Here is a 121,896-nt window from a genome sequence, read left to right on the forward strand (position 1 = left end):
AAGCCTTCTTTTCAATCTGAGAATGCCACTGCTGAATGGGAGTTGAAGTCTTAAATGCACAAGCAATTGGTTGTTCAGACCCATTCACGTATTTGTTTGCTGATACTGTGCCAAGACCATGCTGAGAGGCATCTGTGGCCAATGCAAGATGCTGACCCATCTGAAGTGACCAGACACTTGGCAGATCAAAGCTTAGATTTAAGTAAACACTTGGTCACAAGCCAGGGAACCAAAAAAAAGGTACATTTTTTATGCAAAAGCAGGTGCAAGAGTTCAGAAAAACAATGATCAGAGATTTTGAAGGTGGTGTTCAGTGAAAGAACCCAAAACAAGAATATGTTGAGGTAATTGATGCAGCTGGGCACAGAGGCTGTCATGTGTTCTAAAAAGGTTGAAAAATTGCAGGTGCACTAGTGACACCAAAGGCAAGTGTTGATAAAGGTATAGGCCAAAAGGTGTATTGACAATGAGAAGGTGCCTAGTGGCCTCATCCAAGAGGAGCTGAAGATACATTTCCAACAAATGAATCTTGGAAAAGTAGTGGCCACATGATAATTTTGCAAGCAACTCATCAGGGTGGGGCAGAGGGTATGTATCTATCATGGACTGTATATTAATCGGAACACTGAAGTCACCACAGATGCATAGCTTACCCATCAACTTCTTAACGATGGCCAGTGGTGTAGCCCATGCACTGGAAGAAATAGGTTGAATGACAATGAGTGACATCAGATGGTCTACTTCGGCCTTGTAATGGGACACCCTCCTCTAACATTACCTTTCCTTATAGAAATAGCCGATACCAGGAATAATTTTGAATCTTGTATAGGCTAAAATTATCTCAGATGTGTAACTAAAAGAATTTCATATAATTTTGTGTATGATGCATTATATTTCAGGCTAAAATGTATAAAATCAAATTAAATTATTACAATCAATAAGTACTAACTCTGTATATATGATTAAAATAACTCGTCTTTTAGAAATATTTGAAATTATGAAATATCTAGCAAACTTAAAATTCCCATTATTATTTATGCAATCTGATGCTAATTATTAAATTTATTTCTGGATTCATTTATGAAATAATGATATAACTTAGTGAAGATTCTTCTTTTGTCAATGAAGTTTGTAAACTCTTGTTTTGTAAATTCTTTGGAATATCTTATTACAGAATGAGTAGAGAGTAGTGGGCATGCCTCTGATGGAAACAGACGTGTTTTTAATTTTGGCAGTAACAATGTAATTGTTGGTTTTATGGATGTGGAGACTGTAAAGTTGGTGTGATATAGAAAAATGTGACACAAAAAAAATAAAAAAATACAGGTGTAATCAGAAACCATACAACAGGCATTCTTAATATGTATCTAGTCATCTGGAACCACCATAACTGACAAATTTCAGCCTCAAGAATATGCCCCTAGATGTACTGCAGCCAACAATGAGATAATGAAGATAAGTAAAAAAAAAGTATTTTGTACATCTTACACCTCTCGAAGCTTTTGAAATGAGTAAAGAGACTGAAAATTTACTGGTGATGTGTGGAAGGGTAAGATTATATCCTTGACAGAGTCATGCAATGTGATAGGCACCTGCACCATCCAAAATATGAGGGCAAGCGAAGTCTTTCACGGTAATGTGAGCCTGGGTACTGGTAACACAGCTGAGGCCAGGGGTAAACAGAGATGGAAACTGAGAAAGAGGAACACCAGTTGCTCATACAGAACTTGATCTGACACAAAATTTATCTCATATTTGACATATTTGAAGAGAGTTACACAATGATGCAATGTGACCTGTTGCAAACAACCCAATGCTTAACACACACAGCATGCTTGTGTTGGATGAAGCAGTACAAGCAAGAAGGAAAGGGGTATGTGGCCACTGTTGTGATGCACTCTCTAGCTGTTGTGGCTGTGACCTTCGCTGCCCCATGCGATGCTGTGTTGAAGGTTGTGCTGGTGCAATGGCTTCCCTGAACACTTGCAGCACGCCAAACAGGGGTTGACTGAGAAACTTCCAACACCTCCTCCCATGCAGCAATGTGGTCAACTGTGGCCCATGACACTTGAGAGGACTGTGCTATATTGCGCTCATCTGTAAGTGTTGCATTCTCACACTGAAGTACTTTTTCATGGTCATCCACACCCAGGGCCAGATAAATAATAACATCAGGCACCATGTGATTGTCAGAGGATTTGTGAAGGAGTACTAGTGACAAATTTACAACAACATCTCAACCCATGTAATTCTGCAGTCCGGGCTTTGTAAAATTGGTTTGAGTGTTTCTGACAATGGTAAAATTCTACACATGTTGCAATGACACACATTCTGTCACAGTAATAAGTTGAGAGAAGCTTGCACATTTCATCAAATGACAAGCTGGTCAGTTCTTGCAAAGATACAAGTTGGCACAATAACTGATACATGCACGGTGAAAGCCAAGAAAGAAAGAAAGTCCTACACATGTTTGCATTGCCCACACAAAAAGAACTGCAAATATTGCCATAATAATGTCTCATAGAGTCTCAATTTTCAGCCAATTCATCACATGCCAGAAAGGGTGACAGTTACAATGACAGGAGAGCTACCTGCCTTGAACATGTAGGCGCCAGTTGATCGAGAGTGGTGGAAAGAGCCTGCTGTTGTTCCATGAAAGCTTGTTGTTGAGCAACGATACATTGGGCTATTTCTTCCATTGAGATATGTCGGGTGACTTAGCATTGACACTAACGCGTAGAAAAAACATAAACCTCACTAGTTGCCAATTCGCCATATCAAGAAAAAGCCTGGTTTATGGAACATAGTACTTTATACAGTAGCCATAAGATACAATGAAATAAAGGTTGTGCACAGCACTGAGCACATTGACTGGACAACAGTAATACAGGCTATAGGAAAGGCAAGCAGTCATTTGTGATCACTTAAATAATATTGTTTCTTTGGTGGCTCACCAGAGCACACCAGGGTGTGGGCCCAGGTGGCCTTCATAAGTGGGCCTCTGAACTGAATGGACATACGATCTCTCAAATCGTGCATGTCATGAGTGAAAGTACATCACTATGTGGACCAGTTTTTGAAGGACTGTAGTGTAGATACAATAAATGATACCAGCTTTTGTGAGGATGTGTCTATGGTAAACATCACTGGCTGATGTTTGGTGAAAGAGTTCAGAAACCCTCTACACCTGGAGAATTAGTTTATGCTGATGTTTGCAGATCAATGGAAAAATATGCCTGCCCCCGCTAGCTGAGTGGTCAGTGCGACAGAATGTCAATCCTAAGGGCCCAGGTTCAATTCTTGGCTGCATCAGAGATTTTCCCCACTCAGGGAATGGGTGTTGTGTTGTCCTAATCATCATCATTTCATCCCCATCGATGTGCAAGTCGCCGAAGTGGTGTCAAATCAAAAGACTTGCACCCGGCGAATGGTCTACCCGAGGGAGGCCCTAGTCACACTACATTTACATTTACAATGGAAAAATATAATTTATATGGTTTGCTATTCTTAAGGACAATTTCTCCAGTTTTGGGTATCAAACCTTTTGCAGCACAAATATGAAATTAAAGGTAAGTTATTACTGTTTATTATAATGATAAAGATTCAAAGTGATGTTAATGTGAAATAATTAAGTAAAGTTCTATAATAAAGATGTACAGTAAGATGTAAGTTTTCTGACTCAATCGAATGAAACATTCAATTACTGCACCATATACTTCTCAGCAGAATGCAGTTACTAAGCAGGAGAATAGAATACTTTGTGAGATGGCAGATTCTTGGGTATGCTCTGCTAAATACCTGCCAAAAGCACTGCGGTGTGACAAAATTCTGGCTGAAATATACCCTCTGAATCAGAAAGGCTCCCAAAAAATTATATGTAAAACTCCAATTGAGATATTTTTGAAGAATGAAGGCCACTTTGATAAATTGGTGGTGTTTGGAAAGGAATGCTATTCTTGGAGTCCCACAAAAAACAGAAGAAGCTTAGTGTTAAATCTTCAGTACAGTTGGTTATGATCATTGTGGACATCATGTTTATTTTCCTGGAAAAAAAGAAAAGAAAAGAAAAATGTGTGTGTGTGTGTGTGTGTGTGTGTGTGTGTGTGTGTGTGTGTGTGTGTGTGTGTGCGCGCGCGCGCGTGTGCGTGTGGAGTGGAGGGGAGGGGGGTTTCTGCAGTGGTATAAAATTAAATTGTAGACAATTACAGAAACCACATACTTAAGGGACTAAAACAGTGGTTCATATGTCAGATGTAAATCAAATGGAAGATGTTACAGAAACTAAATGTAATGTGAAAATTTTGAGTTTGAAGAGGATGTTTAATGAACTAAGATCTAAGATGTAGCTGTGTGGTGAAAGAACTAGCAATGATTAGTATGCTGCTGAGGGAAAGCTGGAAGGAAACTGGAAGCAAGAAATGAAGACATAATTTATGTAAATAGCAAACTTTGGTGAAATCATAATGTTACTGTGAAGATTTGGTCCATTGACCAAGAGTGATGCTTCTTTGTGACTACAAAGAGGCAGTGCAACTAGAAAATTCTGAAGAATGGAAGAAAGCAATGGAGGAGGAAGAGAGTTCTCTGAATAAGAATGGAACATGGAAACTAGTTTACTAAACTAAAATAAGTAAGGCAATTGAAATTAATGGGTTTTTGCAACAAAATTAAATGAAAATTATGAAGGGATCTGATATAAGGCTTCACTGATAGCAAAATTAAATTTTCCGGTATAGATTATGTTGACAAATTTAACCACATGTAAGATCTGAAATGATGAGAGCTCTGTTGAGGATTGAAATTTAACATGATAAGTGTATAAGCCAATTTGATGTAAGGGCAACATTTATCAAATGTATTTTGGAGAAGGAAATTTACATGTATCAACAAGAAGGCTTTGATGATGGTACAGGAGGTGTATGTAAATTACTGAAGAGCCTGTACGGTTTAAATTAAGCCTGAAAATGCTGCTGTCTAATTTCTTATTGAATATGATATATGACAGCATGAATATGATATATGACAGCATGCCACCCTCCACCTCAAAAAACTATCCAATCTCCTGGTTTCCCACCTCCGGAAAGGCAACTCGCTCACCCTTCACAACCTTTCCAGCAAACCTCAACCTCCTCTCATTGCACACAAACCCAGTCTCTCCCATCTACTCAATCTCCCACTTCCAGCTCCACTCCCTCCAAAACCTCAAAATTCCGATCAACACAATCTGGAACCACAACACCCTAATTCAGTAGTTAACCTTTCCTCCAAACCTCTCTCCCAATCCGAAACCTCTGTCCTATCCAAAGGCCTCACCTTCAGCCCCACTCCCAGATTCAACCAAACAGCCCTCGTCAAAGATTTACTGTCCTACACCCGTACTCTCTGCTGGAAGTATCACTTTGCCACGAAGAAAAATGATCCTAATCCTACTCCTAATGATCCGACTCCTCAAGACACCATCCAAATTGAACCCTGCCTGGAACAGTTCCGTCCTCCGTCACAGCGGGACCCACCTCCTCTTCCTCAAAATCACCCTCTCCAAACCTTCCAGGAATTTCTGACTTCCAGCCTTGCATCTCAATCCTTCTTAAAAAACCTTAATCCTACACCCAACATCACCACTGCTGAAGCCCAGGCTATCCGTGATCTGAAGGCTGACCGATCCATCGTCATTCTTCCGGCGGACAAGGGTTCCACGACCGTGGTACTTGATCGTCGGGAGTATGTGGCTGAGGGACTGCGTCAGCTTTCAGACAACACCACATACAAAGTTTGCCAAGGTAACCCCATTCCCGATGTCCAGGCGGAGCTTCAAGGAATCCTCAGAACCTTAGGCCCCCTGCAAAACCTTTCACCTGACTCCATCAACCTCCTGACCCCACCGACACCCCGCACCCCTACCTTCTACCTTCTTCCTAAAATCCACAAACCCAATCATCCCGGCCGCCCCATTGTAGCTGGTTACCAAGCCCCCACAGAACGCATCTCTGCCTACGTAGATCAACACCTTCAACCCATTACATGCAGTCTCCCATCCTTCATCAAGGACACCAACCACTTCCTTGAACGCCTGGAATCCTTACCCAATCTGTTACCCCCGGAAACCATCCTTGTAACCATTGATGCCACGTCCTTATACACAAATATTCCGCACGTCCAGGGCCTCGCTGCGATGGAGCATTTCCTTTCACGCCGATCACCTGCCACCCTACCTAAAACCTCTTTCCTCATCACCTTAGCCAGCTTCATCCTGACCCACAACTTCTTCACTTTTGAGGGCCAGACATACCAACAATTAAAGGGAACAGCCATGGGCACCAGGATGGCCCCCTCGTACGCCAACCTATTCATGGGTCGCTTAGAGGAAGCCTTCTTGGTTACCCAAGTCTGCCAACCCAAAGTTTGGTACAGATTTATTGATGACATCTTCATGATCTGGACTCACAGTGAAGAAGAACTCCAGAACTTCCTCTCCAACCTCAACTCCTTTGGTTCCATCAGTTTCACCTGGTCCTACTCCAAATCCCATGCCACTTTCCTTGACGTTGACCTCCACCTGTCCAATGGCCAACTTCACACGTCCGTCCACATCAAACCCACCAACAAGCAACAGTACCTCCACTATGACAGCTGCCACCCATTCCACATCAAACGGTCCCTTCCCTACAGCCTAGGTCTTCGTGGCAAACGAATCTGCTCCAGTCCGGAATCCCTGAATCATTACACCAACAACCTGAAAACAGCTTTCGCATCCCGCAACTACCCTCCCGACCTGGTACAGAAGCAAATAACCAGAGCCACTTCCTCGTCCCCTCAAACCCAGAATCCCCCACAGAAGAACCACAAAAGTGCCCCACTTGTGACAGGATACTTTCCGGGACTGGACCAGACTCTGAATGTGGCTCTCCAGCAGGGATACGACTTCCTCAAATCCTGCCCTGAAATGAGATCCATCCTTCATGAAATCCTCCCCACTCCGCCAAGAGTGTCTTTCCGCCGTCCACCTAACCTTCGTAACCTGTTAGTTCATCCCTATGAAATCCCCAAACCACCTTCCCTACCCTCTGGCTCCTATCCTTGTAACCGCCCCCGATGCAAAACCTGTCCCATGCACCCTCCCACCACCACCTACTCAAGTCCTGTAACCCGGAAGGTGTACACGATCAGAGGCAGAGCCACGTGTGAAAGCACCCACGTGATTTACCAACTGACCTGCCTACACTGTGATGCATTCTATGTGGGAATGACCAGCAACAAACTGTCCATTCGCATGAATGGACACAGGCAGACAGTGTTTGTTGGTAATGAGGATCACCCTGTGGCTAAACATGCCTTGGTGCACAGCCAGCACATCTTGGCACAGTGTTACACCGTCCGGGTTATCTGGATACTTCCCACCAACACCAACCTATCCGAACTCCGGAGATGGGAACTTGCCCTTCAGTATATCCTCTCTTCTCGTCATCCGCCAGGCCTCAATCTCCGCTAATTTCAAGCTGCCGCCACTCATACCTCACCTGTCTTTCAACAACTTCTTTGCCTCTACACTTCTGCCTCGACTGACATCTCTGCCCAAACTCTTTGTCTTTAAATATGTCTGCTTGTGTCTGTATGTGTGGATGGATATGTGCGTGTGTGCGAGTGTATACCTGTCCTTTTTTCCCCCTAAGGTAAGTTCCCCCTAAGGTAAGTCTTTCCGCTCCCGGGATTGGAATGACTCCTTACCCTCTCCCTTAAAACCCACTTCCTTTCGTCTTCCCCTCTCCTTCCCTCTTTCCTGATGAGGCAACAGTTTGTTGCGAAAGCTTGAATTTTGTGTGTGTGTTTGTGTTTGTTTGTGTGTCTATCGACCTGCCAGCGCTTTTGTTCGGTAAGTCACCTCATCTTTGTTTTTATATATAATTCTTATTGAATATAATTTATGGGAGAAATATTCAGATCTACATATGTCCTATGATTAAATCCTAGTACTTCTGTTTTACAGAGATGATGGATTGGCTATAGGCTCTACTGATGCAACAACTAAATTTAATGAACAGTTGGGTGAGTGTTTTCACACAGCTGCAGAAAAGGTCGATTAGCAGAAAGGATACCAGATTGCATAAAGTTTGATAAGAATGAAGCCTGTTAAATAGAAGCTTACAGGAATGCTGATCATGATGGTGACAGAGGCACAAGACAATCACTAAGTGGCATTCTTGTCAAGTTCCATGGAAAACAAATTAAGTGCAAAAGTAAATTACAGCTTTTTCTTCAATGGAAGCAAAATATGTGGCTTCATGTATAGCTTTCAAATTCTTATGTGGTTATACTGACTACTGAAAAAAATCACAGCTGTTGATAAGTTCTCAACTACTATTCTGAAAACTTACATATGTTGAAGGAACTTAATACTGCATCTACTTCATCGTATACAGGTAAATCTCATTATACATGACAGTTACATCCCACAAAATTGCCGCACATGGCAAAGTCATGTGAATTGAGAGTCATTTCATACATATAACAGTGGATTAGGTACTTACTGACATATTAAGTTTAAAATAGCAGATTTTTTCTAAGCATTTTTACCAAAAAAATCTTTTATCATCTTTCCAAGATGCATCTGAATGTAAAATTATACACTTTATAATTGAACACTGAAACACACAGTAATATACTAAAATTATTTTCATTAATTCCGTCTACATCCTAAATAACCTGTGGTTCATCTAAATTGAAGGAATCCAATGGTGCTCTAGTCAGTTTTGAAAGCCTTGTCTGTTTCCTTCATTGTCAGCTAAATAACATGCCGAACTTCCTCAATTTCTATTCCTTCTTTATTATTGTCCTCAATGAAAACACAAATCTTCATTGCTCAGAACCTGGAACAAAAGTTTAAGTGGTCACATGTATTCTCTTAATTGACATCATTGAATCCCGTCTAGCATGCCATATCCGCACTTTCTCTTGTTGCAATGGTGATATAACTTATCACCAATTTTTCTAGCAGTGATATGGCATTGTTTTCACCACACACCATTCTTGCATTTTCAAGTGACATCAGTCCATGCATATCTAGTAACATCAATTGCCATTACAATATTAAACTGTCACTAGAAAATCTTGATGGTGAGTTCGTAATTCAAATTACATTCTTCTACTAGAAAAACTACGGCATTCATTGGTTGCAGAAATAGAACTTCGTTGTTTTCACTATTTGGTTCAATAACGTATAGTGAGTGGCTGTGAACATTATCAAGGAGGAGAATATTTTTTTCTCTCACAGTAGGCCTTCAGTTCTCTATTCAGTTCATTAAGAAAACAATCACTGAAAATCACAGAAGCCATTCAACCTTTTTTATTCCATCTCCAATGAACACCCAGCCTGCTCTTGTCACAACCCTTTAATACCCTATGATTTGAGAGCGCTAGATTTTAAAGAGTTTCGTTACTTAGTGATGAACATCTAGAATAGGTTTACAATCAGTGAAGTATTTTATACTGGTTCTGCACATCCGTGAAGTGCAAACCTTGCAGAATTCACTCTGAAAAAAAGTGTGAAAAGGAAGATGCAAAAGCAAAATTACAAATATCTTCATCAGCACCAGAGAAAATGTGCCTGACGACACTTAGGAGAAACAGCTGATATATGTGCTAATTATCCTTGAATTTTATCACTTGTCATTATAGAAACTTCTTTGGCTAGTCTGCAGTTGTGTTGTTGTCATGCTATGGTGTTTTTATGTGTTTTTCCAGTACAGTATTGTCATAATTTTGTGCCACTTTAATAACTGTTTTGTTACAAAACAGCATTTGGTGAGTGTTATGACTTGTGCTGTGCAAGTGACAATTTTTTGTTTCTCTGATGAGTGCTGACTCATTTTGCATCACTGATCACTTTAACAGAAGTTGTCATACATAATAAGCTCAGCATATGAGTGGGTTGGGGAAAACTTTATTAAGACAGGAAGAACTGCTCATTATGTGAGATAGGTTAGACTGCTCCTTGTTGTTGTGGTATTCACTCCTGAGACTGGTTTGATGCAGTTCTCCATGCTACTCTATCCAGTGCAAGCTTCTTCATCTCCCAGTACTTACTGCAACCTACATCCTTCTGAATCTGCTTGGTGTATTCATCTCTTGGTCTCCCTCTACGATATTTGCCACTCATGCTGCCCTCCAATGCTAAATTTGTGATCCCCTGATGCCTCAGAACATGTGCTACCAACCGATCCCTTCTTCTTGTCAAGTTGTGCCACAAACTCCTCTTCTCCCCAATTCCGTTCAATACCTCCTCATTAGTTATGTGATCTACCCATCAAATCTTCAGCATTCTTCTGTAGCACCCCATTTCAAAAGCTTCTATTCTCTTCTTGTCCAAACTATTTATCTTCCATGTTTCACTTCCATACATGGCTACACTCCATACAAATACTTTCAGAAACAACTTCCTGACACTTAAATCTATACTCGATGTTAACAAATTTCTGCTGGTCAATGTGGCCCAGCGGTTCTAGGTGCTTCAGTCTGGAACCGTGCGACCGCTATGGTCGCAGCTTCGAATCCTGCCTCGGACATGGATTTGTGTGATGTCCTTAGGTTAGCTAGATTTAAGTAGTTCTACGTCTAGGGGACTAATGACCTCAGATGTTAAGTCCCATAATTCTCAGAGCCATTTGAACCATTTTGAACAAATTTCTCTGCTTCAGAAACGCTTTCCTTGCAATTGTCAGTTTACATTTTATATCCTCTCTACTTCAACCATCGTCAGTTATTTTGCTCCCCAAATAGCAAAACTCCTTTACTACTTTAAATTTCTCATTTCCTAATCTAATTCCCTCAGCATCACCGAACTTAATTGAACTACATTCCACTATCCTCGTTTTGCTTTTGTTGATGTTCATCTTATATCCTTCTGTCCATTCCATTCAACTGCTCTTTCAAGTCCTTTGCTGTCTCTGACAGAATTACAATGTCATCAGCGAACCTCAAAGTTTTTATTTCTTCTCCATGGATTTTAATACCTACTCCAAATTTTTCTATTGTTTCCTTTACTACTTGCTCAATATACAGATTGAATAACATCGGGGACAGGCTACAACCCTGTCTCACTCCCTTCCCAACCACTGCTTCCCTTTCATGTCCCTCGACTCATAACTACCCTCTGGTTTCTGTACAAATTGTAAATAGCCTTTCGCTCCCTGTATTTTACCCCTGCCACCTTTAGAATTTGAAAGAGAGTATTCTAGTCAACATTGTCAAAAGCTTTCTCTAAGTCTGCAAATGCTAGAAACATAGGTTTGTCTTTCCTTAATCTTTCTTCTAAGATAAGTCGTAAGGTCAGTATTGCCTCACGTGTTCCAACATTTCTACAGAATCCAATCTGATCTTCCCTGAGGTCGGCTTCTACCAGTTTTTCCATTAGTCTGTAAGGAATTTGTGTTGGATTTTGCAGCTGTGACTTATTAAACTGGTAGTTCGGTAATTTTCACATCCGTCAACACCTGCTTTCTTTGAAATTGGAATTATTATATTCTTCTTGAAGTCTGAGGGTATTTTGCCTGTCTCATACGTCTTGCTCACCAGATGGCAGAGTTTTGTCAGGACTGGCTCTCCCAAGGTTGTCAGTAGTTCTAATGGAACGTTATCTACTCTCAGGGCCTTGTTTCGACTCAGGTCTTTCAGCGCTCTGTCAAAGTCTTCACGCAGCATCCTATCTCCAATTTCATCTTCATCTACATCCTCTTCCACTTTCATAATATTGTTCTCAAGTACATCACCCTTGTATAGACCCTCTACATACTCCTTCCACCTTTCTGCTTTCCCTTCTTTGCTTAGAACTTGGTTTCCATCTGAACTCTTGACATTCATAAAAGTGGCTCTCTTTTCTCCAAAGGTCTCCTCAATTTTCCTGTAGGCAGTATCTATCTTGCCCCTAGTGAGATAAGCCTCTAAATCCTTACATTTGTCCTCTATCCATCCCTGCTTAGCCATTTTGCACTTCCTGTCGACCTCATTTTTGAGACGTTTGTATTTCTTTTTGCCTGCTTCATTAACTGCAATTTTATATTTTCTGCTTTCATCAATTAATTTCAATATTGCTTCTGTTACCCAGGGATTTCTACTAGCCCTCGTCTTTTTACCTACTTGATCCTCTGCTGCCTTCACTACTTCATCCCTCAGAGCTACCCATTCTTCTTCTACTGTATTTCTTTCCCCCATTCCTGTCAATTGTTCCCTTATGCTCTCCCTGAAACTCTGTACAACCTCTGGTTTAGTCAGTTTATCCAGGTCCCATCTCCTTAAATTCCCACCTTTTTGCAGTTTCTTCAGTTTTAATCTACAGTTCATAACCAATAGATTGTGGTCAGAGTCCACATCTGCCCCTGGAAACGTCTTACACTTTAAAACCTGGTTCCTAAATCTCTGTCTTACCATTATATAATCTATCTGATACCTTCTAGTATCTCCAGGATTCTTACATGTATACAATCTTCTTTTGTGATTCTCAAACCAAGTGTTAGCTATGATTAAGTTATGCTCTGTGCAAAATTCTACCAGACAGCTTGCTCTTTCATTTCTTACCCTCAATCCATATTCACCCACTATGTTTCCTCTTCTCCCTTTCCCTACTGTTGAATTCCAGTCATCCATGACTATTAAATTTTGGTCTCGCTTCACTACCTGAATAATTCCTTTTATCTCATCATATATTTCATCAATTTCTTCATCATCTGCAGAGCTAGTTGGCATATAAACTTGTACTACTGTAGTTGGCATGGGCTTTGTGTCTATCATGGCCACAATAATGCGTTCACTATGCTGTTTGTAGTAGCTTACCCACACTCTTATTTTCCTATTCATTATTAAACCTACTCCTGCATTACCCCTATTTGATTTTGTATTTATAACCCTGTATTCACCTGACCAAAAGTCTTGTTCCTCCTGCCACTGAACTTCACTAATTTCCACTATATCTAACTTTAACCAATCCATTTCCCTTTTTAAATTTTCTAATCTACCTGCCTGATTAAGGGATCTGACATTCCATGCTCCGATCCATAGAACGCCAGTTTTCTTTCTCCTGATGACGTCCTCCTGAGTAGTCCCCACCTGGAGATCCAAATGGGGGACTATTTTACATGCATCCCCACTGCTGAAATGAAGTGTGCTATAATTTAATCAATGTTTAGAGAAGGAAATTACTAAGAACTTGTATTTGTGAATGACTTTTCCTATTTGAAACATACACAATTTAGCTACACACTTGTGCTTTTTGATGATGTTACTGCCTGTGATAATTAATTTTTTATCATTTTCATAAAGTTGGATGCTTCTAATTATATGAGATTAAGAACTGTAAAGCCTAACTATGCATGTAAATAATTTAATGTAGTTTATGTTTCTCTGTAATTATGCTCTGAGTGAACTCTTGGTATTGAAGACAATGTAGTACTTCAAGACGTTGGGAGTAACGCACATCTTGTAATGCTGTTACTAGTAACAATTAATATTCAAAGGCAACAGTCAGCAATGATATTATTATTTCCATAAAATGTCATTACTGATAAAAGTAACTTGTTACTATGAGTAAGTATCTTTAACTGTAACTAAGATACTTTTATCAGTAACAATTTAATGAAAATATCATTACTTTACAAATGTCTGCTTGTGCCTGTGTATGTGCGGATGGATGGGTGTGTGTGTGTGCGCGAGTGTATACCTGTCCTTTTTTCCCCCTAAGGTAAGTCTTTCCGCTCCCGGGATAGGAATGACTCCTTATCCTCTCCCTTAAAACCTACATCCTTTCGTCTTTCCCTCTCCTTCCCTCTTTCCTGATGAAGCAACCGTTTGTTGCGAAAGCTTGTATTTTGTGTGTATGTTTGTGTTTGTTTGTGTGTCTATCGACCTGCCAGCACTTTCGTTCGGTAAGTCACATCATCTTTGTTTTTAGATATATTTTTCCCACGTGGAATGTTTCCCTCTATTATATTCATTACTTCTTTTGTTACACATAACATATTTTTGTTAGAACTTCAAGTTTAACACATATATTTAGGAACAACACAACAACACATATAAGTCACTGAGTAAGTTGACCTGTGTACAAGTCGGCATTCGATTCAACACTGAGTCTCAGTCTAGCGGCCGCTGCTCGGCTGGCCGCTTAGGTGGTGCAGTTGCTGTATGGCTGGCAGACAGCGCCGCACGTAGAGGATGTGCGTAATTGCGCGGCGGCACTTTGAATAATCGGCGAGTCACAACACTTTTCCCCCCTTTGAAATTGTTGCACTGGTCTTGATGGAGGTGTCCTGGAGATGGCTAACGTCCATAGGCGTTGTTTGACTTGCCGTAAAGTCTCGAGGAGGTGGCTTCCCGTACGGACGGAAGTGTCCCCGATGATAACGGGTCGAGATGACAGGAGACGTGGGCGACGTGTCGGCGTCCGTTGGAGGAGGAGGCGAGTAGATGTACTCTGACGGAGGATGACCCTGCGGTTCCTGCACGGGCACGTCTCCTGGTGGCGTCCGGTCTGGTGCTGGCATCGCGATGACGGTGAGAGGGCTGCGTTGTGAGTATTGAGAGATGCCAAGATCCCGAGCATCAGGTAGAGTCAAAGGTGGTGTGGCGGCATTCGGAACAGGCGTTGCTGGCACCTGAGGCCGAAGCTGGTCGGAATGATGCACTGCAACACCCGTATCCGTCTGGATTTTATACAGGCATCTGCCACGGTGTCGTAAGATGCGGCCCGGGCTCCATTTTGGCCGCCTGCCATATCCCCGTACCCAGACGAGGTCGTCGGCGGTGAACCGGCCAAGTGAAGGCACCCGCGGCCGTGAGGTGGGAGGCCGCAGAAGATGAAGTAGCGTGCGGGGCTGTCAGCCACGTAAGAGCTCAGCCGGGCTGTGATCGCCCATGGGGGTGAAACGGTAAGACGCCAGGAACTGGAGAAACGCATCATCAGCAGCAGAAGAAGTCAGAAGTTTCCGCATCTGAGCCTTAAATGTGCGGACCAGCCGTTCAGCCTCACCGTTGGATTGGGGATGGAACGGTGGAGCCGTGACATGCGTAACGCCGTGACGAGCACAAAAATCCACAAAGTCGGAAGAGGCAAATTGCGAACCATTATCAGTAACAAGAGTAGAGGGGAGGCCTTCCAAAGAAAAAATGCGGGCGAGAGCACTGGTGGTTGCCGCAGTGGTAGGTGACGTGCAACGGACAATGAAAGGAAAGTTCGAGTAGGCGTCAATTACGAGGAGCCAATAAGTACCTAAAAAGGGTCCCGCAAAGTCAGCATGAATGCACTCCCAGGGCTTCTCAGGCGAAGGCCACGGTGACAAAGATGACTTCGGGGCAGCGGCCTGTGACGCACAAGGGCCGCAGGCAGCGACCATGTGTGCTATTTCAGAGTCGACGCCAGGCCAGTACACATGACGGCGCGCCAGAGATTTTGTGCGAGACACACCCCAGTGCCCTTGGTGAAGGAGGCACAAGACCGAAGCACGCAAAGACGCAGGTACCACAACACGCGGCGAAGCATTGTCAGTAGAGAGGAGGATAACACCATCCCTAGCCGTGAGGCGGTAGTGCAAGGTGTAGTAGTTCCGCAACGGATCAGAAGTCTTAGCGGACGGGCGATCTGGCCAACCCTTCTGAATACCGTAAAACCCGGGAGAGGGTAGGGTCAGCACCCGTAGCAGCCGCCAGCCTGTCCCCAGTGATGGGGAACCCGTCCACAACCCGCTGCTCGGCAACATGGAAACACAAAAGTTCGTCCCTATCGAATGCCTGATCAGGACCCATGGGAAGGCGAGACAAAGCATCAGCATTCGCATGTTGAGCCGTTGGCCGGAAATGAATCTCATAATTGAAACGGGACAAGTAAAGAGCCCAACGCTGGAGGTGGTGTGCAGCCTTGTCGGGAAGTGACGTTGATGGATGAAACAAGGAAACAAGTGGTTTGTGATCCGTAACAAGATGAAATTTTGAGCCATAGAGAAAAACGCCAAACTTATGAAGAGCATAAATGATGGCCAAAGCTTCTTTCTCAATTTGAGAATACTTTTGTTGAGCATCCGTGAGCGTTTTGGAGGCATAAGCGATGGGTTGTTCCGAACCGTCAGAAAAACGGTGTGCAAGGACTGCACCGACCCCGTATTGAGAGGCGTCTGTGGCAAGAACAAGATGTTGGCCAGGTCGATAAGTAGCCAGGCACGGGGCCTGTTTCAGCGTAGTCTTTAATTTCCGGAAAGCCGCTTCACATGACGCGGACCAGTGAAAAGGCACGTTTTTATGCAACAGGCGATGAAACGGCTGAGCCACCGACGCCGCAGATGGTAAAAAACTTGTGATAGTATGCTATTTTCCCCAAGAAGGCCTGCAGTTCTTTAACAGACGTAGGGCGAGGAAGGGCATCGATCGCAGCGACAGTGTGTTGAAGCGGACGAATACCATCCCGAGAGAGTTGAAACCCCAAGTACATAATAGATGCCTGAAAAAATTGTGATTTCTGAAGATTACACTTAAGACCGGCAGTCTGTAAGACATTAAAAATTGTGCGGATATTTTGAAGATGTTCTTCAGTGGTGGAGCCAGTGACAACAATGTCGTCCATGTAATTGATACACCCAGGGACAGGGAGCAATAATTGTTCCAAGAATCGCTGAAAGAGAGCAGGGGCGCTAGCAACCCCGAAGGGCAAGTGTTGGTATTGATAGAGGCCGAAAGGCGTGTTAAGGACCAGAAACTGCCGGGAAGCAGCGTCGAGAGGAAGTTGATGATAAGCTTCCGACAGGTTAATTTTAGAAAAATACTGTCCTCCAGCGAGTTTAGTGAACAGTTCTTCCGGACGGGGCATAGGGTAAGTGTCTATGAGGTATTGAGCATTGACAGTGGCTTTGAAATCGCCACAGAGACGAATATCACCATTGGGCTTAGCAACGACAACGACAGGAGAGGACCACTCACTGGAAGTGACAGGAAGCAAGAGCCCTGACGCAGTGAGACGATCCAACTCCCGTTTTACCCGATCACGAAGGGCCGCAGGAATGGGCCGAGCACGAAAAAACTTAGGCCGAGCAGTGGGTTTGAGCGTGATATGAGCTTCAAAGTCGTTCGCACGGCCTAACCTAGGAGAAAAAAAGGGACGAAAATGTAGTCGACAAGGAATCCAGTTGAGCATAAGGAATAGCGTCAGAGACAATATTGACAGTCATCTATGGAGAACCCAAAAACGCGAAAGGCATCGAAACCAAAGAGATTTTCTGCGTTGCTCTGGTCAACCACAAATATGGGAACAGTGTGAACGACGGATTTGTAAGATACCTCAGCATTAAACTGTCCCAAGAGAGAAATCTTCTGTTTATTGTACGTCCGTAATTGCCGAGTGACAGGGGACAGGAGTGGAGAACCCAGCTGAAGATACGTCTGAGAATTAATTATAGTTGCAGCAGAACAGGTATCCACTTGCATGCGAACATCTCGACCAAGGATTTGGACAGTGAGGAATAACTTCCCTGAAAGGGAAGAAGTGCAATTGACAGACAACACAGAATCAGAATCAGCGTCATGTTCATGAACATCATGTATGCGGTCGGATTTACAAACGGAAGACACATGACCTTTCTTTTTGCAATTGTGACACACAGCCCAACGTTGGGGACAATCCTCGCGTGAATGTTTCGTAAAACACCGCGGACATGAAGGAAGTTGCCGGGGATTTTGCTGCAGTTTCTTAGTGGGTTGTTTACGGCTACGCCGAGGCTGCGCGTGGGAGCGCACTGCGGCCACGTCGGCCGGCGGGGACGCGCCGCGCGCGTCGTCAACAGCGCACAGAGGTTGCATTTCTCCGACGTCACCCCACGCTTCTATTTGCGCCCCAGCGGCGCGAGAAATTTCAAAAGACTGCGCAATGGAGAGAACTTCATCTAGAGTCGGATTCGCCAACTGAAGGGCACGTTGCCGAACTTCTTTGTCGGGCGCCGACCGGATAATAGCATCCCGGACCATGGAATCGGCATAGGATTCTTTGTGATCGTCAGTAACAAATTGACACTTTCGACTGAGGCCGTGAAGTTCAGCAGCCCAAGCGCGATAGGATTGATTTGGTTGTTTTTGACAACGATAAAAAGCAACACGAGAGGCTACCACATGCGTTTGCTTTTGAAAATAGACAGACAGAAGTGAGCACATTTCAGCAAAGGACAAAGAAGCAGGATCCTTCAAAGGAGCCAATTGCGACAACAACCGATACATTTGAGGTGAAATCCAGGAAAGGAACAGAGACTTACATGGTTGTTCGTCCGTGACATGAAATGCCAAGAAGTGCTGTCGAAGACGTTTTTCATAATCTGACCAGTCTTCCGCCGTCTCGTCGTAAGGTGGAAAAGGAGGTACAGCCAACGACGAGAAACGCCCCGCATTTGACGCCGCGACGAAATCGCGAATCGCCGCTGTAATAAGCGTTTGCTGATCGCGAATCGCCGCCGTTAGAAGCGTTTGCTGATCGCGAATCGCCGCCGTTTGAAGCGTTTGCTGTTCAAGGAGATTTTGCAAGAGTTGCTCGACAGTAGCCATGGAACCCTGTGAGTCAACGGTGAAAAGGAAAAATCCACTACCTCGTCGCCAATTGTTAGAACTTCAAGTTTAACACATATATTTAGGAACAACACATGTAAGTCACTGAGTAAGTTGACCTGTGTACAAGTCGGCATTCGATTCAACACTGAGTCTCAGTCTAGCGGCCGCTGCTCGGCTGGCCGCTTAGGTGGCGCAGCTGCTGCATGGCTGGCAGACAGCGCCGCACGTAGAGGACGTGCGTAATTGCGCGGCGGCACTTTGAATAATCGACGAGTCACAACAATTTTGTTGTGAGAATCTCAATGAAATACTTCACTGAAGCTGCCATTGGCACATTTCCTTTCCAAAGATCAGAAGACATTCTCTCTGGTTTTGAATGGCTAAGAGATGTGGAAAAGGCTGCCAGTCTTGCTTGTGAGATGAAAGCATAGTTGACAGGACCGATTGTGGACCTCTAGTACAGAGGTGAGTAGAGGGTCTGCCACCGTGTAGGTTGCAGATTCCTCGAGTTGCACCATAGGGTGGTTGGGTTTTGGGTCCCGCTGAATAGGTCAGGAGTCCACTACACACAGGAGATAGCTACATGGGTAGCAGGGGCTGTGTGGCATGGACTGGGCAGTTTTTTAGGTTAGAGGGTCTCAGAAAAATACAAAGAGGGCTTCAGTCACAAGGGGTGGCGAGCCAAACACAGGAAGAACATAGATACAAGAACCATCAGTGTAACAGTGGTAAACTGTCATAGCTGTGTTGGGAAAGTACCAGAGCTCCAAGCACTAATAGAAAGAACTGATAGTCAAATCGTTATAGGCACTGAAAGCTGGCTAAAGCCAGAGATAAGTTCAGCCAAAATTTTGGCGAAGAACCTAACAGTGTTCCAAAAGAATAGGCTAAATGCAGTTGGCAGTGGCATGTTTGTTGCTCTTAGAAGTAGTTTATATTGTCGCAAAATTGAAGTAGATAGTTCCTGTGAGTTAGTATGGTCAGAAGTCATAAATAAATAATTGGATCCTTTTACCAACCTCCCCATTCATATGACACAATTGCTGAAAAGTTAAAAGAAAACTTGAGTGCGATTTCAAACACATACCAGGCTCATACAATTATAGTTGGTGGTGACTTTAATTTCCCCTAACTTATTGGCAAAAATACATGTTTAATTCTGGAGGTACACCTAAAACATCATCCAAAATTGAGCTAAACACGTTCTCAGAAAATTATTTCGTGCAGTCAGTTCATGAGCCCACCCAACAGTAAACGGTTGTGGAAACACTTAGTAACAAGTAACCCTGAGTTAATAACGAGCATCAAAATGGATACAGAGATTAGTGAACACATGGTTGTTGTTGCAAGACTGAATATTGTAACCCCCAAATCCTCCAAATATAAACGGAAAATATACCTATTCAGAAAATCATATAAAAATTCACTTGACACCTTCCTGAGAGACAATCTCTACTCCTTCCAAATTAAAAATATAAGTGTGGACTAGATGTGGCTTGAATTCAAAGAAATAGTATCGGCAGCAGTTGAGAGATTTATACTAAATAAATTAACAAACCATGGAGCCGATCCTCCTTGGTACACAAAACGGGTCAGAACACTGTTGCAGAAACAATGGAAAAAAAATGCCAAATTTAAACAGGTGCAAAATCTCTGAGGTTAGCGATCTTTTACAGAAGCTCGAAATTTAGCATGGACTTCAATGTGAGATGCTTATAATAGTTTCCAAAACGAAACTTTGTCTCAAAACCTGGCAGAAAATCCAAAGAGATTCTGGTCATATGTGAAATATGCTAGCGGCAAGACATAATCAATGCCTTCTCTGCATGATAGCAATGGAGATACTATCAAAGACAGTGCTGCTAAAGCAGAGTTACTAAACACAGCCTTCCAAAATCGCAGCAGTTAATGTGGACAAAACACGGTGCATCTAACATGGTCAGTAGAAAAGGCATTGAATGTTATTACTGTCACAAAAAGGGACATTTTAATTCTGAGTGCAGAAAACTTTTAGCAAAACTTAATAAGAAAACTGATACATCTGAGCACCAAGCTTTGAGTGCAGAACATGCGTATGATTTTGCTCCAGGTTGTGAAAACATTTGCTTAGCTGACACTGCTGCATTAAAACATACGACGCCTACACAAGGAGTGGTTCAAAACATTTAAGCCAATTCAGTCGGATGACACATTTGATCAAATTGGAGACAACTCAATCGTCAAAGAAGAAGGCATTGGATCGATTGAAGTATTATCATTAGTTGAGGGCAAAATGGCAACCTCACACTTTGGAAAACACATTATATATTTCTAAGCTAAAGAAAAATTTATTTTCAGTGGGAGCAGTCACAAAAAGAGGAATGAAAGTTATTTTTGATAACAAGAGAATGGAATTTCGCAGTTCAGGTCCAATTGCAGCAGGAATAAAAATGGACAATCAGTATTATCAAATGTTTAAATGTCCAAAGTTCAGGCAAATGCTGCTTCCCTGAATTCCACCAAGATCTGGCATGAGAGACTTGGGCACACTAATTTCAGTGGTCTCAAGAATATGGCTGATCTGAACTTAATACCTGGTTTCAATATGAAGAAAGTTGAAAATCTTCATTGTGAACCATCTCAGTATAGCAAGATGAAAAGAAAATCTTTTAATTCAAATTTGGAATCAAGATCAAAAGTTCCTGCTGAATTTAGTCATGTTGATTTGAGTGGATGGATGAGAAAACTGTCTCTTGGAGGTGCACAATTGTACAACATTTTCAAGGATGACTGCACTTCATACATGTTCATTATTTTCTTAAAAGTAAGCATGATACTTTCCCTGTGTTTTTGGAATTTCAGAGACTGTAAACAAAATCAAAGTTCTGAGAAGTGACAACAGGACTGAATTCATAAATAAGTAATTTAAATATTATTTCAAGCAAAATGGTATAATATATGAGAACACAAGTCCCTATATATCACAGCAGAATGGCCAAATTGAATGAAGAAACAGATCTATTGCTGAGTGTGCATGCAATATATTATTAAGTACTTGTCTGACAAATTGTGAGCTGAGGCAGTAAACTATATCTTAAATCACTGACCATGTAAAGCAAACGACAATGTAACGCCATATGAAAAATGGTTTGGAAAACCTCCTTCTCTAGGACGCAAGAGGAAGTTTGCATCAGCAGCATACATACATGTTCCTGATAAATTTAGATCAAAATGGGGTAGTAAATCAAAGAAACTGATCATGGTTGGCTATGATGGGTTGTTGTTGTTGTTGTTGTGGTCTTCAGTCCTGAGACTGGTTTGATGCAGCTCTCCATGCTACTCTATCCTGTGCAAGCTTCTTCATCTCCCAGTACCTACTGCAACCTACATCCTTCTGAATCTGCTTAGTGTATTCATCTCTTGGTCTCCCTCTACGATTTTTATCCTCCACGCTGCGCTCCAATGCTAAATTTGTGATCCCTTGATGCCTCAAAACATGTCCTACCAATCGATCCCTTCTTCTAGTCAAGTTGTGCCACAAATTTCTCTTCTCCCCAATCCTATTCAATACCTCCTCATTAGTTATGTAATCTACCCACCTCATCTTCAACATTCTTCTGTAGCACCACATTTCGAAAGCTTCTATTCTCTTCTTGTCCAAACTAGTTATTGTCCATGTTTCACTTCCATACATGGCTACACTCCATACAAATACTTTCAGAAACGACTTCCTGACACTTAAATCTATACTCGACATTAACAAATTTCTCTTCTTCAGAAACGATTTCCTTGCCATTGCCAGTCTACATTTTATATCCTCTCTCCTTCGACCACCATCAGTTATTTTACTCCCTAAATAGCAAAACTCCTTTACTACTTTAAGTGTCTCATTTCCTAATCTAATTCCCTCAGCATCACCCGATTTAATTTGAAAACATTCCATTTTCCTAGTTTTGTTTTTGTTGATGTTCATCTTATATCCTCCTTTCAAGACACTGTCCATTCCGTTCAACTGCTCTTCCAAGTCCTTTGCTGTCTCTGACAGAATTACAATGTCATCGGCGAACCTCAAAGTTTTTACTTCTTCTCCATGAATTTTAATACCTACTCCGAATTTTCCTTTTGTTTCCTTTACTGCTTGCTCAATATACAGATTGAATAACATCGGGGAGAGACTACAATCCTGTCTCACTCCTTTCCCAACCACTGCTTCCCTTTCATGCCCCTCGACTCTTATAACTGCCATCTGGTTTCTGTACAAATTGTAAATAGCCTTTCGCTCCCTGTATTTTACCCCTGCCACCTTCAGAATTTGAAAGAGAGTATCCCAGCTAACATTGTCAAAAGCTTTCTCTAAGTCTACAAATGCTAGAAATGTAGGTTTGCCTTTTCTCAATCTTTCTTCTAAGATAAGTCGTAAGGTTAGTATTGCCTCACGTGTTCCAACATTTCTTCGGAATCCAAACTGATCTTCCCCGAGGTTGGCTTCTTCCAGTTTTTCCATTCGTCTGTAAAGAATTCGCGTTAGTATTTTGCAGCTGTGACTTATTAAACTGATAGTTCGGTAATTTTCATATCTGTCAACACCTGCTTTCTTTGGGATTGGAATTATTATATTCTTCTTGAAGTCTGAGGGTATTTCACCTGTATCATACATCTTGCTCACCAGATGGTAGAGTTTTGTCACGACTGGCTCTCCCAAGGCCATCAGTAGTTCCAATGAAATGTTGTCTACTCCCGGGGCCTTGTTTCGATTCAGGTCTTTCAGTGCTCTGTCAAACTCTTCATGCAGTATCTTATCTCCCATTTCGTCTTCATCTACATCCTCTTCCATTTCCATAATATTGTCCTAAAGTACATCGCCCTTGTATAAACCCTCTTTATACTCCTTCCACCTTTCTGCCTTCCTTTCTTTGCTTAGTACGGGGTTTCCATCTGAGCTCTTGATATTCATACAAGTGGTTCTCTTCTCTCCAAAGGTCTCTTTAATTTTCCTGAGTTAAAGAAAATTAAAATCTCCTGCAAAGCCTCTTTCAATGGAGAACAAACCCATAGCTTAAACATAGAACGAAGATAAACTGAATTTTACCTGGGAGACCATGCTGCAGAAGATGTTCAAGAGGAATCTGAAGACGATGATACCGGTGAACAAATGAAAGAAAATCGAAAAGATGTTTGAGAAGAATCTGAAGAGGATGATACTGGTGAATAAATGAAAGAAATGATGAATCTGAGAGATCGATCTAATCTGTCAGCATCTGCTCATTTTCAGTATCAAGATATAGCTTGTTCTGCCATTATCTTTGAACCTCAAACATTTGAAGAAGCAATGGCATTAAAAGAGTCATCAAAGGAGAAACAAGCAATGACATCCTTGAAGAAGAACAAAACTTGGGATCTAGTAATATTACCACACAACTGCAAGGCAGTTGGATGTAAGTGGGTCTATCATGTGAAGCAGAATTCTGAGGGAATAATGGACCACTTTAAAGCTAGATTATGTACAAAAGGTTATTCACAATAAGAGGACATTGATTATGAAGAGACATTCGCTCCTGTGATCCGATATGATTCAATCAGAGTTTTATTAGCCATAGCAGCTTCACGAGATATGGAAATTAGGCTCTTTGATATTAAGACTGCATTCCTGAATGGTGATTTGAAAGAAGAAGTTAACATGGAGCAACCAAGAGGTTTTGTTGTAGATGGCTCAAATAATGTTTGCAAGCTGAAGAACAGTCTATATGGACTCAAACAATCACCTTATTGTTGGAATAAAAAATTTGTACAATTTCTGACAATGTTTGGCTTTGTGCAACTAAATGCAGAGAAATGTGTTTTCCATGCTTTAACAGATATCACTGATGTTTACCTGGCACTTTATGTGGATGAATGGCTTGCTTATTAGTAAGTCTCCAAAAATACTGGAAAATGTTTTGACAGCTCTGGGATCAATGTTTCAAATTACTGTGGGTGATGGAAAATACTTCTGTGGATTGGAAATTGAACACAGCCCTTCTACAAAAGAAATCTATATAGATCAGCAAAGATACATAAATTGTTTGCTTCAGAAATTCAACATGGATGATTCAAAACCAAACTCCACTCCTTTTGATGTTGGAATGATGTTGCACATTGGGCAGTCTCTTGCAAACCAACATGAGGTAAAGGAGATGGAAAGCAAACCTTATTGGCAGGCAGTTGGCAGCTTAATGTTTGCAGCAACTGTCTCACGGCCAGACAGCATGTTCGCTGTGGGCATGGCAAGAGATAATCCGGGTCTTGATCATTGGCATGCTGTTAAAAGGATTATGAAGCATCTACAGGGGACCAGGGACCTGACCATAAGGAACAAAACTAACTCTACTGGACTGGTGGTCTACTCAGATGCCGACTTTGCTGGTGACTGTGACACTCGTTGGTCAACAACAGGCTATGTGAGTTTGTTAGCATGTGTGCTTGTGACATGGTGTTTACGTTGGCAGAAAAGTGTAAGCAGATCAGCAACAGAGGCTAAATACATAGCAGCTTCAGATGCTGCTACTGAAGTTCTTTGGTTGCATAGTTTTCTCAGTGAACTTGATTTTCAGTCAGATAAACCAACAACACTCCATGTTGACAATCAAAGTGCTATTTGCCTGATTAAAAACACTCCAAGCACATTGACATTAAATACCATTATATATGTGAACATGTTGAAAATAATGAGATTGAAGTCTATTATGTTTATTCCAATAAACAGTTGGCAGACTTATTCACAAAACCATCAACTAGAAACAAATTCATATCAAACAGAAAAGTTCTGTCAATGATCTCAAAACAAACTCAATAGAACAAGAATGGGAGTGTTGACAGCAGTGAGCTTGTTGTATTGAGTTTTCTTTAGTGGCTTCATTTTCAGTTTTCGTGCTATGAGTGCACCAGATATTTATGTTCATTCTGTGTGCAGCCATGTTCTGTGACATTATAAAATTACATCTTTGTTCTTTATTGTTGTTGTTATGGTTACCGTGTAACTTTTGTTGCAATAAAGAAAGGAGCAATAAGTTATTTTTACTCCAGTATACCGTATTTCGCTCTGTGATTTTCTGCCAAACATAATTAAAGACATAAATATTCCAGAATTCGAATCAAGAACAGCTGCCAACATGAGTAACACAGAAGCAGATGTCCTTGGAGTAGTGAAACAGCTTAAATCAATAAAAGCAGGTCATCTGGTCCAGACTGTATACCAGTTAGGCTCCTTTCAGAGTATGCTGATGCAATAGCTTCATACTTGACAATCATATACAACCATTCGCTTGATGAAAGAATTGTACCCAAAGACTGGAAAGTTGTACAGGTCATACCAATATTCAAGAAAGGTAGTAGGAGCAATCCACTAAATTACAGGCCCATATCATTACCATCGATATGCTGTAGGATTTTGGAACATATATTGTGATCGAACATTTTGAATTACCTCAAAGAAAACAGTCTATTGACACACAGTCATTAACATCGATATGCTGTAGGATTTTGGAACATATATTGTGATCGAAAATTTTGAATTACCTCAAAGAAAACGGTCTATTGACATACAGTCAACACGGATTTAGAAAACATCATTCTTGTGAAACACAACTAGCTCTTTACTCGCATGAAGTGTTGAGTGCTACTGACAAGGGATTTCTAATCGATTCTGTATTTCTGAGAGGTCTTTGACGCTGCACCACACAAGCGGCTTGTAGTGAAATTGCGTGCTTATGGAATATTGTCTCAGTTATGTGACTGAATTCATGATTTCCTGTCAGAGAGGACACAGTTCATAGTAACTGATGGAAAGTCATCAAGCAGAACAGAGGTGATTTATGGCATTCCCCAAGGTAGTTTTATAAGCCCTTTGTTGTTCCTTATCTATATAAATGATTTGGGAGACAACCTGAGCAGCCATCTTAAGTTGTTTGCAGATGACGCAGTCATTTATTGACTAGTAAAGTAATCAGAAGAATAAAACAAACTGCAAAATGATGTAGAAGAGATGTATCTGTATGGTGCAAAAATTGGCAATTGACCCTAAATAACGAAAAGTGTGAGGTCATCCACAGGACTGCTAAAAGAAGTCCATTAAACTTCAGTTACATGATAAATCAGTCCACATTAAAGACTGTAAATTCAACTAAATACCTAGGAATTACAATTATTAACAACTTACATTGGAAGGAACATATAGAAAATGTTGTTGGGAAGGCTAACCAAAGACTGTGTTTTATTGGCATGGCACTTAGAAAATGTAACAGACCTGCTAAGGAGACTGCCTACACTAAGTTTGTCTGTACTCTTTTAGAATACTGCTGTGCAGTGTGGGATCCTTACCAGACAAGATGGATAGAGTACATCGAAAATGTTCAGAGAAGAGCAGCTTGTTTTGTATTACCAAAAAACAGGGTGAGAGTATCACTGAAATGATACAGGATTTGGGATAGACATAATTACAACGAAGGTGTTTTTCGTTGCAGAGGAATCTTCTCATGAAATTCCAATCACCAACTTTCTCCTCTGAACGTGAAAATATTTTGTTGACGCCAACATACATAGGGAGAAACGTTCACCATGATAAAATAAGAGAAATAAGAGCTTGTACTGAAAGATATATAGGTGTTTGTTCTTTCCATGAACAATACAAGATTAGAATAAGAGAGAACTGTGAAGGTGCTTCAATGAACCCTCTTTCAGGCACTTAAATGTGGTTTGCTGAGTATTCATGTAAATGTAGATGTAGATGAAAGCCCAGATAAATACCTTACCTTATCAGCATTTTGTTTCTGTGCGTGCTTCGCCAACTTTTACCTCCTGACATCACTTGCTCACCAATATGTCTTGCTATTTATTAAGTGTTGTCACATGTGCATAATATTATAAAATATACGTAAAATGACTCATGTCTGAATTATAATTTTTAGTGCTGTTATTGTGTTTAATTCTTGTTCATTCATCCATCACATTTTTGTGAAGGAAGCAGACATATGCTTGTCCAGATTTGCTGAAGTGTTTCAGTTTTCGATGTCAGGTGGACAAAATGATTCCTTTCTTTGCAAGCTGTGCACTGATGAGAGAAGAATACAAAACAGTTGGAGCTCCACGGCAAACTTATAAAGAGACATACAGGTACATTTTTTGCTTACTGTTAGCATTATGTATTCAAATAAAAATGTGATTGATAGTATTATTTTATTTAAATAGGAAATATTCTCAATATTTAAAACTATAAATCTGAAAAAGCTAACATATTGAATTCTCACTTTAGATTGGAACTAATACCCATATTCCATAAAACAAATTTAAGAAAATAAAGTGGATGACATGAGAAGATGTCCAGTAGTACCATAACAGTTTCAACCTCAAAACAAACAACACTTAACTCTTGTGGCAACTCTTCAACTTCACAATACATAACCCAAAGTATGGTTGACAAAAGAGTAATGAACTCAACCTAGATGTTGTTCAGCCATGCCCCATAGCAGACAAGCCATCATTTCAAGATCAAGATTTGATGCATCTGGTTTGATAAAGTCTTTGTCAGTTGTATCAAGAAAAACTGTCAGTGAAAGGTTAAAAAAAAAATTGAGGGGATTAAAAATCAAATCCAAAGTGAACTTTTTATTTTTTTTTTTTTAACTCAGATACGTGGGTATTGTACAACACATTTTTGGAATATCACACACAAAATGAAGTACATAGGACCACAACAGACAACAATGGCACAGACTTTTTAAAGGCTTTTATATTGTTAAAGAGACAAAATATTACTAACGAATAAGAAGACAATAATTAAATTGATGACAGTTATGATGATTCAGAATTTATAAATGCATTCAATATATTTGAATCAGTAAGTGAAACAAAGTGCTGAAGAAGAGATATTATTGGCTCCTCACCAATTCTGTGCTAGTTCTACATTAAATGTTATTTCTGTGGAAGATGATGAACATTGGAGGTAAGAAATTAAAAAAAAAAAAAAAAATTCAAAGAACTCCATGACAAAATGCCCCAATCTTTGGAACAAACAGAATCAGCCAACACAAGTTGCAGGTCACATCAAAAACGGTTCTGGTGTCTGTTCATGGCCATAATTACAAAGTGGAACTCAGTATATGAGTTGATGAATAGTAACAAAAAAAATTTTGACAGTGGTATGGATTTTTGTTCATTGCCAAGACTAGCAGGTGGAGAAGTTATTTTCCTGAGAGAATACTGTGAAATAATGCATACACTGACACAGGATCTGAACTTGCTACAAGGTGAACATAACATGTTCATGGGTTTCTTTCTGCAATGTATATAAATAATGCTGTCAGTGGTATCGGCAATGGTGCTACAGGAAATTCATATTAGATATTGGGATATCTGACCATTCACCCCTTTTTATATCGTTCCCAAATTTTTGTAAAACATACGCAGTGAAAAATGTCAGGAACTTTAGCCAGTAAGATGTGAACCAATTTGTCTCAAAACTAAATGAAACTCCTGGCTGTTCAGCAAGCAGTGTAACTATATTGCTTTTGTATCAGATTTCATGAGTATTTTCAATGAGTGTTTCCCCTTCACAACAAATACAGTAAAACAAACTCATGAATAGCTGATAATATCAGAAACTCTAGTATTAGAAAGAGGAAACTACACACGGAAGCTAAAAAGGATGGTGTGAAGTTTGTCATCTATGTAAATAAATACAAAAGAACATGTGACAAAGTAGTAACACAAATTGACAAACAGTAAATACATCTCAAATACCATAAATAAATCAAAAGCTGTTCAGGCTGAAATAAGTGCTGAGAAAATGAATCATTTTAACCTTACATTAGAAATTAATGGGGAAACTGTTATGAACTCCAGACAGATTTGTGAATAGTGCAACAGGTAATTCATGACTTCAAACAAAATAGATGATTGCCTTCCTGCTCTCATAAATCCTACTGTAATGCAACACAGACTGAGAAAACTTAAATTTACTTCTGTATCTTGCCATGAAGTGACTAGAATTATAAAATCTTTAGAAAATCTTAAATCTGTTGGTTGGATGAAATTCCCATAAAAATAATATAGGCAGGATGTGATAATATTGCACCCCACCTCTACCACATAATAACTCAATCATTTGATGAGGCCTGCTTTCCAGGGAGGCTGTTGACCTAACTACATAAAGGGCAGACTGCTAATATCAGTGCTATCAATTTTTCTAAAATATTTGAGTGAACAGTGTGTAATCAATTAGGAAAGTGTAACAAAACTCATAACGCTACTATTGGTAATCAATATGCATTTAGAAATGGGTGAAACACTGTGCACATTGTTACTGAACTGATCACTGAAATAAGCCAATACCTTGACAACAAGCAATGTGTATCTGATATCTTTTGTGAAACTGAACCATACAAAAACACAAATTGCACATTTGAGGACCATTCATACTGCTGAACATATGTCACAGTTAAGTTATGAGGGCATAGAACTGTCTTGTACTGATCACATAGATTGCTTAGTGATGCGATTAAACAGTTGTAAGAAATGGTATAATTTTTTGGAGTATTGCAAAAGCAAACCTCATCAGTGTTCAAGCTACTGAAGGTTATCATCACAGCTAGGATGGGAACAAACAATAGGCAGTCATGCAAACCTCTATTTTTAAGCCTTGACTTAATGGCAGTTGCTTCTATGTTTGTAGATGAAATACTCCTCTTTGAGCTAAAACACCTGCATCTTTTCAGAGAAGATACTGTACTTTTAAACACGTTTATGAAACAAGACATGGATGAGATTACTTCTTACATTCTCATAGGCATAGCTTATTTGAAAGCACCCCATATTATGTGGCTTTGAAGGTTAGCACTAAAATAGGGTCCAAGTTCAAGAACTGAAAGGTAGAAACCATAGAGGCAAACATTGAAAAATCTATGAGAGGCACAAGGAGCGTGTGATGGATGTGAGTTCACACAGAGGAGCAGATGCAGACCCAGACCACTTCCTAGTCATAGACAAAATTATGGTTACAGTTGTGCTACAACATGAAAAAGAACAACATGGCCAAGAGAAAGTTTGATATTGAGAAGTTTAAGGATCCAGAGATATGCCAGCAGTATAACATTAAAGTGTGTAACAAGTTTGAAGTATTGGCATCAGACCATGCTGATGAAATAAGTGTTAACAAGCAATGGGAAGAAATAAGGACCTCTGCCACTGAAGCAGCTGAAGAAATTCTAGGAGAGAAAAAGCAAACAATGAAGAAGAAATGGTTCATTGAGACATGTGAACAAGCTGTGAAGGCCAGGAAGAGAGCAAGGGTGGTGCATAGCTGGACAGACAATGTGTGGTACAACAGGAGGCACTGAAGACCATAAGAAGAGAAACAGAGAAACAAATAGGATTCTGAGAACAGAAAAAAAGAAAGTTCATGAATAATATGATTGATGAATGGTGAAGGAGAAGCCGCAAACAATCAAGTGACTCAACAAGATGTAGAAAGAGCAATGAGGAAATTAAAGAATAATAAGACACCAGGAGACGATAGGATAACAGCAGAGATGTTGAAGGCAGGAGGAGAAACACTTCAGGAAGAGTTATACAATCTCATAAAAGAAATATGGGAAAAAGAGGAAATCCCAAATGAGTGGAAATCAGCTGCCATTGTCCCACTGCATAAAAAGAACAGTAATAGGAATTGTAACAACTACAGAGGCATTTCTCTCCTAAGTGTACCTTGCAATGTTCTATCTCTAATAGTACTTGAAAAACTTAAGCCATTTGCAAAAGATATTGTAGGAGAGTACCAGGCAGGCTTCCAGGAAGGGCGATCGACCATTTATCAAATTTTCACCATGAGGCAAATCTGGGAAAAGTGCTGGGAATTCAACCATCGATTTCTGGTGACATTCATGGACTTCTCAAAAGCTTATGACAGTATCCACAGACTAAGTATGTACAACATCCAGAGAGAGCCTGGTATACTAATAACCTTAATAAATATGGTCAAGGTGTGCACAGCAGAGACAATAGCCAAAGTCAAATACCAAGGGGAGCTGTCCAAGGAATTCCATATCAGAACAGTCAAATACCAAGGGGAGCTGTCCAAGGAATTCCCTATCAGAACGGGTGTGAGACAAGGTGATGTTATTTCAAAACTGTTATTTAATCTGGTCCTAGAGAAAGCAATCCAAGAAATGAAAAGAGAAAACAAAGGGGTAACACTAAATGGTAGGACAGAGTTATTGGGTTATGCAGACGACATGTTAGTTCTAGCAAAATCAGAGGAAGAGATGGCAGAAAATGTAGAGGACCTAGTGCAAAATGCAAGTAAGATCAGTTTACGGATTAATCGGAAAGACCGAGGTAATGGGGGTATCAAGAGAAGCCCCTAATGACATCTCATTACAGGTAGGGATATGGAAAGTTGCTAAAGTGGAAAATTTTAAATAGTACATGGTTCAACAGGCAAAATAATTTAAAACAGGAAATAAACCAGTGTATAGTGAATGGGTCTAAAACTTATTTCAGTCTAAAGCAGATAACGTCATGCAAGAATCTGTCAATTAAGACCAAACTTAAAGCATACAATGCCGTGATAGTGTCAGTATTGTATGGGCAGAAAGACTAAGCCCAACAAAGAAGCATAAAGAAAACTTGTTGTTCTGTGAAAGAAAAATTATGAGAAGGATCTTTGGGCCTTTCCAGGAAGGGAGCTTGTGGAGATGGAGAAAACACCAAGAACTGTATGATGTAATGAGGCTACCGAACATCGTTCAAAAACTGAAAGTGCGGAGAATAAGCTTGGCAGGCCACATTGCTAGGAGACCAGACACCTCTCAGGCAAAAGCCATACTAATGGGAATACCTGGTACCCGTCCAATTGGAAGACCCAGGAAGCGATGGGAGGATGAGCTACAGAAAGACCTTTGCCAGCTTGGAGTCCATGACAGCTGGATCCAAAGTGCACAAGATCACCATCTATGGAGGAGCATTGTAAAGTCAGCGCATGATCTACAGGGTCCTCGATCACAGATTTAATGATAATGATGATGAAATGATATTACAGCACAGAAGATTTTATGAATGAGGAAGACATGTAGCAGATAATAAATTTTTGATTTGTTCTTTGTTTTTCTAAGCTATAATCTCATTTTTTGTGTGTGTATGTGTATGTTTCTTTTAATGGAGCTATGTGTTTTTTTTATATATGCCTATATTTATATACTATAGAAACAAAAAATGAAAAATAGTTAGAAAAAACAGATTGGAAAAATTTAAGAAAGAGGAAGGAATGTAACAAGTATTAACAATTATTTAGCTTTTTATGTTGTAACATGCTTGGTGTACATGCGTACCACCTTCTTTTAATGTATGTTGTTTTTATATATACGTTTGTAGATGTGCAGCTGTAATCATTGATGGGTCACCAATGTTTCAATTAAATGATTGTATATAACATGTCATGTGACGATATAGATTATATTCTATCTTGTTCTCTATTATACTGCTTTGAACTGAAAGCTGAATAACTTATCCATAAAATGACACTGTGCAGACCTCTGCTTGATGTGGAGTTGCAGAACAGATGCGAACATGCATTTGAAAATACAGATTTAATCCGGTCTGTGTGTGCTTCCACCCAACATTTAGAACTACTTGGATGGATCAACCAAATACACGTGTAGCCAAGGGTTTTATGCTGGAAACTGCTGCTAACAATGGCCATAAGAGACACAGCCAGAGAAGAAGCAGAAGTACTCAAGGAAGAGGCAGTGCATTTTTCTGCTTTGAGAGACAAAATACACTTACCTGTCATGCGCAACAGGAACTTGAACAATTTTTATTAAACTGTTTAACACATACGCAGCACAGGTCCTCAATGTGTTAATCAAGGCCCCCTTCAGTACTTATAATACAAGTGCAGTAACTACTGCGGCTGTAGAGAGAGTTATTAGTATAGGGGATATTATTCTGAGGGGAATGGGTGGAGGGGTGGGGGGAGGTCTAATTGGGAGACAAAACATTTGAAACACATCTTTTGCTGACAATGGATGAGCAGTTCAACTGAGAGAGAAAGAGTTGTAGACAATGTATTTAATTATTGATTAACATTAATGGTTATTTCCTTTCTACATGAACAGGGTTGTAACATGCTTGGTGTACATGCGTACCACCTTCTTTTAACGTATGTTGTTTTTATATATACCTTTGTAGATGTGCAGCTGTAATCATTGATGGGTCACCAATTTATTTAAAGATGAGTTGCAATTACAATTTTTACAAGTAACTGTAATGATAGCTGAAACCAATGCTGTTAGTTTTGACGTGTAGTAACTATAAAAGTGACTAAGTTACTTTTCCAGGGAAGTAACTTTAACTACAACTTAGTAACTTTAAACAAATAACTTTCCTAGCTCTGGGTACTTCAGAGACTATCAGGTGAGTTGAGATGTAAAGCGCCTGAGCAAAATTAATGAGAAGTGGGACAATAGCTGGTGAATCTTCACACCCCTGAAGACTGGAAATGTTTACGAGTTCTTTCAGTGAAAGGTGATCTGCTGTGAGACATTTATAAAAAATTAATACTTTCTGTATTTTAAACAAATTATCATATGTGGATTCTGAGAAATGAAAACTAGCAATAATATGATACAACATAACTGAAAGATATATACATAAAGTATTGTTGTTAGTACAGTCTTATGAATTATTTTTACTAATGGCAATTAATGCATTTGAGTAAACTGACTTGTAAGGAAAACATACTCTACTACTAACTAACTTAAATTTTATACCAGTCTCTATATAATAAGATTACTACATTAGTTATTGTCCACCACTTTATCTCACAAACAGAAAAACACATTGGAATTACATTGTGTAAGAAATTTGCTACTCTGATGCAAGCATGTCTTGGTAGAATCTCACCCATATGTGTGATACTTTGATGGGAGGGCACATCATGTAGCAGAATGAGACAATACATTAAGAACAGATTGATACTACCTTTGCCACAAACTGCAGTACCTCTACATGATGAATGTGAAATGAATGTAGAAAACGAGAGGTTTGATAGAGTGGGTCAGAACACACACATTTCACATAGCAACCCGCATCTGCATCCCTTAGCATATGGAGGTAGGTGTCATTGAACAGTGTTGTGCACTGCCAGAGGGTAAGGACACAAGATTTCAATGTATTTGTGACATCAAGATAAAAGAAACATCCCGTTAAGTTGCAACACTGTTGTCAACATAGCTGTGGATATTCCAGGCAGGACAACGTTATGGGCTTTCTGCTTCATACTGGTACATGGATGCACTGCTGCTGGCTGGGCAAATGCGTGTTTGGTATGTGTTGCATAGAGGGCAGCACGTGTGCACACTGTGGAGTCTGTTTTGCCCTGGGTCAGTCTGTATTCAAACAGGGACACTCTCATGTCTGTTACTATGTGGAGCAGACAGGAAATGGAGTGTTATTCTTGCGAGGACATGGCAGATGTGCACTGTGCTTATGGGGCAGTGGATGGAAATGATCATTCTGCCCAACGTTTATATGGTCAGCTCTTTCCTAATCACTGAGTGCCAGACCCACACACCTTTACTGCCATCCACATTCCCCATGAGAAACAGGTTTCGGCCACTGTGGTCAAGCGGTTCTAGGCACTTCAGTCCAGAACTGCACTGCTGCTACAGTCGCAGGTTTGAATCCTGCCTCGGGCATGGATGTGTGTGATGTCTTTAGGTTAGTTAGGTTTAAGTAGTTCTAAGTCTAGGGGACTGGTGACCTTAGATGTTAACTACCATAGTGCTTAGAGCCATTTTTTTTTTTTTTTTTTTTTTAGAAACAGTTTCACTTGAGGTACATTTCCCAATGGCATGTTCTCTTAACTGCACATGTGAATTTAAGGCCTACTTTGAAACCAGGTGCATTCATTTTGTCTTACAAGTGCAGAGGCCTGATGGATGTGGTTGTCAATCCACAGTGCATACACCAGGGCTTGAAGAGGAGGTGTTAGCATTGCTGGTAAACACACCTTCAACAAGCTCACAGCATGTTACGAAACAACAAATGGATGTAAGCCATTACACAATTTGACGTGTGTGTCTGAGGATGATTTGCACCTCTACTGCTTGCTTAAGTTTCACGTCCTTAACCCAGATGATTTTATACGTCGAATTAAATTCTGTCATTGGTTTTTTTTCAGACGTGTGCCATTTAACCGGTCTTTCCAAACTGTGTACTTTTTACAGATGAGGCATCCTTTACATGGGAACCTTTGTTCAAAAGCCAGCTTCAGCACATTTGGGCACGGGGAAAATCCACATGTCACACATGGTTGTGGTCACCAAGACTGCTACGCTGTCAACATTTGGACTGGCTTGGTAGGCGAAAATCTGGTCGGCACATTCACATTCCCCTGATGACTGAACGCAAACAGATGCTTAATCTTTTCTTTGAGAAACTCTGCCAAAGTTGGAACATTTTCCATTCAATGTGCGAGAACGAATGTGGTACCAACAGGATGGTTCCCCTGTGCACTTCACACATGCAGGGCGAATGCATTTGGATGAAACCTTTGGTGTGAACTGGCTAGGCGTGGTGGGATGCATGCACGGCATGCACGATCCCCCAGCTTGACGGCCATTGAATTTTTATTCTGTAGCCACTTGAAATCTGTTGTCTATGAAACAACCCATTGAGACTAATGAAAAGCTCATAGCATGCATTACGGCAGCCTCCAATGCAATCTCCACTTTGCCAGGAATGTTTGAAAGAGCGCAACAGTCACTCCAGTCTCGTTGCACGGCGTGCATTCAAGCAGGCGGGCATAATATCGAGCAATTTTTTGTAACTGTTTTCAAATAAACGTTATAAAACTTCACTCTGACTTCTCACTTACCTTGATGCCACTAATACATTGATAACATTGCCCTCCTCGGATGTCATGTTGTGTGCCTACCCTCCCGGCGGCGCTCAACGCTATTCAACGACGCCTAGCACCGAACGCTAAGGGATGCGGACATAGGTTGCTATGTGAAATATGCTTGATATGACCTACTCTACCAGCGCTCTCGTTTTCTGCACTCATTTTAGACACACTCTACCTAACTTGCTGCACATGTAAAGTACATTCCATTTCTACGTTTTGTATCAACGTCACCGACATGAAGGACACCATTTATGGTGTAATTCACCGCTTGGAACTTAATCTGATTGTGATTATGCAAATATAATATCATGAAGATATTTAGTAGTTTCATAACATAAAGAAACAGTGATTTTGTAATACATCTATTTCATATGGGAGAAAGCAAAAACTGTATGTGAGATATGCAACAAAATAATGCTGAAAACTTGTTAGCACTGCAAGTTACCTTGTAATTAGAATGCAGTTAACAAATAAACCGATGAAATTGCTTACAGAGAGCATTTCATGCCATTACGATGTGAAAACGTAATTATATGGAATTACTGACTATTTAAACTTATTACCACAGTTTGTCAATATAAATTTTGTAATCAGTGTCATGAAAATCTTTAAATTTCAACTGTAAGTTTAATTATGGACAGTTCTAATAATACACAGAAAGATTTTGTAATTGTTTATATTATATAACCACCAGTGGTCGTAGCCTTTCTACGTCAGTCCTGGGTGGGCTTTTGTGATGATAAATCAGTGTAAGTCTTTATAAAATAAATAGGTGGAAGCTACATCACAATGCATCGGCTATGTCATTTAATAATTAGTGTGCCACAAAAAATTTCATATTGCAGAATGTGAATGGTAGCCATGTTTTAAAAAGGAAAAGATTTTTTTTTCCTTTTTTAAAAAAAGCGTTACACCAACCGTTCGTCGAAAAGCAAATACGAAGGTTAAGTATTCACGAGTGTTCCCAGAAACATCGGATGATTTCTTGGAAAGGTTAATTACTGGTACAAAAGTAATTTATACGAACCTAATCTTGTTATGTACAGTACCTTACTAAATAAACAACAATTTTACACAGTACTGCAATCACATAGAAATGATCATTACATACGAGGCATCTCCATCTCTGCCTCTGACAAAAATAACTGAGGAGCGCCGGAATAAAACCCGATAAATCCGGGAGTGAGACAGGGTTGTATCCTATCCCCGATGTTGTTCAATCTGTATGTTGAGCAAGCAGTGAAGGAAACTAAAGAAAAATTTGGAGTAGGTATTAAAATCCACGGATAAGAAATAAAAACTTTGAGGTTCGCCGATGACATTGTAATTCTGTCAGAGACATCAAAGGACTTGGAAGAGCAGTTGAACGGAATGGACAGTGTCTTGAAAGGAGGATATAAGCTGAACATCAACAAAAGCAAAACGAGGATAATGGAATGTAGTCGAATTAAGTCGGGTGATGCTGAGGGAATTAGACTAGGAAATGAGACACTTAAAGTAGTAAAGGAGTTTTGCTATTTGGGGAGCAAAATAACTGATGATGGTCGAAGTAGAGAGGATATAAAATGTAGACTGGCAATGGCAAGGAAAGAATTTCTGAAGAAGAGAAATTTGTTAACATCGAGTACAGATTTAAGTGCCAGGAAGTCGTTTCTGAAAGTATTTGTATGGAGCGTAGCCGTGTATGGAAGTGAAACATGGACGATAACTAGTTTGGACAAGAAGAGAATAGAAGCTTTCGAAATGTGGTGCTACAGAAGAATGCTGAAGATTAGGTGGGTAGATCACATAACTAATGAGGAGGTATTGAATAGGATTGGGGAGAAGAGAAGTTTGTGGCACAACTTGACTAGAAGAAGGGATCGGTTGGTAGGACATGTTCTGAGGCATCAAGGGATCACCAATTTAGTATTGGAGGGCAGCGTGGAGGGTAAAAATCGTAGAGGGAGACCAAGAGATGAATACACTAAACAGATTCGGAAGGATGTAGGTTGCAGTAGGTACTGGGAGATGAAGAAGCTTGCACAGGATAGAGTAGCATGGAGAGCAGCATCAAACCAGTCAACCAGTCTCAGGACTGAAGACCACAACAACAAATCCACTTTTGCTGTATTCGCGTGTTTGGGCTGCAGGGGGGAGATACGGGGGTAATACATGCTACCACAAAATAAATGTCGGCACAACGCGACATCAAGTGTTTATCTCAACTGAAAAACGAAACTGAATAAAAATCCGATAACTCCCGGGAAGCACTTATTTGACGCTCGGGAAACAACGCTTAACTCCGCGATTGCACAAGTGCTGAATGTGGTATAATACCAAAACGTAGGCGCAGAAAGTTCGATGTAGAACATTACAGTCCCTTCAATAGATGTTTATGCAACACCCAGGGCATTCAGTGAAAACATAGGGTCTGGTTTTGATCCAACCGCTTGGAATCATCGGACTTTGATCCGATCGCCCTAGAGTAGTCCAGCAAGGAATACACTAATGAGACCACAAGGCGGGTTTATGGCAACAAATATGTTTTATACTTACATAATGCCATATAGTTATTATATTATTAATGTCAGTTCTTCTTCCAAACAATCACACTGCTCATCTGCGGATACTGTTCCTTCATATGTATCTTCTTCGTAGATTTCACTGTCATTAAGCAGGCTCTTGAACCATAGGAAACGAGCATGCATTACCCAGTCCCTCCCTAATTGCTTGACCAGCAAACCTCGCAAATCATGTTTCTTGGCCGCTTTCAAACTATGCTGTACATGTACAGTCTCCAATGTCTGTGGACGGTTTCTGTGGCCCTTTAAAATACAGAACCTCTTCCTTTCCGCAACAGTTTCATACTTATAATTCCTGTAGCATTTTAACTGGAATAATGTTTTTGCCTGTCTTTTCTATCCTTTTCCCTGTATGGCGATGTATTTCTTGAAGTTACATCGTTTTATGTCCCTTAATCCAGGGACCTTTTTGTAGAATTTTCCAAGAGATTTAATATTTTGTAAGACATAGCCCTGTCCTAAGGTTCGTACAGTATCATGCTCCTTGTATATTGTTTGATGTTCGTCAATCTGTGTAATAACCGGCGTTGTCTTAAGGTGCTTCTCAACTCGACCGAACACACGGTCTACCAGGAGAAAACTATGGCCTCTTACTGGAAATGTCAAATTTATTTCCTCTAATTGTGCAGGTGATTTGTTGACAAGCCAAAACATGATGTTGTGTATGATGTGCGAATTTTTGTTTTGACCCCCATACCCATCACAGAATAATCTCAACATTCTTGCCGGAACAATGACAACGAATCCAAGTAATGCAAGAGTGCTGAACGAACCTCCGTAGCCCCTCTGCCGCCCACGTCCTCGTACATACCGGTTCGGTTTGTTCGTTCCACTGCTGTTATCCTTTCTCGTCTTCTGGGTCGCCGCACGCGTATGTTAATATCTTTGACTACGCGTCCTTCATCCATTTTACACCCCACAATACCACAACCTCAACGTGTTATGTGTAGGTATGACGGAGCCGTAATACTGTCTGGACGTTTGCCTCACTTGACTGGGAGCAAATGACTAGTGTCGAAACACTCCTTTAGTCGCAGTACTATAGTATCGAACTACGCTGCCTACACAAAACCCGATATATCCAATGCGATCGGAGCACGATACGATAATTCCAAGCGGTCGGATCACAACCAGATATCTCCCTTTTGTTGCGTTTAATATCTGGGTAATAGGAAGAGGAAAGGATCACAACTAGATATCTCTCTTTCGTTGCGTTTAATATCTGGGTAATAGAAACAGAAACCTGGTAATCGATTGGACACTCTGAATAGTGTTACCTGTTACTGCATCATGGTGTGTTTCTTCTTTTCATAGCTTGTGCAACCACTCAGAGATCACTATTTGTTACTTTCTATATTAACAGCAAATGTGGATTTATCGGTTTTTGTTCCGGCGGTCCTCAACTGGGCACTTCCCGACGCTGACTTCGTTTCCAATAAAACTATCTCAGTTATACAAGTTAACAAGTTCAACCATAGGACACATTGCTTTTTCTTGGCTACAACGTTGCCCACCAAAGCTTTTGACTGTTACCGGCACAATCTGGTGTACTCGTTGTCAAGGTTCACAATACAAAATTTAAAATAACAATTATTTTTGTTTTAATACTGTGGGGCGGGTCCTAAAACACTCCTATAACAGATCGATGTAATTATTTTGTATGGGCTTATTCCGCTTAAATTTTCAATGGACATCTGATAACGAACACAGCCGTACCGAGCTGGCTCTTGGCAGAACTGTCAAATCTGCGCTTTCCATCCCCTGTTTATGGCAGCTACAGTACACTGGTCTTAGTGTGATGCGCAGGCCTAATAAAGGTCTAATTTTATTTTTTCCTCATAAATTACTAAAACTTTCCAGGAATAGTGTTCTTCATTACAATTTTTCTTTGCATTTCCTCGCTTAGGATTGTTTCAGCGAAGTCTATAGCAAATGCGTCGTATGCAATGGGCGAGACAAGCTGAACTGGACAGTGTGCTTTCATCGACAAGCTGTTTACCATCTTTAATGTGCTACACCACGTTCACAAGAGGTTGCATTCAATACGATTGTCATAAATATCCTCAAAGCTATGTTCATTAGCTCTTTCACCTGGACGTTCAAAGCAACTATTTCGGCCCTAGCTCCACTTTATAGATAGTCCTGCTGTGTTTGGCATCAACTGTACATTTGTCAGGGTAAAACAAATAGTTCTCATTTAAGGCGTTTCCTAACGGTAAAATGTCAGATGAAATGATGTGGCAGCTGTCCTCCATTACGTTATTATTCTATGAAATACTTTGAACCGTTCTAGCTCAAACACTCTCGCTTCAGTCCTCAATCAGCAGAAAATAGCAATAATATGAAGCCTTTGCCCAGACAGCATATTCGCTTCGACAACTTTTCGCAGACCCTGGAGATCCCACAGTACCGTAGCCAAGTGCCCGCCAGGTTGGCCGTGCGGTCTAACGCACGGTTTTCCGGGCGGGAAGGAGCGCCTGATCCCCGGCACGAATCCGCCCGGCGGATTTGTGTCGAGGTCCGGTGAACCGGCCAGTATGTGGATGGTTTTTAGGCGGTTTTCCATCTGCCTCGGCGAGTACGGGCTGGTTCCCCTTATTCCGCCTCAGTTACACTATGTCGACGATTTCTGCGCAAACAAGTTCTCCACGTACGCGTACACCACCATTACTCTACCACGCTAACATGGGGGTTACACTCGTCTGGTGTGCGACGTTCCCGGGGGAGGGGGGGGGGGGGGTCTACCGGGGGCCGAAACGCACAATAACCCTGGGTTCGGTGTGGGGGAGCGGAGGGGTGAAGTGGACTGCGGTCGTCGTCGCGGGGTTGTGGACCACTGCGGCTGCGGCGGGGACGGAGCCTCTCCGTCGTTTCTAGGTCCCCGGTTAAAATACAAATACAATAGAATACCGTAGCCAAGTTCGATAGGAAAATTCCGTTGAACAGTAAGCGTTCTGTGCTGCTATTGGCTGCCGTAGTGACGTCACTAAGACGCAGCCGAGGCCCACGAGAAGGACAGGCCACGGCGCGTACGTCACGAAGGTAGACCTGAACTCGCTCGCTCGCTCAGCAGACGAAATGGGTTTCTAAACCTGTTAACTCCCAGTTGGGCGTGTACGTACTAACGAGAATTGCATCTTCTACTGGAATCTTTTATTATGAAGTCTTACTGATTAACAGTACTACAACAAAATTTAAGAATAATACTCGATATAAATGGTATATCAGCTGGTTTATAGCATTTAGTCTCTTCCGCTTAACAGTCCTATTTCATACAAGAGGTGGTGCCTCATGCGACTGACAATCATTTTGGCATTATTTTAATTTTATTGTACCCCAGAACAGTCTTAACAAATTATAAGTAGGCCTATAGACTTCCAATCACTGTAGAACTGATAACAGTAAGACTCCATAATAGCGGATTCCAATAGAAGATGCAATTCTCGTTTATACTTACACACCTAGTTACGAATTAACGGGTGTAGAAGGATAGCTTGACTGCCGAGCTGAGCGCGCGAGCTCAGCCTGGCTCAACCTACCTTCCTGACGCACGGGCCGCGGTTTGTTCTCGTGGGCCTCGAGTGCTGTCTCTACCACGTTAACAACGTTACTAAAGTCGGGCTGCTCGTTTACGCGGCGTCTTTGTGGTATGTTTTTAGTTTCTACTGAAATAATTAAATGTACGTACCGATTCTGCTACTGCTAGATAGTTACTGTTACATTCTGTAACTTGTCCAGCTTTTAAACAGACAGTGCTGACATAAAAAAAATAACAACCTATTGAATCGAAACAAGGAATATATATAGGAGGCTTAGCTATAAAATAATGGGACTGGTGCTGCCATTTAGTAAATAAGCATGCGCCAAAGATGAGCCACCAATAGCTGTGAATGATGTTTGTGCACAAATTATTGTGGCAGTGGTCTTAGTTTGTGTAAGAGCTGTTATTTTGTTTTGCCAGAAAAAAAGAAAAGTGTAATAACAGAGCAATGAACTGTCATGAAGTTTCCGCTTAAACTTGGAAAAACTGGTACTGAAAACTATCTTTTACTCAAAGACGTGTATGGCGCAGACCGTTTATCACGTATGCGTGTTTCACAGTGCTCAGAGCCATTTGAGCCAAAAATTGCATTCAGCTGTATTAGTGAGACAGTTCAGCTTTTTATGTAAAATGTTGCATTAATACCACACACAAAATTTTAAAGTTATATTTTAAAGTTAATTTTTACAAAAAAAAAGGACACATTTAAGCAGAAAACTGCACAAAATGAACGTAACATTACCTGTTAATGTTAAAGCTATTAAAACTCAAATACTCTGCACTCAGAATCTTACCTTTTGTTACACTGTTATTGTTGTAAATTGTCGTAGCTGTGTTGGGAAAGAACCAGAGCTCCAGCCCTTAATAGAAAGCACTGAAGCCCAAATAGTTATAGGTAAAGCTGGCTATAGCCGGAAATAAGTTCTGCCGAAATTTTTTCAAACGATCTGACAGAGTTCAGAAAGGATAGATTAAATACGGTTGTTGGTGGAGAATTTATTGCTGTCAGAAGTAGTTTGCCTTGTAGTAAAACTGAAGAAGATAATTTCTTCGAAACAGTATGGGTAGAGGTTATACTTGACAATCGGAGTAAACTATTAATTGGATCGTTTTACCGAGAGATATAGTTACTGAACAGTTCAAAGAAAACTTGAGTCTCATTTCAAAGAGGTACCCCACTCATACAATTATAGTCGGTGGTGACTTCAATCTACTCTCGGTGTGCTGGAAAAATTATACATTTAAAGCCGGCGGCAGGCATAAAACGTCATCCGAAATTGTACTGAATGCTTTCTCAGAAAATTATTTTGAACAATCATTTCATGAGCCCACTCGAAGCGTAAATGGTTGCGAAAGCATAGTTGACCACTTAGCAACAAATAATCCTGGACAAATAGTGAGTATCGTGACGAATGCAGGGTTTAGCGTCCACAAGGCAGTTGCTGCTAGGCTGAATACCGTGACACCTACAACCATCGAAAAGAAACGTAAAGTATATCTATTTAAAAAAAATGATAAAAATGCTCTAACGCCTTTTTAAGAGAGGGTCTTCACTCCTTCCGATCTGATCATATAAGCGTAGAAAAGTTGTAGAATGATTTCAAAGAGATAGCATCGACAGCAGTTGGGAGATATATACCACATAAATTAATAAGTGATGGTACTGATCCCCCATGGTATACAAAATGGGTCAGATCACTGTTGCAGAAGCAGCGAAAAAAGCATGCCAAATTTAAAAGAACGCAAAATCCCCAAGCCTGGCAAAATTTTGCAGAGGTTCAAAATACAGCGCATACTTCAATGAGAGATGCTTTAATCATTTCTACACCGAAGTCCTGTCCCGAAATCTGGCAGAAAACCCAAAGAGGCACCAAACTGCGTGCCTATGGAATATTGCCTCAGCTGTGCGACTGGATTCGTGATTTCCTGTCAGAAGGGTCACAGTTCGTAGTGTTATAGGCATTGTTCCTGATCTACATTGACGACACAGGAGACAATCTGAGCAGCCGCCTAGGTTTTTTGTAGATGATGCAGTCGTTTACCGTCTCGTAAAGTCATCAGATGACGAAAACGAATTGTAAATGAGATAGATAAGATATCTGTATGGTGCAAAAAGTGGCAGTTGACCCTGAATAAAGAAAAGTGTGAAGTTATTCATATGAGTACTAAAAGAAATCCGCTAAATTTCGATTACGTGATAAGCCACACAAATCTGAAGGCTGTAAATTCAACTAAATACTTAGGCATTACAGTTATAAATAACCTAAATTGGAACAGTCACATGGATAATGTTGTGGGTAGAGCAAACCAAATACTGCCATTCATTGGCAGAACACTTCGAAGATGCAACAGACTGCTTACACCATGCTTATCCGCCCTTTTCTGGAGTACTGCTGTGCTGTATGGGATCTGTATCAGGTGGGACTTACGGAAGACATCGAAAAAGTTCAAAGAATGGCTGCTCGTTTTGTATTATCGCGAAATAGGGGAGATAGTGCCAAAGACGTGATACGTGAATTGGAGTGGCAATATTAAATAAAGCAAAGACGTTTTTCGTTTCGACGCGATCTTCTCATAAAATTTCAGTCACCAGTTTTCTCCTCCGATTGCGAAAACATTCTGTTGACACCCACCTGTATAGGGAGAAATGATCATCACGATAAAATAAGAGAAATCAGGGCTCGCACAGAAAAATTTGAGTGCTCGTTTTGCCGGCCGGAGTGGCCATGCGGTTCTAGGCACTACAGTCTGGAGCCCCGAGACCGCTACGGTCGCAGGTTCGAATCCTGCCTCAGGCATGGATGTGTGTGATGTCCCTAGGTTAGTTAGGTTTAAGTAGTTCTAAGTTCTAGGGGACTGATCACCTCAGAAGTTGAGTCCCATAGTCCTCAGAGCCATTTGAAGCATTGCAAGTGCTCATTTTTCCTGCGCTCCGTTCGAAAGTGGAACGGTAGATAGCATGAAGGTGGTTCATTGAGCCCTCTGCCAGGCGCTTTATTGTGAAGAACAGAGTAATCACGTAGTTGTAGATGTAGAAGTTTATTATAATCTGATAATAAAAACATAAGAGACTCCCATACGAAATTTAAAAAATAAAAATTACACTTGTACTTTTTTGTTTTTATTTTCCTACCGAGAAGTGCTTTTTGCACGCTCTGCAAATTTTTGTAAAGCAATTAAGAGAGGTTGGCTTCTTGCAGCAATGGAAAACGTAAGAAAGAATTCTTCCTCTTCTTTTTTGGGTCGCAGGGGGAGCATGTTTTGCATGTTTCCAGTCGTTCTGCGGCGACTTACGCTCTTGTTTCTGCTACATCCAAAACGAATCGAATGGCTGCACGCAGTTCACGAGATATGTGGGAGTTGTTGACTCGCTTTTCCATTTGTAATCTCACGAACATGTATGCAAGGTTCTTCAAGAAATGAAAGCGGCTGATTTGAATAGTGTATTTCCCGAAGTTGTGAAGGACAAAGACATTATCCCCACTTATGTCCAACACGCAGAAAAACAATGATTTTGGCCATCGTTTGGTACGTTGTGCAGTTTAATACTTGGTACTCTTCTCATCTAAGGGATCAATACTATCCTTAGTGTGATTATAGTGTAAATTATTTCTGGTTTACCTGTATCATTATCTTTACAGGCATCATGATGCATGGACAAAATTAGAATTACTAACATACTCTTTTTCGGCACAAATAAAACTAGAGTTAGATCACGCACGAATGCGTACATTGGAGAACCGAATGGTTCAAATGGCTCTGAGCACTATGGGACTTAACTTCTAAGGTCATCAGTCCCCTAGAACTTAGAACTACTTAAACCTAATTAACCTAAGGACATCACACACATCCATTCCCGAGGCAGGATTCGAACCTGTGACCGTAGCGGTCGCGCGGTTCCAGATTGTAGCGCCTAGAACCGCTCGACCACTCCGGCCGGCCAGGTGGATTAGTGTCGAGGTCCAGGTTTTCCATCTGCCTCGGCGAATGCGGGCTGGTTCCCCTTATTCCGCCTCAGTTACACTATGTCGTCTGGTATGAGACGTTTCCAAGGGGGGGGGGGGGGGTCGACTGGGGACCGACCCGCACAATGATCATGGGTTCGGGGGGGGGGGGGGGCGGCGGTGGGGTGAGTGGACTGCTGTAGCCTGTTGTGGAGTTGTGAACCAATGAGGGCTACAGTTGGGACGAGGCCTCTCCGTCGTTTCTAGGTCCCCAGTTCAATACATACATACTTGTTAGATGCACACTAAACTGGTTTTTGGACATAACGTATCTGAAAGTACACTGAAGAGCCAAAGAAACTGGTGCACCTGCCTAATATTGTGTGGGGCCCATGCGAGCGCGCAGAAGTGCCGCAACACAACGTGGCATGGACTCGACTACTGTCTGAAGTAGTTCTGGAGGGAACTGACACCATGAATCATGCAAGGCTGTCCTTAAATCCGTAAGAGTACGAGGGGGTGACTCTCTTCTGAACAGCACGTTGCAAGGCATCCCAGATATGGCCAATAATGTTCATCCCTTGGGAGTCGGGTGGCCAGCGGAAGTGTTTAAACTCAGAGGAGTGTTTCTGGAGCCACTCTGTAGCAAGTATGGATGTCTGGGGTGTCGCATTATCCTGCTTAAACTGTCCAAGTCCTCCAGAATGCACAATGGACATGAATGGATGTAGGTAATCAGGCAGGATGCTCACGTACGTGTCAACTGTCAGAGTCGTATCTAGACGTATCAGGGTTTCCATATCACTTAACTGCACACTCCCCACATCATTACAGAACCTCCACCGGCTTGAGCAATTCCCTGATGACATGCACGACACTTGGATTCATGAGGTTGTCTCCATACCCGAAGACGTCCATTCGCTCGATACAATTTGAAACGAGATTCGTCCGACCAAGCAACATGTTTCCAGTCATCAACAGTCCAATGTTGGTGTTGACGGGCCAAGGGGAGGCGTAAAGCTTTGTGTCATGCAGTCATCAAGAGTGTACGAGTGGGCCTTCGGCTCCGTTGAATGGTTCGCACGCTGACACTTGTTGATGGCGCAGCACTGAATTTTGCAGCAAATTGCGGTAAGGTTGCACTTCTGTCATGTTGAACGAATCTGTTCAGTCGTCGTTGGTCCCATTCTTGCAGCGATGTCAGAGTTTTGATATTTTATCGGATTCCTGATATTCACGGTAAGCTTGTGAAATGGTCGTACGGGAAAATCCCCACTTCATCGCTATCCCGGAGATGCTGCGTCCCATCGATCGTGCGCCGACTATAACACCACGTTCAAACTAAGTTAAATCATGATAACCTGCCATTGCAGCAGCAGTAACCGTCCTAACAACTGCGCCAGACACTTGTTGCCTTATATAGGCGTTGCCGACCTCAGCGCCGTATTCTTTCTGTTTATATATCCCTGCATTTGAATACGCCTGCCTATACCAGTTTCTTTGGCGCTTCATTGTGTATCACGTTCAGTGCCATTTGTGGCATGAAATGATTTGTAATATTCTCTGCTGGATTTGAAAATAGCTAAACTAGTAACCCGAAGAATGTTTTTAGTTCACATAAATCAGCTTCATACGAAACATTTGGATCATTTTCAGGCTTTTATTTTTTTATTTTTACATTACTCCATTTCAGTATGATACTCAGAATACCGTCAGTCATAAGCAAATTCCAGATGGTAAGAGTACCTGGATTATTACCCAATTAAGCAGGTGCTCGCAATGCCGGCAAACGAATGATCTGCTGCCGAACACGAGATCGCTTGAGAAGACGCTTTGACTACAAAATACATTTCTAGCAGAATGTTTAGCTGTAATTTAATCTCAACGTTTTTGTCCTCTTCACTCTGATCACGTGTGTCATTCAGGGAATTTACAGGTGGCAAACCAAATTCGTCTTCGCTTTCACACTGTTTCGGTTCTGAGTTGTAATCACTTTCAATTTCGTTGTCACTGTCTGATCCAACATCACTTCCTGAACTGTCCTCAGACCATTTTAAAACAGTATCCTCGAAGTCAGGGTCTGCAACACAAACAGTAGACAAAAAGTAGAGCTACTGAATCCATAACGCCGAAGTCGCAGGTGCGATCTCAGAGACCGCTAGCAGGAAGGAAGCAGTAAGAGTATCGATTCACGTCACGTTAAGTGGCCACTGACAAAGGAAACTATGACAGCTTCGGAAAGAACAAGTAGACAACGCTGTAATCACCTACCCCACCTCTATCCATTAGCAACAGTGTAACAATAAATGCCAACGGTCTGTGAGACGCACCTGGGACGTTAAGGGTTAATAGACTAGGTCCTCATTCCAACAGCTCCTTTCAGTTTCACAACACAGACTGACAATGTTGAAATTTTGTTGCTTTCATTCAGCGTGCAAAATAAATTCACAGAGACTAACAAGGGGAGGCCGCCAATTGTGAAATTCAGATTTGATTCATACTGCGCATAATAAAAGCTCATGGCCAGAAGTGTAATGTGGCAAAGCACCAAGATGCACTTCTCAGCCGTTGTCGAGAAAATCGACAGTTAAAAGAAACCATTGCGGTGAAATACTCTCTACGATTAATAGTTTTCTACGGCGTCGTGGCGCAGCGTTAAGCGCTCGGGTTCGTAATCCGAAGGTCGCCGGATCGAATCTCGCACCATGCATTTTTTTATTATTAGGTTTTTGTAATTCAAATATATATATATATATATATATATATATATATATATATATATATATATATATAAGTAAACTATTAATGAATTGCTTATGCATGTTGGTGAAGGCGGATCGCTCTCCAATTGTACCGCCTCCATTTTTCCGTTTTTTTAATAGAGTGTACCAAAGCTCTCCCGTCCGCACTGATTCTCGACGATGTTATAAGTTGCGCTAGGGACTGCATCTACCTTCTTTCGAAATTAGCAGGCAACTACGCTGTTATGCGGCGGCTCGTTTCGGCCCATTCAACATCTGTCCTTCAAGTGTAACGAGCGAGTAACGGAATTTATATTTCATACCTGCCACAGCGAATTTGTGTTCGTGGGGTCTCTATTCTAATTCGAACGTTTGACTTACGCTATACGTATTCGTTTCGGAATATCGTTTTACGTCTTCCGTTAACTATACGTGGTTAACATTATGAAGACAATTAATAACGTTTGTGAAATATAACTTTGTTTGCCGGAAAGATAATGATGTTCGAAGTCGCCAGTTTTTCCACGACAAACGACTTTCAACAACTTATTATATGCATAATTGTTGCAACTGATTGCCGGGAAATATATATATATATATATATATATATATATATATATATATATATATATATATATATATATATATATGTGTGTGTGTGTGTGTGTGTGTGTGTGTGTGTATACATATATACACATTTGAATTACAAAAAACAAATACTAAAAAAAAAAGTTGCATGGTACGAGATTCGATCCGGCGACCTTCGGATTACAAACCCGAGCGCTTACCGCTGTGCCACGACGCTGTAAAAAACTATTAATCGTAGAGAGTATTTCAGCGCAACGGTTTCTTTTAACTGTCGATTTTCTCGACAACGGCTGAGAAGTGCATCTTGGTGCTTTGCCACATTACACCTCTGGCCATGAGCTTTTATTATGCGCAGTATGAATCGAATCTGAATTTCACAATTGGCGGCCTCCCCTTGTAAGATCCACGCCTATGTCCACCATTAATATGACCATTATTATGTTGATATTTGCTTTAACTTCTGATTGCTTTATTTCTTGACTGTTACATTACATTGTCCTAGTTCTTAATTATACTTCAGTCCGTTCCCTGTTTTTACTTGAAAGCCGCTTGCCCGGTGTCGGCGGGTAAATACGATATTACAGTGCCTGTGTTATACCGAATTACTATGCAAAGTTCCTGAACAGGTACTGCGGCGACTACAGCCGTTATGAAGTACATTAAGTGTATTCGCAACTGCGAAAATGGACAACCATCAGCTGTAGAATGGAATTATGACAGTATAAAGCGTGCCGCACGCGGACTCGAACCCGAATTTCCCATTTATTGCGAGAGGTCGCTTTATCATTAGGCGATTCGAGCACAAGTCACGGTCACACCCAAACTTCCATATGTAGTCAGCCATGTGTATACAACCTGTAGTCGTACATCCATTATGTATACTCCCGTACAAGCTGGAAATTTTACTTGAATGTCTCTTGTCCAGTGTCGGCGCGTAATACGACACTGTCGCGCCTCTGTTACATCGAATTACGATGCAAAGATCCTTTGCACGCGCATTGTAATTCGGAATAACGCAGACAGTACAATATCGTTTTTGTCTTCTCTTGATAGCGGTGGAATACAGCGGACGCAAATATAATATATATAATATATATTATATATATAATATAATATATAATAATATATAATTAATGTATAATATAATAATATATAATATATAATAATATATAATTTAAATAATAAATAATATAATATATAATATATAATATATATATATATAATATACGAGGAAAATTGGCGAGGTACAAAACGTTGGTGTGAACCGCATTCTTTTGTTAAAATACCTACTCCTTTTACATTTATGTTCAAGAAGCAAAGAGACAATTGGGAAAAAAGCAGCCACAAGACTTCTTCCGTCAGTCTCAGTAACAGCATAGTCAAGTAAGAAGCAATATAAGAATAAGCAAGACGTGATTTACATCTTTACAGAACGAAACGCCTTTATTGGCAGAAGAACCGCTCGCTCACACGAAGATCCGTACCTAAAGATCGGAAAATTGCTCAAGTTACACCAATACCCAAAAAGGGAAATAGGAGTAATCCGCTGAATTACAGGCCCACGTCACTAACGTCGATTTGCAGTAGCGTTTTGGAACATATACTGTATTCGAACATTATGAAGTACTTCAAAGAAAACGATTTACTGACACATAGTCAGCATGGATTCAGAAAATATCGCTCTTGCGGAACACAACTACCTCTTTATACTTATGAAGTAATTAATGAGTGCTATCGACAGGGGATGTCAAATTGACTCCATATTTTTAGATTTTCAGAAGGCCTTCGACATCGTTCCTCACAGATAGTCTTCTAACCAAACTGCGTGCCTATGGAATATCGTCTCAGTTGTGCTACTGGATTCGTTATTTCTTGTCAGAAAGGTCACACAGTTCGTAGTAATAGACGGAAAGTCATCGAGTAAAACTGAAGTAATATCCGGTGTTCCCCAAGGAAGTGTTATAGGCCCTCTATTATTCCTGATCTATATTAACGACATAGGAGACAATCTGAGCAGCTGTCTTTGCAGATGATGCTGTCATTTACCGTCTCTTAAAGTTATCAGATGACGAAAACGACATGTAAATGATTTAGATAAGATATATGTATGGTGCAAAAAGTGGCAATTGACCCTGAATAAAGAAAAATGTGAACTTATTCATATGAGTACTAAAAGAAATCCGCTAAATTTCGATTACGCGATAAGTCATACAAATCTGAAGGGTGTAAATTCAAATAAATACTTAGGCATTACAGTTATAAATAACCTAAATTGGAACAGTCACATGGATAATGTTGTGGGTAGAGCAAACCAAATACTGCCATTCATTGGCAGAACACTTCGAAGATGCAACAGACTGCTTACACCATGCTTATCCGCCCTTTTCTGGAGTATTGCTGTGCGGTGTGGGATCCGTATCAGGTGGGACTTGCGGAAGACATTGAAAAAGCTCAAAGGAGGGCGGCTCGTTTTGTATTATCGCGAAATAGGGGAGATAGTGCCACAGGCATGATAGGTGAGTTGGAGTGGCAATCATGAAAACAAAGGCGTTTTTAGTTGCGATTGGATCTTCTAATGAGATTTCAATCACTAGTTTTCTCCTCCGATTGCGAAAACATTCCGTTGGCACCCACCTACATAGGGAGAAATGATCATCACGATAAAAGAAGAGAAATCAGGGCTCGCACAGAAAAATTTAAGTGCTCGTTTTTCCCGCGCACCGTTCGAGAGTGGAACGGTACAGAGACAGCTTGAAGGAGGTTCATTGAACCCTATGCCAGGTACTTAACTGTGAATAGCAGAGTAATCACGTAGATGTAAATGTAGATTCCTGCCGTTTAACTGCTGTTGTTTAATGATGTGGTTATTTTCTCAACGAAACTTTACTGCACTAGGGACGTGAGAGGAGTAAAGTAGAATGTTGTTATCTAACACACTCTTCAGAGAGGCAAAGACCTGTCATTTTTTACATATAAATAACTGCTGAATTGTACAAGAGAAATAGGAGTGGTTTTTGCCAAAGTACGTAGCAGCTTGGTGTAACGTCATAAGAAAGGTCTTGTTTACAATAATGTTCTGTTACCTTAATATTTGATCGCCTGTTACTATCAGTGTTAGCCATTTGTAACTTAGGTGAAAAGATATCTATAGATAAATTACAAAAGTGATGATTTTTTTCTTATTTCTCCACAACTAAGCTTATCGTTATCTCGGTGTATTCCTATTTTTCTATTTAACGCCATCATCTTGAATTGAAATGTATTTCAGTATTTCCAGGTACGGAATTTCAGTTTCTGTTGCGAGTTATTGTTTGTTCGAAATATTGCGGTTTGCGTGAAGTAACGCCAAGTCTGGTTTTCCGAAGTTCTATTGGACTGAACTTACGCGTAACATGACGTCATACGGCTACTTGCGTTTTCTGCGACATTGGATCGTCAAGCTGGTCATTGTAATTTATTATGCATTTCGGGGAATCTGGTTGTCAGTCTTTGCTATTTCCGAATATTTTACTTGTACCTTTTTTCTGAAATATCTGGTATAAATTTGGTGTTTTCTGTTGAGTTGATTACTCAGAGTTGTATCGCATTCCTCTCGAAGCAACGCTCAAAGAGATTTTATCGTGGTACCACTTCGCAATGGGACTTGATTTTGGCGCATTACTACAGTTATAAAGAGGAAGAAACTGTTTGTATTTCTGTCCCCTGTTTTCGCCTATGACAACAAATAACTGTTACTTCACAGTACAGAAAATATCATACATTGATTAAAATGAAATGGAGTAACTAGCTGTTCTTGGGTAAGTTGCATACGACTTGCCCACCGTACGCTAACGCACCATCTCTCTGAATAACAGCCAACGCAAGGATGATGATTATTATTATTAGTGTTTTAGGGCGCACAACAGCGAGGTTATCAGCGCCCGGCCAACGCAAGGAGCCAACGGTTATAGAATGCAGTCTCATCTTCTGCTTCGGACGCATCCCCACCACAGTTCCCCGTTCCCCCTACACAGGCAGGAGACCTGCGCATGCGCAGAGTGGTTCAATATCCGGTACGCAGCTCGTTGACTGTACGGATGTTGGATGTGGCAGTCATTGCTCGTGTTACGGACAGATTTGTGATAATACAGTGTGTGAAAAGTGAAGTGACGTTCTTAGTAAATCGTCTACGAATCGTGTACACATCGCCGTCAGCAACCTAGTTATTAATACGGAGCTAGCTGTCTGTATATAATAGGCATCCGGTGGGTGACAGACACAGGGGGAGCCTAGAGCGCTCCCTTTATACGGCTTCAAAGGTAAATAAATGCATGAAATTCCTCTGTGATATTTCCTAGTTTCTTTGCAAAGATTTATAGTCCGAGTGATATTAAGCTTTTACACGACCTATCGGTATTTGGTAATAACCAAAGTATTTAGCGCAGCAAAGCACTTTGTTTTTCAAACTAAGTTTGGACGCTGCTCCAACAATGCACTGGGATATTCCGTGTACCATTTAGTGTTAACTGAGATGCGACAAGACGTCATACAGGAAGCATGCGACCATATTGTATAACTGAAACATCACTACACAAATGCTGAATAGGTCAGTTCCTGAAACGCCATCAGCTGGCGAACTATGCGTTTTGGGATAACTCATCATCCGATACATCGAACAGTACAGATGAACTGAAGTAAAATGTTACCTACATATATACATAGATAACACAGTCGACCTCTGACAGTTTTGTAGGTAACTTGTAACTTCATTCCATTGGTATAACTTATACCTGATGATTGGTTATCTCGAAACGCGTAATATTAATGTCATTCATTCACCAGCGTCTCACATTTTACTAAGTGAGCTATTCAGCATTTGTGCAGTGATGTTCCAATTACTGTTAACGAAATCATTCTTTTTACTAGGGCCAATAGGCAATAGTTTAAAGTGATTTCAAGCATATTCATTTGAACTGAGATTTAACAATAATTCGCAGTTTTATCATAAGCTAAATATTCTTTACGATTTTTGACATCGTCTGGTGTTGCAACCCTCAGGACCCCCTCCCCATATAGAAACTCCACATTAAATATGCTTTAGTAAACTGTGCCATGGATTTACACATTCGTCTAAGAATCTGCAAAGTGAGGCGAACATTCCTACGACTCCTCCATAGCCTCCTCGCAGAACAGATCTGTGCCTGTTGATCCCCGCACGCCTCCGAGGTGTCAGTCTTCTCCTTTATAAAACGACAATGAGAAATCTGACAATCCGCATGTACCATCAGTAAACATGACAATACAGCTTCGTCTCCGATTGCCATTTCGTCGGACACGAAAATCATCAAATTTCTAAGCATACTCGTGAGGCCTGGTTTGTTACATTCACAGTTACAGGCATAGCTTCAACGAGTCGCATGAGTGGCAGCCTATTGCCTGCACCTAGTCCATTCAAATTCTTCAAATAAAATAAACTCATCAACTTCAGAATTATAGCCCCCAAACCCAAAGTCAGAACAATACGTCTCGAAGATTCCTTGCCATTTAGTAACAGCTGTTGCAATAAGAGATAGTTTGCCTATATTTGTATCCCTAATCAGATATAATTGTTGTATTCTACCTTCGAGGAACGAAACCGCTCCACAACTTTCTTAGGCTACCCACAGCAAATCACACATCGTTAAATCAAAGTAATTCTCCATGAACCTTACACGTTCCAGTCGGCAACAAGGAACGGATCTGTATAATCAAATACCTTCATGTTTGTTTTTTTCTCTGTTGTATTGTTTTTGTTTGATCTGAAATGAATAAAGTAAAATTAACGCAGAATTCTTCTGAGAATTATCAACAAAACAGAAATGTTTCCGTGTGTATAAAAAGATATCATAAATTGAAACAATTGAGGAGCGAGCAACAGACGGTACTGAAACTGTGCCTAAGGACTTGTTATTCGCCAATAACTACATTTTTAGTGTATGCAGTATTTATATTATCCTACACTTAAATACAACAGTCTAAGACTTCTTCTTCATTCCAAAAGCTCGACCGAAAAAATTACCGGTACTCGAGTTATGACTTGCCGAGTACACTGTATAGTGAAAAAAAAAACAAGATCCGTGCGAATATAGGACTGATTATTTTCTGCAAAATGTACGAAGCAAGTCACTTGTCATAAAAATGAATAAGTAACAGTCTGCTTCATTGCTGTTCTTATGCTTACTCATATGAAAATTACCTTCGCGTTGTCTAAGATTTGCGGTAACATTGAGGACTAGGATAGGCAAAACGTAGCACATTATCCGCGATGGAGCATCATGCACTATGTGCACTATGTAGAGGCAATTTCAGACTGGCCCAAGGGAGTGATATGTGCCTGGGCGCCCGCAGAAATTTATGCACTAGGGGCCACGATTCAAAAATGTCACTTTTTGTATCAGAAAATTGAGAAATTTCTGTTGATTATTAACAAATAGCCTCTGATTAGTAGTCTTCAAAGTGAAAAACAGGAAATAAACTTTAAAAATACTTATTCGACTTTTGTTTGCTTACAAAACTTAACGTCTTATCATGTTAATGAGTTTATTGTATTATTTTTCCCTACTTTTTTAAAAAAAATTGACTGGCTTAATTGAAGATTAATAAATTATATTTCGAAAGCTGCATTCCTCCCCCTCCCCCCCCCCCCCCTTCCCGCATCCCTAAGTTTGACACATTATTTCGCATCCATACCAACTGCACAGGTGAATTCATAATTCTGTCTTTGCATCTTACGTTTTGTGGCACCCCGTTGAGTTGAAAAGGATTCACTTCTTGAAATGGAGGTCTTTTCGACCATTATTTTTCACATTTTTTTCTCCTCTCTTCCAGCGCAAAAAATGTTATTTTTTAAATTTTTGATTGATGCATTCTGGTCTTAACAGTACAGAAAAACGCACCTACAGTATAGCAAGACCGTGATCTTCAGAGTCGTCTACAGTCACTCCACTTCATGCACATATGTCTGCTATCACCGGCAGCTCAGAACGGAATCAGCAACAAGCGTTTCCTAAAGTACACCATATACCCGTCCATGACATTCAGGGCAGGTCAGAGAACATTTTTTCACAAAGCTACTTTTCATTTCGAGCCCTCTTCCCTCGTACACTTTCACCCGTTTCAGTTTTCGTCCCAGTTCCGGTCAGAAGCTGCCTGTGGTAGCAGTACTGTGTGTATGAGGTGTGCTTGCTTGTGTGAATTTGTGTGTGTTTTCCGTGCTGAAGAAGGCTCTAGCCGAAAGCTATGATGTGTAACAGTCTTTTCGTTGTGCCTGTCTGCAACTAACGGGTCATCTTTATGGCGAGTAGTCGTCTATCCTTTTACTAATATTGTTGATATTCCAGTCTGGAGCTTCTATTGTTAGAAAATGTGGTATCAGCAAGACGTGGCAGGTCTTTTTTGGCCACAAGCAAATGGTAAACTACGGGTGCGATTAAGTTGTGTTGTAGGAAGAGGGAGTGACGTTGTGGGAAGGGTATTGGGTAGCTATATTGCAGTCGTGTTCAGTTTATGATGAGAATATGAACCGGAATACGCGCGTAGTACTATTGGAGTACTCCCTTTCTGGAGCTCGATAAGGAGTGTGCGAGGAAGGTACAGTTTTTTGGGACTGTATTTTGGCAGTGTTCTGTAGGTCGACGCATCCGCCTTGTATGCGAGACAATGCGACGAGCACACAACCCCCCCAATAAAAGGCATAATTTCCCGTGAACAGTCTGTGTTAAAATTCTGTACCCCAAATTCCAGGAGGGGGCTGGTGCCCTCTCTTGCACAAACTTATTGATGCGCATGATTTCATGACTCCTATTGCTTGTAATGGGTATTTCAATGATTATTATCAGCAACAGTCACAGTTTCCATGAATTGCGGATTATTTATGAGAAAAATACTCCAATAATAGTTGTTGCAGTCCTCAGATTTGGTAATAGCCTGGAGCAGTAATAGGCATCTTGCTCTGCATGTTTAGAAATGTCAGGTTATCACTGTGAACTTCATAAAGACGTAAGAAAATAGTAGTTTGCGTTGGTTTCACTGTTAAACACGCGAGGAGACATTGTGAAACAATCCCATAGCTCCAAATGTAGGTAAAGTTTTGATTCGTGAACAGAATACTGGGAAAGTGAGATCTGTGTTCAGATTAAACTTTTTACGCACATGTTGTATATCGTATGTCAAAAAACTGCTACAGCTTTGTGGTATTCATGTAGGGGTTGACCCACATGAGACACTGAACGTCTACAGAGGACTTGCTAGAATGTTGCAGCTCGCGCATAGATACTTTCAAAATACGGAGATACTGTTTTAGAGTGGAAGCCAAGAAAATTCTTCATTGCTTTCATGTCGCTCATTCAATGAACATGACGCTAAAATTAGACAAAACATCAACTCGCACAAAGTTAAGCAAACGGTCATTCTTTGCATGCTCCAGCGATGAACGCAAAAGAAGAAACCTTGAGAATTAATTTCAGAATGAAGTCAGTTGATCTAAAACAACAGGAGGGGTGGAAAAGAGACGTAAAGGAGGACTGGTCTTTTGCAAAGACCAATGTAAAGACCGATCGAAAAGCAATGACGAATTTTATTATAGTTCTCCCTTCTGTGTCGATGGATATAATACTTGTTACGACTTTGTTGGGGAATATTTGTCGCGTGCCACTCTTTTTTCAGAATTTTGCAACAAAACGAAGACTTCTGTTCTTCAAAGAGTACATACACATTTGCGCGTCTGTTGTAAAGTCTACGCTCTCTCTAAATTTCCACTATCGTATCATAGAATGTTTGCTACTAATTAGAGAACACGTCCTCTAATAACTGACTTTTATGTTGCTGAATTAACAGTGATTTATGAATTTATAAAACATATTTGCCTCTTGCCGCTTTAACCTTTGGATGGTCTCTTTCGTTAGCATCAAGCGTCTCCTAAAAGTACACCATATGCCCGGCACTGCCATCCAGGGCCGGTTCGATGACATTTCTTCTCGCAAACTGCTTTTCATTTGGTGCCCTCTTCCATCGTACATTTTCACCCATTTAGGTTGTCACTACTATTTGCGATACACGCTGTAGACAAATCTTGCACACTCGTGTCCCTGGCGCCCCTCTCAGCTTAGCGCCCAAAGCGACAAATTAAGTGACCAAACGCGTCAGAGATGTAGACTGCGAGTAATCAAATTGACCTCGACTGTGAAGGTGAATGTTCGTGACCTGAAAACCAACAGCATCTTTGTCTGGTTGTCGCGTGAAGTGCTTCTCAGCGTTGCCTATCCTACAGCGCGTACACATTTTGATTACTTAAGAATAAATGAATGCTGAAGATAAGGTGGGTAGATCACGTAACTAATGAGGAGGTATTGAATAGGATTGGGGAGAAGAGAAGTTTGTGGCACAACTTGACTAGAAGAAGGGATCGGTTGGTAGGACATGTTTTGAGGCATCAAGGGATCACAAATTTAGCATTGGAGGGCAGCGTGGAGGGTAAAAATCGTAGGGGGAGACCAAGAGATCAATACACTAAGCAGATTCAGAAGGATGTAGGTTGCAGTAGGTACTGGGAGATGAAGAAGCTTGCACAGGATAGAGTAGCATGGAGAGCTGCATCAAACCAGTCTCAGGACTGAAGACCACAACAACAACAATAACAACAAGAATAAATTAATTCGCGATTGACAAAGAATCGTGAATCATATTCTTTTCCTCATATGCCATCGTGTGGTGTATAGAACACCGAAATGATTGTGGAATTAAAGTAGGATGGCCCTGACTACAAACATACGTAAGGCGAAAAATATGACACAATGACATACATCTTTTATCCTGAAATGCTGGTAAAATATTCAACTTTTGACTTACATAAACACAATAAATTTCGATGTGTGCTGCATTCGTTGCCCGAATGATATCCAGGCGATGTTCCAATTCTACACATATGTTGATCGACAATTCGTGAGGAATGGATGTTATGACGTCAGCAATTCGACGCCGTAATGCTGCAGTGTCGTTCACTGGTGCTTGTTGCTACGTACTGTTTGCAACCGGATGTCGGATTCCTCTTTTGTTACGTAACTGGGCCCTGTAACAAAGTAACGGTAAATATGTATGTAGACATGCAGTTCAAGGTAAAAAGTATTTGTCTATGTGTCATATTTTATACCTTGTGAATGTTAGTAATCTGCAACAACCGGTATTTTATTGCTACCAACGATCTTTATGTTGGTTTCTTATATAAACTGATAATCTCAATTGTTCCTTGGGCTCTGTACCAGTCGTCCGCTATATACGCTGTTATCTATGATAGGATTTGTCTCTCTAAAAGTGCAGCGGAAAGGTTTAACCCTTTCTGAAACGTCATTGCCAGAGACAAGACAAAGAGAAATTACTCCTCCATAAACTTCGTTTAGATAGAGGCCACAATGCTACACGTCCATACGCCAAAGTCCTGCATTACACAACAATTAAACAACCGACCATCACTTTTATTTGACAATACACGTGTCATCGCCGTCCATATTTCGTCTAAACAAACAAGTGGGCGTTTAAACTCTTATGTCTCAATTTTGCGTGAAAATCGAGTATAGTTCGCTTTTTTTGAATGTTATCTCGTTCGTATGTGATAAGTAGTTTATTCTCGCAATTAAAAAAAACAAATGTAATTGACAGAAATGAAGGGAATGAATTATTGTACTTACTATACGTTAAAATGGGGCCAAATTACGTAGCGGTGAGATAGCCGAGCGTATGTAATGTTAAACTGGTGCGCATGAAGTCTTATTATCAGATACGGTTAAGTTGGTTGATGATTTTAGTTTTGTTAGCGTCTAAGTGCGTTGGTATATTCGATCGAAACTAATAGAGAATACCACCGAATTTAAGTTAAACGCTGGTTTATGGCAGCAAAATTAACACGTCGTTGTCTTCAATCCTAAGATTGATTTGATGCAGCTCTCCACCCTAGTTTTTCTTGTACGAGAGTCTTCCTCTTTGCGCAACTGCTGCAAACCGCACAGTTTTTATCTTCCGCAAACTCTGTTACCAAACCGACGATTCCTTGATCTCTCAGAATGTGTCCTATCAATCGATCTCCGCTATTAGTAAAGTTGTGGCATAAACATCTTTTTTTCCCAAATTGCTTCAGCACCTTCTCATAAATTATTCTATTTATCCATCTAAGCACACACCCTCAGTCTGAACTGTTCATCGTCGACGTTTCACTTGTTTACAAGACTACATTCCAGAAAAATACCTTCAGAAAAGCTTTCATAACACTTGGATTTATATTCATTGTTAATAATTTCTTTTTCCCAGGTATGATTTCTCTCCCTATTGCCAGACTGCATTTTATCTCCTCAATACTTCGGCCATCATCAATTACTTTGTAGCCCAAATAGCAAAAATCATCTTTTATTTTTACTGTCGCATTTCCCCGACCAGATCCCTCAGCATTATCGAATTTAATTCGCCTGCTTTACGTTACCCTGGCTGGATTTGTATTGGTGTTCATCACATTACATCTTTTCCAGGCACTATTCACCCATTTTTACCCTAGACGTGCCGGCAAAACACTTTCCCTGCCAAAGCGAGTATTAAACGTGTGCAGATGGTGAACGTGATATGTCGTTGCACAGTTTTCTCGGGTTTCTAACCGCATCAGTTAGTAGGGTCCACTGACGTTTGTGATATCGTGTTTGTTTTGTTGGAAAACTGCAGATATAGCTATATATAAGTTTATGATAAATATATTGCACAAAGGACCACTATTACTTTAGATGGTTGTGTGCGTTAAGAGTGTCAACATCAGTGGTTGTTCAATGTTTGTGAAACCGTTACCCATGGGTGTAATCAGAAGTTAGCTACTGTACGTCCCCTTTCCACCCCCCACCCCCCCACCACCCACTATCGTCAACATAAGTGCCAGACTATGCTTTAGAACGAAAAAGAATTCACTTTGAACACTTGTATTTTTAAAATTAAGAATAAAATATACAGGGTGCGTCAAAAAAATGTATACACACTTTGAAGCGTCATAGAAAATTTATTTCTCGTTCTGCAAAGTTAAATTTCTGGAAATGGAAAGCTTAAAGTCCAATTTCAAAAATAAATGTACTTTGCAAATGTGATTAATGTTCAAACTGGTGGCCTTCAGCTTCAATACATTTCTGAGTACAAGTCACCACTGATTCCGTACATCGTACCAAAGTGTCCAACGAGATTTCTGCACACACCGCCTGAATCTCATTCCAAAGTGTGTCCAGGTTACGTGGTTTACGTTTGTACACCTCATCTTTTACCGTGCCCCATACGAAGAAATCCAGTGGTATGAGGTCTGGAGAGCGTGCAGGATACTCGATTGGTCCCCTGCGTCCTTTCCACTGGCCTGGCACATTGTGATCCAGGTATGCTAGTACGTCCCTATGATAGTGCGGCGGGGCGCCATCTTGTTGGAAATAAAACTCATCATTACCTCATAATGCACGAATGGCAGGGAATATGGAGTCAGCAAACATTGTTAGGTACGTTTTCTGAGGCGAACGCTGAAACAGTTCCAAGATCTCTTGTAGCTGTACGAGGTCACCCTGATCGACCTTTATGCACATCACACACTGTTCCATGAATATCGAATTTGTCTCGTAGACGTATAATTGTTAACCTTGAAGGTGGTTCCTGAGTCGAAACAAGGCCCCTGGAGTAGACAACATTCCATTGGAACTACTGGCGGCCTTGGGAGAGCCAGTCCTGACAAAACTCCACCATCTGGTGTGCAAGATGTATGAAACAGGCGAAATACCCTCAGACTTCAAGAAGAATATAATAATTCCAATCCCAAAGAAAGCAGGTGTTGACAGATGTGAAAATTACCGAACAATCAGTTTAATAAGCCACAGCTGCAAAATACTAACACAAATTCTTTACAGACGAATGGAAAAACTAGTAGAAGCCGTCCTCGGGGAAGATCAGTTTGGATTCCGTAGAAATACTGGAACGCGTGAGGCAATACTGACCTTACGACTTATCTTAAAGAAAGAATAAGGAAAGGCAAACCTACGTTTATAGCATTTGTAGACTTAGAGAAAGCTTTTGACAATGTTGACTGGTATACTCTCTTTCAAATTCTAAAGGTGGCAGGGGTAAAATACAGGGAGCGAAAGGCTATTTACAATTTGTACAGAAACCAGATGGCAGTTATAAGAGTCGAGGGACATGAAAGGGAAGCAGTGGTTGGGAAGGAAGTAAGACAGCGTTGTAGCCTCTCCCCGATGTTATTCAATCTGTATATTGAGCAAGCAGTAAAGGAAACAAAAGAAAAGTTCGGAGTAGGTATTAAAATCCATGGAGAAGAAATAAAAACTTTGAGGTTCGCCGATGACATTGTAATTCTGTCAGAGACAGCAAAGGACTTGGAAGAGCAGTTGAACGGAATGGACAGTGTCTTGAAAGGAGGATATAAGACGAACATCAACAAAAGCAAAACGAGGATAATGGAATGTAGTCGAATTAAGTCGGGTGATGCTGAGGGAATTAGATTAGGAAATGAGACACTTAAAGTAGTAAAGGAGTTTTGCTATTTGGGGAGCAAAATAACTGATGATGGTCGAAGTAGAGAGGATATAAAATGTAGGCTGGCAATGGCAAGGAAAGCGTTTCTGAAGAAGAGAAATTTGTTAACATCGAGTATAGATTTAAGTGTCAGGAAGTCATTTCTGAAAGTATTTGTATGTAGTGTAGCCATGTATGGAAGTGAAACATGGACGATAAATAGTTTGGACAAGAAGAGAGTAGAAGCTTTCGAAATGTGATGCTACAGAAGAATGCTGAAGATTATATGGGTAGATCACATAACTAATGAGGAAGCATTGAATAGGATTGGGGAGAAGAGAAGTTTGTGGCACAACTTGACCAGAAGAAGGGAACGGTTGGTAGGACATGTTCTGAGGCATCAAGGGATCACCAATTTAGTATTGGAAGGCAGCGTGGAGAGATGAATACACTAAGCAGATTCAGAAGGATGTAGGTTGCAGTAGGTACTGGGAGAGCTGCATCAAACCAGTCTCAGGACTGAAGGCCACAACAACAACAACAACAACAACAACAACATGAAATGCATTCGTAGTTGCGAATACGACAACCATCAGCTGCATAATAGAATGACGACAATGAAAATTTGTGCCGGATTGAGACTCAAACCCGGATTTCCCGCCTTAGTATTACGCTATCCGAGTACGCCCCACGGCGAGACGCAGACTTTCAGTATGTCGTCAACCATGTGTGTACAACTTGCACTCGCTCATCCATTAAGTACATTCCCGTACAGTGGAGACATTTTAACGGAAAGTCGCATGCCCATTGTCGGTGGATAAAGTCAGTGTTGCCGTGTCCGTGTTAAGAAGTGCGTAGCAATGTTCTATCTGCCATGCATACATGCGTGCATTATATTTATATTTGTAGGTGTTTTATTGAACAGCCATCTAATCAGTCAATGAGACAGTCGGTATTGCTTATTTATAACAGCCTTGTCCTCCCGCAAACTTTTCTTTTTCGATTTCTTCACATTTTCATGCACCCATTGCGTCTTAGCTCCCCCGCACTTCCTATTTATTTCATTCCGCAGCGGCTTGTGTTTCCTGTGTTCCTGAATTTGCCCTCAACATTTCTATACTTTCTTCTTTCATCGGTCATCTGAAGTATTCCTTCTGTTACCCATGGTTTCTTCGCAGTTACCCTCTTTGTACCTGCGTTTTCCTTTCCAACGTCTGTGATTGCCCCTTCTAGAGATGTCCATTCCTCTTCGACTGTACTGCCTACTGAGCTCGTCTTTATTGCTGTGTCTTAGAGAACTTCAAGTGTATCTCGTCATTTCTTAGTTCTTCCGCATCCCAATTCTTTGCGTATTGATTTTTCCATATAATCTCTCAAACTTCAGTCTACCCTTCATCAAAAGAAAAAAAAAGGTTCAAATGGCTGTAAGCACTATGGGACTTAACATCTGGGGTCATCAGTCCCCTAGAACTTAGAACTACTTAAACCTAACTAACCTAAGGACATCACACACATCCATGCTCGAGGCAGGATTCGAACCTGCGACCATAGCGGTCACGCAGTTCGAGACTGAAGCGCCTTGAACCGCACGGCCACACCGGCCGGCTACTCTTTATCACTACTACATTGTGATCTGAGTCTGTATCTGCTCCTGGGTGCACCTTACAATCCAATATCTAGCTGCGGAATATCTGTCTGACCATGATGTAATCGAACTGAAATCATGCCGTATACCCGGCCTTTTCCAAGTATACCTCTTCCTCTTGTGATTCTTGAACAGAGTATTCGCTATTACTAGATTGTAATTTGTTACAGAACTCAATTAGTCGTTCTCCTCTCTCATTTCTTGTGACAAGACCTTGTTCTTCTGCAACTTTTTCTTCTAGCCCTTCCCCTACAACTGCGTTCCAGTCCCCATTACTGTAAGATTTTCATATCCCTTTACGTACTGTATTACCCTTTCTATGTCCTCATATAGTTTCTCTATCTCTTCATCTTCAGCTTTCGACGTCAGCATGTGTGCCAGAACTGTGGCCCATTGACACGGCGTATTGTCATCCATAAAAAAATGGCTCTGAGCACTATGGGACTTAACTTCTGAGGTCATCAGTCCCCTATAACTTAGAACTACTTAAAGCTAACGAACCTGTAGCGCCTAGGACCTCTCGGCCACTCCGGCCGGCCATCCATAAAAATTCCGTAGTTGTTTGGCAACATGGAGTCCATAAATGGCTGCAAATGGTCTCCAAGTAGCGATTTCCACTCAATAACCGGTACAGTTTGACCAGAGGACTCAGTCCATTCCACGTAAACACAGCACATACCATAATGGGCCACCACCAGTTTGCACACTGACTTGTTGACAACCTGAATCCATGACTTCGTGGGGTCTGCGCCACACTCGAACCTTACCATCGGCTCTTACCAGCCGAAATCGGGACTCATCTGACAAGGCCGCGGTTTTCCAGTCGTTTGGGGTCCAACCGATATGGTCACGAGCCCAGGAGCGCCGCTGCAGGCGATGTCGTGCTGTTAGCAAAGGCACTCACGTCGGTCGTCTGCTGCCGTACTCCATTAACACCAGATTTTGCCGCACTGTCCGAGAGGATACGTTCGTCACACGTCCCACACTGGTTTCTGCGATTATTTCTCGCACTGCTGCTTGTCTGTTAGCACTAACCACTTCACGCAAATGCCGATGGTCTCGGTAGTTAAATGGAGGCCGTCGGCCACTATGTTGTACGTGGTGAGAGGTAATGCCTGATATCTCATATTCTCGACACGCTCTTGACACTGTGGATCTCGGAATAATGAATTCCCGAACAATTTCCGAAATGGAATGTCCCATGTGTCTAGCTCCAAGTACCATTCCTCGTTCAAAGTACATTAAACCAGATCACATCGGAAACCTTTCAGCATAAATCACCTAAGTAAAAATGACAACTCTGTCAGTGGACTGCGCTTTTATACCTTGTGTACGCGATACTGCCGCCACCTCTATATGTACTTATCGTTATCCCATCACTTTTGTCACCTCAGTGTGCTTTTAACTGCGCTTCATGATTCCTATTCAGTGTTCGCACAGGTCTTAATTTCCACACCGTGGTTTATGAGTCAATGATTGGAACCCATTCTGTCTAGACCAGTGGATCCCAATCTGAGGGTAATTACCCCCTGACGGATAAAATGAAATTTTCTGAGAGCTAAACTCGAAAGCGTTCCATTGTGTTTCGGATACGAAATTAAATTATTTTTAAATGATCATTACAGGGTGATTCTTATTAATGTTTAAAAACCCGCGAAGTGGCGATGATGACGCTAAGACAAGTAATTTAAGACACAAGGGACCGCAAATGTCTGGAAGTACCTCAAAAGTGGATGGCAAATGTTGAACATCTGACGCCACCAAATGACACGCAGCAACACGCGCAGCGGTTGAGACTACTGGTATGATGCACATGGTCTTCCCAACCCAAGTCTTCCCTTTGGTGTTCCTCCGGCCCTATGTGCTAGACTTCAGCCTGTGGGGTTCAGGGTTCGAGTCTTGCATCTGACAGGCAGTGTATTTTTTCATTGCATTACACAGTAAAGTGTTTACATGGAGGTAAGATTTGTTATTCTGTTTACCGGTCTCGCGGTCACCGCTAGTTATTTGCAAAGTACAGTACAACAAAAATCTACCGTACTGTGTCACAAATATATGACTAACAGCTTCCTAATTGCGTCGTTACCAGTGTGAATGTTTTCTCTTTCTCTAACTCTTTATCTTCAGCTTTCGACGTCAGCATGTGTGCCAGTGTTTTCTTTGCCGTATAATGTCTGTAATCAAAAACAAAAGGGAGAAAAAGAAAAACACACAAAATAAGAACAGCTCTTCCTTGGGTACAGCGAGGACAATAATTTTGTAACTTCTATGTTTACAACAGATCACAATTACAAAAGGTGTTCGAAATTTGCACTATTTGGTTGAATGGAAGTATTGTATCACTCAAACAACCCTTCACGTAGTTACTCGAAAACACCCTCCATATTTTGGATTTCTGCAGTGACAATGGCTTATGGGCTATGTGGTCCATTTTCTCTCCATTGGGGTGCTGTAAACTAACTCCTTCATACGACACCTAGCGGGGCGACGTGTAGCACTACCCCCAACGGGCGGCGTAGGATCGACATTCCCAACCATTGCACGTGCGGCGGGGTACGTCATCTGGTGGCGCACATGTTCAGCATTTGTCATACACTTTTGGGGTATTTACCAAATTTGCTGCCTCACGTGTCTTTCGCTAAATTACTTGTCTCAGCGTCACCTACGTCCCTTCGAGGATGTTTGAACGTTAATAAAAATCACTCTGTGTAACTATTACATAAGACTTTAATAATGATTACATAAGTTACCAATAATTACATTTTTCCCAAATTCTAGCATTAATGTGTGACACAACTCGCTGGAGATTACAGCTTGCGTAACGAATGTATGAGCAACATCTCCTTCACATAATCCACCAATTACACACAACTTTGTACCACAGATCTATGACAGTAAAATTGCGGCATATACGTCACGAGTGCTTGAATGTCCCACGAAAATGCATTCTCCGAGTTGTAGGCAGTTCCCGCAGCTGACCATATATTGTTTCATTATTCACTTCGGAAGCGAACTAATCGACAGTACAAAACAACAGTATGTATGTAGTGGCTTCTAATGCCACAAAAAACTGTGCGGCCCCTCCCGCCGGAGGTTCGAGTCCTCCCTCGGGCATGGGTGTGTGTGTCGTTCTTAGTATAAGTTAGTTGAAGTAGCGTGTAAGTTTAGGGACCGATGACCACAGCAGTTTGGTCCCTTGGGAATTCACACACATTTGAACATTTTTGAGTGGCTTCTGCACTTCTGTAGGGCCTACACAGATATTACTGTTATTAGTTGCAGCGGTCAGACACAAAGCATTTTCTACCTGAAGTCTTCCAACTTCTGGCAGTTCAGAAGTAAGGAGTCCAGGAACCAAATGATTTACTAACAATAAGTAAAGTGCACATATTTTAACTTGTTTGATTTTAGAAGGCGGTGCAGGGTACGGGTGAAACAAGAGTCTCTATTCAAAGATGCGCTACAGAGGAAACATATTTTGTAACATGCGTCTACCTCAATGTGGATAGTCAGCTTTCTTTTCTGAGTTCTCAGGAATTGTATTTAGCACTCACGACGCAACAAAAGCTGCTTAAGCATTCTACGAGGTGTGTTTTTTAAGTAAGGTCCGTTTGAACATAAGTACACAACGAAATGTTATTTCAAAAAGGTAAATTTATTTTCAGAAAGTACATACTTCACCCTATTTTTCGACATAGCTGAGAAGTTTGTCCAAACACGTATCATACCTCTCAACCAATTTTAAAATACACTCTTCATAAAAACTTGCCGCCTGCTCCGATAACTAAGAGTTCACTGCCGTTTTCACATCGTCGTCATCATTGTAACGATGGCCACTGAGGTGGTGTTTGAGGTGGAGGGACAGATGGTAATCGCTCGGCGCAAGACCAGGTCTGAGGGGTGGGTAGTCTAAAACTTCCCAGCCAAAACTGTCCAATAAATCGCGGGTCTGACCTGCAGTGTGAGGTCTTGCATTGTCATGTAGAAGGACAACTCCCTTTGTCAGCATGCCGCATCTTTTGTTTTGAATCACTCTGCGTAGCTTTCTCAGGGTTTGGCACTATGCTTCTGCATCGATTGTGGGTCCTCGTTGCATGAAGTCGACCAACAAAATACCATGCCTATCCAAAAACACCGACGCCATGATTTTGCGCTGGGACAGAGTCTATTTGGCCTTAACCTTTACAGATGAGTGTGTGTGTCTCCATTCCGTGCTCCGTTGCTTCGATTCGGGCGTGATATGCGAAACCAATGTTTCGTCTCCAGTTACGATCTGACTGAAAAATCCGTCACCTTCTTCGTGATAACGAGTCAAGAACTTCATCGCACACTCAAATCTTTGGTTTTTCTGGTTCTCTGTTAGGAGTTTTGGGACCCAACGGGAGCACAGTTTCCTAAACTTTAGATAGTGAGAAACAATGTTGTAAAGCACTGATCTCGACACGTCAGGAAATTCGTCTGGGAGACCTGTTACTGTGAAGGGCCTGTCCTCACGAATCATCGCTTCAACTGAAGCCACCAAATCGTCTGTAATCAAAGAAGGGCGACCGGAGCGGTCCTCATCATGGACGTTGTCACGGCCATCTTTCATTTCTCGTACCCACTTACGCACTTTGCTTTCAATCATGACAGTATCACCTTACACTTCGCAAATCTGTCGATGAATTTCTGCAGCAGATAGGTCCTTGCTGACAAAAACCATACTACTGAGCGAACCTCACACTCGGCGGGCGAGTTGATAGTCTTAAACATTTTGAAAGCACAGAACAGAATCGTATAGGTTAGCTACATAGCAGAAACTGAGCACAGTTTTTCCCGATGGATGCGGGTACCCGACGCACGCGCTCGTTGCGGTATGTGCGCCCCCGGAGTAGACAATATTCCATTGGAACTACTGACGGCCGTGGGAGAGCCAGTCCTGACAAAACTCTACCATCTGGTGAGCAAGATGTATGAAAGAGGCGAAATACCCTCAGACTTCAAGAAGAATATAATAATTCCAATCCCAAAGAAAGCAGGTGTTGACAGATGTGAAAATTACCGAACTATCAGCTTAATAAGTCACAGCTGCAAAATACTAACACGAATTCTTTACAGACGAATGGAAAAACTAGTAGAAGCCAACCTCGGGGAAGATCAGTTTGGATTCCGTAGAAACACTGGAACACGTGAGGCAATACTGACCTTACGACTTATCTTAGAAGAAAGATTAAGGAAAGGCAAACCTACGTTTCTAGCATTTGTAGACTTAGAGAAAACTTTTGACAGTGTTGACTGGAATACTCTCTTTCAAATTCTAAAGGTGGCAGGGGTAAAATACAGGGAGCGAAAGGCTATTTACAATTTGTACAGAAACCAGATGGCAGTTATAAGAGTCGAGGGACATGAAAGGGAAGCAGTGGTTGGGAAGGGAGTAAGACAGGGTTGTAGCCTCTCCCCGATGTTGTTCAATCTGTATATTGAGCAAGCATTAAAGGAAACAAAAGAAAAATTCGGGGTAGGCATTAAAATTCATGGAGAAGAAATAAAAACTTTGAGGTTCGCCGATGACATTGTAATTCTGTCAGAGACAGCAAAGGACTTGGAAGAGCAGTTGAATGGAATGGACAGTGTCTTGAAAGGAGGATATAAGATGAACATCAACAAAAGCAAAACAAGGATAATGGAATGTAGTCTAATTAAGTCGGGTGATGCTGAGGGAATTAGATTAGGAAATGAGGCACTTAAAGTAGTAAAGGAGTTTTGCTATTTGGGGAGCAAAATAACAGATGATGGTCGAAGTAGAGAGGATATAAAATGTAGGCTGGCAGTGGCAAGGAAAGCGTTTCTGAAGAAGAGAAATTTGTTATATCCAGTATTGATTTAAGTGTCAGGAAGTCATTTCTGAAAGTATTCGTATGGAGTGTAGCCATGCATGGAAGTAAAACATGGACGATAAATAGTTTGGACAAGAAGAGAGTAGAAGCTTTCGAAATGTGGTGCTACAGAAGAATGCTGAAGATTAGATGGGTAGATCACATAACTAATGAGGAGGTATTTAATAGGATTGGGGAGGAGAGAAGTTTGTGGCACAACTTGACCAGAAGAAGGGATCGGTTGGTAGGCCATGTTCTGAGGCATCAAGGGATCACCAATTTAGTATTGGAGGGGAGCGTGGAGGGTAAAAATCGTAGAGGGAGACCAAGAGATGAATACACTAAGCAGATTCAGAAGGATGTAGGTTGCAGTAGGTACTGGGAGATGAAAAAGCTTGCACAGGATAGAGTAGCATGGAGAGCTGCATCAAACCAGTCCCAGGACTGAAGACCACAACAACAACAACATGCAGCATGCACGGCCTACGCTACGTAGGTAAATCCTCATCCGCCCTCTTTTAAGCAAAGTTTGAATCACAATAGCAACATGCGTTACCTCACTATACGTGTCTTTTCCAGAGCGTTCGAATGATGGTAAAACAAAGTATAGCGTCCCATTTAAAAAACAACATGTACTTGCCTCATTATCACGGTCAATATAAACGTTGTGATTATTGTGCATGTACCAACGTATGTGCCCCATTCACCGAAAACGCAATGTTCAACATTTGCCATTCACTTCTGAGGTACTTCCAGACATTTGCGGTCCCTTGTGTCTTAAATTACTTGTCTTAGCGTCATCATCGCCACTTCGCGGGTTTTTAAACATTAATAAGAATCACCCTGTAATGATCATTTAAAAATAATTTAATTTCGTATCCGAAACACAATGGAACGCTTTCGAGTTTAGCTCTCAGAAAATTTCATTTTATCCGTCAGGGGGTAATTACCCTCAGATTGGGATCCACTGGTCTAGACAGAATGGGTTCCAATCATTGACTCATAAACCACGGTGTGGAAATTAAGACCTGTGCGAACACTGAATAGGAATCATGAAGCGCAGTTAAAAGCACACTGAGGTGACAAAAGTGATGGGATAACGATAAGTACATATAGAGGTGGCGGCAGTATCGCGTACACAAGGTATAAAAGCGCAGTCCACTGACAGAGTTGTCATTTTTACTTAGGTGATTTATGCTGAAAGGTTTCCGATGTGATCTGGTTTAATGTACTTTGAACGAGGAATGGTACTTGGAGCTAGACACATGGGAGATTCCATTTCGGAAATCGTTCGGGAATTCATTATTCCGAGATCCACAGTGTCAAGAGCGTGTCGAGAATATGAGATATCAGGCATTACCTCTCACCACGTACAACATAGTGGCCGACGGCCTCCATTTAACTACCGAGACCATCGGCATTTGCGTGAAGTGGTTAGTGCTAACAGACAAGCAGCAGTGCGAGAAATAATCGCAGAAACCAGTGTGGGACGTGTGATGAACGTATCCTCTCGGACAGTGCGGCAAAATCTGGTGTTAATGGAGTACGGCAGCAGACGACCGACGTGAGTGCCTTTGCTAACAGCACGACATCGCCTGCAGCGGCGCTCCTGGGCTCGTGACCATATCGGTTGGACCCCAAACGACTGGAAAACCGCGGCCTTGTCAGATGAGTCCCGATTTCGGCTGGTAAGAGCCGATGGTAGGGTTCGAGTGTGGCGCAGACCCCACGAAGTCATGGACTCAGGTTGTCAACAAGTCAATGTGCAAACTGGTGGTGGCCCATTATGGTATGTGCTGTGTTTACATGGAATGGACTGAGTCCTCTGGTCCAACTGTACCGGTTATTGAGTGGAAATCGCTACTTGGAGACCATTTGCAGCCATTTATGGACTCCATGTTGCCAAACAACTACGGAATTTTTATGGATTGCCGGCCGGAGTGGCCGAGAGGTTCTAGGCGCTACAGGTTAGTTAGGTTTAAGTAGTTTTAAGTTATAGGGGACTGATGACCTCAGAAGTTAAGTCCCATAGTGCCCAGCGCCATTTTTTTATGGATGACAATACGCCGTGTCAATGGGCCACAGTTCTGGCACACATGCTGACGTCGAAAGCTGAAGATGAAGAGATAGAGAAGCTATATGAGGACATAGAAAGGGTAATACAGTACGTAAAGGGATATGAAAATCTTACAGTAATGGGTACTGGAACGCAGTTGTAGGGGAAGGGCTAGAAGAAAAAGTTGCAGAAGAACAAGGTCTTGTCACAAGAAATGAGAGAGGAGAACGACTAATTGAGTTCTGTAACAAATTACAATCTGGTAATAGCGAATACTCTGTTCAAGAATCACAAGAGGAAGAGGTATACTTGGAAAAGGTCGGGTATACGGCATGATTTCAGTTAGATTACATCATGGTCAGACAGAAATTCCGCAGATATTGGATTGTAAGGTGTACCCAGGAGCAGATACAGACTCAGATCACAATGTAGTAGTGATAAAGAGTAGCCGGCCGGTGTGGCCGTGCGGTTCTAGGCGCTTCAGTCTCGAACTGCGTGACCGCTATGGTCGCAGGTTCGAATCCTGCCTCGAGCATGGATGTGTGTGATGTCCTTAGGTTAGTTAGGTTTAAGTAGTTCTAAGTTCTAGGGGACTGATGACCCCAGATGTTAAGGCCCATAGTGCTTAGAGCCATTTGAACCTTTTTTTTTTTTTTTGATGAAGGGTAGGCTGAAGTTTGAGAGATTATATGGAAAAATCAATACGCAAAGAATTGGGATGCGGAAGAACTAAGAAATGACGAGGTACACTTGAAGTTCTCTAAGACACAGCAATAAAGACGAGCTCAGTAGGCAGTACAGTCGAAGAGGAATGGACATCTCTAAAAGGGGCAATCACAGACGTTGGAAAGGAAAACGCAGGTACAAAGAGGGTAACTGCGAAGAAACCATGGGTAACAGAAGGAATACTTCAGATGATCGATGAAAGAAGAAAGTATAGAAATGTTGATGCAAATTCAGGAACACAGAAACACAAGCCGCTGAGGAAGTGCAGGGAACCTAAGACGCAATGGCTGCATGAAAATGTGAAGAAATCGAAAAAGAAAAGTTTGTCGGAAGGACTGACTCAGCGTACACGAAAGACAAAAGAACTTCGGTGATATTAAAAGCAAGGGTGTTAACATTAAGAATACAACGGCAATTCCACTGTTAAATGCATAGGAGAGAGCAGATAGAAGGAAAAAGTATATTGAAGTCCTCTACAAGGGAGAAGATTTGTCTGATGTAGAAGAAGAAACAGGAGTCTGTTTAGAAGAGCGGGGATCCAGTATTAGAATCAGAATTTAAAAGAGCTTTGGCGGACTTGAAAGATCAAATAAGGCAGCAGGGATCAATAACATTCCATCAGAATTTCTTAAATAGTTGGGGGAAGTGGCAACAAACCGACTATTCAAGTTGGTGTGTAGAATGTATGAGTCTAAGTTTCGGAAAAATTTATTCCACACAATTCCGAACACTGTAGGAGCTGACGAATGCGAGAATTATCGCATAATCAGATTAACAGCTCATGCTTCAAAGTTAAGTGCAAGAATAAAATACAGAAGAATGAAAAAGAAAATTGATGATGTGTTAGACGACGACCAGTTTGGTTTTAGAAAAGGTGAAGGCACGAGAGAGGCAGTTCTGACGTTGTTGTTAATAATGGAAGCAAGACTAAAGAAGAATTAAGACACGTTCATTGGACATGTCGACCTGGAGAAAGCGTTCGACAGTGACAGATGGTGCAAGATGTTCGAAATTCTGAGAAAAATAGGACTAAGCTACAGGGAGAGACGAGTAATATACAGTATGTACGAGAGCCAATCTGTACATCGAAGAAGAAATGATGAAAATAAAAGGGAGGTTCAGGAGTGGGATTAAAATTCAAAGTGAAAGGATATCAATGATACGATTCACTGATGGCGTTGCTATCCTGTGTGAAAGTGAAGGAGAATTACAAGTTCTGCTGAATGGAATACAACTGTCTAATGAGTACAGAATGTGTATTGAGAGTAAATCGAAGAAAGACGAAAGTAATGAGAAGTTGCAGGAATGAGAACATCGAGAAACTTAACATCAGGACTGATGGTCACGAAGTAGATGAAGTTAAGATATTCTGCCAACAAGGCAGCAAAATAACTAATGACGGACGGAGCAAGGAGGACATCAAAAGCAAACCAGCAGTGGCAAAATGGACATTCCTGGCCAAGGGAATTCTACTAGTATCAAACATAGGCCATAATTTGAGGAAGAAATTTCTGAGAATGTACGTTTGGAGCACAGCGTTGTACGGTAGTGAAACATGGACTGTGAGAAAACCGGAACAGAAGAGAACCGAAGCGTCTGAGGTGTGGTGTTGCGTTGAAAATTAGATGGACTGATAAGGCAAGAAATAAGGATGTTTTGCGCAGAATCGGAGAAGAAAGAAATACGTGGTAAACACTGAGAAGGAGAGGGGACAAAATGATAGGATATCCATTAAGACATCAGGGAATGACTTCCGTGGTACTAGAGGGAGCTGTAGAGGCAAAAACTGTAGAGGAAGACGGGGACTGGAATAAAATGGTTCAAATGGCTCTGAGCAATATGGGACTTAACTTCTGAGGTCATCAGTCCCCTAGAACTTAGAACTACTTAAACCTAACTAACCTAAGGACATCACACACATCCATACCCGAGGCAGGATTCGAACCTGCGACGTAGCGGTCGCGCGGCTCCAGACTGTAGCGCCTAGAACCGAGCGGCCACCCCGGTCGGCGGGGACTGGAATACATCCAGGAAAAATTGAGGTCATAAGTTGCAAGTGCTATGGCACAGGAGAGGAATTCGTGGCGGGCCGCATCAAACCAGACAGAAGACAGACTCAGAAATGAAAAAGAAAACGAAAAGAAAAGAAAATGTAGAGGCAGCATGACTCAATATCTGCAGGGAGCTTCCAATGAGCTGTTGAGTTCATGCCACATTGGGCTGCTGCACTAAGCGAATCAAAAGGAGGTCCGACTCAATATTAGGAGGAACCGCTTACTGTAGTCACCTCACTGTGTAGTTGGGAGAGATGGACAGCGGCTGAGTTAGTTACCGTCTCATTTCGACGAATGTAGTGGAGATGGAGTGTGCCAGCTAATTGACGTTTTTCCGTAGTATTTTTGGAACAGTTGGGAAAAAAACCGAAAAGAAGTACTACTCCGCAACGGTAGTATTGGACTTAGTCTCGTATGGCCGTTGTCGGAAACGCGTATTGGCCGATGTCGGAAACACGTGATGACGCTACAGTAAACGAATGCAGCGGAGACTAACGAAACCATACCGCACTGTGAAGGATTTCAAGACAGCTGTGCGTATATCATTAAGTGTTTCAGCGTGTCATCGTGAGATATCACGATTGAAACTCAACGATGAGCCGACCGAAGCACCTTCACTCCCCGGTGCAATAATCTTGTGGCCGACTAATTCACCGTTATTTTTCTGAAATTGTCGGGGAGGGGCAGGGAGATGTATCGGAAAAGAGTTTCTTCCACTTCTATTTTCTTGTTTTTGTTGGTTTATATTTTTTGTTTGTTTTATATTTTGTGTAATTATTTTTGAATGTTTTCATATTCAGGATTGAGATTTTCTGTCTTTTCTTGCCGAAGTCCTAAATGCTTCGTGATGAGCAAAATTTACGGTCCGGCATTGTGTGCTGGTACAGTATTCGCTTCAAAAGAAGGCGTGTTTAAATAGTTCCTTCGAATACGTGGGAATTTCCTTCATGGATGTTGGGTATGGATCTTTTAGCATTGCATGGATTTGTAATTAGTATGATGAATGCCGTGTCCTTTTGTGGTTCCTTTAGAAAGGTCGCTTATTCTGAGGTTGTGTTTAGGTTGGGACCTGATAGCATATCTCGAATTATTCTCGAAGAATATTATTCTCTTTTGTAGTATCAACCTGCGCATCTTATCCTGAACTTTAGATCTGCTGCGCAAGTTCAGATTACTGTATACTGTACAGTATTGGTGAACAAAATTTACTGGTTGAGGTAAGGGTGTATTGCAGTCCTGCACACGTCACACGCAGAGGATGAAGATATAGTGAAAGCATATGAGGATAATTAACGTATAATGCAGTACTTAAGAGGAGATGAAAATATAATAATCATGGTCGATTGGAACACTGGAGCAGAGGAAGGAATAGAAGACAGAGTTACGGGACTATTTGGGCTAGGGAGTACGAATGAGAGAGAAGAAAGACTAATTGAGCTCTGCAATAAATTATGGCTAGTAACATCGGATACTGTTCAAAAATCACAAGAGGAGAAGGTATGTTTGGAAAAACCTGGGGACACAGGAAGATTTCAGATGAATTACATCATAGTCGAAAACAGATTTAGAAACTGGATTGTAACGCTCTCCAGGAGCAGATATGGACTCAGATCACAATTTAGTAACGATGGACAGTAGACAAAAGCTTAAGAAAATCGTCCGGAAGAATCGGTGTGGAAAGAAGTGGGGTACTGCAATACTGAGGAATCAAGCGGTGCGTTTGAAATTCTCCAGTGATGTAGATACTGCGGTAATAAATACCGCAACAGACAAACAATTCAGCTCAAGAAAAATGAATATCGCGATAAACGCCTGTCACAGAATTTGGACTGACAAATGTTATTACAAGAAAGATAACTGCGAATAGATCTGGGAAAAGTTAGATCATTTAGGAATGAAATAAATGCTTCAGGAAAAATCCAAAGAAATTAGAAAATAAATGGCCGGCGGAAGGAGTGATTCAGTATACAGGAAAGTCGAAACAGCTCTACGTGAAATTAAAAGCAAAGGCGTCAACATTATGAGCACAAGAGGAATACAGCTGTTAAACGCAGGGGAGAGAGCAGATATGTCGAAAGAGTACACTGAAGGTCTCTGCGAGAGAGAGGAATTGTCTGTTGTGAGTGCGAGAACCATCACACAGTCAGCTTAACATCTCTCGCATACAAGTTGCTGACTGGAATAATATACTGAAGAATGGAAAAGAAACTTGAGTATCTGTTAGATGACAGTTTGGTTTTAGAAAAGGTAGAAAACACTTGATAAGGGAACGCTTGATAAGGGAAGCAGGAATCAAGAAGAACGAAAGCAGGTTAACAAGATCTGTCGATGTAGAAAAAACATTCAATTCTGTAAGATGGTGCAGATGTTCAAAATTTTCAGGAAAATAGGTGAAGCTATAGGGAAAAAAGGGGTACTGTACAATATGTAAAAAACAGTTAAGGAAAAATGAGAACGGAAGACCAAGAATAAAATGCTCGATTAGGAAGCATAGAAGACAGGGATGTACTCTGTCGGGTCAACTTAAATGAGGATACCAAAGAACCGCTGAAGCACCTGCATGAATCTTTATTTTTATTGCAGACATAGATGACTTTTTTAACAAAAATAAAGGCTCGCATATTTCGCTACTTTTCACACTACAGTGACATACGGGATCATTTTTGAGTAATGCATCAATCCAAAGTAAAGTTTGCCGGCTCTAGGAGCATGTAACACGAATTATTTGTGGTGAACACTTAAGATCGTCCTGCAGCGGCCTGTTCAAGGAAGTGAGAGTTCTGACTACTATTCCTCGATACATTTTTTCCTCTGTGATATTTGTCATATGATATTTACGACAAAGTCGAGCTGACAGTTCAGTTCATGGAATAAACACCAGAAGAAAGAATAATCTTCATAAAGACTGAAAGTCATTTGTTTCGGCCCATAAAGATGTTCGTTATTCAGGAACACAAATTTTCAGTTAACTTGCGAAAAGGCATCAAAATTTCAACTATTAATAAAGTACAACGTAAAATGAGCCTAAAAGGATTTATTGGCAGTCAGCACCTTTCTACTGTTGTTGTGATCTTCAGTCCAGAGACTGGTTTGGTGCAGCTCTCCATGCTACTCTACACTGTACAAGCTTCTTCATCTCCGAGTAGCTACTGCAACCTACATCCTTCTGAATTTGCTTAGTATATTCATTTCTTGGCCTCCCTCTACGACTTTTACCGTCCAAACTTCCCTCCAATACTAAATTTGTGACCTCTTGATGCCTCAGAACGTGTCCTACCAATCGACCTCTTCTTTTAGTCAGGTTACGCCACAAATTCTTCTTCTCCCGAATCCTGTTCAGTAACTCCTCATTAGTTAGGTGACCTACCCATCTAATCTTCAGCATTGTTCTGTAGCACCACATTTCGAAAAATTCTATTCTCTTCTTGTCGAAACCATTTATTGTCCATGTTTTGCTTCCATACATCGCCACACTCCATAGAAATACTTTGAGAAAAGACTTTCTGACACTTAAATCTGTGCTTGATGTTGACAAATTTCTCTTCTTCTGAAACGCTTTCCTTGCCATCGCCAGTCGACATTTTATATCCTCTTAACTTCGACCATCATCAGTTATTTTGCTCCCCAAATTGCAAAAAACATCTACTACCTTAAGTGTCCCATTTCCTATTCTAATACCCTCAGCATTACCTCATTTTATTCGACTACATTCCATTACCCTCGTTTTGCTTCTCTTGATGCTCATCTTATATCCTTCTTTCAAGACACTGTCCATTCCGTTCAACTGCTCTTCCATGTCCTTTGATGTCTCCGACAGAATTACAACGTCACCGGCAAACCTCAAAGCTTTTATTTCTTCTCCATGGATTTTAATTCCTATTAAAAAATTTTCTTTTGTTTCCTTCGCTGCATGCTCAATATATAAATTGAATAACATCAGGGATAGGCTGCAACCCTGCCTTACTCCCTTTTCACTCACTGCTTCTCTTTCGTCCCCCCGACTCTTATAACTGCCATTTGGTTTCTGTACAGATTGTTAGTAGACTTTCGCTCCCTGTATTTTACCCCTGTCACCTTCAGAATTTGAAAGAGAGTATTCCAGTCAACACTGTCAACCGTTTTCTCTACGTCTACAGGTGCTATAAACGTAGATTGCCTTTCCTCAATCTAAGATAAATTTTAGGGTCGGTATTGCCTCGCGTGTTCCAAAATTTCTACGGAATCCAAACTGATCTTCCCCGAGGTCAGCTTCTACCAGATTTTCCATTCGTCTGTAAGGAATTCGTGGTAATTTTCACACCCGTCGACACCTCCTTTCTTTTGGATTGGAATTATTATATTCTTCTTGAAATCTGAGAGTTTTTCACCTGTCTCTTACATTTTCCTCACTAGATGGTAGCGTTTTGTCAGGGCTGGCTCTCCCAAGGCTATCAGTAGTTTTAATGGAACGTTGTCTACTCCCGGGGCCCATTTTGACTTACATCTTCCAGTGCTCTGGCAAATTTTTCACGCAGTATCATATCTTCCATTTCATCTTCATCTACGTCCTTTCCATTTCTATAATTTTGTCCTCAAGTACCTCTCCTTTGTGTAGACCCTATATAATCCCCATCCACCTTTCCGCTTTCCCTTCTTTGCTTAGTGCTGGGTTTCCGTCTGCGCTCTTGATATTCACGCAGGTGGTTCTCTTTTCTCCAAAGGTATCTTTAATTTTCCTATAGGCGTATCTATCTTAGCCCTAGTGATATATGGCTCTACATGCTTACATTTGTCCTCTAGCCATCCTTGTTTAGCCATTTTGCACTTCCTGTCGATCTCATTTTTGAGACTTTTGTATTCCTTTTCGCCTGCTTCATTTACTGCATTTTTATATTTTCTCGTTTCATCAGTTAAATTCAATATCTCTTCTGTTACCCAAGGATTTCTACGAACCCTCGTGTTTTACCTACTTGACCGTCTGCTGTCTTCACTATTTCATCTTTCAAAGCTACCCGTTCTCCTTCTGCTGTATTTCTTTCCCCTGTATCTGTGAATCGTTCCTGGTGCTCTCTCTCAAACTCTCTACAGCCTCTGATTCTTTCAGTTTATCCAGGTCCCATCTCCTTAAGTTCCTACCTTTTCACAGTTTCTTCAGTTTGAATCTACAGCTGATAACCAATAGATTGTGGCCAGGGTCCACATATGCCCCTGGAAATGTCTTACAATTTAAAACCTAGTTCCTGAATCTCTGTCTTACCATTATATAATCTATCTGAGATCATCCAGTATCTCCAGGCTTCTTCCATGTATACAACCTTCTTTTATGATTCTTGAACAAGTGTTAGCTGTGATTAAGTTATTCTCTGTGCAAAATTCTACCAGGCGGCTTACTCTTTCATTCTGTACCCCCAGCCCATATTCACCTACTATTTTTCCTTGTCTTCGTTTTCCTACTATTGATTTCCAGTCCCCCATGGCTATTAAAATTTCGTCTCTCTTAACTATCTGAATAATTTCTTTTATCGCATCATACATTTCTTCAATCTTTTCATCATCTGCGGAGCTAGTTGGCATATAAATTTATACTACTGTGGTAGGCGTGGCCGTCGTGTCTATCGTGGCAACAGTAATGCGTTCTCTATGCTGTTTGTAGTAGCTTACCTGCGCTCCTATTTGTTTTATTCATTATAAACCTACTCCTGCCTTACCCCTAGTTGATTTTGGATTTTTAACCCGATATTCACCTGAGCAGAAGTCTTCCTGCCACCGAACTTCACTAATTCCCACTATATCTAACTTTAACGTATCCATTTCCCTTTTTAAATTATCTAACTTACCTGCCAGATTAAGCAATCTGACATTCCACGCTCTGACCTGTAGAACGCCAGTTTTCTTTCACCGTCGGCCGCTGTGGCAGAGCGATTCTAGGCGCTTCAGTCCGGAACCGCGCTGCTGCTACGGTCGCAGGTTCGAATCCTGCCTCAGGTATGGATGTGTGTGATGTCCTTAGGTTAGTTAGGTTTAAGTAGTTCTAAGTCTAGGAGACTGATGACCTCAGATGTTAAGTCCCATAGTGCTTAGAACCATTTGCACCATTTTTTTCGTTCACCTGATAACGATGTCCTCCTGGTTAGCCCCGCCCAAAGATAGGAATGGGAGACTATTTTACCTGCGGAATATTTTACTCAAGAGGACACCATCATGGTTTTACCATACAGGAGAGGTGCATGCCCTCGGGAAAAATGACGGCTGTAGTTTCCCCTTGCTTTCAGCCGTTCGCAGTAACCCCACAGCAAGGTCGTTTTGGTTAATGTAACAAGGCCAGATCAATCAGTCATCCGGACTTTTGCCCCTGCAACTACTGAAAAGGCTGCTGCACCTCTTCAGGAACAACACGTTTGTCTGATGGCTCAAATGGCTCTGAGCACTATGGGACTTAACATCTGTGGTCATCAGTCCCCTAGAACTTAGAACTACTTAAACCTAACTAACCTAAGGACATCACGCACATCCATGCCTGAGGCAGGATTCCAAACTGCGACCGTAGCGGTCACGCGGTTCCAGACTGAAGCGCCTAGAACCGCTCAACAAATACTCCTCCGTTGTGGTTGCACTTTCGGTACAGCTATCTGTATCGCTGAGGCATGCAAGCCTCCCCACCAACGGCAAGGTTCATGGTTCACGGGGGGGGGGGGGGGGGGGGGGGGGAGGGGGGGGACCCTTGTACTATGTATCCACAACAATCGGTCATTCCTAGAAATTGGTTAATACGCTTCTACTATATTATCCAGTGTCTTGGAATGACCGATTGTTGTGGATATGTTACTGATAATATCAAATAATGTGATTGTTACGTAAAATCAAATTTCCGTGTGTCTTCAGCAGAGTAATATGATCATTGTAAATAAGTGTCGTAGACTGATTTCCTCTTCGATAATACGTGGCTTTCGTAGCCCAAAAGTTATCACACACCATATTTTTTGTTGTTGTAAATATGTATTATGTATTCTTACTTAATGACATGTTCTACATTCTTGAGAATCTCCTAGCGATGGATCCGTGGAACAAGAAGTACGAGGGTCATTCCAAAAGAAATGCACACTATTTTTGTAAAAATACATTTTTCATTCTGCATGTGTGAAAGTTTTACAGTGTGTAGATACATCCTTCCCGCTTGTTTTCAAACTTAGTTCAACCTGTTCCCGGGACTGGCGCCGTCACAGCATGTCTTCAAGGTGGCTGCTACACTTGACGTTCGTCAGAAGCAATATGCTGTCATAGAATTCCTGTGCTGTGAAAACGAGACAGTGGGAAACGCTCTTCCACCTCCACAAGAGGTTGAAAAATGTGTATGGAGATGCTGCTGTCGACCGTAGTACAGTTAGTCGGTGGGCAAGCAGGTTACGTGATGAAAGCGGGCACGGCAATATTGAGGATTGTCCTCGCAGCGGCAGGCCTCGTACTGCACACACTCCAGACAATGTGCAGAGAGTTAACGAATTGGTGACTGCTCGCAGACGAATCACAGTGAACGAATTGTCGCGCTACGTTGGGATAGGGGAAGGAAGAGTTTGCAGAACACTGAAAGTGTTGGCGTTAAAAAAGGTTTGTGCCAGGTGGGTTCCCAGGATGTTGACAGCGGCTCACAAAGAAACAAGAAAAACGTTATGCAGCGAACTTTTGGAACAGTACGAGAATGGTGGAGATGAATTTCTTGGAAGAATTGTGACAGGTGATGAAACATGGCTCCATCATTTTTCACCAGAGACGAAGAGGCAATCAGTGGAGTGGCATCATGCAAATTCACCCAAGAAGAAAAAATTCAAAACCACACCTTCTGCTGGAAAAGTTATGGCTACTGTGTTTTTATTCCGAAGGACTTTTGCTTGTGGACATCATGCCAAGTGGAACCACCATAAATTCTGATGCATATGTGACGATACTGAAGAAACTTCAAGCTCGATTGAGTCGTGTTCGACCACATCGCCAAAAGCAGGGTGTTTTGCTGTTGCACGACAATGCACGGCCACATGTCAGTCAAAAATCCATGGAATCGATCACAAAACTCGGATGGACAACACTGAAACACCTGGCTTACAGTCCTGACCTGGCTCCATGTGACTATCATCTCTTTGGGAAAGGCCGTGTGGTTCTAGGTGCTAGTCTGGAACCGAGCGACCGCTACGGTCGCAGGTTCGAATCCAGCCTCGGGCATGGATGTGTGTGATGTCCTTAGGTTAGTTAGGTTTAATTAGTTCTGAGTTCTAGGCGACTGATGACCTCAGAAGTTAAGTCGCCTAGTGCTCAGAGCCATTTGAACCATTTTGAATCTTTGGGAAACTGAAAGACTCTCTTCGTGGAACAAGGTTTGAAGATGATGACTCCCTTGTGCACGCTGCCAAACAGTGGCTCCCAACAGGTTGGTCCAGAATTTTACCGCGCGGGTATGCAGGCGCTGGTTCCAAGATGGCGTAAGGCATTTGAGAGGGATGGGAATTATGTGGAGAAATGAAAATATTGTTCCTAAAGGATGTATCTACACACTGTAAAACTTTCAAACATGTAGAATAAAAGATGGATTTAAAAAAATAGTGTGCATTTGTTTTGGAGTGACCCTCGTACATCTAATCTAACCTGATTTTTCAGTAAGTTGACATGTATCACATTATGCATTTGAGCTATAGAGGGTATCCCAGAAATGGTGCGACAAACTTCTTCGAGGCGTTGTAGTGAGTGCCTTGAGGAACAAATCGAGGACAGGAACCCGTGTCCGGAAACATCATCCCACGACGCTACACAGCGTCGACGTTATAGCAGCCGGCGCTTGCCACTAGGCACCCCTAGGTGGCAAACGTGACTTTGTACGGTAATGGACCGTAGACGGAACGCCTCGCAATGTTTTGTGTTATTTAGTGATCGCGACTGATTGCCAGGATCGCCAGTGCTAACTACTGTGTAGACAGATCTCGCCTTCTATAAATGCGATACTCTGTTACATTGGCTTCCATCTGCTGTTTATTTTTCTTCTTTACACCGAATAGCATTGGAGTAGGGTTACAGGGGAAAATTAACAGCAAATGGAAACATGTGTCTGAAACAGTCATCCACCGAGGCAACAGGACTTCTCAATGACAGCAGACTAGGCCTGTCTACGTAGAAGCTAGCTATCACTAAATAACAAACAACACTGCGAGACGTTTCGCCCACGGTCCGTCAGCGTACAAAGTCACATTTTCTGCGATGGGGTGGTCTAGTGGCAGTCGCCAGAGCCTGTAACTTCGACCGTCTGTAGCGTCGTTGAATGACGTTTCCATACACAGGTTCCTATCCTCAACTTGTACCTCAAGACACCCTCTAAAACCCTTCGAAGTCTACCACATTTCTGGGACACAACTTCAGTTTCTCAGTCGAAATTATTTGTTTTGTTTGTATTTCATTTTCTTTTTATTTGCAAGTAACAATAATCTCTCCACCGCGAACCCATATTTCCCCGCGAGAATTACGGTAATTAAAGAGTTATACTGTGTAGTATACTGTATATATCATGGTTCACATTCGGAAGGACGACTGTTCAAATCCGCTTCCGGCCATCCTGATTTAGGTTTTCCATGATTTTGCTAAATCGCTTCAGACAAATGCCAGGGTGGTTCCTTTGAAAAGACACGGTCAACTTCCTTCCCAATCCTTCCCTAACCCAATGGGACTGACGACCTAGCTGTTTGGTCCCCTCCCTCAAATCAACCACCATCATGATTCACAGCATTTTATGTTTAACGAGAACAACCTAAGCATAACAAATTCTCTTATTTTGCACGCCACCTCGGTATTTTGCAGGTTTTTAACATTCATTACAATATGGCATTATCATCGTATCAGTTATATACATATTGCAGATAGTCACCATGTCGATGCATCAGTGTTCAAAGACGACGGATTTGATGGTAAACTGGAATTTAAATTTATCCATGTTATGTGGATGTTGTTTGAGGTCTGTGACTGTATTATTAAGTTATGTGGAATAATTTATACTGCTACAGTCACTTTTTACTGATATTTTATTAGCACAATACATTTCGGCAGCATTCTGACATCATCGGGTGCGTTATACAATTACTTATACATCAGCTGATAGGTTATGTACATTAGCTGTGTGTGCCAGTGGTGTTACGAATCGAAAAATAAACCTGTGTGGAAGGATAAATCTGTTACAGTGTGTACATTATGTGATTAGGTAATACATTAATACGTTTACGTACATTTCTGTTGGCAGTTTCATTTTCTGGCACACAGAGCACAGCAACAGGTAAATCGCAACTTAGCATTTTCACAAACATCTGTTTACATTTGATTAACTTCTCACGGTTGGGATTCACAGTCATATAATATTTATTAAAAGACATCATAGTCGCCGTTGACTGTATAAAATATTTATTGTTACTATTTATTGTTACTGTTCTGCAAAGTTACTTCTGTCAGAATATAAAACTAACTGACACGAGTATATGTCGTCTGCAAAATGCAGCCTTTTGACTGTGAGAGTCCCACAAGATCCGATAAGTACGACACTTCTTACATCGTAATATGTTGTTAAATATATACTGAACTGTCGATGTTACCATCGTTCTAATAATCTATCACACATACAAGTTCAGGTAGCTTTCTGTTTATATCTCTGAGTATTTTTCTGTCCTCTTGGTGAGCTTTACAACTTGTTTATTGTTGGTTTAATTCATTGTTTATGGCTTTAATAGCCTTCTGACTATAACTGTCTTTTTGTTATTGTTTAATTTTGCCATATCTGTGGCATTTTTTGTTGCAACAATAATAAATCTAGGATAAACTACTTACAATTTCAAAGACTGTAAGTTGTTTACCGTAGATTTTAAAACCATTTGGAAAGATGTATACATGTCTGTGAAAATGCTAAGTTGTGATTTACCTGTTGCTGTGCTCTGTGTGCCAGAAAATGAGATCGCCAATGGAAATGTAAGTAAACGTATTAATATATTACGTAATCATGCTATTCACATAATGTACACACTGTAACAGATTTATCCTTCGACACAGGTTTATTTTTCGATTCCTAACCCCATTGGCACACACAGGTAATGTTCATAACCTATCAGCCGAAGTAACTGTATTATGCACCTGATAATGGCAGCATGCTGCCGAGATGCATTGTGCTAATAAAATATTATTAAAAAGTTACTGCAGCAGTATAAATTATTCCACATAAACTGGAGTTTATACTAAACAGTAACACGAGAAGATTTTATAGCAAGTTATCAGACTTTTAAGAAGTGTCTGGACGCTGGCCTCAAGTCATCTCGGGGTAAGGCCGCCAACGCATACCATGAAAGATCGCTGATTCGAGTCCTGTCTCAGGCAGGCGTATGGGCTTAAACTGAGAGATTACTTTGATTTCCTGTTTGTGATCTTTAGCAGTACAGTCTTCACGTTCAGAGAACGTAGCACTGTCGACGTTCTCTGGGTGAACCTCGAGTGAGATTCGTCCCTAGCCGATGGTGCGTTAAACTACACTCCTTTCTTCCTTTATTACGCAAGGGCATGCGATTTGACTAATAGCCGGGTGTTTATTCCAGTGCTCTTAATAGACAGGCTCTCGTCGAGACTCATAAGCAAGAATAATTAAATGCAGTGCATGAATCTCATGTACATTAGCGCAAAAACTAATCTGCGTCCGTAACAATTATCAATTCTAGCTTTTCCAGTGAAGCAGTTATTTTGGAGGCACCGAGTACAGTATTAAAACTGTCGCTAGATGAACTAATAAGTATTACTCTAAATATGTCGCTGCTGTTGTAGTTTTGCTTCTCTGCAAAACTACCGCAGCTTACATCAGTTCAAAACTGCTTTCTGTACTAACCACACACTTCTACTTGGCCCCTGTACGGAGGCTCCAGTTGATGAAGAGTCGCTAGGAGGACCAAGTATCGTTAAAGCCTTTCCATTCATATTTGTAAATAATGGTGACAAACACTAGGCACAACACCGCGCTCGATACAACACTATTCATACAATGGCTCCTTATTGTTGCCATACGGCGCACAATATTGTTACGTAGCTTACATTTGCAGTGACTACAAATATTCCGGAGCGGTCGGAAGCTATCCAACTTTTACCGATCGGAAAGGGCCATGTAAAAGGGTGCAAGTAGTAATGAAGCCTTGGTCTTTCTCAATAATTCACCCTTCCCCCCCCCCCCCCCCACCCAAAGTCCCACCGTTACCAAATTAACGGTCTCTTGACATCTCAGCACGTGTGCTATGAGTCAGTGCCAACTTTTAGGCAAACTGTGTCATATATTTCTTTTCTTCCCGCTTTGATTCAGTACCGCTTCATTACTTGCCTGATCTAGTCACGCAATTTGCAACAGTTCTCTGTATCAGCAGATTTAGAAATTTATACTCTTCTTAGTCCACTGTTGATGTTTCGCTTCACTGCAAGACTACACTCAAGACAAATACCTTCAGATCAGTTTGGATTCCGTAGAAATGTTGGAACACGTGAGGCAATACTGACCCTACGACTTATCTTAGAAGAAAGATTAAGGAAAGGCAAACCTACGTTTATAGCATTTGTAGACTTAGAGAAAGCTTTTGACAATGTTGATTGGAATACTCTCTTTCAAATTCTGAAGGTGGCAGGGGTAAAATACAGAGAGCGAAAGTCTATTTACAATTTGTACAGAAACCAGATGGCAGTTATAAGAGTCGATGGGTATGAAAGGGAAGCAGTGGTTGGGAACGGAGTGAGACAGGGTTGTAGCCTATCCCCGATGCTATTCAATCTGTATATTGAGCAAGCAATAAAGGAAACAAAAGAAAAGTTCGGAGTAGGTATTAAAATCCATGGAGAAGAAATAAAAACTTTGAGGTTCGCCGATGACATTGTAATTCTGTCAGAGACAGCAAAGGACTTGGAAGAGCAGTTGAATGGAATGGATAGTATCTTGAAAGGAGGATATAAGATGAACATCAACAAAAGCAAAACGAGGATAATGGAATGTAGTCGAATTAAGTCGGGTAATGCTGCGGGAATTAGATTAGGAAATGACACACTTAAAGTAGTAAAGGGGTTTTGCTATTTGGGGAGCAAAATAACTGATGATGGTCGAAGTAGAGAGGATATAAAATGTAGACTGGCAATGGCAAGGAAAGCGTTTCTGAAAAAGAGAAATTTGTTAACATGGAGTATTGATTTAAGTGTCAGGAAGTCGTTTCTCAAAGTATTTGTATGGAGTGTAGCCATGTATGGAAGTGAAACGTGGACGATAAATAGCTTAGACAAGAAGAGAATAAAAGCTTTCGAAATGTGGTGCTACAGAATAATGCTGAAGATTAGATGGGTTGATCACATAACTAATGAGGAGGTATTGAATAGAATTGGGGAGAAGAGGAGCTTGTGGCACAACTTGACTAGAAGAAGGGATCGGTTGGTAGGACATGTTCTGAGACATCGAGGGATCACCAATTTAGTATTGGAGGGCAGCGTGGAGGGTAAAAATCGTAGAGGGAGACCAAGAGATGAATACACTAAGCAGATTCAGAAGGATGTAGGTTGCAGTAGGTACTGGGAGATGAAGAAGCTTGCACAGCATAGAGTAGCATGGAGAGCTGCATCAAACCAGTCTCAGGACTGAAGACCACAACAACAACAACAACAACAAGACTTCCCTGTCAGTTAAGTTTATGTTCGATATTTAAAAAATCCTCATTTTCAGAAACGCTTTTTTGTTATTACCAGCCGTCGTTTTATTTTCTCATTACTTTCATCATCTTCAGTTATTTTTCTATCTGATTAGCAAAGCCCGTCTACTACTTTCAGTGTATCATTTTCTGATCTATTTCTCTCAGCGTCGCCTGATTTGACTACAATCAGTTACCGTTGGTTTACTGTTGTTGTGGACGCACGGGGTTTGCAAAGATGTCGTCCACGCGAAAAAACCAAGAATAACCACTCTTTGCAAATCGGACCGCAGCGGGACGTGCAGGAAGAGGTTGTGGAATGTACCGACAGGGATGTGTAGCCATGGCGATCTCACTGCCGTGGCCAGCTGAGCTAGGTTTCTCGGTCAAGGATCCATGACGCAAACAGCCCGATCGAGGTAATCCCACACATTCTCGACAGGGATTAAATTAGGGGTGTCTGATGGCCAGTGGAATACGGTAATCTTGGGGCTCAAGTACACTGTGAGCTGCGTGCCAAGGAAAACAGACTACATGCAGGAGTGGACATTGTCCCCAAAGATATATGCATACTTGTATTGATCCATTGTACCTTCCAGAATGATGAGATCACCCAGGGAATGCCACGAAAATATTCTCCAGGCCATAAACCACGCGGGGTGTCTGCTTTTAGACGTTTCACGCCGTACACGCCAACGGCCATCTGTCAGATGAAGTATAAAACGTGACTGCGAAAAGGCCACTTCTCTCCACTGGTTGACGTCCAGTTGCAGTGTTGGCGTGCAAATTCCAGCCTTCGTCGCCGATAAACAGCGGTCAGCATGGGTGCATGAACCAGACGTCTGCTGCAGAAGCCCATACGCAGCAACGTTTTTGGTTCATCTGGGCAATAACTGCTTAACAGTTACACCCCTATTCGCCCGCACACATCTCTGCAGCCGTCTTTCTTCCCCTTCATCTACGGCCCATGGTGTACCACAGTTACCGAGCGAGGTGGCACAGTGGTTAGCACACTGTATTCGCATTTTGGAGGACGGCGGTTCAATCCCGCATCCGGCCATCGTGATTTGGGTTTTCCGTCATTTCCCTAAATCGCTCCAGGCAAATGTCGGGATGGTTCCTTTGAAAGGGCACGGCCAATTTCCTTCCCCGACCTTCCCCAATCCGATGAGACCGATGACCTCGCTGTTAGGTCTCTTACCCCAAACAATCCAATCCAATCCAATGTACCACAGTTACCTCAGCGTCGGCTTTGGATAGCGCCATGTTGCCATCCACGATAAAGTTGAACCACAGCGGCACGCGAAAGGTTTGCAAACTTAGACGTTACGGAAATGCTTCCATCCTCCGCCCGAAAACCAATAACCATGCCTTTTTGGACATCAGGTAAATCGCTCCGTTTCGGTACATTTGCACTATTTTCCGCGTACTCCAGACACGCTTTACATACCCTCCACTGCCAATACTACCACCCGCCGCCTGTGAGTGGTTATTGCACGTTGACTTCGCACACAGGCTATGGCCACACTAACGTGACTGGACCGTGTAGCATAGCGTCTTCTATCACTGCGCCATCTCGCTCGGTGTAGCCTAGTTAGATGAAGCATATTAGCCGGCCGGAGTGGCCGTGCGGTTCTAGGCGTTACAGTCTGGAACCGGGCAACCGCTAGGGTCGCAGATTCGAATCCTGCTTCGGGCATGGATGTGTGTGGTGTCCTTAGGTTAGTTAGGTTTAATTAGTTATAAGTTCCAGGTGACTGATGACCTCATAAGTCGCATAGTGCTCAGAGCCATTTGAACCATTTGAGGCACATTAATACAAGGGCGCTTCGCTCGGAGGTAACAGGCTCGAATCTTAGTGATTATACCATTCCCAAAATGAGAGACAATAATTATTGCTCAAGTAAATACACTATCCCGAAAAAGATACTTGAATATATAACCGTTACATTCACTATCAGCTTTTTCTTAAAAAAAAAAAACCAAATTAAAACAGCTGCACATTGAATCAAATGTGAACTGAAGAATGGGATACAACACGTCGTCTTTGACCAATGATGTCATAGATATTAACGCCTTTATTTTCGAGCCGTAGATAATAAAGGTGTTATCCTCTTTGACGTAGTGTGATTATTGTAAACTGAAATAAATGAAAATGTTTTATTAAAAAGACAGGGCTAGACATTGTGCACGATTTTTCTCGCTTGTATTAAATCATTTGTTCGTTCCAATTCATTCGGTACTTATTTTAATTCATAGTGAGTTTAAGGTATTTTGAAAGAATTGTTGTCCGCAGCTCGTGGTCGTGCGGTAGCGTTCTCGCTTCCCACGCCTGGGTTCGATTTCCGGCGGGGTCAGGGATTTTCTCTGCCTCGTGATGACTGGGTGTTGTGTGCTGTCCTTAGGTTAGTTAGGTTTAAGTAGTTCTAAGTTCTAGGGGACTGATGACCATAGATGTTAAGTCCCATAGTGCTCAGAGCCATTTGAACCATTTGAAAGAATTGTTTTTCATTCTGGTCGGTCTTTACTTTTCGATTTTATTTATTTATTTATTTATTTATTTATTTATTTATTTTTTGTGGTTATGGATGTATCCGTAGACCGTGTATAACATAGATCGTGCATGCCCCTATCTCTGGCATGTTAAGGCTTGAAATCAACATCTAAGTCACGTGACTCGGGGCAGAAAGCAGACTTCCTGTCTTTAGCCGTGTGTGAAGTGGAGCTGACAGTTACAGTTTTTTCCATTTATAGCTGAAATCAAGTACTGATTTTGACAATTCAACTAAATGTAGTTTCTCCGAAATTCCTGGTAATAAAGCAATGACTATCGTTTTTACATGTGGTCAGGTTGAAACGTATTGACAGTTCTTTTTAACAAGCGACAGGCTAATTATTGTTTAGTGAATACTCTTTTTTTGGCACTGTTAATTCTTGTAGTTCAACACTTCCACAGGAGTAGAAGAGAACGTAATAATTCCGCACGCTGCATTAGTTTTGTAGCTATTCCACAAGAATGCGTGTGAAATGTTATATGCTTTTGTAAGAAAGGAAATTTGTTTATGTGAATAATTTTAGGTATTTAGGCATATAGATCTTCTGACTCTTTCTCAATCCAGTACAGATACCGAAACGATATCAAGATAGAAAGCGTAATATATTACAAAACGTTGATTATACTTGTGTAGTGAGCTACATATTAACAATATGTCGTCTTTAAATCTTAGTCATTCATCAAGTTTTGCGTCCAAGGACCTGCAGCTATCCTAACTTTCAACTCACGGAAATTCCTCTGCAAGTATTTTGAAATAGTTCCCTTTCACAAATGAGATTTCCATCTGTTTGTGAAGTGTGTAGGGTCAAAACAAGATTTCTCTGGACATATATTCATTGAAGGACTAATATTTTCAATACAATTTTTCAGGGTTTGTAACCGCATTGTCAATATATATAAACTACCAACGTTTCGGCCCCTGTTGCAAGGTGCATTCTTCAGGGTACCTTGTAACAGGGACCGAAACGTCGGTAGTTTTATATATATTGACAATGCCGTCACAAACCCAGAAAATTTTTATTGAATGTGAAAATATCCGCGGAAGCCTACGTTTGTAACTGTTATTTTGTTGCTTGTAAACAGAACTGCCAGTACGTTTCAACTAGCCGCACGTAAAAAGGGTAACCATCGCATTAATGTTAGGAATTTCGGAGGAACCGGATTAACTGCACTTTACATGTGTAATAGCAATATGGCAGATTATTTTCTTGTTAAAATCAGTGCTTCATTTCAGTTATAAATGAGAAAAACTGTGTCAACCCCACCCCACACAGTGCGTAATAACAGAAACTCGGCATCCTACCTCGAGTCACGTGACTTAGATGTTGGTTTCAGTGTAATGACGTCAGGCGCAGTCTATGTTATCTGTCTTCTATGGATTCATCTATTCGTATGAATGTGGAAGACCTGAAGCAGGGTTTTTATAGGATACAAATTTTACAGTTCTCGCGTTTTTCGTCATTCCTAGCAATACTGTTACTACGATATGTTTAAGTCGATACTAGTACTATCGAAGGCGAAAAGATCGACTAACGAAATGTTTGTACCCCTTACTTAAGTCGACCTATATAGATCAACTGAAAATAGGACACTAGTGCTAGCAAAGACGAAAAAAGCAACATATGTAACATTGGAATCCTGTAGCCCAGTTAAACTAAAAGGGTTTATTCAGTCGCCCTACACAGGGTGTTACAAGAAGGTACGGCCAAACTTTCAGGAAACATTCCTTACACACAAAGAAAGAAAATATGTTATGTCGACATGTGTCCGGAAACGCTTACTTTCCATGTTAGAGCTCATTCTATTACTTCTCTTCAAATCACATTAATCGTGGAGTGGAAACACACAGCAACAGAACGTACCAGCGTGACTTCAAACACTTTGTTACAGGAAATGTTCAAAATGTCCTCCGTTAGCGAGGATACATGCATCCACCCTCCGTCGCATGGAATCCCTGATGCGCTGATGCAGCCCTGAAGAATGGCGTATTGTATCACAGCCATCCACAATACGAACACGAAGAGTCTCTACATTTGGTACCGGAGTTGCGTAGACAAGAGCTTTCAAATGCCCCCATAAATGAAAGTCAAGAGGGTTGAGGTCAGGAGAGCGTGGAGGCCATGGAATTGGTCCGCCTCTACCAATCCATCGATCACCGAATCTGTTGTTGAGAAGCGTACGAACACTTCGACTGAAATGTGCAGGAGCTCCATCCCGCATGAACCACATGTTGTGTCGTAGTTGTAAAGGCACATGTTCTAGAAGCACAGGTAGAGTATCCCTATGAAATCATGATAACGTGCTCCATTGAGCGTAGGTGGACGAAACTAAACTGAGCTCTAACATGGAAATTAAGCGTTTCCGGACCCATGTCAACATAACATCTTTTCTTTATTTGTGTGTGAGGAATGTTTCCTGAAAGTTTGGCCGTACCTTTTTGTAACACCCTGTACAGGCCAGACGAAGTATGGGACACATATGTCGCTATTTTTCGCCTTCGCTAGCACTAGTATCCCTTTCTTCAGTGTACCTACATAGGTCAACTGAAGAACGGGTTACAAATTTTACCTATGCCGAGTTTTTCGACTTCGCTAGCACTAGTATCAAGGTGCGGGATACAAATGTTACTGTTGTAGGTTTTTTCGCCGTCGCTAGTACTACTACGATAATTTTCAGTCGATACTTTTAGTATCGAAGGCGAAAAACAATGTGTATCCCATACTTCAGTTGACCTGTTACAAATTTTATGTATGTCGCTTTTTTTTCGCCTTCGTGCAGTTCACCTGAGGTACAATATGCGTCGATTTTTTCGTCTTCGTTACCATAAGTATTATATTCTTCAGTTGATCCATATCCTTGGAGTCACTATTTATTTATGCTCTTTACTCAAGTATATAACATCTTTGTGATATTGGTGTCTATCTGGAGCAAAAACTTCTAAAAGGATGTGTTCAGAAAGCGGGAGGGGTTTCTACGAGCCAGGATATATTGCACACATGTAAGTAACCCTAACTGTGATATAATTACAGCTTTAGCTTCAAATCATTAAAATTTCCCTGCCATTTCGTTTCTGAGCACTAATGAATGACGACAGCACCTTCCATGTAATCGTGGTATTCATACGAATGTGATTATCATAGCAGTCGAAAATGGCAAGACGCTCTTGTGTATGTATGTGGATACATCTGAATCGCACAAAAATTTAAATAGCGTGGTAACTTTTTAGTCTGTATATGCATATATGTTTCAAAGTTTAATTATGGATTAAAATGTGCTACGTAACTACAGTACTGAAATATAAGTACATCGTCTCCGGGGAGAGTAGCTCTAAAATAGACTTACCAAAATTTATTTTTCGTAAAAAGAATCAGGAACGGAACACAGACGTTAGTAAATTATTTTCTTATAGAATGGGTGCAGAGCTTCTACAAATTTGTTAAAGGAATTCATCTTGCTTTCAGCTGATAGAACTTTATTTTGCGGTTACAGTTTCGGCCTTAAAAAGCCATTTTCAAGCATCTACAAAACATAATAGTTTTACATTAACAGCACGTACAATCAATTTTATAGTTTTTTGACATGCATATACCGCATTTGCAAGATTTTTGGCATGTAAGCATAGGTAACAATGTAATACACACAGCTGTACACTAAAGAACAACTAGTAGGCGATATTATTCGGTATTCCATTTTATGTGCTGCGGTTATGAGTGTATTGTATACATCACACATTTATAAGTGTGCACTTAGCAATACATTGGGGTAAATGCCTAAACCAGTCGATAAAATTTTTATTTCTGAGGGCTGTTTCTCCATTGAGTATCTATTGATGTTCTTCTTTGAAGACGCTATAAATTTCAATTTCTTGTGGAGCGTCCGTTAATCTGCGTTTCTCTGTGTAGTACATCTATAGATTCCTCGCTGCTGTTGGTGCTATGATTGTAGTTTCACAGATGCGCACTAAATGGGGATTTACAGTTTTCGATGGTGTTTGTGTGCTCTCTGAATCTGGTGGAGAAACGTATATTTGTTTGCCCCACATAGAAATTTTCACATTCATTAAATTTAATTTTATAATTCCCTGATTGTGTAAATGGTTCTGTTTTGTGGGTTGTGTGTTTGATTATTGACCCTATTTTGTCGTTCGTGCGGAACCCGATTCGTACATTAGTTTTACAACAATTGTCAGCTGTTCTGTTTGCTATGGCACTATAATAAGGTAGAGTAATGTATTTCGTCTCTTCTAGTTCTTCTTTTCTTGTTGATTTCTTTGTCTATTTTGTTGCTTTTATTATTTAATTTGGTAGTATACATTTTGTTTACTTTATCACTTTTGTTTATAACCATTTACTGGTTATGAACTGTAGATTGAAACTGAAGAAATTGCAAAAGGTAGGAATTTAAGGAGATGGGACCTGGATAAACTGAAAGAACCAGATGTTTAAGAGAGTTTCAGAGGCAGCACTAGGGAACGACTGACAATACCAGGGAAAAAGAATATAGTAGGAGGAGAATGGGTAGCTTTGAGAGATGAAATAATGAAAGCATCAGAGGATCAAGTAGGTAAAAAGACGAGGGCAAAATGGCCAAGCGGGAATGGCTACAGATTAAATGTAAGGATATACACACATCAAAAAAGTTTTGCATCGCCCCGGTTTTCAGAACTCCTGAAGGTTGACTGTAGGTATTGTATCACAGACACGGTCCATTTGACTGTTTAGAGATGTCACTAAAACCGCCCAAAGATGTAAAGAACCATGCATGAACAGCGCCCATTAGACGTAGAGAGCCCGACAGCCCATCAGTTCCAGTCATTCCACCAGGAGGTACACGGCTCGTGTTTGTAGTTCAACCATGCCTAGACGGTCAATGCCGCGGTTCGACCGCGTCCGCATTGCTATTTCGTGCCAGGAAGGGCTCTCAACAAGGGAAGTGCCCAGGCGTCTCGGAGTGAACAAAAGCGATGTTGTTCGGACAAATGGTTCAAATGGCTCTGAGCACTATGGGACTTAAATTCTGAACTTAGAACTACTTAAACCTAACTAACCTAAGAACATCACACACATCCATGCCCGAGGCAGGATTCAAACCTGCGACCGTAGCGGTCGCGCGGTTCCAGACTGTAGCGCCTAGAACCGCTCGGCCACACCGGCCGGCGCTTTTACATATGTTGTTGTTATGGTCTTCAGTCGGAAGACTGGCTGATGCAGCTCTCCATGCTACTCTATCTTGTGCGATCCTCTTCATACCCGAATAACTGCTGTAACCTACATCTTCCTGAATCTGCTTACTGTATTCATCTCTTGGTTCCCCTCTACGATTTTTACCACCCGCACTTCCCTGCAATGCTAAATCGGTCATCTCTTGATGTCTCAGAATGTGTCCTATCTACTGATCACTTCTTTTGGTCAAGTTTTGCCACAAATACCTTGTATCCCCAATTCTATTCAGTAGTTACGTGATCGACCCACCTAATCTTCAGCATTCTTCTGTATCACCACATTTCGTAAGCTTCTATCCTTTTTTTATCTAATCTGTTTGTTGTCCATGTTTCACTTCCATACTACACTCCAGACAAATACCTTCAGAAAAGATTTCCTAACACTTAAATCTATATTCGATGTTAACAAATTTCTCTTCATCAGCAACGATTTTCTTGCCATTGCCAGTCTTCATTTTATATCCCCTCTACCTCGGCCATCATACAAGTAGCAAAACTCATCTACTACTTAAAGTGTCTCGTTTGCTAATCTGATTCCCGTAGCGTCATTTGATTTAATTCGGTTACATTACATTATCCGTCTTTTGCTTTTGTTGATGGTCGTATGCGTGTTTGGCGCCGTGCAGGTGAGCGCCACAATCAGGACTGCATACGACCGAGGCACACAGGGCCAACACCCGGCATCATGGTGTGGGGAGCGATCTCCTACACTGGCCGTACACCACTGGTGATCGTTGAGGGGACACTGAATAGTGCACGGTACATCCAAACCGTCATCGAACCCATCGTTCTACCATTCCTAGACCGGCAAGGGAACTTGCTGTTCCAACAGGACAATGCACGTCCGCATGTATCCCGTGCCACCCAACGCGCTCTAGAAGGTGTAAGTCAACTACCCTGGCCAGCAAGATCTCCGGATCTGTCCCCCATTGAGCATGTTTGGGACTGGATGAAGCGTCGTCTCACGCGGTCTGCACGTCCAGCACGAACGCTGGTCCAACTGAGGCGCCAGGTGGAAATGGCATGGCAAGCCGTTCCACAGGACTACATCCAGCATCTCTACGATCGTCTCCATGGGAGAATAGCAGCCTGCATTGCTGCGAAAGGTGGATATACACTGTACTAGTGCCGACATTGTGCATGCTCTGTTGCCTGTGTCTATGTGCCTGTGGTTCTGTCAGTGTGATCATGTGATGTATCTGACCCCAGGAATGTGTCAATAAAGTTTCCCCTTCCTGGGACAATGAATTCTCGGTGTTCTTATTTCAATTTCCAGGAGTGTAATCAATCTGAAACCTCCTTAGTGTTTCCAGGTCTCCACGTATATAACCTTCTTTCTTGATTCTTAAACCAGGTGTTAGCTATGATTAAATTATGCTCTGTGCAAAATCCTACCTGGCGGCTTCCTCTTTCATTTCTTTCCCCCAGTCCATATTCACCTACTATTTTTCCTTCTCTTCCTTTCCCTACTGTCCAATTCCAGTCACCCATCACGTTTAAATTTTCGTCTCCTTTAACTACCTGAATAATTTATTATATCGCATCATACATTTCTTGCATCTCATCATCTGCGGACCTAGTTGGCATGTAAACTTTTACTACTACGGTACACGTGGGCCTCGTGTATCTTGTCTACGATAATGCGTTAACTATGCTGTTTGTAGGAGTTTACCTGCATTCCTATTTTCTTATTCATTATTAAACCTACTCCTATTTTACCCCTGCCTGATTTAGTATTGATAAGCCTGTATTCCCTGACCAGAAGCCCTGTTCGCCTGCCACCGAATTTCATTCATTCATTTCATTACCATGTCCGGTCAGCACTTCCAAAAAATAGCAGCTGCGATAGCTTTGTCATTTCCTTCGTAAACATCTTGTATTGTGCGCGGGTTGTCCAGGAGGGGGCATACCATAGGTGGCTGGGATCTTCTTCAGCCCTGCAGTCACAAGAAGTGTCTGCATTCGCTGGAAGGATTCCCCATTTCTTCAGGCTGGTCTTGCATAGGGTGACGCCCACTCTTAGGCGTTTGATGGAGCTCCATACAGGGTACTGTAGGTACTAGTTCTTTTCTTGGTGATATGTCTACGGGCAGTGAGCTCTTCCATGTTGCAGGACAAATTGCCTCTGGTGCTCCCTCCAGTGGCGTAGTCCTAGCATGGAAACTCTTGCAGGATTTAAGGCGGGATCTTTCTGCCTGATGACCATACAGAGGATGTCTAAGGTCATTCTCCTGCTTTGTTCTGTCACTGTCAGCAGCAGTGGCCCTCCGGATATTGGGTGGGGCTGTTCCAACAATCGGATGCAATTTCTTCGCTGGTGTTGGCTTCAAGCATCCTGAGATGATCCTTGGTGTATCGTGACCGCAATATCGACTTGCTTAGCATGAGTTGAAGCGTTCCACACAGGAGAACCGTACTCAGCGGCTGATACACAAAACACAAGTGCAAGCTTCTTAAGTATCCCACTGCGAGCAATAATTTTCTGTTTCACGTTTAGACATTGCTGCCTGTACGTTAGTGCCCTGTCCAGTGTGACACCTAGGTAGACTGGTGTTGGGCATTGTTTCAATTGCTCTCCTCGGCATGTGATGTCGAGCTTTTGCTGCGCTTCCCTGTTTCGTAAGTGGAAGGCGCTCACGTGAGTTTTACTGGGATGGGGCTTCAGGTGGTTGGCATCATAGTACTTGGAGAGTTCATCCATTGCTAGAGACAGATTTCCCTCTATTTCTTTAAAGGTTGGCCTCTGAACTGTTACTGCTGTGTCATCGGCATAGATGAAGAGCCTAGTAATTGCTGGTATTGGCTGATCATTTGTTTAGATATTGTACAGTGCCTTGGGGGAGACTGTTCTTCTGCGTTCGCCATCTACTTCTCTTATCCTGTAACGAAACTTGGAATCTTCTGTTCTGAAGGAAGGTGCTAATAAGGGATGTTAGTTGGTAGTCCTTAGCAAGGTCATACACTTTCTTTAGCAGTTTCCTATGATTCACAGTGTCGTATGCAGCTGTTAGAGCAACAAAAGCGACTCTAGTAATCTCACCACGCTCAAAACCGTCCTCAATGTGCTGGGTTAGATTCAAGATCTGACTACAGCATGATTTTCCAGCACAAAAGCCTGCTTGTTGTGGGATATTCTTCACTTATAGGGTGGCAGTGATTCGGTTAAGTACCAGCCGTTCTAATATCTTGAAGGTGTGGCATAAAAGCTGGCCGGGGTGGCCGAGCGGTTCTAGGCGCTTCAGTCTGGAACCGCGCGACCGCTACGGTCGCAGGTTCGAATCCTGTCTCGGGCATGGATGTGTGTGATGTCCTTAGGTTACTTAGGTTTAAGTAGTCCTAAGTTCTAGGGGACTGATGACTCCAGATGTTAAGTCCCATAGTGCTCAGAGCCATTTGAACTTTTTTTTTTTTGTGGCATAAAAGGGAGATTGGTCGAAAATTGTTTGGATCGTTTGGTTCCTTTCCAGGTTTAAGTATTGAAATGACTCGAGATTTCCGCCACATTTTGGGGATGTGTAGTTTGGCGACACGTGTTCATTAGGCTTCGTAGCCACTCCATCGTTTTACAGCCGAAGTTCTTTATCTGTTCAACTGTCATCGACACCTGCAGCCTTATCCATCTTCAAACTGGAGATGGCAGCTTCGAGTTCTGCCATGGAGAAGGGATCCCTAAGAAAATAATGCTCTGTTTCTGGGTCGCCCTGAAGAGCTTTTTTGGGCGTCCTTCCTTTTATTTTGCTGCTCTGCAGGAGCTGGGTTGCCACTTTATCAGGTGTCACACTCGCAAAGTTGTCATTTTCCAAGGTCGCGGCTCAGGTTTGTAAGCAGTTTCCAGGCTTGTCTACTATTCAGCTTCATGTCGAGGTTCTCTACCAGGTACTCCACTTGGCCTTGCGAGTTGCTGAAATGGCTTTCAGCAATATTTCACCAGCTTGACTCGTTTCTTCTGCGAATGGATCCTGTTCATAGAGAGTTTGGTATCTTTATAAGAAGAGTTTTCGTCACTGGACATGCCTGGAACATACTGAGTTCTGCATCCTCTCGGAACAGTTTTCCTCGAAGCTTGTTGAACACGTTTGTTGAAGGTTTCGTACATTTCAGGTTGCGGTGAAATGTTCATCACTTTTGAGTCAAGCTCTTCGCTGAACTTCTGTCAGTCAGCCTTCTTGAAGTTAAATCTCCTTTTGAATGATACCTCTTCAGTCGCTACTACAGGATTCAGCGCATATGACAGGTCTGTATTTGTACGGGGGATGGGCTCTCCTACAGTCTTCATACATTGTACAGCTACCTTTGAAGAAACAAAGATATTGTCTGGGTTGTGCCCTCTTTTCCACCTACCACTGTTAAAAGAAGGTTGGAGCTTCGGATATGGATCATATGTAGGTCATTAGCCTCATTCCACGTTTCTTAACTCGTTCCGTTTGTGTCGGTATCTGGGTATCCCCATGATGTGCTTCTGCGATTGTAATCACCTATGACAAAGTTCACGTCCACATCGTTGAAGTTGGCTGGTGTTTTAATGCTGAAATTGGCATCGGGTGGTTTGTCGACCTACATTATACAGAAGAATGTGATATTCTCGTTAGGTCTGGCAAAGATGGCTCTGCCGTATTTGTCGTGAGGCCTTTCCAGTGTTAATTCCATACCAGCAATTCTTGGACGCTTTTTAGTACTTCCCCGTGTGTTTCCTGGACTAACGGAATGTCACATGTATATTTTTGACATAAATTTGCTACTAAAACTTCTTTCTCTCGGGAAAATCCGTTGATGTTTATGGAAATAAGAACAAACGGTCTTGAGAAAGACCGGGCGGAATGCAGTCCGTTTGAATGGAGACCGATTGTGAAAGGATCTGCCGTCAGCGCACTTCTTAGCGTCTTGTGACTTTGTCCGAGATACACTCGATTGCTACTCATTTCTTGCTCTTTTATTGCAATCTTCGTGGAGGTACCTGTCACGCACCCCACCGAATTTCATTAATTCCCATTATATCTAACTTAAATCTATCAATTTCCGTTTTTAAATTTTCTAACCTACCTGCCCGATTAAGGGATGTAACATTACAAACTCCGATCCGTAGAATGCCAGTTTTGTTTCTACTGATTACGACATCCTTCTGAGCAGTCCCCGCGCGTATGGTCCCGGCAGAGGTTCGAGTCCTCCCTCGGGCATGGGTGTGTGTGTTCGTTCTTAGGATAATGTAGGTTAAGTAGTGTGTAAGCTTAGGGACTGATGACCGTAGCAGTTAAGTCCCACGAGATTTCACACACATTTGAACATTTTTTCCCCGCGCGGAGATACGAATGGGGAACTACACTCCTGGAAATTGAAATAAGAACACCGTGAATTCATTGTCCCAGGAAGGGGAAACTTTATTGACACATTCCTGGGGTCAGATACATCACATGATCACACTGACAGAACCACAGGCACATAGACACAGGCAACAGAGCATGCACAATGTCGGCACTAGTACAGTGTATATCCACCTTTCGCAGCAATGCAGGCTGCTATTCTCCCATGGAGACGATCGTAGAGATGCTGGATGTAGTCCTGTGGAACGGCTTGCCATGCCATTTCCACCTGGCGCCTCAGTTGGACCAGCGTTTGTGCTGGACGTGCAGACCGCGTGAGACGACGCTTCATCCAGTCCCAAACATGCTCAGGGGGGGGCAGATCCGGAGATCTTGCTGGCCAGGGTAGTTGACTTACACCTTCTAGAGCACGTTGGGTGGCACGGGATACATGCGGACGTGCATTGCTCTGTTGGAACAGCAAGTTCCCTTGCCGGTCTAGGAATGGTAGAACGATGGGTTCGATGACGGTTTGGATGTACCGTGCACTATTCAGTGTCCCCTCGACGATCACCAGTGGTGTACGGCCAGTGTAGGAGATCGCTCCCCACACCATGATGCCGGGTGTTGGCCCTGTGTGCCTCGGTCGTATGCAGTCCTGATTGTGGCGCTCACCAGCACGGCGCCAAATACGCATACGACCATCATTGGCACCAAGGCAGAAGCGACTCTCATCGCTGAAGACGACACGTCTCCATTCGTCCCTCCATTCACGCCTGTCGCGACAGCACTGGAGGCGGGCTGCACGATATTGGGGCGTGAGCGGAAGACGGCCTAACGGTGTGCGGGACCGTAGCCCAGCTTCATGGAGACGGTTGCGAATGGTCCTCGCCGATACCCCAGGAGCAACAGTGTCCCTAATTTGCTGGGAAGTGGCGGTGCGGTCCCCTACGGCACTGCGTAGGATCCTACGGTCTTGGCGTGCATCCGTGCGTCGCTGCGGTCCGGTCCCAGGTCGACGGGCACGTGCACCTTCCGCCGACCACTGGCGACAACATCGATGTACTGTGGAGACCTCACTCCCCACGTGTTGAGCAATTCGGCGGGACCGAGCGAGGTGGCGCAGTGGTTAGCACACTGGACTCGCATTCGGGAGGACGACGGTTCAATCCCGTCTCCAGCCATCCTGATTTAGGTTTTCCGTGATTTCCCTAAATCGTTTCAGGCAAATGCCGGGATGGTTCCTTTGAAAGGGCACGGCCGATTTCCTTCCCAATCCTTCCCTAACCCGAGCTTGCGCTCCGTCTCTAATGACCTCGTTGTCGACGGGACGTTAAACACTAACCACCACCAATTCGGCGGTACGTCCACCCGGCCTCCCGCATGCCCACTATACGCCCTCGCTCAAAGTCCGTCAACTGCACATACGGTTCACGTCCACGCTGTCGCGGCATGCTACCATTGTTAAAGACTGCGATGGAGCTCCGCATGCCACGGCAAACTGGCTGACACTGACGGCGGCGGTGCACAAATGCTACGCAGCTAGCGCCATTCGACGGCCAACACCGCGGTTCCTGGTGTGTCCGCTGTGCCGTGCGTGTGATCATTGCTTGTACAGCCCTCTCGCAGTGTCCGGAGCAAGTATGTTGGGTCTGACACACCGGTGTCAATGTGTTCTTTTTTCCATTTCCAGGAGTGTATTTTACCTCCGGAATATTTTACCCAAGAGGACAGCATCATCATTTAACCATACAGTAGAGCTGCGAGTCCTCGGGAAAAATTACAACTTTAGTTACCCCTTGCTGTCAGCCGTTCGCGGAACCAGCACAGTAAGGCCATTTTGGATGATGTTACAAGGCCAGTAAGTCAATCACCCAGACTGTTGCCCCTGCAATTAGTGAGAAGCTGCTGCCCCTCTTCAGGAACCACACGTTTGTTTGGCCTCTCAAAGGATACCCCCTCCGTAGTAATTGTACCTACGGTACGTCTATCACTATCGCTGAGGCACGCAAGCCACCCCACAGACGGCAAGATCCGTGGTTCATGAGGGCGCGTTTACATGTATGCCTGTTTTACATATACTCCGTTGTATATAGACATAAAAATTCTGTGAAGAACAGTTTCATAAACAAATTCAAATGTAAAGAAGTAAATTATATTTTTAAAACTCTTTCACCTTGCGAGAAACATTTTTTTCTGTGACATCTTGACCAAAAAACGTAACAAGTTCACTTAATGTAAGAGATAGGATCTTTTCATGACACTTATTGTGGAGTTTATACAAATGTGCACTGTGGCTTATTAATGATACGGCATACACCTTAAATATAACACTGGAGAAGGGGACCCAAAAAGCATCATTCCTATTAGGCCGTGGAAGGAATTGTGATTCAGCAGGAGGCATGTAGTCAATCTCAACATTTTTAAATTCATTTAATAATTGGGAAATGTGTCCTATGTGCCAGTTTCGTCGTATTTGAAAGCCACATACTGCCCACTTGCAGCTGTCCCGATAAAGCATATTAACGAGCGGCCGTAGCAACAGTAGTCCCATTTGCATCTGCTGAAAGTCTCTTCATTAGAAGGGTGTATAGCAGTGACTAGAAATACATTGTGCAATCGTGTCTGATCACCAGCGAAGAAACAAAGAACATATTAACGCCCTCTATTTTGTATAAAATAGGTCTTTTTTGTATGAGATTCTTCTTGTTATCTACCATGACGTAAACATAATCTTTCCTTCCTACGCAAAGTTTTAAAAATTGTCATTTCTGTACTACGTCTTGTTTCACATTTCCAGGTTAATTTGTTCTGAAGTCTCATGCGTTCTGGAGAAGCAGCTGCACCGCTACGGTCTTTAACTTTTCTTTCTACACATACCACGTGCCTTGTGACTCCAAAAGTAGCGGCTACTTTGGTAATGTTCCACGAAATTTATAAAAGTGTTTAAACTCATATCATAGCTGAACTTCTACATTTATGAATGAAGAATCCCATTACATATATGTTTTACACTGTTCACATGGACTCCCCACAAGATACAGGTCGTTCGTATGTTTTTTTGTTGTCAGCAGCTCGTGGTCGTGCGGTATCGTTCTCACTTCCCGCGCCCGGGTTCCCGGGTTCGATTCCCGGCGGGGTCAGGGATTTTTCTCTGCCTCGTGATGACTGGGTGTTGTGTGATGTCCGTAAGTTAGTTAAGTTTAAGTAGTTCTAAGTTCTAGGGGACTGATGACCATAGATGTTAAGTACCATAGTGCTCAGAGACATTTGTTATTTGTTTATTCTCAGGGGGTCAAATCGCATGAAGGTTTCTGGGAACACAGGTTCAGTACAGTGAGGGCAATTGCAGGAACACGGTCGCACGTCGTGCATTTCTAGTCACTACTAACACCTTTCTAATGGACAGACTTTCACCAGAGGTAGGTGGGACCACTATGGCAGCTCGTGAAAATGTTTTGTTGGCGCAGCTGAAAGTGCGGCAGTATGTGGCTTTCAAATACAGCGAAAGCTGATACATGAGACACATTTCCGATTTATCACATCAATTTAAAAATGTTGAGGTTAACTGCGTGTTCACTGCTGAATCGCAGTTCCTTCCGTGGCCCAGTAGGAAGATGCTGATTAGGTCCCCTTCTCTAACGTTATAAGAGGGTTGCAACTATTTATTTACATCTCGTACAAAATAGGTACGTGTTTCAAAGTTTTACTAACCTTCAAAGTAGGCACCAGAATTGTGCATAACCCGTAGCCAGCGATGTGGAAGTCCTAGGATACTCTTTTAACAGCGACAGTTTTGTTGAAAGTTCGAGCGGCGCGGACTATCGCCTGACGAATTTGTAGCGGTTCTGAAGCGAATAACGTGAAGTGTTTCCTTCAGTTTTGAAAGCGAGTTGAACTTGCAAGGGCTTAAGTCAGGGGAATGCAGTAGGTGGTATAGCACTTAGCAGCCCCATCAGTCAAACAAATCAGTAGCAGCTTGCACTGTGCGTGCTTGAGCATTGTCCTGCGGAATGATGGTCAGGTCCTGCAGAAAAGTGTCATCACTTCTGTCTCTAAGCTAGTCGTAGGATGTGTTCCAAAAATGAACAGCATAGAGACAGAAGTGATGACACTTTTTGCAGGACCTGGTCATAAAAATGTAAATGTCACGTGACTACGGCCTCCCGTCGGGTAGACCGTTCGCCGGGTGAAAGTTTTCGATTTGAAGCCAATTCGGCGACTTGGCGCGTCGATGGGGATGAAATGATGATGATTAGAACAACGCAACACCCAGTCCCTGAGCGGAGAAAATCTCCGACCTAGCCGGGAATCGAACCCGACCTGTCCATCATTTTGCAGGACAATGCTCAAGCAAGTACAGTGCAAGATGTTTCTGATTTGTTTGACTGATAGGGCTGATAAGTGCTATACCATCTACGGCACTCCCCTGACTTACGCCCTCGTGAGTTCAACTTGATTTCTAAACTGAAGGAAACACATCACGACATTCGCTTCAGAACTGCTACAAATTCGTAGGGCAATAGACCGCGCCGCTCTGTCAACACAACGGCCACTGCTAAGAGTATCCTACGACTTCCACGTCGGTGGCAACGCTACTTTGAAGGTCAGTAAAACTTTGGAACACGCTTCTGTTTTGTAATGGGAAGGAAATCGGCCGTGCCCTTTCAAAAGAACCATTTGCCAGAAGCGATTTTGGGAAGCCACGGGAAACCTATATCAGGATGGCAGGATGCGGGTTTGAACCATCGTCCTCCCGAATGCAAGTCCAGTATGCTAACCACTGCGTCATCTCGCTCTGTTGGCAAGATGTTTCCGTCTCTTCGCCCGGTAATGCGCAATTTGTACTGGGATATTGCACTTGTTACGATATTCGATTTGAGCTGTGTATCTGACTTTTTTGGATTCGATTGATTTGGGGGAAGAGACCAAACAGCGAGGTCATCGGTCTCATTGGATTAGGGAAGGATGGGGAAGGAAGTCGGCCGTGCCCCATCAAAGGAACCATCCCAGTATTTACCTGAAACGATTTAAGGAAATCACGGAAAACCCAAATCAGGATGGCCGGACGTGGGATTGAACCATCGTCCTCCCAAATGCGAGACCAGTACGCTAACCACTGCGCCACCTCGCTCGGTTCTGTATCTGATATGACAACTATCTTTTTGACCGAGCGAGGTCGCTGAAATCCACAACTAGCCACAGTGAATTAGTTTTTCCATCATCAAGTTAAACTAACTGCATTTAATGTTTATATTGAACTGATGTGCTTGCGTGTCGCTGAAAATGCGCTATACCGGCATTTTTTCTTTGCTGATAAAAATATCTTACGGTTGCATTTTTCTTTCTTTATTCTTTTTACGTTTTCTGTTAATTTTAGGTCATCTGGTACTTCACTCACCGCAGTGGTTATGCCATTAGATGTTTTATTGTAGAGGAACATGGTTCAAATGCTTCGCCGACCATTCTTGTAGGGGTTTCAGTGCGCGGGATCACTTAGGCGAATATGGGGTGCTTTCCAGGAAGGTCGTAGCAGATTTTCTGCTCCATCCTAGCCAGAGTAAGCTTTTATTTCGTGTCTAACTTTTCTCATACTCATGCCAAATGTGACACCCAGTCACTCACTAATGTCTCTTACTCTCTCTTCCGCCGAGTTAATTACATATGCTGGCAGTTTTCCTGTGTTATGACATGACTGAAGCCAGATACTATTTCGTGTTCCTTCCACGGTGCGAAAAACTTCGTAAGCGCGGCGTATGTCAACCGACGTCGTAGGTAAAAAGTCTAAAAACAATAGGGGAAGGCAGATACATTTAAACAAAAATGCTGAATCAGAAATTTCCGTAAAATAGCCAGAACAACTCAGTCTCGTCTTCTGCGTAAGCCTCATCTTCCCTTGAGGCGCAGTACCGGCTGATTGCCATAATGAGAGTACAAACGTTTACTCGCAACGCAACACTCTTCTGCGAATAAGCCTGGAACACTTATCTAACTTAAACAATTTGGACATTATCAAGGAAATATTGGCTCCATATCGTAAATGCAGATTCAAATTTTGACGAGCCTGAACTCAGCGGATAGGCCAGGCAAAGTTCTCTAAACTTTCTGAGACATTTATGTCGTGTGCTTGTGTGTCAGTCGATTGCAGCAGTGCCCAGTCAAATACCATTTGCCGGTCCGGCTCAAAATATTGATCTGTCAAATGTTTTATTCAGAACATTGAGCAGCAGACTGGGAAATTCGTTCTTGAAGGTGATACCAGACAGAGCTTTCTGGTTTGTCATCATACTGCTTACTACTCATAATCTTCCCTCACAGACTCTTTTCGAAAGCAGCACAATACACGTAACGTTAGCGACAGCCCCGGACGGTGCACAAGTCCCGCCCAATCACCCCCCTCCACACCAATCCATATCCTAAGCTCCGCCTATGATCTGCTGCATGTTCCAACATCAAAGTTGTTCGTATCACAGATATGCCAGTCATAACAAGGGAGAAAATCAGTTGTTAGTACGAAATAAAGTTTTTCCGGTACCATTGTGAAAAGAATTAGAAATATGTTCATTGAATATGCGAGTTGAAAAATCATCAATAAGAAAGAAAAATAAAAATGGTATCCACACTGTCTTTTTTATTTCATGAGCTTTCATCTGCACTATATCAAAAAGTCTTATATTTGTTAACTGCAGTGAGCGCAAATTTCCGTCACATCGCGTAGTGTAAGAAATTCTGTTGGGAAATATTAATTGGTGGTAACGCCAAGGATGCTGTCCATTATCTCGATTGCCTAAAGTCAATGTTGTGCATAAAGAAGGCAAAGTCGATGTCTTGGTTTGTTTCTGATTACCTCATTAAGACTAAAGAATATAAGAGTGGGACAATGTGGAAATGCGTAATGCAAGCAGTTAGATATTTATACAGTGACATTCTTGATTAATATTTGCCTGTGTAATGAGTGAATTTTTGCTTGTGAACTCTTATGACTGCTTGCTTATAGCAGACACGAGATTACTTTGAGTTCTTCTTCAGTGTTTGAGAGCTTTAGAGCTGCCTATTGTTAAACATATGTACATAATTTGGTCAGTGTCATTCCAACACATCTTATCGTACTTTAATGTCTGTTAGATATCAGTTTTGACAGCAGTTGGCCACAACAGTCAAGATTAGGTAGCTTGTGTATGATAACTTTATTGAGAGTGCATATCTATGTTTCATTTTGACAGTATTACACAAACTGCTAGGAAGTACTAACAGCACAACACTGCTAGTATGAACAACCGCTGTAAAACAAAAAACGACGAACAAAAAAACGACATTGACGAGGACTACCAAAGATCATATTGATGCGCTCTTGGTTGGTGTGGCGGGGAGTAGGGGGGGGGAGGGGGTTAATGGTCGGGGCTTGTGCAAATGTCGCTAACGTTTCCTCACAATACACTGATCAGCCAGAATATTATGACCACCTACCTACTATCGTTATAAACCGATCCAGGCGATAGTAGCGTTACCTGGCAGCAAATGACTGCTAGTCAGACACACACGCGCGCTGCATGTACTAACAGTGATCGTGCTGTCCGTCTGTCCGTGTGAAGAATGGGTAAGGCGCGCGACATATCTTAGTTTGACTGAAGGCAGATTGAGGTGGCACGGAGGCTCGGCCGGCCAAAGTGGCCGTGCGGTTAAAGGCGCTGCAGTCTGGAGCCGCAAGACCGCTACGTCGCAGGTTCGAATCCTGCCTCGGGCATGGATGTTTGTGATGTCCTTAGGTTAGTTAGGTTTAACTAATTCTAAGTTCTAGGGGACTAATGACCTCAGCAGTTGAGTCCCATAGTGCTCAGAGCCATTTGAACCATTTGAACGGAGGCTCGGCACGAGCATTTCCGAAATGGCCAACTCGTCGGGTGTTCGAGGAGAAACCACGTCCAGACGTCGTGGGGTGGGGTGGCCATCCCACATTACAAATGCCAGACGTCGTAGGCTGGGCAGGCTGGTAAAACAGGACAGGGGGGCGATCTGTGGCGGAACTAACATCAGACTTTAATGCTGGGCAGACTACACGTGTGTCTGAACACACGGTGCACCGAACACACCTAACGATGGGCCTCCGCAGCCGATGACCCATGCATGTGCCGGTGTTAACACCACTACATCGGCAGCTACGACTGAAACGGGCACTTGACCATCGGCAGTGAACATTGGCGCAGTGGCAGAACGTTGCATTGTCTGGTGAATCCCGATATCTCATTCATCATGCCGATGGGAGGGCACGAATCCTTCGTCTTCCAGGGGAATCTTCTTGACTCCTGTATTGCAGGACACAATCTGGTGGCAGCTCCATTATCCTCTGGGGAACATTCACGTGGGTATTCATGTTTCCAGTGGAGCTCATGCAAGGCAGCGTGACGGCTAAGGAGTATCGCACACTGGTTGCAGAACACGTACATCCCTTCATGATGATCACGATTCCCGAAGCCAGTGGCATTTTTGATCAAGATAATGCGCCATGTCCCAAGGTCAGGTGCGTGATGGAGTGGTTCGAGGAACACAGTGGGGAGTTCCAATTGATATGCTGCCCCCCCCCCCCCCCCCCAACTCGCCCGATCTCAACCTTATCGAATAGTCTGGGATGTGATTGAACATGGCGTCAGAGTTCATCGCCCCCCATCCCCGGAATTTGCGGGAGTTGGTGACTTGTGCGTGAGATGTGTCAACCCCCTTCAGCTACCTACAAAGGCCCCACTGCTTCCATGCCACGACTCGTCGCCACTATCATACGTGCCAAAGGTGGACATACTGGCTATTAGGTATGTGGTCATAACGTTGTGGCTATACAGTGTATAATCGTACAGATGAAACTAAGTTCGGCGCTCTCTTGGGCGGCTGCGTTTCCTCAGATGATAACAAAAAAGGTTCTGATTTCATGTCTCTTCGACAGCGGAGACAAAATGGGGTACTAGCTAAGATGAACAAAGGTAGATCAAGAAGACATAAGTACCATTATTGACAGACAGCGTTCACATGAAATGATTGCAGGGCACCACGGAGAGCCTAAATCCACTCCCATGCTTTAAACTACTTCATCGTTTCGCTCGGTGAAAAGATAACTGTTGTGTCAAATGTTTGGCAATAATCTCTTTTGGATATCGTAGCTCTTCTTATTTTCTGTGCTTGCTAAGAAAAGCAGGAAAGGAATTTCATCTCGTGGAAGATAGCGTTTTGTAGCTCTGCTGTTACCCAAATATGTTTCAGCACTTTATATGAAATCTTCAGTGAGATTTTATTTTTTGTTTTCTTTCTGAAAAATTGTTGTTGTACTGTATGTTAACCAGGCACGTAGAAACGACGGAGAGGCTCCGTCTCCGCCGCAGCCGCAGTGGTCCACTTGACCCCTCCGCCGCCCCGCGCCGAACCCAGGGTTATTGTGCGGTTCGGCTCCCGGTGGACCCCCCAGGGAACGTCTCACGCCAGACGAGTGTAGCCCCTATGTTTGCGTGGTAGAGTAATGGTGGTGTACGCGTACGTGGAGAACTTGTTTGTGCAGCAATCGCCGACATAGTTTAACTGAGGCAGAATAAGGGGAACCAGCCCGCATTCGCCGAGGCAGATGGAAAACCGCCTAAAAACCATCCACAGACTGGCCAGTTCACCGGACCTCTACACAAATCCGCCGGGCAGATTGGTGGCGGGGACCAGGCGCTCCTTCCCGCCCGGAAAGCCGTGCGTTAGACCGCACAAAATTGTTGTTACATGTCAGCCTCTTGTGTAGTTGCACAACTTTTTGACTCAAAAGTATTTACATTTTCAAAGGGAGCGACTATGAGGTGTCAAATACGTTACATTAGTTTACATTCGGTAAACAGTAAGGCATATGTCACCGAGTTGAGACATTGTAAGTTGTCCACTTGCGCTATGCTTAAAGATTTCGGTCTAGGATTCTAAATTTGGAGTCAACACAGATATGTAGGGTGTATCAAAATTCCTATTACAGGTTTCTAGGCGTTGCAGAGGGAGCGAGATGAATTTTCATAAGGAACCCATGTCCGGAAATGTACCGTTTCAATATAAAATAAGTTTGAAGATCAGATTCAGATCACTTTCAAATCTTCCACATCCCGGAACGCACACAAGCTGAGAAGAGGACGCCGTCGTAGTATGCTCCTGTTGTATTTATGACACTGTGTAACTCTTATGTCCGACTACGCCAGTGACAGCAAGAAACTGGTACGTTCGAAACTAGAAGAGTTTGCTTTGGTGCTCCACGGACGCGCTGCCCTCTCGACTTCGAAGCTGACGTCCGTCATCACGTGGGAGAGACACATTGCCCATGCGATATTGCGGTGTCGCGAGGGCCTGACTAATGCTTGTACTTACGTATGTAGAGCGCACCAGTGCGTACGCCATCTCGTCTGGTGTTCTGAATACTCACGATTTCCTGTTTGCAGTAGGGATCGGACGCGCTTCTCTGTTCCGGTGTGCCGTGCTAATTGTTCTTCCTCAGCTGGCAGTTATGTGTGGAGGCTGTTCTCCAACTAACTTCACCAAATCAACAAATACTCGGACTTCAGTGTAACTGATGTATTCTTCACCAACAGTTCACATTAACATATTGCAGAATACCAGATTAATACAACAGCTGCCAGAGCAGACAATGTGACAGATCGTCACCCAAGGTCCAGATCAACACCATTTGATATCTCTGCACAGAGAAGAAGCCGGTCGCGCATTGTCGTCCGCAGTGCTATTCCGTGAGCCGAGCTCGTCTCTGCCGCGGCACCAGCACGGAGTAATCGGCCACACAGCACAGCAGGTGGCAATGTTTGGAGACCCGTACCAATACAACATGGCATCCATGGATTATTCCGTCTCTGCACAGCACTTCCCGCATTTGCCACACTGTGGGCTGGCCGATCTTTTTGCGAAACGTACACTTTAAGAATACTTCCGACATATTTCGTCGGCTAAGTTAAACACTGACTGTGACATGGTATTTCCTACAATATAGCCTGTGACACTACAGTGTGTAGCTACAGCCCACAAGTCAAAACTCACTGATTCGCTGTGTGTTTACTGTGAAGCTGGGGATTTGAAAGTGATCCGATTCTCCGTCTGATTTGACATCCAAACTGTACATTTCGGGGCATGGGATTCGTATCGAAACTTCGTCTAACCCTTCTACAGCGCCTAGATACCTGTAATAGGAATTTAGAATCACCCTGTCTCTTTGTTCATTACCTGACATGACGCTATTACTTGTGTATGCTGGTAGTTCTATTGTTCACCATACATTTCTACAGCTTGACATCTGCAAACACCGAAACGTTTTCTATTTTTCTGTCTTTCGTTCATTTCATACTGAGAATCGCTATAAAGGGTGTCACTCATAAGTGTCGTCAGGCGATGCCCCTCTATTGTTTCGGCAGATATTTGAAATTTTGTTCCTGCAACGTGTATCTGTAGTCAGCGCAAACAAATGCTGCTCATCACGCCTTTCATCTGACTCTCACCATCGAGGGAAACCATCGGTTTGTTTCTCGTTACACGCAAAATGATTTTGAAATAAGAATCTTACGTGTCCATTCGACAGAGCGCTCCCACATTAGTCCAGAGAGCTATTCGTTTTACCGATATAGGTTAACGGGAGGAGTAATATCCGAGGAATAAGGAGTACTCTAGCAGCGACAACACCGCCCTGGCCTGTGCTTACTGCTACCAACATACAGAAGCGCGCTGCTCAGACGCTGCTGGAATATTGCTTATCCTTCGTGTTTACTGCTCTTCTTAACAGATCTCGATCAAATGAATAGCGCTCCAGACTAATCTGGGAGCGCTCTATAGAATACTCACGTAAAATTCCGTTTTAAAAGTAATATTGTTTGCAACGGGAAACAAACCCACGCTTTCCGTCGACGCTAGCTGTCCCATGAAAGACGTTGCGAACAGGATTCGTTTGGGGTGACACCAGCTACATGTTGCATAAGTTAAGTTGCAAATATCTGCCGAAACACCAAAGGAAATACGCCAGTCGCCGCCTGGAAGTTCAGTCGTACTCATATGCACTGATCAGCCAGAACATTATGACCATCGACCTGGTATCGATATAGACCCGTCCAGGCGATAGCAGCGTCACCTGGCGAGGAATGACTGTTAGCCAGACACACGCACGGTGCATGTAGTGTCAGTGAGCGTGCCGTCCATGTGTACAATGGGGAAAGCGTGTGGTCTGTCGTGGGGTTGGGCGAGCATCACTCATTACAGATGTCGGATGTCGCAGGCTAGGCAGAACGGTAATACAGGATAGGCGGCGAACTGTGGCGGAACTAACATCAGACTTTAATACTGGTTGGTTGGTTGGTTGGTTTGTTTGTTTGGGGAAGGAGACCAGACAGCGTGGTCTTCAGTCTCATCGGATTAGGGAAGGATTGGGAAGGATTGGGAAGGAAGTCGGCCGTGCCCTTTCAGAGGAACCATCTCGGCATTTGCCTGGAGTGATTTAGGGAAATCACGGAAAACCTAAATCAGGATGGCCGGACGCGGGATTGAACCGTCGTCCTCCCGAAAGCGAGTCCAGTGTCTAACCACTGCGCCACCCCGCTCGGTGAGACTTTAATACTGGATACAGCACAAGTAGTGTGTGTGTGTGTGTGTGTGTGTGTGTGTGTGTGTGTACACATTGCGCCGAACTCTCCTAACGATGGGCGTCCGCAGCCGACGACCCATGCATGTGCCAATGGTAACACGACGATATCGGCAACTGCGACCGAAATGGACACGTGACCATCGGCACAGGACATTGGTGCAGTGGCAGAATATTATAGGGTCTGATGAGTTCCGATATCTTCTTCATTAAGCCTACGGGGGGCGCGAATTCGCTCCTTGGCATCTGTACTGCAGGACAGAGACAAGCTGGCGGCGCTCCATAATGTTCTGGGAAACATTCGCGTCAGCATCTGTGGATCCAGTGGAGCTCGTCCAAGGCTCTATGACGGCCAAGGAGTATCGTACACTTGTTGCACACCACGTACACCCTTTCATGAAGATTATGCTTCCCGACGGCAGTGGTATTTTTCGATAAGATAATGCGCCATCATAAGGCCAAGAGTGTGATTAAGTGGTTTGACGAACACAGCGACGAGCTTGAGTTGATGTGCTGGCCTCGCAACTCGCCAGATCTGAACCCAATCGAACACATCTGGGATGTGCTTGAACGTGGCGGCAGACTTCATCTCTCCCCCCCCCCCCCCCCTCCCCGGAATTTATAGGAATTAGAAAACTTCTGTGTGCAGATATAGTGCCAACAACCTCCAGCGACCTGCTGAGACCTCATTACTTCCATGTCACGACTCATCGCCGCTGTTCAAATGGTTCAAATGGCTCTGAGCACTATGGGACTTAACATCTATGGTCATCAGTCCCCTAGAACTTAGAACTACTTAAACCTAACTAACCTAAGGACATCACACAACACCCAGCCATCACGAGGCAGAGAAAATCCCTGACCCCGCCGGGAATCGAACCCGGGAACCCGGGCGTGGGAAGCGAGAACGCTACCGCACGACCTCGCCGCTGTTATCCGTGCCAAATGTGGACGTACCGGCTGTTAGGTTGGTGGTCAAATGTACTGGCTGATGATTGTAATATTCCAATGTGTCCCAGATAAAAACAATTCATACAGCAGTAGGCACTAATCGGGATTCCCACCCAGGAAGCCGCTGCAGAAAACGTGGCCAGTAGTCAGATCACTACCACGGGATACTTCCCGTCTTCCCTTCAGCTAACCACAGCAGGCGGTAGACAGGTAGTCCAGGCTTTTCTTGTTCATGAGCTCGTGGCAGACCGCCGTCCCCCCCCCCCCCCCCCCCCCCTTTCACAGTCACTCCGCACTCCTCAAACCAACCGCTTAGTGCTTCCGCACCACACCGGGCCGAAGACCCTCATGACAATCAAAGTGGCAGTAAATATTATAAAAGAGATTGAAGTAGAGGATAACTGACCGGAGCATTTCGCAAGACATGTTGAATAATTCTGTTTTTGTCTCCGACCAGGATAACAATATAATAAAAGCTTTGGAAAATCGCTGACGGATTCCTTGCGCTTCTCATTGTATTAATATAGCGCTTAGTCACATTTTCCATGAAGATAGCTTCTTGTTAAATGACGCCCCGAATATCGCAGAAACAATAACTGCAGCAAAATGCGCTGTGCAGTACATGAAGAAAAATGGCTTCTGCTCGTGTTTGAATTCAACTTTGGTCCACGAGAGGTCTGCTTTACTGACGGAACGGAATTCCAATTACAGACAGCAGCGATCTGACAATGAACTTCCAGGAAGAATTGTGGATTTCTTTAAACCATTTAAGTGGCTACAGCTGATTAATAGGCGAAAAAGAATCTACAATCTAGTTAGTTTTTTTGGCTTTAACAAGCGTCAGCAAATCTGCAGTGTCAATAGGAATGATTGTGTAGCGAGTTCAATTACTAAAAGTAAAAATACGGTATCATTCTGATGTGAAGAAAAGATACCGTAATAGAAGTGTAGTATTAAATAAGTATTGTTCAACAGGAGGTGCAAAGGATTAAAGATAGACATCTGACTTACTTTTCTATGTAACAGAGATGTAATTACTTCCAAATAAAATTCCTGCGTTCCTTCAGCCGTTTTCCCGCGATCTCAGTAAGCTTGGCATAAACGAAAATCGGAGAATATTAAAATCGGAGAATTCTTAGCTGTGTGCTACAATTGTGTACAAAGTATAGACGTACAACATGCAATAATTAATGTAATAGTTTTCGCACAGTTACTGCATGTTTTCGAGGTAAGCCTTCATGATTTCCAGGTCAGTTCTGTATGACTTCTCTCCCTCTCTCGATCCTTTGCTCGTTAACTTAGAACCTTCAAGCGCAGATGACACCACATAGAGAGATTGTTTCAAGGATTGGAAGAATAACAAATTCTCCGCAGCACATGCTTCCCGGAGATGATTACCGTATCTTGAAGTGGTGGTGGACACATGTGAAGGATGTACCAGGTCTGGCTGCAACTGCAAAAAAAATTTTATGCATCTGAACAACAGGCGCACCCAGTGAACGATGCTTTAGTAAAAGTGGCATGTTCTTAACAAATCGCCGTAACCAATAAACCTCAATGCGCGCCAGCGAACTACTGCTGAACAACATTAACTTTCTTCTCTTACAAACAAGTGTTGTCTTTATAACGAAGTCATTTCCCAGATTTCAGTGTTAGTGTTTATTTAATATATAAGTAATTTTATATTAATGACAAACAAAATAAACCGTATGTTTGTAAACGACTCCTATATTTTTTTGTGTTTGTACTTAAATGTCGAAGTGTTCATGGAAACGTTATATTTATGTCAAAAAAAGAGAGATTCAGGAAAAGTAGTAAAGAAAAAGAGGGGGAGAAGGAAGGGAGGGTGAGAGAGTCGTTCGACGTGCAGTACGGGCTGGCGAGGGAAAGATAAAATATTAATGATTAATGGAAACTACCGCAGCTGTACTATTGCATTTTTATTGTGTCAAGATAGTTTTAGTTCTTATGAACATCATCAGGATGCCTGCGAGTTGTTTATGCGATGACATTGGCACAACTCGTAGGCAGCCTGTGATGCTCTAAAGAACGAAACCGGTCGTGACACAATAAAGCGTCAATCAGAATTGGTGCTCAGTGTGACCACGGCGAAGACCGCTCACACTCGGTTATTCGCATATTCGTAGTCCCGATAGCAGACATGGAGGTAGTATGGGACCGAGCAGTCATATGGGATCGGCCAATGGCAGCTCTGTCTACCGCTTCAGCAGACGAATCCTAACCGCTCAAACGTGGAAGGTTGCAACACTAGTGTCTAGTCTTACCCGGTTGCCCTAACGCCACTGCCCGACGGCTAGCACGTTCGCATAATATTCAATAAGTTTGAACGTCGAAAGCCCTTGAGACGCATATCGCACTACAGCGGGATCAGTTACATCTCAGTATGTACTATAACCGCGTGAAAGATGAATAAAACTGGTGACTTGTTGGGTGCATTCTTCTCTTGCTAATATGTATACGTTTGATGTAGCCCGTCACGAATTGTCCTCTGCGACAACCTCTTCATCTGCTCCCAATGTCCTCAGTGTTGTAAGATGTATTCCAGTCTCTGCCTTCCTCTAAAGCTTTTATCCCGGGATTATTGCACGTCTTGTCACTTCTTTTAGTCAATGTTTTACGTATGTTCGTATTTTAGACGATTCTTCGGAGAACCTCTGCATCCTTGTCTTATCAGCCCACCTTATTATAAACGTTCTTCTATAACAGCACATCTCAGACACTTCGATCCTCTTCTTTTCCGCTTTCCCCACAGTCCAGGATCACTTCAAAAAAATGCTCTGCTCCAAACATATATTCTCAGAGATTTCTTCCTCAAATTATCGTCTGTGTTTGATAGTAGTAGACTTCCTTGGTCAGAAATACTCTCTTTGTATGTGCTAGCCTGCTGTTTATGTCCACTTTGCTTCGTCTGCAAAGTGTTATTTGACCTCCAAGCTAGCAGGATTACTTTTCTTCGTCTACTTCTTGACCTCCGATTTGTTTGTTAAGTTTATTACTAATTTCATTTCTGCAGATCCTCATTACACATCCCATTCGTAATGCTTGTTTATACGGCAGACAGTCTAAGTTACGGCTATAGCCGTACCTATACTAACTAATTATGAACAACATTATACATGTCCTTTTATTCTGTTTTCAGGCTGAGTCGATTCGAAGAAAGGGAGATGAGTACGGACTTATCTCCTTTGTCTGCCGACAACATCCCACCGTCTCCGACGCTGGCCGCAGGCGAGGACACAGTCTGCGACTTGGGCAGCGTGAGGTTCGGAACCGACAAAGTCGTCTGCAGCTGGACCATCTTGGACTACAACAATTGGCCTCAAGGGGTGGACGAAGTGAAGTCACCCAAGTTCTGGCACTGCAGTTCCAGCGAGTGGTGTATGGTGCTGTCGAAAGAGAGAGGCGCCTGGTACCTATGCTTCCAGCTGCTGTCTTCTCAGAAAGACGCCACCGTGCGAGCGAGGCTGAAAGCGTCGCTAGTTTCGAGCAGGGGTAAAAAGTACGAGGTTTACCCGTCGGAATTCGTCTGTCTCGATGCCCCGAAGAAGACGGTGTGGAGGTGCGTGAGTGGTTGCTTCGAAGCGGAGAACGGCTTCAACAACGTGCTGAAGTTCCTGGGAGAGGTGAGCACGCCGTGCGTGATAACAGAGCCGTACCGCAGCGTTGCCCTGCAGAGGCCTCGGCGCAGCGTCACAGACGACCTGGCAGCGCTGCTGGAGTCGGGCCAGCTGTCTGACGTGAAGCTGTGGGCGGGTGACACCGAGTTCCAAGCGCACAGGGCCGTGCTGTGCGCGCGCAGCCCCGTCTTCTCCGCCATGCTGCGGCATGACACCCAGGAGGCCCGCACGGGCAGCGTCCACGTCAAGGATGTCGAGGCGGACGTCCTGAGTGAGGTCCTGCGGTTCATCTACACCGACAGCACCCCTCTCCTGGAGAAGATGGCTGACAGGCTGCTGGTGGCGGCTGATAAATACGATTTGCCCCAACTGAAGGAACTCTGCGAGGTGGAGCTGGCCAAGAACCTCACCGTGGACAACGCTGCCGCTACCGCTGTCATCGCCTTGAGCCACTCTTGCGACGTCCTCAAGCGGTCGGTCATCAGCTTCGTGAAGCGCCATCTCGTACCCATCATGGGCAGCGAAGGCTGGGCGACAGCTGTTAGCAATCACGCCGAAATCGTCGTCGAGATGAGCCGTTTGGTAGCAGAAGAGCCTGTTGGTTAATGGCAGTTACAGTTCAATTCGCCATTACAGATCACTCTATTTCCTGAAAATCGTGCTGTTGATCCTTGAGTCGTCTCCAGCGTGCAACGTCTTGCCTCTAAACAGTGTTGTTAGCTCATTTAACGATAGATCTAAATTTGATCCCAACTAACAGGAAGCTACATATGCATGTACGCAAGTATCACATTGTCATTGAAGTCATCTAACTATAGTATATGCTCTGTGCTCTTTTTTGTTACTGATAGCTGCAAAAAGCAGACATTTCAAGGAGGCTTTTGAGTAGCCGCCTGCAGGTAAGCGCTAGGTACAACAAAACATCTAACGTTGTAGAATTTAAAACAAAAGAACATGGTCCTTGTAAGACATCTATAACATTGTACCCATAAAAACTACTTATTTTTAAGTAGCACATTGTCTAATCACAACTGTAAACTGTGCGTGAGATTACCGATAAGCTCGAGCATTGTGTAGTTGAGAAAGAAGTTTCGATTACAGTTCTTCTGAAATAAACATGCAGTTTTGTAGTGAGGGTTTTGCATCGTAACTGAGTCAAGCAGTTCCTGGCCAGCTTAGTTAGATAGTTAAATACGACAGATTAACGAGTTCGTTGCCACCGTCTGGGTAAACATTAATACTGCACCCTACCTCCTCTCCCACGGATTTGGAGCGGCTTCAGTTTGTTTATTGTCCCTTTAAGCTTCAGGGGCGGCACTTTGGAAGCGAGTTCTCGGCGAGAATCTTTTTTTTTGCCATTTTTATAGAGCAAAGATTTTTCCAGTTATATTGTAATCTGCTTATTTTTACTTTTTACTTTATTCATCAGCCAATAGATTCCCAAAACACTAGTAGCTCTTGTATATTTCGTTTCTACTAACAACAAAGTGAATTTTCCTTTGTTTACATGGCTCTAAAAGTAGTCTGATGTACACTCAGTTCATCTTTATTTTGCAATAGAATACAGTGTGTTGCTAATGTGGCATTGCTGGTTTAACGCCAAGTTGAAAGAAATATAAGCACTTGTGGTCTGACTAAATTTGAGACCAGCCACATAGAATTTGGCCTTATGAGTAGTTTACTCCTTGTGCTTTTCACTATGCGCCTGTGGGTCAGCGCTAGGTGCGACAGAATCACTGCACGCTGTAGGATTTAAACAAAATGGTCCTCGCAAGACGTATCTAATATTATACGTGACCAAATGCAGATTCTGGCCTGCAAATTTTGGCGAAACAACCTTCGCACACAGTCACTAACGTATGAAATTGGAATATGTAACGAACAATGGAAAATCCTGGATGGAATGTAACAATTGTTGAATATATAACAAAATTCATTATGAACTGATTCTTTGAGTTATTAGTGAAAACATTACTCACCTTCAGAGAAGTACCCTTCAAAGCGTCGTCTCTGAATGTCCTCCCAAAAACACTAGCAGTTCCTGTATAGTTTGTTTCTATCGACAACAGCGCTACTTTCCTTTATTTACACAGTGTTGTAGGCAACCCAGTCTCAAGTAACACTTCGTGTTGCAACAGTAGACCGATGTTACTCTGGGGTTGGTTGCCAGTAAGAGGAA

General features: G+C 42.3%; 1 protein-coding gene across 1 annotated transcript; it reads left to right on the forward strand.

Annotated features, from left to right (window-relative positions):
- Positions 1-53,917: 53,917 nt before the first annotated feature.
- Positions 53,918-121,660, forward strand: LOC124612945 (speckle-type POZ protein B-like). The gene is made up of 2 exons (XM_047141454.1): positions 53,918-54,151; positions 119,240-121,660. Exon 2 carries the CDS (start codon positions 119,265-119,267, stop codon positions 120,321-120,323), a length of 1,059 nt encoding a protein of 352 aa, XP_046997410.1. The 5' UTR covers positions 53,918-54,151; positions 119,240-119,264; the 3' UTR covers positions 120,324-121,660.
- Positions 121,661-121,896: the final 236 nt, after the last annotated feature.

Source organism: Schistocerca americana, chromosome 4 (genome assembly GCF_021461395.2).
Source record: "Schistocerca americana isolate TAMUIC-IGC-003095 chromosome 4, iqSchAmer2.1, whole genome shotgun sequence".
Lineage (NCBI taxonomy): Eukaryota > Metazoa > Arthropoda > Insecta > Orthoptera > Acrididae > Schistocerca > Schistocerca americana.

Coding starts and splice junctions, on each gene's coding strand:
- LOC124612945 (XM_047141454.1), top strand. CDS start 119,265: ATGAGTACGGACTTATCTCCTTTGTCTGCCGACAACATCCCACCGTCT.